This window comes from Anas platyrhynchos, chromosome 8, assembly GCF_047663525.1.
Source record: "Anas platyrhynchos isolate ZD024472 breed Pekin duck chromosome 8, IASCAAS_PekinDuck_T2T, whole genome shotgun sequence".
Lineage (NCBI taxonomy): Eukaryota > Metazoa > Chordata > Aves > Anseriformes > Anatidae > Anas > Anas platyrhynchos.
In genome coordinates this window covers 22547388-22659156 of record NC_092594.1, presented here as the reverse complement: position 1 = coordinate 22659156, position 111769 = coordinate 22547388, and the positions used below count along the sequence as shown (strand labels likewise).

The 111769-nt window shown below is 40.2% G+C and overlaps 3 protein-coding genes and 1 long non-coding RNA gene across 13 annotated transcripts; 2 read left to right on the top strand and 2 right to left on the bottom strand.

Annotated features, from left to right (window-relative positions):
* Nucleotides 1-3432: 3432 nt before the first annotated feature.
* Nucleotides 3433-21288, bottom strand: LOC106020407 (uncharacterized). Its single transcript, XR_001195896.5, has 3 exons — nucleotides 20913-21288; nucleotides 20351-20450; nucleotides 3433-3674 (listed from the first exon to the last, which is right to left on the bottom strand). It is a non-coding gene; the product is annotated as an uncharacterized lncRNA (long non-coding RNA).
* Nucleotides 21289-21320: 32 nt separating this feature from the next.
* Nucleotides 21321-44947, top strand: RNF2 (ring finger protein 2). Of its 3 annotated transcripts, none has more exons than XM_027463662.3 (7): nucleotides 21321-21447; nucleotides 38064-38152; nucleotides 38501-38661; nucleotides 39628-39843; nucleotides 40569-40841; nucleotides 41967-42138; nucleotides 42601-44947. In XM_027463662.3, exons 2-7 carry the CDS (start codon nucleotides 38066-38068, stop codon nucleotides 42700-42702), a joined length of 1011 nt encoding a protein of 336 aa, XP_027319463.1. In that variant the 5' UTR covers nucleotides 21321-21447; nucleotides 38064-38065; the 3' UTR covers nucleotides 42703-44947. The 3 variants fall into 3 exon arrangements, with proteins under 3 accessions (XP_027319463.1, XP_027319462.1, XP_005030806.1); XM_027463661.3 differs by lacking the exon at nucleotides 21321-21447 and adding an exon at nucleotides 21573-21749; XM_005030749.6 differs by lacking the exon at nucleotides 21321-21447 and adding an exon at nucleotides 25329-25350.
* A 1253-nt stretch (nucleotides 44948-46200) lies between these two features.
* On the bottom strand, nucleotides 46201-68671 carry TRMT1L (tRNA methyltransferase 1L). 3 transcript variants are annotated; one of them, XM_038182789.2, is made up of 16 exons: nucleotides 68393-68671; nucleotides 66375-66530; nucleotides 65187-65249; nucleotides 63155-63268; nucleotides 61966-62030; nucleotides 61317-61446; nucleotides 59326-59449; nucleotides 57988-58067; nucleotides 56845-57091; nucleotides 55064-55276; nucleotides 53479-53669; nucleotides 52064-52142; nucleotides 51106-51272; nucleotides 49482-49541; nucleotides 48942-49068; nucleotides 46201-48828 (listed from the first exon to the last, which is right to left on the bottom strand). In XM_038182789.2, exons 1-16 carry the CDS (start codon nucleotides 68559-68561, stop codon nucleotides 48447-48449), a joined length of 2367 nt encoding a protein of 788 aa, XP_038038717.1. In that variant the 5' UTR covers nucleotides 68562-68671; the 3' UTR covers nucleotides 46201-48446. The 3 variants fall into 3 exon arrangements, with proteins under 3 accessions (XP_038038717.1, XP_012964978.2, XP_027319458.1); XM_013109524.5 differs by lacking the exons at nucleotides 66375-66530; nucleotides 68393-68671 and adding an exon at nucleotides 64585-64676 and having other exon boundaries at nucleotides 65187-65232; XM_027463657.3 differs by lacking the exons at nucleotides 65187-65249; nucleotides 66375-66530; nucleotides 68393-68671 and adding an exon at nucleotides 64585-64686.
* Nucleotides 68672-68717: 46 nt separating this feature from the next.
* SWT1 (SWT1 RNA endoribonuclease homolog) lies at nucleotides 68718-111270 on the top strand. 6 transcript variants are annotated; one of them, XR_011810837.1, is made up of 19 exons: nucleotides 68718-68872; nucleotides 69897-69971; nucleotides 78178-78236; nucleotides 82384-83122; nucleotides 84666-84731; nucleotides 84857-84913; nucleotides 85522-85651; nucleotides 85787-85888; nucleotides 87254-87442; nucleotides 87996-88089; nucleotides 89329-89465; nucleotides 90284-90435; nucleotides 91026-91164; nucleotides 92093-92238; nucleotides 93795-93951; nucleotides 95654-95776; nucleotides 104280-104346; nucleotides 105353-105417; nucleotides 109881-111270. XR_011810837.1 is itself a non-coding variant. In XM_027463652.3 (19 exons), exons 2-19 carry the CDS (start codon nucleotides 69906-69908, stop codon nucleotides 109984-109986), a joined length of 2646 nt encoding a protein of 881 aa, XP_027319453.1. In that variant the 5' UTR covers nucleotides 68718-68872; nucleotides 69897-69905; the 3' UTR covers nucleotides 109987-111270. The 6 variants fall into 6 exon arrangements, 5 of the variants coding, with proteins under 5 accessions (XP_027319453.1, XP_071897526.1, XP_071897525.1 ...); XM_027463652.3 differs by having other exon boundaries at nucleotides 93743-93951; XM_013109522.4 differs by lacking the exon at nucleotides 68718-68872 and adding an exon at nucleotides 68890-69141 and having other exon boundaries at nucleotides 93743-93951.
* Nucleotides 111271-111769: the final 499 nt, after the last annotated feature.

The window sequence follows — 111769 nt, the reverse complement described above, 5'->3', positions numbered from 1 at the left end:
ACATGCTGTGTGCTGTTGTGCATTTTAAAGGCTTTAACTCAGAAGAATTTGGCCTCCAGTGGGTGTGGCATATCTTTTATCAAATGTATTTGAGAAGCCTTTCATAATGTACAGTCACATGAAAGATGCAAGCCAGCTCCATGAGTGGAGAGGAAACCTATGGAAAATTCATGAGCCATAAAGTGGATCGTTCTGTCTTGCCATTCAGCAGATGAAAATATGCCAAATCCCAAAAGCTTAATATTCAAGAAAGATGTCAGCATGCGTACAGAATGGGAAGCCTCCCTGTCTAATTACAATGAAGGTAAAAACTAAATTAAAACTGAACAGTTTTTTTAATTACAATATTTTACACTTTGGTAGTACCTGATCCCCAAGCATTTCACAAATGCTAGCTAATTAAAGACCATATTTTTCCTTTTAAGATAAGGAAATGCTGTGTTTTAATATCAAAGTTTGTACCTTAAACATCTCAAAAGATACCATGAGAAATGTGAGCAAGGTCTAGAACAGATATAAATGGTCCTACTTCTCTACTGTTTAATAACAAACCCATCTTTTGATAATGATATCTCTTTTGATATCTCTTGATAAATTGGCCCTGTTAGATTTTAATCTGATGAAGCACAACCATACAGCAACTATCAATGATAAAGTGACACTACCAAAACAAAAATACCACCAGCAAAAACAAAGCAAGCATTTTCCTTTATTTTTTCCCCTCCCTGTGAAATCCTGATCTTTGAGGGGGAAAAATCAGCTTAATTTATCTCCTAAATAGTTACTTCTCTAAATAGCTGTTTTGTGTGACATCCTAAAGGGCAACGTGGTAGAGCTCTTCCATTTTACAGAGAAAGTGAATGACGGAACCAAGTGGAGAATACCCTGCTGGCATCTCCTCCCAAACAAGGGAGTGAAGATCCATCTCTGGTGGCTGTTGTGGCTTCACTACGTGGTCTGGACCCATGAGGCAGCCACTGAACATACTAGAAGCACTCATACTCAAAAAAGTGCACTGCACAGTTACTAGGTTGCCTTATTTTGTATCAGCCTCCAGCTCTATTTTGAGAGAGGAAGCAGAAGGAGGTTGTCTCTGTGCTCATTCTCTCACTTCTTTATTATCTCCCTGTAGGGGGACCTGTAATGTAACCCTGATGTGACTAAGACATAAACATGACAACAAGATCCATCGCAACACAGATAGTTACACCATACAAGTAAGACACTTTGAGTGGTTTTTAGTCACGCAGTCCTTACCATGACCACAAGGCTGTTTAACTGAAGATGGCTCATCAGAGAGACCGATAAAATCTGTGCCATTTCTGGTTACTTCCCCTGCATACCAACTCTTTTCTAATTGTAAGGCGTGCAAGGAACCAGTTGCTTTGACATGGTGCAAAACAGCACTTGACTGCAGCCTTTGCTTAAGAGGGAGCTGCAGGGTTCATCCTGTGTGTACTCTTCCACAACTTTTTGGTTGTCTCAGAAGCACAGAACCTTATCAGAACCGTTTAAGTGAAATGCACATGACATCCTCTGGGAGAGAGAAGTAATTATCCAAAACTACCTTGTAAGATTTCTCTAAGAGAAAGTAGCCATTTAAGAATGCTGACTGCTGTAAGCAAAATAACAATGTGCTCTTGACAAAGAGAGCAGCAATAATAAAATCATCAAGGATATGTAATAATTATGTATTGCTAGAGGAAATTGTTAATCATTACTGTCAGAAAGTCAAAACCAGGCTGCATATAATAAATACTAGGAAGACACATTGAAACATTAAAGGAGCCCTTTTCTCAGGTCAGGCTGTTGTGTGAAATATATTTTGAATCCCTTCCATATAAGTAACAGAAAAATGTCACTCTTATAAGCTATTTTCAACGGGCTAGAAGGAGATTTTAAAATTTAGCTGGGGAAGATACTCTAACAGAATTACAGTTGGTTGGGGATCCAAAAAATAGTATTTTGATAAAATAACCTTAAAAAAGGTAAGAATTGGACGTGCTTTAGCTACTGCTCTGGGAGGTTCAACTAGATGTTTGCATTGCTACAAATCTAAAATTTCCAGCCTTAGTATCCAAACAGCACACATCTTATTCCTCAGAAATACATACTTTTAGTGGAAAGGTAGAACACTTGGGGTAAAAAAACTCTCCTTAGTCACTGAAGAGTAAAATAGAGTACATTGTAAATGATGGCTAGGACCTTTCTGCTTTCTGAAATTCCTGAGGACTTAAGTACCCGGGCCTTAAAGACACTAGGTAAGCAGAACATAAGCATGCTACTTAAGAATTGCTTCTCCAAAATTAGGAGAGTGGCAGCCTGCTAACTGTGTACACTCAAGAGAAGGTTTGTGCTTTTCTGTGTCTGTAAAGGCCCTACACTGTCTTGGTTCCCATTTCACTTGAAATGCAAACAGAAACCTGTGAACATATTCTGAGTAGGTTATACTTTTTTATAACTGAATACACAAGTTCTTAGTATGTACGGCATTTTACTAACTTGCATACTGAGATTGCTTTTTAAAAACACATTCTAAAATTGATTTATTACAAATAAACATTCTGTTGAGTATGGCTCTAGACACTCTGGTCATGGAGAAGGAAGAGCAGTCTGAACACCATGTGAACTTAAATAGAAAAATCCTCTGAAACCAGTAACCTCACAAAAACAAGAGACTGCACCATACCTTAACTTTGAAATAATTTATCCTCCAGCCCTGTGGTGAACAGTTCCCCTGTTCTTTTCTCCTTCTCTCTCTCTTTTTACTGTAGGAGCTGTTGGCCCTTTCTCCTGCCATGTCAAGAACTTAACGAGAGCTCTATTTTAATCTTGTTCTTTTGATACCAGTCTTTGAAGCTGGAGTCTACCTTTGGAAGGCTGGAGAGGCAATGCTATATCTAGAAGAACAGGAAAAGTGAAGAGGTTCAGTGAACCAAATACAAATGGGAATCAGTAAGAAGGAAACTCAGTTTGTTAGGATAATATGACAATGGAGTAAGGGTATCTGGGAAAGGAATGAAGTCTCTGAACAGGGCTGTGAAATTCAGAATTCTTAACATGTGATTCTCGATCTTCTTTCCTATAAATTAAAGAATGCTAGAGCTGAGAATTGCCTCTGGCTGCTGTCTAGAAATGTCTCCATTTGCCTGTCCTAGTGACCAAGTAATTATGTTGTTGGTTTTTTTTTTTTTGTATATGCACAAATTGAAATAAATTATATGTTGAAATGTTCTTGTTTACTAAACACACAAATCATATCTGGTAAATTCAAACACCATTTCCTTGTCTTCTTAGTCACTAGGTTATGAAATCTGTTCAATGACAATGCTAGAGGTGATCCTTCCTGCTTAGCTGCCAACAGAGACTGTATTTTAATTGGTTACGACATTCTTGTCAAAATAGCTAACACAGAATCCTCTGCAAATTCATTGTTAAGGCAAGCTTCCTCATTGTCAGACAAAATGCATGGATTTGTTCCCTCACCTTGAAACAGGGATGCCATATGGAAACCAATAAATAAAACCACAGCTAACTACACTTTTCACAGCTGTAGAAGGGCAAACTAGAAGGCACAGCTTAATCTGTTGATCTCAGTGGGAAGTTCACAATAAAATCTATGTGTTGTAGATCCAGTGGATTCTTTACTTCCTCAAAAGGGCAACCACATCTGCCTGCGAAAACAAAAAGAAAAGCTATGTAAGTGGTGAAAATGCATTTACAGGCTGGTATTTGCAGGAGGCTTTCAGCACAGGCAATGGGAAGGCTCAGGTATGGTGATGTTTGGTAGATGGAGACAGGCTGAGTGACTTCCACTGCTGCCTGGCTTTGTAAAGATGAGGGAAACTTCTCATTCTGTTGCTATTATGTAGGTGGCTCTACCCTGTTCGGGATGTTTGGAAATTAAAAGCCAGTATGAAATTTTATATCCAAGTTACTCCGTGTCCTGGTTGGCAGAGAGCATGATCAAACCAAACACCTCAACTGGTCCTACAGGAGTTAAAGAACAAAACCAAATACTTCTTGTTCAAATAAAAGATGTGCCACTGTATGCATCAGACAAAAGAGGCATTCCACTATCCTTAAACAGCCTTTATTGAGGCAAGACATCAAAATTTACAAATTAGACTTGTCATTTTTCATCTTAATTAGGTAAATCAAAGCATGATTCTACTTGGAGCAGAAATTGTTTCCATTTGATTAACAAAGATGTGACCAAAACTTTCTTCCCAAGTGAGCTGATGTTCGCATATTATTAACTATCCTTCAAAAATACAGCAGGCATGTGCTGCAGAAGCTGAATGATCCTGCAGATATGATTAATGAAGGAGAGGACTAAATCCCCATGACATCTGGGTTTGCTTCTTCTGGGCACAGATGGTTTCGGTTGCCTTTCCTCCTCCCCTTCCCTCCCCCCTCACCATTCATTAAGACTAAGCACGGGGTTTAAATGTACTCTTCCTGTTCCAAGTCTCCATTTTCCATGGAGAAGCTTCTTATTGGGAGCCTATCCAAGACAGCATACATAGTGATTGAAAAGGGATTTGCTAAACCATCTTGCACACTGAATGTGTTGCAAGAGTTCAAAAGCATTGCTGATACGCAAAGAAGAGCTGAATAGTTTGGCTTTTTTCTTTTTTTTTCCCTCCCTATCCTCAGAAGTTATTGTCTTGTCTGTTTAATTTACTCTCTAAATAAGTTATGAAAACCTTAGCACTCCTAGGTTTCTAACTGTAGTAAATGGATTCCAAAATGTTTACAGGTTCTTCTGCTCATGAAGGTGAGATTCTCGCAGCATTTTACTTTCTCATAAACCTATCCATATAAACCTAGCTTCTTACACGGGAAAGCCATGAAGTAATAAGCCTTCACAACAAAGGGCACAATGTACTAATCATGTCAGTGGGTGAGGTGCCTGCTGATCCTCGTAATCCTGTTAGCCTCGTGCTCCTCTCCAGCTCATCTGCAGTCATGCAAGAAGTTGCCCAGGCAAGAGAAGCAGATCTAGAGGGCAGTTCCCTCATTCCAGCATTCACTGTAGTACATTTTCTCATCAACGGCACAGAATCTGCTGCAGTACTGCTAACTGGCATATTAATTGTAACTAGTATCTTATGCTGAAGCAGGAACCAAGAATCTAAGCAAATAATTATAACCAAGATTTATTTGGCTAGTAAGATTTGGACACGTAGTTCTTCATTGCTAGCTAAGAGAGCAAATGTAATGGACCAGCATATTATGTACCTCTGCACTGATTTTCTTACACTTACTGTGTTGCTCTTCTGGTTGTTAATGTGGGTAACAAGTAATCCATTTCTTTATCTTGTTATCTGGCTTGTGTTTGCTCTAGCCATCATTACAGCAGTTGCTGTATCTTGCAAAATACATGTCTGTCTGTAATACAATGGGTCACATAAGCTTTGCTTTGTTTTACCTTCTTCTATGGTAACTAAGTCTAAAAAAAAAATAGAAAAGAGAAAGAAAAAGAAAAGACAACTCCTGTACTACTGCTGTGCAATTTATGTACACATGTAAAGCGCGTGGCCAAGCTAGCACTGTTGTTTATGTTTCTTATAATGCTAATTTGTATAGTACCAGACACAATGGTTTGCTGTAGTAGCTATGAAACATACAGTTTTGATCTGCAGAATTCAGAAAGTATCTAATATTTCCTTTTGGTCTAAATGGTGCATTTCTATATGATAGTGATCTATTTACAACGGAAAAGCTCTATCACTATCAAGACATTTTTTCTTTTCTTTTTTTTTTTTTTTTTAAGCAGTTTAAATATCTGCATTTATTATGCTTTTATTGGAAAGAATAATACTTAAAATTTGCTTGTTTTCATACACACACATCCATCATTGCAACTCCAGTATTTTTGCTGTACTGGGTTGAACATACTGGCACATTTAAGTGCAATAAAGCTGCGCTCTTCAGGAAAAAAAAAAAATATATCTTTTAATGACTTTTTTTGATGGTCCTTGCAGAAGCCTCCATTCTCCTGTTTATCTATGCAGTTTAGCTTTACCAGATTGGTTATGACCACAGTTGGTTGCAATAATGTTTGTAATTACAATGCAACCATTGCTTTTCCTTCCTTTACCATTTCACAATAAAGTTAGTATTTCAGTAGGCACTGGAATCCTCACTGTCTGACATGAGACAAAATAAAAACCTTCTTCCGCTATTCTAACTTACTTTGAAACATGATGATTCGGAGTATTATCATAGATCAGAGAAGAATCTAGGTTGGACGGGACTTCTGGAGACCATCTGGTCCAACCTTCTGTTGGAAAGATGGCTGTTGTGTTAGGTTGTCCAGGACGCTGCTAAGCCAAATCTTGAATATTTCCAGTGAGGGAAATTCTACCAATTCCCTGGGCAACCTATTCCAATCTTTAATTGTTCTCACCATGTAACTTTGTTTTACTTATACCCAGACAGAATTTCTCCTAGAAGCAACTTGTTTGTATTAGACTTAATGTGTTTTCTCTTGATGTGGTCAGATAAGCAAATCAGCACTTGCCTAAATAACCTATAAAAGAACCAGCAGTGGCCTTGTTTTATTTCTGATGATGTCATGCCAAATATATAGTAACTGAACTACCTCAAGGCTAGTTTTTGTCCAAGTCAAAAACAAAAACTAACAAACAAACAAACAAAAAACTTAAAATAGAGCCATAAACCCTCTTCTTGCCCCTTTGCACAGCCTCCATAAGTACTGAATAGTCTTGAAGTACTCTGTCAAGTACTTGGGAATGAAGGAATTAGGCAGAAGGCCACCCCATTTTAAAAGTTTTTCTGGGACTTTGCCTACACATTATAATCATGCTCTAAGTGTCCCAGCTGCTGCCTGAAGGACTCTATTCGACTCTCATTTTGTGCACTGCTGTAGACTCAAAGCAGAATGCAAATCTAATCTTGTAGTTCTGCCAACAATTACCTGGTACTTGGTGCACTGCCCAGAATATAATCTTGCAAAATTTTAGACTCCAGCGTCCATTTCTCTGGCATACCACTATAGCTACTTAAACAATTGCCAGAGAGAGAGAGGGGATAAAAATGTTTAGATTATGGAATGAACATGTATAATGGTTTGGCTACAGTTCCCTTCTATTCCCCCAAATATGTGAAAGAATAACAAGAGGAAACACTAAAAAGGACCAGCCATCTAAACAAAGCTTGTGAGGTCAAACTCTCACTTGTGCCTCTTTCTTCTTGTTATCACTGCTAGCCACTTTGCTGCTTGCTCCCAGCTGAGGGCATTGGTAGCATTGTTAATCCAGGGACAAAAACAAACGGCAAGGAGAGATTTCATGGGCTCCTGGTAATATTTTGAGTCATTCGTAGTCTTGCATTGTGCAAAATTAAAATCCTCTGAAAACGAGGAAACAGAAACTGAAGTACCTGCTAGGCAGCCTTAACTCTGGTCCCCACCATGGGCAGTTATCACTACAGTGAGCTGCACAGATGACAACTGTGCTGGCTATGTTTAGGTGTAGCTGCAAGGAATGGTGAGGAAAAGTATTGCATTAGCTTGGCAATACTGTAATTGCAGCTGTGAGGGAGCCAGTGGTGAAAAAGATTCAAAGAAATGAATTCTGCAGATTTTTACTAGTGGTGCACAAAAGACTTCTTTCCAGTAGGTTTTCATAGCAATAAAATAAGAGATGTTTGAGTATATAAACTTAAAGATAGCCCTATGAAAGCTTTACATCAAATGCAACCTATATAAACACTTGAAGGACTGTGAAAGTCCACCAAGCATGAAGATGTTTATAGGAAGCATGCTGTGTTTGAGGACAGGTAGAAGTAATTGCTGTTCAGCCCAGTTCATGCATTCTGGATTTGTCATTGCAAAAGGAGTTGGTAGACCCTGTCTGACAGAGCTCCAGTGTCCTCTTTCCTGAATGGTTCTGCTGTCTGCTGAGTGCAGGCACCTTCTGCTGGTTGCAGCTCTGAAAATGAACAGAGCCGAAGCTGTAACCTAGCTGCATACAGCCTAATTCAATATCCTGGGAGCACAGAGAGCCAACTCTGATTGTGCTGATTTAAGTCTTTGCAAACAAAACTCTGGGATTTTTCTAGTTTCACAAGGAACCAATTCAGGGTAGAGACATGGTATCACATGGTTGTAACTGAGGTACCAGAGTGACAGTAAAAAATAAAGGAATCTGTAGAGTTCCTACCGAGTTTGCTCTCACATTTCTATTCAAAGTGGAGTGACAAAGGCCATTCTTCTGGTTGAACAAAGGCTGGAGGGGTTGGCATGAATGCAAGAAATCATACTTTTTGGTCAATGCTCATATATCTTAACTGTTGCAATGAACGTTGCATGCAGTAGCTACCAAGTGTGGATGTTTGGCTATCCACCCTACCCCACTGAAAATACAACCTATGCCTAGATTTCAAACAAGCTGTTCCCTTCCCTATTTCATTAAGATGTTAGCACGCTAAAAGTGCTCCTTGCTATCTGGCGCCCTCTCTCGTTTACTTGTGTAGGCTGTTCTGGCTGGAGAGAGTATCTGCCCGCATCCTCCCACTCCTCTGGTAAAGCCCTGCAGTACAAAAGTCACTCTTGACCCAGCAAACCTTACCTTCGTATTTTTCAGATACTTAAGTCGTGCCTTCTCATTACACGCTGAAAGGCTTCCAGGCAACCTTAACTTTGTTAATGTATAGTTATCAGGCAGTTGTCTTTACAAAGCGAAATTATACCTAGTATCATCAACCTACCATGGCCCAGCTGCCTGCTGGTTGTCTGGCTTATTGACAATAATTACCATTGCCACAAAACGCCATGACTAGTATTAGTGTCTTTACCTCCTCAACGTGATTCTTTTACCTCTTCTACCTTTTCCCTCACAGAGTCAACTTCATCTGAAGTTGAAGCCAATCGATTCGAGTCTCACTGCATCCTCACCACCATCGCACCGCCTTCAGCCTTTTTGTTACTCCATTTCCATGGCAAGGCAGCAATAGCTAAGCAGCAGTGATTGAACCTGTGCTCAGCAGAAGCAATGAAAGGAGACATCTTGTGTCACTGTTCTGAACTGAGAAAATTTGTACAGAGGGATGATTGCATCTTCAGTAGAAGACGTTCAGAGATGTGACTTGACTTCTGCCTCCTAATAGCAGACCATCAGGTCATCCAGCTGCGATTATAGCTATCTGAAACAGTAGCTCTGAAGTGGAAAATTTGCTCCATGTATGTGTCCTCTGCCCCTGGTGTAAGTGACACTGAACCCACCTCTTTATCTGGAGATGCAAATGCATGGTCCCAAATCCCACAAAAGGCAATGTAGGGCACAAACTCTGAGGATTTTAGGCATTCATATAAAAAGAAACAATATGGGGGTAGTAGTTAATCACCACATTTCTATATCCTCCTCTCATGGGCTGATTGCCAAATCACTTTCTCTTCTACTTCCTTCCTCCTCCTTGCCTTTTGCATACTCTGTCAAGTTGCTTGCACTGCTTCCTCATCCCTGTTCAGTGCTCCAAAAATTCTCTTTAGCATATTTTTCTAGCTTTTCACAAAAAGCTGCAAGAAACTAAAAAGGAGATAAATTGCGTGTTTGAGAACAACACAGGGAATGCTTTGACTCTTGGCTAATGTTCTGCTGTAATTCTTACTATATTAGGTCTTGACATTTTTGAAGGCCTTTTCATTGTAGGTTTTGGATGAGAAGTAGATGCCTGCCTTCAGTAAAAATTCATAGGTACTGGCTGTTCATTCTCTCTAGGCATCTGAAAAATATTTCTGCAGGGTGGCCTGTTTGGTTATTCTCTGATCAATAGCTACACAATACTACAGTAAATTCTTTCACAAGAAAATATATTAAAAACTTGTTTTCAGCTGCTTTGGGGAAAAAACTGCTCTGCAGTTTCATTGCTCAAGAACTCAGCATTGCTTACTTCTTTGGACTCTTTTTTTTTTTTTTTTTTTTTCCTGTAAACTTCCTGGGCCAGTGGTGAGTGACAGAATGAAGTCTCCTAAAAAGGCACTTGCAATTTCTGTTTGTCTGACTAACCTATGGTGTAATGTTACATTATATCTCCTAGGGGAAGAGGAGAATGTGGCTCCAAATGTTCCTGCTGGACTTAAGCATTTAAGGCCAGGATATATGCTGAGCATGGAAATTTGTGAAAGCTATTTCTATAATTGTGTTGTGGATTTAGGTCATCCCTCCACTCAAGACCTCGTGATGCACACCAACCCACTTGAATTCTGCAAAATAAATTATTGAAATTAATGGAAAAGGAAGTCACAAAAACTTTAGAAATTGAAACCACCTACTCTCTGATATACTTCAGTAAATCTGTTCCTGAAACACAGTAGTTACTTCAGTAAAGACTACAAAAGAACGTAACAAAGCTTCCAATAATGCTTACTTTTTTATGAAAGCAAATATTTTGTTATTTATTGACAGTTTCCTTCCATGAAAACATACTTTATCATTAGTGATGCCTAGAACTCCTTTCAAACAGCATTCTGTTTGAAGCCAATTCATTAAATTGTTTCCAGGGTTTGAAGTAGACTTGTTCTAACTTTTCTTCATAAAGTGTTCTCCTTTTGCTGACAAATTATTACAAAAGAAAAGCCTGATTTTTGTGGTTCATGGAAAAAAAAAAGTCAATTTTCTCCCACCTGCTTCCACTAACTTCAAGGTATTTCAGAACCTCTAGCTTTGACCCTTGAGAAAATGTAAAGTTCTCAAATCAACACACGTTCTTTTTAAAAATAGGTATGACTTAATGTACCCTAGTCCTGTAGATGTGTAGGAATCATTATCTGAAGAGAATCACTCCTTCCTCTTTTCCTCCTTCCTTCCTTCCTTCCCCTTCAATTATTATATTCCAAAGCTGTGGTGGAAACACACCACAGATTTTTTTTAAACCAATCAAACAACAACAACAACAAAAAACCACTAATGAAATCTGCTTTTAAGAACTTAGTTGGATTTTTGTTTTCATGATGGAATCTGTGAATCATACCTTCTACGATTTCTCTTGCTTAACTTTCTAAGCTCAACTTCAAATTGTATTGGAGTTTATTTTTACGTGTTTGAACCTGAACAGAAACTTCAGCTTTAGCTGATTCTATACATTTAACTTAGGTATGATTCAGAGGACCAAAGCTATTTTGCTAGTTCAGTCAATTCAAAGGCATGTAAATAGAGAGAGGCCAATTCAGAATACCTTAAATTGGTGCTTAGAGCACACTGTGTGAAAAAAAATCCCATATTTTATGAGTACAAAAAAAAAAAGCTTCTCTGATCTATTAGTCATTCTCAAGCATTCTCCTGTTCTGCATTCATCACGTCTCTCTTTTCCAGTCAGACCCTAGCTACATAATAGAAGAGTTCTTTAGTCCTTCTAATTTTTATTGTCATTGTGTTGACACTGTCATGTTAATTAGATTAAACCAGACTCCCACTGAGACTGTAACAATGATAATCTTTGTAGTAATCTGTCAGCTCTCTTCAAAACCACTTTCAATGGCTTTGTAAACTTGCTGCCCCCACAGACCACACTGCTAAATGTTCTGTTCTGACCATTGTTGCTCATGTACATTGCAGTAATCAATATAGAAAAAATAGATTCATAATGACTGGGAGCCTGAGGCATTTCACTGATCTTTCTATTCAACTAATCACGAAGAAGTTATTGGAAATAGAATAAATTTTAACTTACTTAACGTGCACTAATATTGACAATTTTAAACTATAAAATGCAAATATTGTGGGGAGTTATCTCCCCTCAGAATTTTAAAATGACTGTACATTAATACTTATCTGTTCCTGTGTCTGAAAAGATTGGCTTACTCTGTTTTTCTCTATTTGGCCTTTAAAAGGTTTTAGCCTTTCCACTAAATGTTTTAAAGATACTAATAAATTTTGACAACTTTTAACACAGCACTACAGATCTATGGGATTCCACTTCCAAACCACTAATTTCTAAATTGATTTTCTGACAGATTCCATCTGAGAAAAAAAAGGACAATGGAAGAGTAAGTGCTGAGCTGTCTTTCTTGACTTACTGAATGCAACAAGGCACTCCTCATTATTAGACTTCTCACAGTGGGCTTCATAAATACGGGTTCTTTACAAGTGACACGGAAACCACTATAACAAATAGTCAGGTACTTCTTGCTAGCCTTCTGCCTCATTTAACTGAACCCAAAAGGTTCAGTTCTTCTATATCCAACATACACGTGTGTATGCAGGTACAAGAACACATCTGCTTCATTCATAGACCTCTATTAGTCATCTCATTTCTCTTCTTACTACAAGTCTGAACCAGATGTGCAAGTCTGCAGGGAAGAGGGGTAGGATATTTTCCTCTAAATTCAGTTCTTGTTAGTCATTTGGAAAGCAAAACTCTTCCAAATAGTGGAGCCAGGTGCTTTAAAAACAGTGAATATACAATGAAGATCTCCCTCCCATACCTTAACTTCAAAATAATGAAAGGACAGTGGAGGTGGAACATAAAAAGGGAAATGATTTCTTCTTTAGACCTCTACCCTAATGCCTGCTCCTAGCACCTATCAAAGGTCACTACAGAAGCCTAATTTATAAAGGTGTTTAGAAGATTACCTGACAATTGCTATCTTTGTCATCAGGTGTAGGAGCCTATTCACAGGCTCTAAGTGACTTGACTGGGTTCACATTCACAATTTGTAGACCAAGTGGAAATTAACCTGGGCCTCCCTGCACGGTAACTCTCTAACTGCAAAATCCTATTTATGATGTTGGACTGAGATGTAAGGGTGTGCAATATGTACTACCACCCCAAAAGAAATTAGATATCAGATCTACGTGCCCCAAACTCAAAGGTTTTCCAGAGTATAGCAGCAGACCTGTCTTTGAGTTAAGCAGCTCCTGACATGTATGAGGAAAGAGCTGTGTTATGATGTGGACAGAATTGCTTTGGTAGGTCACATGCTCACAGAAACAACACAACTGGCACACGCCTGTTTTTCACACTTTCTTGAGGTCACTGCTGAAGATGAAATAATGGAAACAACAGATGAGTTAAAAGAAAAACCCCTTGAACTATATTTGAAACACACAGCTCTAGAGACAGTCTTGCAAAATTTACCCAGCTTCTGAAGAGCATGGCTCAATAATCTGTTGAGCTTCTCCAGTGGCAAATATTAGCCCGCACTTGATGCAATCCTGCATAAAGTTAACTTTTTTTTGTTTTATTGACCAGCTGCAAAGCAAGGTAAATCTGTGCTATGGCAAATACTTTAAAATAAGGTATAAAAAAAGTGAATAAGGAGTCATTTATTCGCTATAACTGAGGCGTATGCCTAAAACTGTACCTGTTCACCTCCCCCCCCTCCCCTTCCTCACCCCCCTGGATTTTTGCCCTCCCCTCTTCTTTAACTACTTCTGTCTTTATCCTGGACTGCCTATTTTAAAATATCCTCTTGTTCACTAGTTTTATAATGTCTTCGTAGAGATAAACACAATAAACCAAGGCATCTTTATATTTATTTCCCTTCCGTATATGTTTTCAATATATGCAGAAAACTTCAGCAACTTCAGAAAAGATGCTCTTGGTTGGGGTATTCATTGGCAGGATTATAGTAATAATTTCAGAGAAAGCTTTGAAAGTTTTCTTCATTTTATTTCATATTGCTTCACTTACAAATGTGACTAACTAAACTTATTAGTGCCCTACTTTAATGGGATCTCTGCTGACGTGGCGAGGTACTTCAATCCTACTGCTGTGTGATATGAAAAACTCCACAAGAGGGCACCAGATAGTTATCTAAAATACCATCCAGGAGGCTATTGTGAAAACGCAGCTCCTTGCAACTAGAGATCAGCAGTGGTATTAACCAACTGCACATCAGGCCTTCAGGATACAAACGTTCAATGGCAAGTTCAGTGTTTCTGTTGACGCTTAGTTTGAAGTTTGCTGTTTCTGTTTCAAATCTCAAGGAAAGCTTGGAAGCAGGTACTGCTTCTACAGTTAGATTCTACGATGTTCTACAAATGTTGCCCCACTTCTCATCCTACTACCATGCTGTCTTGTGGCGTATCCCTAAAATATTGCCTAGAGCTCTATGATGAGAGCTATGGTCATCAAATTTCTTTTCCAGGGCACAATACAATTTTAATTTTATTTATTTATTTTGCTACAAATGAAAAGCTAATCTGTGCAAGAGACGTCTTTATTATGAGGTAGTCTCAGTTTGTAGAGCTTTTCCTCCAAACACTGCCACCTTCCAAGCTTCAGAGGACTTTGACCTCATCTTTGCAAAGTCTATCTAGTTATTAAAAAATATATATATATATTTCAAAATGTTTGTACAGAACTTCCCCTATGGGAAACCACATATGATAGGTGTTAATGATTCCTTACTGAAGAGGACATGACATTACAAACACGTCTGCTGAATAACCAGTTACAACTAAAGTTGATTTGCATTTCTCTCAGCCCTGAGAATAATTAGATTCTTCTGAAAGTATGTGGAAAATCTCCAGTTACTTTGGGAAAATAAGAAGATAAATATATATTATATATCTGTCCTCTCAATCCACTTGTTATAATGCAAAAGGTAAGTTAAGTAGTAAAAAAGGACTTATAGGAAAACCAGATACCACTTGACACTTAGTCTGGTTTCTGTCCTCTTTACTGCCGTTTTACAGAGAAAGGTGGCTGACTGCAGGAATACCTACAGCCTCACTAAAGCATTTTGAAAAGTCATCTAAAACAAATTTACAAGACTCACTTGTAACAATTTTGAAACAACTGCTTAAAAGCAGAAGCCCCTACATAGCACAGGAAAGAGAATTAGGAAAACAGAAATTATGTTTGTTGGTTAAATCCTAAAAAAAAAAAAAAAAAAAAGTGAATGGCATCATGAAACACAAACGTGGCTGGAGATCCAAGTCCCACTAAGTTCTGGCTCACTCCAGAACATCCTGGATATATTACTAGTGACTTGCTCTAAATACCTTAGGGAAGCACCTTTGCAAACACCAAACTCTACCTGTGTTTTGTCTTTGCTGCCAACCCACACTGTGGAGTTCAGACCTCATAATTTGACACATTGGAAAGTAAGGTGGGCCTGAGTCATTCCATCCAGGAGTGGGAACAGAGAAATCCCGAGTCCTGTATCCCCACTAAAATTCTCTCTTGTGGGGGTGTTTTTCTCCTGTTCTATCCTGTCCTTACTTAGAAACTGACTCATTGCTGGTGTTTTCTGGCTTCCAGCTTCTTCCTTATCATGGTTCATGTTGCACAAGTACTTTTGGTGGTAACACATACTTTGCACCTTTGGAATTTTGTCTTCCAGATTTTGCCTTTCATTCATGCCTTTGGAAGCAAAACTGTGCTAGCACAAACTAGCCCTGGCCCCTAGCTGTGACACTAGTGGGAAATGTGGTGTGGAATGGCAGGACGTTGTCCCCTAGGAAGAGAAGAAAAGATTACAAATCTTTATTGCATGTGCTACAGGGGCACAGAAGAAGGTCAGTGATAGTTTGTCAGCCACACACATTCTGTAATTTGCTTTTAAAGGGAACAAATATGCTTGGTGGGAAAGTGAAGAACTCTCCCTGCCTAGAATTTATTCTTAGAATAGTTACAATACAGTGGGATTCTTCTGTTTGTGTTTTTTTTTTTTTTTTTTTTTTTTTTTGTTTGTTTTGTTTTTTTTTCTAGACACATTCCTAACAGACAATTTGATTTAGCATTCAAGAGGAGCAGCATCTTTCTCCTAGTTACTTGAAATAATTTATCACTTTTTTGTCCTTATCTCCTGGCCTGGGATTTCTGGGAATGGAAGGGTATCTATTAACACTTCATCTTTCAGAGCCTGGATTTTGAGTGTCCATTTAGCTACATGGAACAGGGCAGCCTGCACAACATCCCAGAAGTAGAAGAAAACCATGTGTTCAGCACATCGCTCTCACTGCTTGAAATAAGCTGAGCAAGGGGAATTCTCTGCTATCAGAGTTGATATCATTACTGAATCGAAACCAAAATGTTTACTGTACTTGGAAAATACCAGGCAGCTCCATTCGCTTGTTAGAGTCTATACCAGAACACAATGTGTTAGCAACAGTAAAGTCACACCTATGTTAGAGCACCTAAATGGCTGCAAATACTGTTAGAAAGGTACTACTTGGGGCAGCACATTTGATTTTTGTTGGCAGCACGTGCCAGAAAAAAACACACACTTATTGACTTTGTAGTGGCTAAACAATGTTTCAGATACAATCAATTAATTATCTTCTCTTACCATATTTAAGGGATAAAGGAAATGCCTAGATAGCATTCCCAGCGAAATAAAATATATTTAATAAGCTAATTACATGATTAAATAATTACTTTGTCTCCCTGAATTTCTACACCTGTTAACATACTGTCTTAAATATCAAGTTCAGAATTAATACCTGCCATTAAGTGCATGCTACCTCACCTCAGAAGTCCAAATTAGGCATGTCTTTACAAAGAATACTTTTCATTATCCAGCTTTCTTATGTCAGACAACCACCTTAATCTGTCTTAAAGACATTTTACAAACTAAGGAGACATAAAATGTCTACTCAAAGTATGAATATTATGAAAGCACTGTATATTTTCAAGCACCAGCCCTAAGGCTACAGATTTTATAAATATATCTTTTTCAGTTTAAGCGAGTTTGGGATTTTGCCTTTTGAAATATTTAAGAATCTGAATTTCATGTACTAACTTTCTTGCTTATATGCCATTTCTGTAATTTGGAGGTTTGCCATTTTGAACTTTTTTTTTTTTTAAATTGACAAAATCCTTTTTATCATTGCCTGAAACTTAATTTTATGAAGTAGGAAACATCAGGATACTGCTCCTGAAGTTCTTGGCTAGTTGTCACTTTGGATTTTACTTTGCTGATATGATTACTTTCAGAAGCACGCAGTTCAATCATGTCATGAAAACAGTGGCTGGAAAATACAACATATTGCTGAATTACTACCAGTTACTGATACCACTGTACTACGGTTATTCCAGGGCTGCATAATTGTTTGTCTTGTACCTACGCTGGAATGGTTCATGCCTGTTCCAAAGCTATTAGACTATAGTGTCCATTAAGAATTGAGATGATTTTTTTTCCCTACACTCTTATCTTTGCCTTCTTATAAGTAATCTGCATTAGATAGTTTGGCCTGACACTCACCATCAAAGCTGGTGAAAAATTTGACGCTCCTGATTGCTCAAAGTCTGTTGCCATTCTGCACACTGCATAAGAAGTGCATTGCAGTTGATTAAGGACATGTTAGGGTCAGATGCCTCAACATATTCAGGAAGCATTGAAGAGGAAGACAAATGTTTCATACTAAACAAGATCCACTGTATTACCATCTGCTCTCATCTCTGCTACCTCTAGCTTATTCAGGACTTACAAACCACTGTTTTTAGAAATAACTTTCCCTCTGATTGCCACTGAATCACCACTGATTGCCCGAATGCTGGCTATATACTGGTCTTGAGTGACCTTTTTTGAAAGCAAGAGCTATATAGTGGGGCCTGAATAGTGAAGATCCTGCATTGCCTCACACAGAACTTCTTTTCCAAATGAATAAAGCAGATAGAATCCGTAATCTGTGCAATTTAATCCTTAAGTAATATGGATTCTGCTACAATTCCCATTTATGCACATTACTTTTGTGAATAGATAATGTGCCATGTTCTTTTCCTTCACACATGTTTTTGTCTAAAAGTCTAAAAGTCACTGTCTTTTCAAAGTTCTGAGAAATACTTTAGTGGGGTATTATGTTTCCTATGAATCATGGAAATTAATCTAGATTACAGCAGAGCTGATCTTTTCTGTCACACAATGAATTATTTTTGAGGCATACACAAACAAGTGTCTAGAACACGTGACCCACTAGTGAAACAGACAAAGTCTATGGCTCTGGATGTTTAGTACTGCTCAGCATAACTTACCACACTGTTAGCAAGTATATCCAAAGTAACTCCTTACACTTATCTTCAAGATATTCATCCAAATGTTGCATAAAGTGACATAACTTCAGCCTTGCTATGAAAGATAGCCCCGATCACTGATCACTCTGGGTCTATTAAACCCATATACAGCCAGAGAGCCCTACTTCAGACACAACATCTGTATGAAAGCGAATTTTTATTTAATGAGTGGGCATAATTTCTTCCTTTACCATACATTTGTGCTGCTCTTACGTCCAGTGAAGAGTCTTTACTCTGGATTTCTACTGGATGTTTTCACTGAATTCTTACAGCCCTAGCAAGAAGCCACACTGCAACAACATCACATCATTGGCACACGTGGATCTAGTTGTGCTTGTCAGTTCAAGATATTGTCAAGCAAATGTTTATTCTTTAAGTATCTTAATTTAGCATTGAAGCTAGAACACAAAGTTTTCTTGTATCCTGAACTTTCTCTAGAATGTGGTCTGTCACAACACAACCCGTGCTGAGCAGTCTTCTTTAATGTCACTCTTTTATCATTCATAATATCAAGCGTTTTTCGTTGTTAACTAAGATCAAACAACTTGTTTGCCTCTGCTTTTATTGCAATGAAACTAAATTTTAAATTGTAGCAAAATGATGATTCTGAGCCAGTGTTGGTTCAGAGGAACAACCTCAGAGCCCTTTCTTCATTCCTCCCTTCTTTCTGATTAGATCCTTTGTATACAATCTGCAATGAGCGCAAAGGGTAAATGTGTCGGAAATTTCTCTTGCCCTTTTTAGCAGGGGCAGCCAGCAAAGGAGAAAAGCTGATTTTACCAGTGTGAGGGCAGACAAGACTCTCAGCCTACCTAGGGCACCAGCAATTGCCTTACCTCATTTTACCAATCTACCACCTGTGTATTTTTTCCTCATTGTCATTTAGTTATACACTCATTTTTCCCCAGTGTAATGCACCAGCAAAGTAACACACCAATGTGGACATTTCCTACTTTCTCCCACATTTTATGTGTTACTTACAGTTCTCTGCCTCCAGACTTTGAAAATGGGAGTACTTTATTTTCCATTTTCTTCTCTATTTATACTAGTTTCTAAAAGGTAGTGAATGGATGACCTTCAATCACTTTAACAGGTAATAACTATTTTACCTGGAAGGAGGACATGGAAACAGCATGTCTCAGTTGACTGGGGTAATTTTCTGTACTATTATTTTGCTGCTACAAGGAGCATGAGAAGAGTTCCCATTACACAAGGAACACTGGAAGTCACAAGCTGATGAAAGCTATATAACCTATCATGCAGCACAATTTTTTCTACCTACTACAGAGAAAGCTGCAAAGAACATGATCACAAAGACAAGGCTTGAAATACAATATTATTCACGTCCTAGGCTTCCTTGTCTGCACTGGGAGAACAGAATCACAGATGGTGGCATAAGGTGGGCTGGAGGGGACCTCAGGAAGTCCCCATCCACCCTCCTGCTCAAAGCAGCTCAGCTCTGGGGTCAGACTGGGCCGTTCAGGGCTTGAGCCAGTTGGGTCTTGAAAACCCCCAAGGTAGGGGATGGCAGAGTGTATCAGGGCAACACGTGTGCTGCTTTTGTGTCTTCCTCATATTCTGTTCAATCATTCTTGTTTTATTTATTTTTTTTGCACTCCAGTTTAGTCATGCCTTTCTTGTAGTGTGGCCCTAGAACTGGACACAGTACCTGGATGCCTTTTAATGACTGCTAAACAGAGGGGGGAAAAAATGTCTTGCTCACACCATGCAGGGTGCTGCTGCCCTCAGAGCTGCCAAGGCTCTGCAGGCTCCCCATTCCCACACTAAGCAGGGTATTTGGTATGGAGCAGAACTGTGCATCTATACCACATATTTCCGCTGAACAGGAAACCTCTTCATGTCATTGTCTTGGCATACTGACAGCCTGCGCTTGAAAAGTACACAGTGGCCTTTTTTTTTTTAATTTTATTATTATTAAACACCCTTAAAAGTACTGACAACACTGTGTTGCAGAGAAGATCCAATGCACTGTTATGATCTGGTAAACATGACAAACATAAACCACAATCAAATAAATATTCTTATAAATATGGTGACCTGGATACCACTGACATAACTGATTAACTGTGCTGAATTTCTTTTTGTCTCCCTTTATGCCAATTGCTTTTAAAAACGCCTGGCTTTTTTTAAATTTACGTGCCACTGTATACCCCTGGATTTTACCAGATGCTTCCAACATACCTCACACTCCATCTTCCTTTGGAGATCTGCCTTCCATGAAACTGTGTGCTTCAATTTTGCCAATCTTATTTTTACAACATACAATTCATTTGGCTTTTTTCATCTCAGACCAGTTTTACCAATGGCCGCACATTAAGACATGAGCTATTCCACTCACCCAAGTACTGAAGACCCTAAGCGAGCAAGGCAGTTTCTACGAATGATGCTTTCTGGTGTAGCTTCCCTGAAGTCTTTCCTTCTTCACTGCTGATGAACAGCTGAAACATGAGAAAAATTTCAGTTATTGATTCTAACCTGTTGCATTCTAAATAGAACTGATCAAAATCTTTTTTTTTTTTTAAATCTTTCTATACAGCTTTTGAATTTCAACTTTAAAAAGCCCAACCTAGCTCACTAAATAAGAAACAAATATCCAAAAACATGTCAGGAACAAAGACAACTGTTAAACCCATCCCTATCTTACTGCTTGTGAGATTTAGTGGAGAGATTTGATCGCACTTGGAAAACGGAGAGGTTCTTGCTGGCCACCCTGCCAAGCAAGCCCTTTGGGAGGCTTTAGTTATAAAGGCTGCTGTGTTGGTCACAAGGAGTGTGGGGGAGTAAGAGCTGCTAGGTAAAAACGTTTGTTTACAACCACCAGGAATAGCCTGGTTTGTGCCAGAATTTCTTAAAAATAAGAAGTTTTGCAAAGAGAAAAAAAATCCAAGCCAGGACTTTACCTGTTCATATGCCGGTTGTGCAGCTGTTGACTGTAAAACTCAAGGAAAACTTAAAGCGTTTGCAATACCCCATATTGAGCAATTCTACGTTATTTTGTAGCATCATTAAAGACTGAAGTATGGGCTTATGTCTCACGACAGGATCTCTGCCCGCTTGTTGCCTTCACCAGGCTCAGGCGCACTAGGCGAGGTGCGACCCTCTGCTTTTGCCTGAACGCCGTTAACGACGAGACGGGGGAAGGCGCGGTGAGACACCATGCGCTCCTGAGAGCCATCCCCTTAATTTACCAGACGCTAAAACGCCGACACCCCGAGACAAATAAATGCCTGTTCTCGACTCGCTGCCGCAGAGCGGGTCGGGGCCCCGAGGAGCGCCTCGAAGCCCACCGGGGCGCGGCGAGAGCTCCCTCGGCGCCCGGCTGCCCCCGTCCCAGCTGCTGAGGGGGTGGCAGCAGCCCGGCCCCGCGCCCCACTCGCGGTGGGGGAAGCCCCCGGGGCTTCGCACGGCTGCAGGGCGGGAGGGCTGCGGGCTGAGGTAAGGGAGGGCGGGGACGGCGGGCGCCCTCTGGGAGCGGCTGCTACGGGCAGCTGGGGCCGGGCGGCCGCCGCCGAGGCGCGGGGAAGGAGCCAGCGGCCGCCGCGCCGAGGGGAGGCGGGCGCTGCGCGGCTCGGTGTCGGCAGCCCCATCCGCGCTACCCCTGCCCAGCCCCGGCCATGAATATGTAACTCCCCTCTATTTCCCGAGCTCCATTGCGGAGGCTCCTGCTCGCCATATTGTGCTGCTGGGGGCTGCGGCGGCTTCGCCGGCGAGAGAGGGCGACGGGAGCGCGGCGGGCGGTGAGCGCAGGGCGGGGATTGGGGCCGGGGTTGGGGCCGCCACCAGGGCAGCCACGGCCGCCGCTGGGTCTCTCCCCCTAGTGGGGCTGCGGAGGGGCGCCTGGTGCCGGCAGCGGTGCCCGAGCCCTCAGCCGCGGGGCTGGGTCCTGTCTGGGGGGCGACTCGAGCCGGGGGTCCCGCGGCGGGCGCTCGGCGGGGAGCGGTGTGGGGGGGCTGGGGGTCGGGCTCTTCCTTCCCCACCGCCCTCTCCTGAGGTAAAATGGGGGTCCCGGAGCCGTTCCCGCGGGGGCTGCGGAACGAGCCTGGGGCTGCGCCCCCCCCCCCCCACGGCCGTCCCCAGCCCTCCCGGGGCCGGAGGGGTGACTGGGGCCGCGGCCGCCCCCCGATGAGGCTGGGGTGCTGTGACCCCGAGGGCTGCTGTGACCCCAGCCCTGAGGGGGCACTGCCCGACGCCTTCTTGAGCGGGAGGGAGCCGGTTAGCGGAGTCACGAGCCTTTGCTGCTAGTTTATGAACCCTCGCCGCTCAAAGATGGGGTGCGCTGCGTGTGTCCTCCCCGCCGGTCTTTTGTCTCTCCCGAAGCCGGAGCGCGGCGCCCACCGGGCACGGCCGCTGGCGGAGCGACGCGAGCAGCACCTGGCAGCTCCCCGGGAATGCCGTGGGGCGGCAGGGCAGGAAGGCGCCATGGGCGCGTCTCCGCCCGCTGCCCGCAGCCCCACTGTGGCACCTGTTTCTCGCCAACTCGGCGCTCGGCGGTAGCTGCCCCTTCGGAGTCGTTTGCCTCCATCGGCCCCATCCCGCTGCGTGCATGGAGCATACGCTCTAAGCGGTGCTCTTCTTTGGGGGATTTTGGTTAAGCTGTTTGCTTTCCTGATCCTCTGCTGTGGAAAATAACCAGATCAAGTGCCTAAGTAACTGCCTAGAAATCCAGACCATAACTGGTGGAGAAAGATGATTTCCAGGCAGATAAACCGTAATCCAGCCCTGTTTGGAAGTGGCTATAGCTTCGTCTGTGCAATAACTACACATTGCACGCAGGCTTTTAAGGATTAAAGGAAATCGCTTGCATATGAAAAAAATATGATTGGTGTGCGAGTGAAATCATTTTTGCATGGGGGAAGTTCTTTAATCAAATGTGTCACTCATTCAGTGACAAAGACTTGATTTGTTATAGGAGTGTACTCTCATTTGCATTCATCTATGTTTGCAGTAGAAACTTTTGTAATGAGATAATTTGACATTTTTCTACATCATGTCAAGCTCAGAGCTGGCATTCAGATTGTCAGCTAAGACAGAGGCACTCCCTTTGAGAGCAGCAGGTATCGATAAGCGGTACCTTTAATGTTTAAAAATACCATGATTTGAAGGATTAGCGATGCCAGTTGTTTGGAGATGGGAGGAATTTTCACTGGACAGACATTAGCATTATCCGTGCTTTCAGGTAGCAAGCTTTGTGGCTCTGTCACGCTTCGGTGATGAGATTTAAATAAACTTAGAACTTCTTTAGAGGTTATTGGCTCTGTGAGTTACGGTTTATCATGTTTAATAAATGCCTCATTCAGCCTCATAATAACAGTGGGACATGAATTTTGCCTTGGAGGCGATTTTTAACTTCTTTGGTGGCTACGATTTTGACCTTTGGCATTGCAGCTTTGAAACACCAGCACTGCTGCAGCCACCAAGGAGAGCACCGCCTGGCATGTTGTACAGCGTGAGCACCAGTGAGATGAATTGCATGGGGCTGCCATTATCAATGGCGCTGTGTGTTTTAGGATTGGTGTATGATAATATGTGGAGTGGAAAGACTCAACTGGGCATCTTGGGTGACAAGAGCAGAATTCTGGCATCTTCAGGGCTGTTTTATCAGGAACTAGAAATAAGACTGGCACCTGTAGCACAGTTGTCAGTTTAAAATGTGCAATAGATGTCAGGGTATGTGAATTTCTTCTACTTCCTTTAATTTTCTCTTTGTCTTGCTGAATAAAAAGAACATGAGGCAAAAAATGTTGTGGGGAAAAGGGAACCTCAAAAATGAGGCATGAGCCTGCAACAGTTCAGTTGTTTTTTTCCTAAAAGCAGCGCTGGATGCGTTCTTAGTGAAGCACCAATTTAAAGGATGTGCATGAAGAAAATATCAGAGTAATACTTAAATACCCTATACCTATTTTTACTGACTGGAACAGCAGTTTAGTAATGATGCAAACAGAGGAAAGAGATTGGACAAGGGATGTTGCTGAGCCTAAATTGGGTTCTGTTTGGTGGTGAAAATAACTGGCCTCTGAAGCTGACCTTAAATTCTTAATTTTCTGAGGAATGAGCAGAGTTCAGTATTATGGAGCTGTTTGGACTTGTTGCAGTGGAGAAGTATTTTAGGAATTATCCCGGTCCGCCTTCCCCCCCTTCTGGATCATGGAGCTGGCCTGCAAACAGCTGGGAGCTAGCAGCAGTGTTCTGCTAACTAATTAAAAACCTAATCCACTCTTTACTCTTCACCTCTCAGGGATGAAATTAAACTATTTGGGATGATTCCTGGCTTTAAACTGTGTAAGTATTGCTCCTGTCATACTGTTTGTAAAATACAGAGTTTTATTTGAGACAGATGCAAGTTGTTGTCAGCTGTCACACAGCTTTAGAGGAAAGCTGCACGCTCACCTAACAGCTTTGTTTCTGTGTATTTGTTGGAGGTGTTGAGTCAGTCGTGTGTAAGATTCCTGGGGTCTTTCCTTTTGTCTCTCTGATTTTGTGTTTATTTTCTGTTCATTAATAGCCAGGTAAAGGAAGCCAACTTTTGTTCCTACTAATAAAAGGAGATCGCTGTTACTTGCGGTCTCACCAGATCACAAATGGGTGAGAACTTTTTGTAGCTAGCGAATATATCCCTGGAAAAATTGGAAAAACAAGCATCTCTCTTGACATGATACTCTCAACACTTCTCCCACAATCTATACACATTGGAAAACTGCTACTTGCTGCCCTTTATATTGATAAATGTGGCGGACAGTAGGTATCTTGCATGCAGAAGAGAAGGATAACAAAGTGGCTGGCTTGATGTGATCCCAGTGGCTCGGCAAGAGCAGGACACCTGACTGAGATGTGCTCACCTGTCAGCTTGAGGCTGCACGGTGTTTCTTAGAGGCTTCTGAGAAGCACCTTGGATGCTGCAGCAGTGTAACAAAGCAGACTGCTAATCCAAGAAATGGGTGTGCAGGCTTTTTGTGTTTTCTGCTGATGGAGTTTAAAAACCAAACCACGGTGGCTGCCCAGTAGATGTGGGAGCAGATCTATGCTGGCTTCTAAAGCACAGCACTTTGGGGTGGTGCGGCAGCTCCCTGTGTGAGTCCAGCCTCTACACTCTGCTGGTGACCGAGCTGCTCCCCCTCGACCCTGAGGGGCGTCCGAAGTCTGGGGCAGCAGCAGTGGGAATGAGCAGGAGGTAGAACCCCTGGGGTCCTCTAACAAATGTAGCCTGGAGGTAACAGATCCTGGTTATTAATGCCATTTAAAGGTTCCCCTCGTGTCTGCAGGTCTTGGTGTTGACAGCGCCTGATGCCCCCACAGCTGTCGGGAAGGAACCTTGGAGCTCTGGCAGGAGTTTCCCTCTGGGTGAGCGCAGCGCTGTGCTAAATCTGCACAGTCTGAGGGCTGCAGTTCAGTTACTGCCGCCATCTGAACTGGGGTCACCTATTGGGCAGAAAACAGCTGAGTTTTGTGGTTTTTTTTCCTCCTGGTGTGACTAGCTGTAAAAGGGTTTTCTTTCAGCGTACTCATCAGTCAAGGACTGCATATTGCTGTGCTTCCAACTGTTAAAAAAAAAAAAAAAAGTGTTCTAGAGACCTTCCCTTTGCTGCTGAGCTTATCGAGGCAGAAAGCTTTGTTTGTGTAAGTATGTTCATAGGATTTCTTTTAAAATGTACTGCAAGCTAAAAGGCTAATGACAGTGTTATTGAAATCATCAGACTTATTCTTTAGTGAATGGGGTGGTCAATTCTCATCTTCTTCAGCTGTTATTTCGGGGAGTTAGCAAGAAGTTGGTTAGCCTCAAAAAATGTGCCAGCAGCACTGTGTGGCTTAGAAGCCAGTGTAAGAATGAAAGCGCTGGCTCTGAAGCATAATTCTGTGGCTAGGGGGTGTGCTCCACGATAGCAGGGTGTGCGGTGTTTTCACACAATCACATGCATGTAAAGCTTGTCTTTTACTGTGGACTGCGAGTTACACAACACTATAACCATAAATCATAATACACATTCTTTTCACTGCTTTGGTGTGAAAGTAATGGAGTGCTTTTATTGCAAAGATTTACTCTATCCATAGTCCTGCTTGTACATCATGTTTAGGTGATGCACTTAGTCAAGGGGAGGAAACAAGTCTGACCCTAAGGCAGTGTGCATCATTCCTGTCTGTATTCATTTAGTTTCTGTGACAGATTCAACTTCTCCAGAGTTTGAAAGTTCACTTTTGTTTTCTTTCAATCCTTTATCCCTCTTGTTCTGATCTGATACAGCACTGAAATTAATTCTAGGCAGGGAAAGATTCACTTGGCCTTTCTCCTTTACAGCCAGCTGTTAATTTTGAAGGCTCTTAGAGATAAAATCAACCGTAGAATAAGAACTTCATTTTTGAAGCTCATGTGGGCAGCCATAGGCACTATATACAGTAGCATGCTTGATAATATGAGAAACTGCATAAAACTTAACAGATAACAGAGAAAGTGGTAACTCTACTCCACCTCCCAGAGTTCTACTTAATAGTGTTACTTCATGGGGCTAAGTTGGTCGTGGCTATTTTTCTTTTATATCAATTTTTTTTATATCAATTGTTGGCAAAAGTCTTTGGCATATACGATGTTTTTGGTGTCGAATTCTTGTCTGATTTATTGGCCCACGTCAGCAGTGAACAGGTACTGTTCCTGCAACAGCTTCATTTGCACTCCCAGCAGAATTGTAGTACTCACTTTGGACAAGATACAGATGGTCTGTGGAGGGTAAGTGCCAGTTTGTTTTAGCTGTAACGATTAAAATAATCTTACTACCTGCTGTTTTAGAACAGTGGGCAATGTTGGGTTTGTTGTTGTTTTTTTGTTTTTTTCTTCTGAAAATTGAAAAATTTTTTACTTAATCCCTCTAATATTTAAAACTAAACGAGCAAACAAACAAAATCCCACAGCCTTTTAGTTTAGAGTAGCCTGGCTTTGAAATGTGATGTGTGTTAGCATTTGTAGGTATGGCAGCCAGGGGAAGATGGGTGTCCCTGTGAGTTCTGGACTACCTGGGGGCAACTGATGTGCTGCAGAGAGAGTTCTCTGGAAATGGGGTGGTGATCGTGTGTGCTGCAGTGTTTGTACCTCAGAGAAGGTCAGGAGGGTGTGAAGCAGAACTGAGTAACATTAACAATGAGGATTTTGGTTATGACCAATAATGCAGTGATCTGGGAGGCAGCAGAAATGGCTGCTGATGCCCTTGGCAGGGAATACAGAACCCATCAGAATAAATTGGAATTTGAGTGTCATCTATGGGCGTTACTCTCATACAGCTGTCCAGTGCCTATACTTGATTTTACTCTACTGCTGGAAACACAGAAGCATCAACTTAAAACCATACACTTCTGTCATGCTCAAAAGTGTGTGGCTGTTCCTAAGGCTGTGTGATTAAGCAGCCTTGAGAATGACCAAAACACTAACGTGTTACAACTTTTTTGACACTCCTGGTATCTAATGTAGGAGGATCGTCTCATTTGTGGTCACTTCTACCAGCATTAGGTTCACCAGGTTATTCCATAGGTGTAAATGTGTGCAGCAGATGGTTTGTATGAGGTCATAGCACAAATGTTTGCCAAGGCCAGGATGAGCAGCTTGATGGCCGGATTGGATGCTGCTAAACTCCGTGGATCAATTCACTTCAGTGCCAGTAAATTGTGAATGGCAATTAACTGGAAGATGCCGTGTCTTAAGGCACCAGGCAAATCATGTCCTTCTGTAGGAGAATAAATACAGTGAAGAAGCAGTGAGAGATCATGCGCTAGCAAGCTACTGGATCCTGTCATCTGCCAGGGAACCTGCTACAGGTTTCATAGTGACAGTATTGGGTGTTTAGGGATTTTGTATTAATATTAAAGAGAAATGCTTACTGACTGTATGGGGCAGGTCATGGGAGAACGGAGGTTTGGGACTAGTTATCCAGAAAAGTAAAAATTCAGAACTAGTGTGACTGTGGGCAACAGTTATATTGGGAAAGGTTCTGCAGTGCTGCTGAGCTGTGCCTGTGCATTCTTTGGCTATACCAGCTGCTTTGGTACATTTTTGAGTGTGGGGTCTTGAATGAATTATATAACTGTTTTGTTTTTTTCTCTTGGCTAGCAGTGCTGTGCAGCAGAAATGAAGTGTCTGCTAGATTCACTGCACAGACTGACGAACTTTTTTTCAGTACAACCATCTAACAATGTAGAGCTTCATAATGCTTTGGGAATTAATGTAGCTTCCCTAAACATGTTCAGTGCCATAAAACAACTTCCTATGTGGTCCAATCTCTTCCTAATTAAGACTTTATTATTGAAAGTAAGGGGTAAGAGGAAAAAGTATGAATCTTTCTAGGGTGACCTTTCCAGTAAATTCCAATGAACTTTGCATTTTGAGAAATCCAGGTTCAATTTTAAGTGGCAACTGAGAGAATCTGAGAAAATGTCTTAAAGATCATGTGCTTTCTTTCAAGCAAACTGTAGAAATGTATACTTCAAACTGCTTAGAAAATGTATTGTTTCCCCACTGTGTTATAAATAAAAGGAGAATATGATATATTTTCCGTACAGAACGGGCTGGTTTTGTATTTTGAATGTAGAATTAAGCAAAACCTTGATTGTGGGGAATGTCTGACACTCGTGTATGTACAATTCATTTTATTATAATAGTAACTTCATTGTATCAGCTGACTGCTATCTAACATCAATGGGAGCTGGATGTACCCATCTGACAGTAAAATGTGGTATTTATTTTATTTATATTTTCTCAGTTACGGTGGGGCATGATTGATGCAATGGATGAAAACACTTGAATGTTGATCTTTTAATTTACTTCTGTAAATAAATTAAGAAAACAGGATGGCAAGGAACCAGATGCAAGCATTGTTAAAATGGGATTGTCAGGATGGTTGTCACACTGTGTGTGTTTATTTCTCAGCATGTATCACGCTATCCTTCAAGTGTAGCTGAAACTGGAATGATTTAAAGTAATGAAAGGGTAGGCTGCCATCCAGTTGTTTCATCGCACCAAGCATTGGCTGGAATGTGTACCGAGTCAGATTGCTTGCGTTAATATACATGATTATGGATGGTAATGTGTGGCCTCTGGGTAATCCCAGCCATTTTTTCATTCTAATGCATTTCTATTCACACTTAGCTTCTTTATTTTTTGTTTAGCTCAAAAAAAGGAGTGGGGAGGTTTTCAGATTTGTTCCTGAACAGTGACTTGCAGAACCCCTTAAAAATGAATTTTGGAAACAGTGACACCAAGGAGAGCGTTTAACTATGTGAGTGCCTAGAGGCTGGTAGCTTTACTGAGGCAGGTTTTATCACCTGCCTTTGAACACTTGTAACTGTGGGCTTTGTGCTGTCATTCAGTTGTCTGGGGTGGGGTGTAGGGGCAGCAGTGGGATGTGCAGTGGAGGTGGTGAGGTTTTGTTCTGGACTGACATTGTCTTGGTTCGAAGGGAGGTGGAAGAGCAGAGGAGCTGGGCAGGGCTGTAAGGTGGCTTTAACACAAGTGGCTGAAATCCAGTTCAGGATCCAAGGATGATGGTCTGACAAAAATCTGTTTGCTTTCTTATTTCCCGGCAGTGCTGTTGCCCATTGCATTACTGGTGTGCTGCTTTCATGGAGCATATAAAAATGAGCTATAGCTTCTCTTCTTCCTTGCTTTTTTCTAATCCAGCATTTCTGTCCCCCAAGTAGAGTGCAAAGATATGCTTGTTTGCAAGCTGGTGTATCTGAAGGGTGGAAAGCATGGTATAAGTACTTGTTATTTGTTATTAGATCTGACTTCTTGAGCATGTAATTACTATTTGAAGTTTCAGCTTAATAGTTAGCATTAATTTGGCATCTTTAATAGTGTTTTAATTGGCTCTGTGCTTTGCAGATGATAGAATTCTAGTTAATGTCTACAAAAGTTTTTTTTTTTTTTTTTTTTTTTAAACAGTAGCTTTGTGTAAGTTTTGCTAACCACTCATTTTTCAATGTCTTAGGCATTTTCAAAGGAGCTCACTTACAGTACTGCAGAGTATTAATTGATAGTGTCTGGTAATAATTCTGAAATTAGTCTGTGAATAATATTTTTAGGTGTTGTCTGATAGCTAAAACTGTTCATTTGATAACATTCATTTTGTAATCTGTATGTGTCTGTTTTTGTTTTTTCAAATTCTGTTCCTCATGATTAACTACTGATCCATCACCATTTACAGCTCTGTTCTACCAGTTACAGGTTGAAATTCTGGCAGATACCATAAGCTCTCAAGGAGAGGGCTGCTTCTGCCAAAAACCAAGGTGCTTTTGCATGCTGTTGTCCAGATTAAATGTACGTACGGGGAGAGAAACTATTCTTGGAAAACATTTATGTGGTGGTTTAGGGCTTATTCTTCATGTTAGACAAAAATCCCTCAATGTAAGTATTACTGCGGATTTATTCCCCAGGGTCTCAGCAAGTATTTAAGGAAAGTGCTCTTTTGCTTAAAATTGCACTTTTATCGTGTTTGCAGAGGAAATGCCAGTGTTTAGAAGACTCGGTGGTTATTTTCTATAGTATATCAGCATCTGAAGGCTCAGTGCCCACGTTGCTGGTTTTATGAGAAGTGTAACCCCTCAGTTTGAGCTGTGTGGAAGCAGTGTAGTCCCAGGAGAGCCTTCTGGTACTGCTGGGTTTCCTTGTGGAAGGCAGGTGAGGCAGGATGGGGCGGGAGAGGCCCTGGCTGCGGCTTTCCTCAGCTCTCGGAGGGCAGTGTGTGACTGGCGGCACCTGTCCTCTGCTTCTCCTGCCTGTGGCACATTCTGTACAAGAAATGATGTGTGAATTTCTCTGGTGGTGAGATAAGTCTCACTGTATAAATGGCAGAATGTGGGTTGGAAGGGACCTCCAGAGGCCATCTAAGACAGCCTCCCGCTGAAAGCAGGGCCAGTTAGGTCAGATCATTCAGAATCACGTCCAGTGGAGTTTATCCAGGCAGCCCCAGCTGTACATACGGATGTGGGACAAGAGGCAGGAGAGCAGCCCTACAGAAAGGGATCTGGGGGTTCTGGTCAATGTCGAGCTGATCATGAGCCAGCAGCGGGCTCTGGCAGCCAAAGGGCCGACCATGCCCTGGACTGCCTCAGGCACGGCCCTGCCGTCTGGCTGAGGGAGGGGTGCTCTGCTCTGCTCTGCCTGGGGCGGCCTCACCTCAAGCACTGGGTGCAGCTTTGGGTGCCACAACGTGACATAGAGCTGTTAGTGTCCAAAGGAGGGCTATGAAGATAGTGAAGGGTCTAGAGGGGAAGACGTGTGAGGAGCAGCTGAGGTCCCTTGGTTTGTTCAGCCCAAAGCAGAGCAGGCTGAGGGGAGGCCTCATGGTGGCCTGCAGCTACCTCATGAGGGGAGTGGAGGGGCTGATTGCGTCAAGAGAAGATGAGAGTACATGTAGCTGCTATAGTATTGAATGCAGTTTGCAACTAGAAAGAAGTTGCAGCCTTCCCAGTAAGGGAGGTTGTGACACTGAAGCTTGGTATCGAGAGGACAAGGACTGATAGCTGAATGAACTAAGCATACTTCAGTAAGACGTTCCTCTCTTAAGCTTATCCCGTTTGGAGTTCAGCACAGAATTACAGTGCATGCAATATACACATTAGGAGAGACACTTGCAGGAGTGGTGACAATGTGAATAAACAAGCAGAAGAGGAAGAGGGGGCACAGATGAATGCGGTGACATACTTGTTCAGGATCATCAAGCAGTTAATTTCAGAGCTGGGAACAAAATGAGCTCCAGGCCAGAGCCCGATTTGGCTGTCTCCTAGGGATTTTGAGATCGAGAGATGGTGGGGGGGGGAGGCACTTCAGAAAAGAATAAACACTTCTATACCTCAAATCGTACTTAAAATCAGATTTTTGTTCTGTGTTGTACTGATCTGTACTGGATTGTACTCAAGGACTAGTTGTAGTTGTCCTAGATTACAGCTGAATGTAAAGCAACCTGAGCTGGCAGTGAACTCTAGAGAAGATTAATTCTGTCAAATAGTGTGTCTTTCCAGAAATATATGTGTGTGTGTGTGTATATATATATATAAAATTATTTTTTCAAATCAAGCTCCTAGCCAGGAAGTAAAAACAAACAAACAAAAAAAGAAAATAAACAAATGAACTTCTTACATAGAATACTTTGTCCAAACAGGCAATTTGTCTCTAATACTAGTTACAGAATCAGAAAGAGTAAAATGTAAAATTCTAAATCCATTAAGCTTGTAAAGCAACTGGACAATGATACTTCTTTATTTAAATATGTGTATATATATAATCCTTGCTGAAAAAAAAAAAAATTAAAATCAGAAGAGTTGAAAATGCTGTTGAACTTGGCATGCTGAAAAGTTGTCTGAGTCTCTTACTATTTTAAGTCTAAATATTTAACTTCTGATGTTTGGAACAGAAATTAGTGGATTTTTTAACATGTTTAATACTACTATGTGTATATTTATTTAAAAGAGCTTGATGTATTTTCCCCCCCCACCCTCAAAAGTGTTTGCTGATGAAAGTTTTCAAAAAGAATGCACAGGTTTGTGTAAGTAGCAGCTGGCACTGCTGTGGTCACACTGGAGATGGCTCTGTGGATTGTGGCTCTGGCTGCTTGGTACTTTCACCCCTTCTCACACCTCGAGGCGTGCCAGAGTGACCACGTGTGCAGTTGCTTTCCAACCTCTGCTTGGACTAAAATAAGCACTGGTACGTGTTTCAGGGAAGGCTCAGCCTTGGAGGGAATCTGAATGTCGTCCTGTAGCAAGTGCCTCCGTCCTTGCTTCAAGCAGGACCAGTGCCAAGGTTAGTTCCAAGCAGCAGCCAATGTATTCCTAAATTCTCACAAATGAGAAACGTTGGCAGTTTGAGAAATAAGGGCAAGGACTTGCCGGTGAGCCCTTTGGCTCCCTCGTGGCCAGAACAGCATGTCTGGTGGCAGCTCCGAGTTGTCTGAAATGCATGTTTTGCCAGTTGGATTTTGTTTGTGCTGGGCAGTTTCAGGAATGGGATACCTGAATGTCTGACCTACTGTGACTCACGACCATGTTTGAGCAAATAATTAAGTGTATTTCAGTCTAGGAGCTTGTTCAATGTGTGTGTGTGGCAAGCAAGGATGTTGCTCTACTGGAGTTGTTTCTAAGTGATAGCTTTCAGTAATGATTTTCTGGCACAAATAGTCTGCTCAGTAAGCAGGCAGGAGATGACTGAGTGGCTTTTCGGATGGATTTCTCATGTTGTGGTGAATTTTCTGTACTTTTTGCTGTAATTCTCTGCCTGGTTTTCAATACTGCAGGACCAAGACTTGTTCTGTTTTTAAGCCCCAGTCACTTGTCTTCAAATTAGTTGTGGAAAATAGTCTGAAAAGGGGTGAGCGCAAAGAGGGAGATTGCATAAGCCCCTTTTTCCAAGGACACCAGGCTTAAGTAGTCATTCAGATGAAGTGATGCGGTGCTTTTTGCTGGCACTGCCAGGCTCCTCTTCTGGCTCTGGTAAGGGAGCCATTCAACTCAGAGGTTGAGCCTGGTTGCAGAAAATCAACAGAAACTTTTTGAAACACATTCAGAATAGCACAGGTGGGGTTTGTTTTGTTTTTAATGCTATGGCAACGTAGGGAATGGAGAAACCCTTTGGGTACAGATGAATTAAAATGTACTGTAATGTTCATCAATCTCCCTGACTTATCTTCCAGTTTGCTTCTGTAAAAGACATGAAGCAACTAGGCAAACTTTATGACAAAATGGAATGATATTTACTGGATCTTAACTTGTTTTCATTTTTCCAAATGCTGTTAGGAACAGGAGGGTGACAGGAAATCAAACCCAAGGAGATTTATAGCGTTTGTAGTTCTCATGGTTTTCTCATGTCTTTTGGGTGTCTCCAGCTTTGATAGTGGCAGGTGTGCATGCTCCGTAATTGCAAAACTTGTGCCTTGGAGTATTCCTGCACCTGTAGAGTGAGTCAGTCAGAAAGATTGTAGGTGTCCTTGTAATCCCATGTTTTCTTTGAGTGGCTGGCAAGAGCAGCCCTCTGGCTATGGCACAAATCACACAACTGGCACCTGTGGAAGTGAGAAAGGTGTTTGATCTGCCTACCAGGCTGGGCTTCTCCCCTTTGTAGTGCCCCATTGTCATGTAGCTGGTTGCTTTCCTCTTGTAGCCAGAGGGAGCAGAAAAGTCACAAAGGTAAAAAATGATAAAAAGTAGAAAGTCGTGATGTGTTAGGTTTTTTTTCAAAAACTAATGGTGGAAAAAAAGTTTTGCAGGGGGTTTCTGTCTGCACTGTGTTCCCAGCACATGACCTCTAAGATCCCATCTTCCTTGCTGATAAAGTGGAAAAGATCTGAAATATTGAATAGCTGAAAACTGAAGTAGATATTGTGATGAAATCTGCTTAATATTTTGGGTTGGAAAAATGAACACAAGCATTGTTCTCTAAGACTTAATATAAAAAAAAAGGCTGAAAGGGATGCAGATGGACAGCGAATTTTGTCAGCAAAGATCTGATTGATCTTAACAGGTTGAGGTTTCAGTGAAATAAATGTCCAGACTGATGAATAAACATGAGTTTTATATTTATTTTGTATCTTTTCTCTCCTTGCCAGCAACAGTTAATAGAAAGTCTGTTCCTTCTCTCTAGAAACTTTCTGCTTTGTTTTTCACTCTCTACAAAGTGTCAACACAAAAGTGAACTTTCTTTGGCTTGCCAAAGCCTTTTCTCTTGGCTTTGTAGCTTTAGGAAGGATCCTGACTGGTGCAGACCAGACCAGTTGATTTCTTTTAGTTTTGTTGCTGCATCAAATCCCAATGGAGGTGGGCTGCCTTAAAAGGAAGCCAAACTGAGGAGTGATGTCTGCGCTGCCGCTGAGGCTGTGAACACCTTGGCACCATCAGAACAGCCAGAAGGAGCCTTTCTGAGGGACTCACCTCTGTGCCAGGTGAGGAGAGCCCGAGATGGTCTGTCTGCAGCCACTCAGCTGCACAGCCAGCACGAGAGCCACAAGAGCAGCGGAGTGCAGGGCAGACATGCCTGGTCACAAGCCTTGTCTCCTGGAGAGCAGCATGTTAAATGACACTAGAGCATAAACTGGGCAATGCTGTTTGGGATGTGCTGTCAAAATGACTGCTGGTACAGTGCTCGCTTGGTTAAAGCAGGTGTCAGTGTAGCTGTCCGACTACTTGCTGCCAAGCCCAACGGCCAGAGGCAGGTGCAGGCTCCTCCTGCTTGGTTATAATGTTTGCCTTGAAAGTCAGCTAATGGAGAGGTTTTTCCTACCTCCCTTCCCAAAGTGAGGAGAGGAGATGAGTCAGCAATGAGCATAACCTGGGGCCATCACTTCAGAGATGATTTGGAGGCTGCTACTTGATGATGGCTATTACGTGGTCAGTGCAATTTTAGGTCAGAATGTGGAGTTTGATCCTTGATGATCCTTGACTTTGGTGCCAGTTGTTGATACTGCTGTGTTAGATTTTAGATTGCATCACATTTCTTCTCACAGCTGGTGTCTAACAATGTTATTGGGGAAAGAAGTTAAACCTCATTTGCATGCATTTTTCAGGCCCAGTACATATCTGGAAATGGATTATAAAAAGTATGGAAGCAGGAAAACTGCTAAGGAAGCTCCTCTGTTCATCAAACATGAAAAACTCCATATAGCGTGATGTGATTGTTGGCTGATTTTGCTTTTCAGCCTGTTTGAACTGACCACATTTCCAGTGTTCCTCTGATTTTGACTTTGTATGCAGTGGTGACAACGGAGGTGTTTGCTGGTGACCAAGAGGAGCGTGTGGCTCTCTCTCACTTTCAGCTAGCTTTAAGGCCAGTGGTTTTCCTCTTCAAGTCTGAAAGTGCTATCACTGCAGACCTCAGGGTGAGAATTAAGCACTTTACATCTCAAATTAGAAGCCTTTAAAAGAAAGCTAATCAATTATTTATCGTGACGCTTGTACCATGTCTTCTGTAGTGCAGCCTCTGGTGTGTTGCAGTGCTGCCATACAACGGATGATGCTCATATGCTTGTTCTCTGGGCTGAGGGTTTTGCTGGCTGTCTGGCACCAGAACAGCTGCTGTTGTGTTAGCGTGAGCATGCACATTGAGGCAGGATGGTACCTGCACGTGGTGATGTCTGCCATGGGCCATTTCAGTAAGCTCCTTACAGTGGTGGAGCTGCATAACGCTGGAAGCAGGCTTTCTGCTAAGTCCCAGGAAGTCCAAGATCTCTTATGTGTCTTACTCTGCTGCAGTCTGATTGTGTGCTTGAGCAGATTTTGGGAGGGGTGTGAGTGCTTAGCCGCTTCATACATTTCAGTAGTTGAGATGATAGTTAATTAAATATCTCAGCTCCAAAAGCACTCAAGAGTGCTTAATTCAATGCAAACACAGAATAATAATGTTGGATCTCTGTTAGAACAACTGACTGATAACACGCAACAGAAATCCTTGTCTGAAGGACCTGACTTCTTGTATACCTGGAATTACTCCAAAAATAGTGAAAATTAGGTTGCAGAGAAATATTTCCTTTATTTTCTACTGGCACACTTTTCAACATTGCGTCGTTGTTGAGCTGTGTTACTTAATACCATAATTTAAATTCATATCTCAAGAGTATTTTAAGGAAAATACCCAGACAGGATGGTGCAGTGCTTGGCAGGTGTGGAGCTGACAGTCTGCAGCGGGGTCGTGGTGGCTTCTCCCTGCTAGCTTGGGTACTTGCTGTTGCTCTCCACATGATCACTGTGGAGCAACGTGTCTCTTGTGACAAGAAAACTGAATTTTTAGGGCATGGGATATACAGTAAAAACTGGAGTTGGAAGTCTGTCATCTCCTTTTTTTCTTTTTTTTAACACCTTCAGACCCTTGTTACTTACTAGACATAATGACCATGTCTACTTGTTGTCAGGCTTTTTTCCTTGTGTGTTTTTTTTTTTTTTTTTTTTTTAATAAGGTGGGAAATCTAATCTCTGGTCCTGAAGAAGAATAGATGCAATAATCTTCGTTGCACTGCTTTTCTTGCTCTCCCCTTAACAATTAATTAAAGCTTATAAAGTAACCGTGCTCTCTTGAGAGGTTGACTCATGTAGAACTCAATGAATTTGGGACTAGATTATAACATAGCTGGTGGGTGCAAATAGAATCTGTATTTGGCTGCCAATTTGAAGGGTCTGAAAATAAAAACAGATTATATATATATGAAGAAATATATATATATATTTCTCTCTAATATATATATTAGAGAGAGAGAGAGTGATCTGGGAAGAAATCACTTCTATTTTCTCCACCTAGTAGAAATGTCAGCTACTACAATCTTGCCTCTTACATTTTTTATTTTTTTTTTTCCAAATATACAACACAATCTAGGATAAGCTTTCCTGATGTAAGTCAGGCATTTTTAGAGAGACAGGGATGACTGTCCCCTCTCCAACATGAAAATATATTCTGTTTGGAAATATAATTTACTGTCGTTTTAACCTGACTTCCTTTGGCATGGGTGCAATCAACATGTGTATTAGTTTTGCTTCATCTCTTAGCAGCAATCCCAGAATCTAGGGGGAAACATTCAGTTTTCTCTGAATTGGATTGGGAAACCTTAGGGATGTGTGTCCGGGAAGAAAGAGAGGTATTATAGGCTGCTTCCAATGAACGTGTTCAGCTGTTTTCCTATGTGGTTGCATGATTTTGACCTTCCACTGGTTAGGAGCTGAATCTGTTTGATCCCTACGCATGTGTGAGCACAGGTCTCTGGAAAGCTGCAAACGCCACCTGCTATGCAAAACGTTCACACCACAGAGCCCAAACTTCATGGCCTTCAGGTCCATGTCACTTCTGTTTTAACGACCTGAACTGATACTTGGGAAGTGTTCATGGCTGAGTAACTCCTTTGGTTTTGATGCAGTGCATGGGGTTATCTGTGTCCAACGCCAAGCAGTCTGCTAGCAGGATGCATTCCCACTGTATTTCTGCTTTGTTGGCACTTGGGCTGCTGGGTCTGAAGGGACCCTGGAAGAAAGTCTGCTTGGGAGAGGAAGAGCTGCTCTTGGAGTCAGGTGCACCTCACCATGCAATGTGTTTTTTCTGTTCCCAGCCATGTCTCAAGCTGTGCAGACCAACGGAACACAGCCCTTAAGCAAAACTTGGGAGCTCAGTTTGTACGAGTTGCAAAGGACACCTCAGGTAATACATGCTGAAGAGCTGGCCTTCATGGCAGGGCTTGTTCTTCATTTTAAACCTGTTACAGCTTGACGTTTAAGATTTTCCTTTAAGAGTGCTAACTGCCTGTTTTAATTGACAGCATATTTTTAAAAACTCCACCCAAAACTCCTCCTCTCTCATAATATTAGAAAACTATACTGATGTTTGATCTTTATCTTTTTCATTCCTTTAGCAATAGGGGTGTGCGTGCTTGGTGTGGCTGTGTATGTCTCTTGTTTTGTCTTTTTGAATGTAAAAGAGTAAAACATGCAATCTCTGTGAGAAAGTCACTAAATTTCATTAAAGAACTTTTACTTTATTTTATGCTAGGAAGCAATCACTGATGGCTTGGAGATAGTGGTGTCACCCAGGAGCCTGCACAGTGAACTGATGTGTCCCATTTGTTTGGATATGTTAAAAAACACCATGACGACAAAAGAGTGTTTGCATCGTTTCTGTGCTGACTGTATCATTACAGCCCTCAGGAGCGGGTATGAAAATATCATTACAAGGAAAAGGGATTCTGCTTCAGATGAAAATATGGTCAAGAATCCTGTAAATCTTGGGTGTTGATGAGTAAGAGTTATGTGCCTGTGCACTGCACGTTTCTGAACGGGTAGCACACCTTTCATATTTCATTTCCTTGTGTTCAGCTACCTGTGGCAGACCAGATCAGGCTTTCTGCAGATATGGAAAATCATTTCTCTTGTATACTCAATTACAAGTTCATATTTTCTCAAAAAGCAATAGCATTCTGAAGTAATCAACAGCAACGTAGCCAGTGATTTATGTATCTATTTCCATCTTCAGAGGACACACTTAATTTGCTATGCTTGTGGAAATTCTGATGAGTGGTTAGGAAAAATACTTTTGTTATTAGAGAGAAACAAAACTGTCCTCAAGACAGTCTGCATTTCCATTATTGAGGCCTCTTCCTTTTAGACGGGGAAAAAAGAAACCACACAAACCTAACGCGAACCTTTGGTTAAATGAGACCAAAGGGTAGGAAGGATAAGACTCTGTTTTAGTTTTCCCAGTAATTAGTGCTTGAACTTCAGAATGGGTTCCTCAACCTTGGTTTCATCCTCCTGTTACATTCTTTCAGAGTCCTCTGAAAGACCATGCCTTTGATATAACTTCATGCAAAATGCATCTCTTCTAGGGGAGAATCCAGGCAGAGGGTTAAGGGAAGAAACGATTTGCAGCATAGAACTTCTGAATTCTTCAGTCTAAATACAGTTTGCTTAAACACATTCTAAGTAAACACACTTTAAAAATTGAAGCAAGGAGATGCGTGGTTTATTTTGTTTAAATATTTTGAATTACTTGATCTGTCAAAAGATAGAAGCCCTCTTCCAGACTTACTGTAAACCCTGAGTCTAAGAAATGTGGCATTGGGGCAGGCTTCTGTTATTGCCATAGACTTAGTATTGCTTTCTCTCTTTCCTCATGTCTAGCAACAAAGAATGTCCCACTTGTCGTAAGAAGCTAGTGTCAAAACGATCACTGCGACCAGATCCCAATTTTGATGCTCTCATCAGTAAAATTTATCCAAGCCGTGATGAATATGAAGCTCATCAGGAGAGAGTGCTAGCAAGAATCAGCAAACACAATAACCAGCAAGCTTTAAGTCACAGCATTGAGGAAGGATTAAAGATTCAGGCTATGAACAGGTACGCAATGGCGTAGTTTGTCCTCATGTCAGTCTGTCTGCCTTAATGCCAGGAGTGCACCACCTCTTCTCCTTGCTCCCTGTGTAGCAAGAGATTCCTCTCCTCTGAAGGCTGCTAAAATAACTTTTAACAGTTCTCTATGAAGAGAGAACTTTGTATTGCTCTCTGTAACATCTGTGGCAGCTAGATGCTGTTCTATGAAATCACACATTGTGTCTTTAATAGTAGACTAATGCAATAAATCCTGTACCAGTATTGCTATTACGTGTGAAAAAATGCATGTAATGCCAGGATGAAGGTATTAGTGCAGCTTACCTCCCAATACTGGAATGTGTGGTGTTTACACAGTCTTGGAATTGCATGTGTGCATTTAAACTTGAGAATTAGCTGGGAAGGAGACCCCAGACGTTGTTGTAGTGAAGCGTGAAAACTGAGTGACGTTTAAAAACAATCTTAAAACATGCCTAAAATATGCTTGAGGGATAGGGAAAAATCCAAAGTCTTGTATGTGGTTATCTTTATATAAGAATGATTTAATTTCTGTTTTTAAACTGTCTCAGAAATGTTTAGTGCTTGTGCATGTATATGCTTTGCAGTATGTTGCCCATGTCTAACTTCTGGCATGACTGAGATGGGGAGAGGGAGGAGCTGCATGAGTAGGCTGGGCCTGTGTATTGGGTGAGTTCCGAGTGCAGATTAGCTTCATTTCTACATACTTACATCAGGTTACAGAGGGGCAAGAAACAGCAGATTGAGAATGGCAGTGGAGCAGAAGATAATGGTGACAGTTCACACTGCAGCAATGCATCAACACACAGCAATCAGGAAGCAGGGCCTAGCAATAAGAGGACCAAAACATCAGATGATTCTGGGCTAGAACTGGACAATAACAACACAACTGTGGCCATAGACCCTGTAATGGATGGTGCTAGTGAAATAGAATTAGTCTTCAGGCCTCATCCTACCCTCATGGAGAACGATGACAGTGCACAGACAAGGTAAATGTCTTCTATTCCTTTTCGTGTACTCTAGTGTTATCTTCTGTCACTTTTGTTTTCTTGTCTATCGCTTTTTGGGGCTTCTTAAAACTAATTTGCTTCAGTCATTACCACCTCCTTTTTAACTATATGCACATGTGGTTGATGGTACTGCTCGACTACTATCAAAAACAGTGTTACAGTAGCAATCTGTTTTAAGCTTTTGATCAGAGATAAAGGTGGTTTTAAGGGTTTCTAGCAGTTCACAGTAGATACTGGGATAATGGTATAATATTTACTTCTTGTAAGGTTATTTGGGAATAAACAAACTTTGCATAAGTGCCAGCAGTTTTTGGAGCAGCTTTGTGTCAGCATGATTTGTAGACTAGAAGCTTTACCTGACTTTTTTTTTTTTTTTATGATCCAGTGTGAGCACAGACTGCAAATTTTGGATCAGAGCAATGAGTAGTCTTGTGGAGTTTCCTCAGATCTCTTCCTGTCTTTTTCTTCTGATGAGACATTTCTTTGTGGTGTCTAAAATTATATTATAAGCTTCAGCCAGCTTTTCTTTTTGGTTTGGAATTGCAAGGGAGTTTTGGGGGTTGTTCTGAAAGGCAAAGAGAAAACAAAGCTTTTGGGAGAGGCCTCTGCAGCATTTGTGTCAGACTTTAATTCTTGTATAAAGAATTAAAGAGGAATTGATAAAGAGGCAGTAAGGAAGAGTACCTTGTACAAGGAGCAGAGGTGCAGAGAGCGGTGTTGCTCTCACACCTTATGGATTCATGTCTGGGCAGGTCAGACTGCATCTATGTGCAGATTTCAGCAGTTGTGAGCAGTTCTCAAAAACCCTTAGCAGCCTGCTAGTAGGCTTTTCATTTCAAGCAGATGACAGGACAGCACTATTTGAGCTTTACAAAGAGCTCAAGGCCTATGGGAGGATTGTCAAAAAGATGTAAGGACTGTTTGGAATAATGTTATTTGGTAAGCTGCATGCATGTCTCCAGTGAAAGCAATTAGTGCTCTTACTTGTGAACTGTCTTTAAAGGCCTTTTCACACTTGATGCTTACCATTTGCGAGTGTTCCAGATGTCTTTTTCCCATACTGATAATACGAGTGTCTGATTAACTTTGTGGTTGCTGGTGCAGATACATCAAGACCTCAGGCAACGCCACCGTTGATCACCTGTCCAAGTACCTAGCTGTGAGATTGGCTCTGGAAGAGCTTCGTAGCAAGGGAGAGTCAAACCAGATGAACCTTGACACGGCCAGTGAGAAGCAGTATACCATTTACATAGCTACTGCCAATGGGCAGTTCACTGTAAGTAGAATTTCTAAGAATTATACTGAGTATCAGTACATTTTTGATAAAGATTTGATTAAAATACATGCAGTTGGACTTCTCCTGAGTTGACCTAGGGATAAAATTCATAGCACCAGGTTGCTTATTCAGATAGTTTGCTTTGTAGGAAAGTGTATATAAACAAAGCTCTTTGTTTACAGACACAGGAAACCTGAAATTGACTTAATTTACAATTATATTCACTTTGTATATAATTAGCAAAACAGTTTTCCAGCACTATTTTAGTGAGATAGCTAGGGGTCCAAAATAGCTTGCGTTGCTGTTTTTTTGACACAGAGTGTTTAGCCGTAACTTGTTCCACCTCATCAGTGACTTCTTTAAGTCAGCGCGCTGCTCTAATGTAAGCAGTCTTCTAGTGATACCATACTATGCGTGCAAGCTATCAGGTCTTCTCTTTTCTGTTCTGGTGTTCTCTTCCAGGTTTTAAATGGGTCGTTCTCCTTGGAACTGGTCAGTGAGAAGTACTGGAAAGTGAACAAACCCATGGAACTGTACTATGCACCAACAAAGGAACATAAATAAGCTGTGCTGGAAAACTGAGATGGGACTGTTTTTATAGCTGACTTCTTCAATATTAAGAGCAGGCACCACTGTTATCTTCATGGACAATACATGCGATGCCTTCAGGCTCTCTCAGTATACTTATTAATATGATTAGACAGTATTCTTGGTTGTATTTAATTTAGACTTTTTTTTTCTCTAAGAGACTAAATAACCTTCTCCAGTGCATTCCAGTGTTTGACATGCTTTTTTGTTCCCGATGCATGATAACTGAACGAGTGTTCCAGTTTGGAATGTCTTAATTTTGTCCAGGTAAATCTGGATTTCTAATACATTTGACACAGTTACAGTAGCCTCTGTGAAGTATTGAGCATTGGATGGCTAAGTAAGTCTATTCAATAGTAACATATGCCAAGGAATGTGTTAAATGTTGTAATTTGCTAATGGTTATCCATATAAAAGATAGTAGAGAATTGATTTCTGATGGTCTTGCAGCTAGAGGTGATCAGATTACTGAGGAAACACTTGTTATTCAGACAATTTCTTGTGAGCAAATACAGCTATAGTGAGAAAACAGACACTTTAAAACCTTGCTGTTTACTGGGCTTCAGTGCAAGGTGATTTGGGAGATTGATCTGCTTTCTAACATATAGTTCAAACAAAACCAGAAAAAAGCAAACCCAGAGCCCTTCCCTGTGTAGAACATCCCAGTCTTGATTCACAGTGCAGTTTCCCACCTGGCCCTTGTTGCAGTGATGATCCTGTTCTCACAAGCTTAATTAAATGAAATCTGGAAGTTTTACAGCCCTACTCTGTTCCCTGTTATAACAGATTTTTATTGTGAATGTATCAGTGTTCTGTAAAGAACTGTCTTGAAAACTTCTTTTCAACATAAATCCTCTAAATTCTAGCACGCTGACAAAATGCACGATCAAAATACTTTTGCTTTATAGAATTCTTGCCACCCCAGCTGTGAGCTTATCTAGGCTTCAGTTTGAGTAGGGAGGACTTCAACCATAAGCTGCTCTAAGATTACTTTTTTTTTTTTTTTGCGCCATAGCTTTAACAAATGTGGCATAGCACTTTGGAAGAAAATGTTAGTACTTGACAAAGTTTACCGTTTAGTGTCTTAAATTTAGGTTCAAGTTTTAAAACTTGGCAGTAGACTGTTGTGTGAAGTCCAGTAGCTGCTGTTCATGTGCATGTTAAGCTCCTCTTCCCTGGCACTGGACCTTGCTGTCACTTCATGGGGGCTGCTGTACCTATTAGCATCCTGGCTGAGGGGAAATGCGTTACCATGAGATTCCCATTGCTGGAAGACTTGCTGATGAAGCCTTCATGTGCTTGCATCTGAAGCTAGAGGCAAAAGAGTTGCTGTAATAGGTGAGAAGCAATATACCTGTACCCATGTTGTATTGCTCTTTTGTCTTGTATGTAGTTAGACTGAGCTCTTGGCATGTGGTATGTAAGTATCCAACTGCTCGGGGACTCTCAGGAAGGAACTACCCTTCCATTCCTTCTGTCTTTCAAGCTTAGCACTTGTAAATACGTGTCTGTTCTGACTGCTGTCATAGTTCAGCTTTATCCCCATGTGAAAACTACACAGGCTTCTTTGAATAATTATTTTTTCTGACTGGAAATACCTGTTTCTTCTTGACAATGAAACTGAAGTTTTCAGGCCCCAGATCACAGGGGGTTAGTTTTTAATTAAATACTTTACTCATTCCTTTCTGGTGAAGTGTTGCATTGTATAGACTATTAGTGCATGTCCATGGAATATAATCCAAGGGGGCTGGGGGTGTTGTGATTATAAATGCTTTAAAATTTACGGGGAAATGTCTAGTTTAGTTGCAGCATACCTGCCCATTGTGATAGCTAAGGTAATGTCCAGTCCCTTAAGCAAGAGAGGTGTTCGTGAAGCTGAGCAGTCTGTTTAGGAACCGTCTGTCACTTTGTCCCCAGTTCTTAAAGTATAGGGGAATGTGAAGCTTTTATTTTTCATGTTCATGTTGTAGTGAATTTACTGAATATTTATGTTCTTTAAATATTATATATAATGTAGTTGTTTGATTAAACCATTGATTGCACTGTGACTCATTAGTGCTATAAACTATTTTATTTTCAAAATGACTTTACTATTCCATCTTTTTAAGCCATGTTACTTTAAGCACATGATGTGTGTTAGGTACGGGTAAGCACTAGTATCCAATTACAATCACACTGAAATTCTCATAAATTAACAATAAAAGCAAAAGTTATAAATGAACTAATGGAAATTCCAATGCTGCTTCCTCTTAAAAACAAAATGTTTAACTAATTTTTGGTTGTGTGAGGGGTTAGTGCTACTGTACATGGGATTTTCCAGAGGGAAGGTTGAATAGATGTAGCTGACCTCCACACATTGATCCTGGCTAGCAGAATGCGATTCGAGTTTGGCCTTCAGCAGTGTTACAGTCCACTGAAACCAGCTGAACTCCCGTGCACATCGCACACCGTGAATGAGAAATAGAGGTGATGTGGAGCACGTGTGCGTGGCAAGTAAAGGCTAACAGCTCTTCCATCACTTTTCCACAACCTGTCGCAGAGGTCTGCATCCTGAGAAGCGCAAGGATTTCCACAGTACTCAATGCAACAACTTTGGCTGTGTTTAGTTGTAGACTGAGAAGGTTCAACAGAGAACACCACAGAAATAGTACCTATAGGATAGCTCTAACAAATCACGTAGGTTGAGGTACGTTATCTTAAAAAAAAAAAAAAAAAATAAAAATCTATGTTCTTGTCCTCATACTGATGTTGTTATATATAATTGTAATAACTCTACTTATTACACACAACTATAAAACAACTCAGATTGCATTTTTCTGGTTAAAAAGTTGAAGACAAAATTCTTGTATATACTAAAGGTATGGTATACTGGGATGTCCTGAGCTTAACTGCTCTCTGGCAGGGGAAGAGGGAGGTCCCTTTCAGGCTGTACTCAGGCTGCTTGCTGTGCTGACACCTATTTTCAAAGCTGCCTCAGAAGAAATTTATCTCCATTAAAGTTGTCCTCAATCTCAGCTGAACTGGAAAGACCCAGAGAATGCTCGAGAGCTTGCATGCAGCTATTCTGCTGCATTTCAAACATGTATTTCTTCATAGTTTGGATGAACATCAAACCAGTTTCTGAAAACATTTTCAGCAAAAAAGCCTATGCTTGAGATAATACAGTAGCAGCCCTGAATGTGTGATGCAACACAAAGGTAACTGAGGAATCACCTTTACTCTTCCAGAATACTGAAGAGCATTAATACAGCATGTTGTGAATGATGGGACTTTAATGATACTGAGCTTTCTAAAGCTCATTACAAACAGCTGAATTTTAGTTCCCTACACATGTATTTATTTTTGCAGACCACTGGTTTCCCTTGAACTTGAAAGGTTAGAGGAATGTTGAAGAGTCATCAAATGAAATGATGTTGAAGACCTTGCTTTTTCAGGGGTTAGAGAATGGGGAAAGTAATGCTCTCTTTTTTTCGGTGGAGTCCATTACCAGCTTCCTGCTCTGCAAACTGAGAGGCAAAGATTATTGGATACAGTTTCTGCTGCAGCCCTGACGAGCCTCACAGCCAAGTGCAAGGTGTGCCAGCTGCATCTGCCACTGGCTCTGTGTGTCAAACATGCTTGAGAGTGGAAGTTTGCTCAGGTTCGTATTACCCTGAGGGAGGTTTGTACCAGGGGCCAGCCCTCAGGGGGTAGCTGAGGCATGTGTCCATCTAAAAGGTATTCCAAGTGCTACTGTAACTAACCGCATCCTATAGGAACTTTGTTTTCCATCATCCTTTGGTGTGTGTTTGGTAGGTAAGACCTAATACTGACTTCAGTACCTTAAAGGTTTCAACAGTCAAATCACTCCTGAGCTTACCTCAAGCCCCTGACAAGGATTTGTGGTGTGCTGGTGGTGCAGGCACCTAGCACAGTGCTCCTGACACAACACCTGGTGGCTATAAGAACGTGAAGGGCAGCAGCAGCGAGCCTGCCACCAGCTCCTCACTTAGGTGCTGCACAGGCTTCTTTGGCACCGTGGATAGCCCAGGCTCACCAGAACAGCTCTGGGTCCTGCTGGGGGGAGCAGAGCTCCTGACCCTCCAGCACTGCTGGTGGTTGTTTCAGGTGCAGCTGAGCAGGCTGGGGAGCTTCCCCAGAGCCAATTAGGAATAAGTGCTTTGAAGAGGACAGATGTGCAATACCATGTTACTTAAAAGAAGCCAAAAAATAATCAAAAACAACTCCCTGCAAAGGCATGAGTTACATTTTCTTGTTAGCCTACTTCACTGTAATTAGAGCATGCTCCTCTGCTCCTGTTAAGTGATCTTGTGACTGATTACATCTCATGCTAATACTAAAGGGAGCAGTGCATCACCTGCAAATGAAACCTTTTAACCATCCTCTCCACTTAGAAAATATACTTAGTTCAGAACAATTGGGGAACACTGAAACTATTCTTTTACTTCACTCTTTCCAAGTTGATCTCAAGTTATCCTTGGAAAAGCACTACATTTTTGAAGGCAATAAATGAAAATAACTCTTAGAGAAGCAGTCATGAATTTAAGATGGTTATAACAGGCAGTAATAATTCTGGACTGAGAGGAGCTTATTAAGTTTTGCACTATCAGGATTGTATCTGTCATAATACTCTTATTCAGCACTCAGTTGTCAATGAGAGACAATTAATGCTCTTAATGAAAGCTTCTGAGATGGGAAAATAAGAATAATCCCTCACCACCATCTCTTCAGAGAACCTGGCACTGGGCTAGGCTGCACACCAATCCTGTGAAAAACTGGAATTACTACTTCAAATGCGATAGTCAAGTGAAACATATGCAGGTATCTGAAAAAAAAAAGTGTTATTTTGGGGGGGGGGGGGAAAAAGGACAAAGTCAAGCTTATTTGGCTGGAATGCTGCCATATATTTAAGGAAATCAGAAATGACTACCAACACACTGCATCTTTGCTCATTCACTGAAGAGATCTTTTAACAGCAAAGATTGTATTATGAACGTATTTTTCCAGAATTTTGACTTGCGTCTGGTCACTGTTTCTTCTCATGGTATACAACCAAATTTAATCTCTGACAATTACCTAGTGTGACTAAACACAAATCACTGAAGTTTGGTTAAGAACTGAAGTTTATGTAACAGTTTTGTAACCATTCCTTTCTGTTCTCACTTGTGTTAGGATCTTGCCTGTAGGTAGAACTACAAAGTTGGAACTGAAGGCCCAATTACACAAGCAATGTGGAGCTAGAAGGGCACTGAGTTAGCAATTTCTTGCTTGCTTCAGTTCACATCACATTTCATTCTGTACTATTTTACCATCTTAACGTGACCTCACTCTGATTTTTAATATGTCAGGGTTTAGGAATGGTAGTCCGTTTCATACCAAGCTTATGTTCAGAAACACGTAAGACTTTCGGCCCCATCTGCTCTTCTGGATTCTGTTCTAGCAGTTTGAATAAGGCTGTACAAAGACTTGGGGGTAACCACAATGCCTTGGTGTAGAAGTGGATGTGAGCATGAAAGAGCTGTCTAGAGGCTTTCCCACAGTAAGAGTACCTTGACCACACACACTGTGTTCAGTGGTAAATTCTGCTACATAATTCTAAACTGCCTTCTCAAATGAAAATAGCAGGTGCTTCAAACTGTCAAAATGCAGTTCTTTCTGTAAGAAGTACGGGCGTACTCAAACAGGGTGTAGTTGCCAAGTCCTGACCAAGACGATTTGCATTAATCAGCTGCACAGTGAATAGGGCAGTCGTTTGTGAACATGGTGGCAGTGTCTCCAGATTTATTATCTTCCAGAAATTCAGCATCTCCAGATTTATTATCTTCCAGAAATTCAGCGTCTCCAGATTTATTATCTTCCAGAAATTCAGCGTCTTCAGATTTAGTATCTGCAGCAGCTGGAACCTGGTCTCCCATGTGGACATCTTCAGTGAGATGGAGAGGGCCTTCTGCCTGCCCCCCAGTGTATGTGGGAGTGCTGTACTTCACAAGAATAGTCTTAAATTGCGCCAAGGGTGCATTTGTGCGAACTCCCATAGGATCAAAGTGGGTCCTACTGACTCTGTATCCAGCTTCAGAGAGATAGTTTAAGAACTTATTTAACCTGAAAAAGACATTTAAAAAGGAGTTAGCACTCCTTACTCACAGTAAGGCTGATTCAATACAAGTTACATATTAGTTGTCACAGTAATGTAAGAGTGGAACTTAAAGCCTTACTTTGGCATGTTCATTCCTTTAATACTGTGTCTGTGGATGTTGTAGTAGAATGCAGGGTGCTCAGCACTGTTGTCAGATTTTTGTCGCTTGGCTGTATTTCGCACCACTTCATTATTTTTTCTTTTTCCTGGACCACAGAAAATGCCAGTGAAATTTTTGAATATTCAGTAAGGTCCATAAAAAATGCCAGTGAAGCCAAAGACAGTAAGTACAAAAAAGCCACACAGCAACCGCACACCTTTATGCATGCTTATATGAGATAACATTTTGCAGAGTTAAAATCTAGCCAGAATTTAATTACACACCATTTTCAGTAATAACAAGTGAGGCCAGGTATGCATAATTCAGTATTTAGCATTTTGCTTGTACCAGAAAATACGATTCTGGAAAAAGTAAAATCAGTATTCAGTGGGAAAATAACTTTTGCTTAAGCATCATTGAATATAGAAAAATTGTATGTGAACACTAGGTTGGTTTAGCCATCACTTAAACTGCACTTTAATTTGAAGCTGCTGGAGTTGCACCAAATGATCCACTTACCATGTAACACGCAGGATTCTGCTGAAGTATCTGGTGTTTTAATATATACACCACACTCTTCTAGAATACAATTAAAGATCCAAGTTAAGTCTATTGTAAAACAGTATGATGGCAAAATACCTTAGGTAAACAGAAAGAATGTCTACCACATTGCAGCCTAAAGAAGCACACTCACGGGCAACTTACCTACCAGCTCAGTAACTGATTTTAGAGGGGATCATAGAATTGTAGAATGGTTTGGGTTGGAAGGGACCTCAAAGTTCTAACCCCCCTGCCATAGGCAGGAACACCTCCCACCAGACCAGCTTGCCCAAAGCCCTGTCCAGCCTGGTCCTGAACACCTCCAGGGATGGGGCATCCACAGCTTCTCTGGGCAAAGGGTATGGCTATGATGGAGTTAACAGCATCCCATACAGTGCTGTGCTCTGCACTTGTAGCTAGAACAGCAGTGGTATCACACCAGTGTTGTGTCTGCTGCTGAGCAGTGCTGGCACAGCATCAGGACTCTCTCTAATCCCACCCAGAGCCAGCAGGCTGGGGGTGGGCAAGAGGTGAGGAAGGAACATCACCAGGGCAGCTGACCTAAACCAACCAAAGGGATATTCCATACCATATGATGTCACACTCAGCAATAAAAGGTGGAAACAAGAAGAGGGGAGAGTTGGGCTCTCGTTGTGAAAACATCTGTCCTCCCGAACAATGGCTACATGCGTTGAGGCCCTGCTTCAAGGACATGTTCAAGAATTGCTCATTGGTGGGAAGTAGAGAGTAATTTCTTGCCTCTGTGCTTCCACATAGCCTTTGCTTACGTTTGTTTTTTCCCTTTAGTTAAATTATTTAATTATTAAGGGAAAATTATTATTAATTATTTTTCCTTTAATTAAATTATCCTTAACTCAACCTGTGAGTTGTTTCTTTCCTTTTCTTCTTCCCTTCCTCTTCTGAGGAGGGGGAGTGAGATAGCAGTTGTGGTGGAGTTCTGCAGCCTAGCAAGGTAAAACCACCACAGCAACCTGTTCCAGTGCCTCACCATCCGCTGAGTGGAAGAATTTCCTCCTAACCTCTAACCTAAATCTCCCCCCTTTTATTTTAAAACCATTCCCCCTTGTCCTGTCATTATCTGTTTGAGCAATCAGCATTGGGATAGTCAAAGCAATTTAATTTTATGGTAAAACAGCATTCCCCTATGGAAGACTATTTCTTTTTGTGCAGTGATTTGCAATTCCTGCAGAGAATGCAAAGCAGGACAGCTGAGTTGTCTTCCTAATGGCACGGGCTCCCAGGTCTGCAGCAGAGTACACCAGAGAACAGACACATGCTGCTTCCAGCTCCTGGGGAATGTACTGGATTTCATGGTGGTCAGTCAGCCTGTGTAATATTCACTTGTTTCACAATCTGCTGTACTGACTGAAGATGTTTAAATCCAGCACTCTGGCTCTGACAGACCATGCTCATTTTACAGCACAGATAAGTCCTGCACTGGATTCAAAGCAACAAATATTTTCTTGACCTAACGTGTACATAACTAATGCTCACACTGCTGTTAGCATTAAGTTATCAGAGAGCATTCTCTAAAATCACCACCAGGTCAGACTTCTTTCAAAATGACTGCTGGTTTTCTTACCTTGTTTGTTCTCATCGTAAGGACCATGGGTAGAAAAATTCTTTAAAGTTGTACACTCAGCTTCACAAACTAACGTCTTCAAAAGCGGCTGAGTTTCATCTAAGCCATACTGGACTGCCTCAAACAGCATTCTTCTGAGGAATCCAGTATTAAAAAGGGCTCCTGACCTAAGAAACACAAGACAAGCGAGAAGTTTAGACCTATTAATGAAAGCAAAAGTTTTCTTAAAAAAATCTCTCACCCAAATTGTTTAGCAGTGACATTACACCAATGCACTGCACCTGACTGTGTTCTTGCTGCAGCAATACAGCATTGCTTTGTTTCCAAGGCCAATAGCATTGATCTCACATTAAAAACCATCTCAGGAATTTTATTTCTACCACTGACTTGCCCGACTAACTTGAGAAAGTCATCTAACCCTGTTTTTTGTCTGGAAGGAAGGTACTGTCAAGTGTCAACTATTTTTAATTTGCTTTGAAACCATTAAAAAACTTAGTGAAGGATTTAAAATTTTCTCTTGTGAGAAATAAGAGTAAGTATTAATTATCAAGTAGTGTATTATTTGCTACTGTCAGCACGTGTAAGGATTTACTACATACATTCTCTGCAAGTACCAAGTAATAGAGCTGCTTGACATTTGGCAACTAGAAGAACACAGAGCCAGGTTCTCCTGTGCAGGATGTATTAAAACAGTCACAGTAAATGTGAAATTTAATGTGAATTTATTACATATTAACCAGTTTGAACTCTATGAACATAACCAACAATTGAACAACCTATACTAAATTCAGAAACTACTATCCATTACCTCTTTCTTGAATGACTCCTGATGGCTACACTTCCTTTAGTAATGCTAAAATATCCAACAGACTTGCATTTCTATTATGTGACTGAATGTGACCTCCAGATGTCCTCCCAGCCTCAATTACTCCCTGATTCCTCTGTGTTCCGTACTTACCAGAGGGGACCAAGAACTACTGCTGTCTTCCCAGGCATACTGCCGTGACAATCACAAGGCAGCTGCTGATAAGGGTTTTCTACAACAGAAAAACAGAATTTAAGCTGTTTTGAAATAACCAGCAATGCTCATTTTGCTGAAGAGAGATGATACAGATATGAAGTACTAGTTTATTTAAATGGATGTATTTGAAAGGGTAAACAAGTGCAGAAGTGCAACAAAACTCTCAATTCAGAGAAGCAGTGCTGCAGTACTTGTGAAAATTTAGTGCTCGATGGCTTGATCTCTGATTACTGTTGAAATGACACTAAAGGGAAAAAAACACCAAAAAGCCACCTAGCGTGCTATATGTTTTGGCACATTTCAAATAATGTGGAAATTACTAGCTTTCTTTCCCATGATTATATAAGCAGCTGTCAAGGATAATATCAACAACAACAAAAAAATGCAACCATCTGTCAGTTACACATACAAAATACAGCCGCCTACAAGGTTTCTAAGCCATAAATCAGCCTGCTTGCAGGTAAGGCATTAAGTAAACAATTCATTTACTAATTAAGATCTCTACCATAACACTGTTCTTATCAGTTACTCATTTCTGTTCTTAAAGCAGGACCAAATCTTTTTAGTAAGAACATTGTACACTGCTGCACCTGACTTTGTTCAGACACCATCAGCTGAGTAGTTGGTATCCAAGAACCCGCAACATTGAAGCCAAGGTTTTTCCTTTTCTATTTATTCAAACTACCATCTGGCTAGGATCTTCTCCTTAGCTTCATTTTTGACTCCTACCTCTAACTTGTGTATAGAGACTGCACACGAACAGCTGGCTTTTAACCTAGAGGCTGCCTTGATTTATTACCAAGCATTAGATAAATCACAGGAATGCTGCGTACCTTGCCTACCACACCCACAGGGATTATCTCTATCAGGTGTTTACTGATACTGCCCAAGGTCAAGCAGAACAGACCCTCACCTGGGGGGAATGTGATATTGTAGAAAAGCAATCTGACACCTAAATTCATCAAACTGCCCCTGTATGGAGGAATAGCACAGTAGCAACAGGTGTCCCACTCTTCATGCCCTTCACTGAAAGGACAGATCCAAGGGCCTATTAGGCACCCTTCAGCAGCTAAAGCTAGCTGGAGAACATCCCGTCTACAAACAAATCCAGTACATTTATGGCAAAATCCATGCACACAAAGGATCTAACGTGGTACCATAAAACAGTTATTTTGCATTGGAAATAGTTTTTCCATTTCATGCAATACTTGTTACATTAAAAAGAAATACTACAGAATACCACTTTGCCTAAAGCATGTAAATATAAACAAGGCCTAAACAAGAAAAAAAAACCAAACACCCAAACATACAGGAATCAGACCTTCTAGAATATCAGTGGAAGATCTATTTACCTTCTACCATATTACCCTCTTTCTGAAAGATTCTCTCTTCACACCACTGGCAGTGGATTAGGTATCTTACTTTCTTTGCTGAATCATCCGCTGGAGATGGTCCCCTTAAAACTCTGACCACTACTAGAACAAAGTGCTCTAGAGCTACCGCAAGTAAAACTTCAATGCCTTTGTTACAGCGAGCTGCAGCTCTGCGAAGGAAGAACAAACACAAACACACATTGTACTGAATTCAGCAGACTAACATTTCCACAGACACCTAAACCTGTTCAAAGATTCTTGACCTTATCCACTTTCTAGAAAGTGATACTGAAGATCTCAGAAAGTGATATGGAGAGTTATTTCTTAAATGTGCAGTGTTCTCTACTCCCTGTAAGGCTATGGAAGTCATGGTTAACTTTTTATCACACTTAGAAACAGCAGTCTGTCCTCTGCATCATCTTTCTATACAAATACCTGCTTAATGACGGGGTGTAGCAACAAAAATATTAACAAGCTACATGAAAATCTGAGAAAGTAGAGTTCTAGAGGGACACACATGATGTTAAATCAACTGTTAATTGAATAAAGGCTGTGGGAAGGTAAGTGAGTAGTTCCTGGGTAGGTAAGCACTGAGAAGGAAGAAGAAACTTTTAGGGAAGTTGGAGCATGTAACCCAGAGCACAGTTGTAACTTCACTTCAACAGACAAGAAGTTCATCCCCATTGCCAAAATCTCAGTTCATCACATAGTTTCATAGGAAGGTCACATTTAATTAGGTACAGAATATCTGTGTCTAAAAATATTCCCCAAGGGACAACCTAACACATGCGGAGATAAAGAAGAAAAATCTAAAAGAATTCAGGTGGGTATTTTAGCTCCAGCATGCTTATGACCTCTGCACACTTTATTTTCTCCTCAACTTCCCAAGCAGTTGTCCAATCCTCTTGCCTTTATCTTTTCTTCCTCAATTAAGAACTAGTTTTACTATCTTCATTTATTTATCAGACTGAAGTTTGTAAGAATGTCTATATGCAGAAGACTTATTTCACAAGTTAATAATTAGATGCATCATTTTAATCTCAAGCACAAGGACCTGAAGTGAACACCAGTTTCCGTTAACTCCCATTTTCATTAAGGCAAGTGTAACTGTAATGCTTAGCTAGAAACCACTCAAGTAATTTAATTAACATTTGCAAAGTCCTATGCAGCACTGAAATGACCACAAAGTTGAGAAAAGAACAAAAGAACTTGCAGATGTGCAAGTCTGGCTATTACTTTTTAGATTACCACCTTCCCACCCCTCCCCCAAAAAGTCAAAACCAAATTGAACAAACAAAAAAACAGAACAACAACAATCTGCCACCATCCCAACCACCTACCCCATTTATGCATTTTCACCTTCCCTGGTCTTTTAGTTTAAGATTTATATTGTCTTATAGCAGCACACATAACATATGAAACATAACTTTCATATTGAAAAGTCTGCTTTTTTAGAATTAAAGAATTCTGGAAACTCAACATGCACAACCTACAGCAGCACTCTGAAGTTTTGTATCAAAAACAATTTTCTCCCAGAATTTGAGCCGATTTGTTTTAACAGAACCTTGCCACAGCAGCAATTACTATTCTGGCCGCCAGCTCCCTGTAGTACTCTGTTCGGACAATGTTACATCCGTAATGACGCAGGGCAACGTGCTGAGCCTTTGCATACAGAGAACTGATGTCTGTGGATGTCAGGGACACGATTCCAAGATTTCTCACATTTCTAAAGGCAGAATCCAGGTAATTCACAGAAGTTCCGAATGGGTCCAAATGTCTGAAATGAAAACAAGTCTCGCTCTGCATCTACAGATGCTCAACAGTCTAACCTTTGTAAAAATAATAAAAACTTTAAGGATCTATGCTCCGGTTTAAAACAAGGTGAGAAAGCAGGAATAAAACTGTCAGCACATCTCTCATGAATTAGTTTGGAATACCAGAGGATTAAATGTCAAGCTGCAAGAACCAAGGCAGAACTGTACTGGAAAATACACATCACCACAAAAACTGAAAGTTGTTTTTTTTTTTGGCATTTGGTCCCCCTGACTAGTTCATGTTACAGTAACATTGGCCTGATGCTTATCCTTGTCCTTAAAAGAAAAGGAAACTTCTAAAAACAAGTTTGCTTTTCAAGCATATGCATTCCAGTTTATGTACTGAATTGCGTAATTTTCACTCTGAATGCATGCTTGTCCTGGTTTCAGTTAGAACAGAGTTAATTTTCTTCCTAGTAGCTGGTAGAATGCTATGTTTTGGCTTAGGATGAGAAGAGTGCTGATAGCACCCCGATGTTTTAATTGCTGCAGAGCAGTGCTTATACTAGGCCAAGGACGTCTCAGCTTCTTGCTCTGTCCTGCCAACAGGCAGGCTGGGGGTGCAGCAAGAGCTGGGAGGGGACAGACCCAGGACAGCTGACCCAAACTAGCCAAAGGGGTATTCCATACCATCTGACGTCATGCTAAACAATATATAGGGGTGGCTAGCCGGGGGAGGGGGCCGGACTGCTCGGGGTTAGGCTGGGCATTGGTCAGCGGGTGGTGAGCAATTGCACTGTGCATCACTTGTTTGTACACATTATTATTAGTAGTACTATTATTATCATTGTATTATAATTATTTATTATTATTATTATTATTATTATTTTCCTGTCTTATTAAACTGTCTTCATCTCAACTCATGGGCTTCACTTTCCATTTCTCTCCCCCGTCCCAGAGAGGGAGGGGGGAGGGTGAGTGAACGGCTGTGTGGTGTTTAGCTGCCGGCCGGGTTAAACCACGACAATGCTGCTTTATTAGCTACAAACTGGATGTTAATCAATACCAAAGGAAATCCAATAATTTATTCTGATATCTGTATGGGTTTAGAATTTATCCATCTGTAAGTCCAACTTGAAAGAAGTAACTACTTCAATTGAAGATGTACACGCTGCAAAATGGATTAAAACAAGTGATGCAACAAACATGCAGTCCTATACAACAGCATGCAAATGAAATATTTTTTAACTAATTAAAAACCTCAAGGGAAAAAAAGGACAAATTTAACATTTCTCTTTATCAAACAGGCAATGAAGTTTTATGAAAAATACTTTGGCTTAAAATTTTCATGTGTATTTATCTTCCTTTTGGATGTTGAAGGCTTTGACAATATTTTCCCAGTAATCTCTAAAACATTTAATGTTCCATTTCCACACCTGTCCCAGGACAATACAATTACTTTTGAATTATCAGCTGACTGTTGGTTACTTCTTTCATTCCAACTTCCCTATCATACAGTGGGGCCTGGGATGGGATATGGGGTGTTATTAGCAAAACAGAAAGCTTATTAAGATAAACTTTTAACACTTACATAAAATCAAATGACCTCATATGCATTATAACATTGGCATCCATTTTTGTCACCTCAATGGTGTCAGTATTTTGTTCTCCACCTCCCAAAGCTTCGTCATTGTTTTCTTCCTTAGTGTTCAGTTTCACCTTCATTTTGTTTAAATGGCAGTTTTCCTGAATCATTGTCACAGAATTTTCATTACAATCATTAATTGTAACTTTCACGGAATTTCTGAGATGCTTTGCCCATTGTAATCCCATTATACCTAGGGAAAGATAGAATTGTAACTCCGTGACAAAACAGTGAGTTCTTTTCCGGTTCACTGAAATCAGTGAGAAAAAAATCCATCCTTTAAAATGCTTATAATATGGAAGTGTGACGCAAGTTTTGGTGTGTTCCATAAAAAACTGTGTTGGTGACTTTCTGCATCAGCACATAGTGCTGTAATAGTAACGACAGTAAGTTTTAAGTGCAGTAGTCAATTTGTCACCTTTTTGAAGACGCTTAGGCCATCTCCAAACTTTATTGCTGACTTTCATAGTAAACTCTGTAACTACAAAGAAGTGCAGAACAGGCTACAGTTCTGGCCTGGCTCAGAACAGTGATAAATTCATTACCAAGAACTTTTATTAAAAATGCTAAGCAGCTACAGCTGTTCTCAATAATAACCCTGGCTTTACAATAGCAGATTGATAATAAGGCAGCACAGGTCAGATTTCTTTAGATTTTTTTTTTCTAGATAGTTAGTGGACACTGACCAAATGACTTTACGTTTAGTTCACATTCAGAATTTTTGAAATCAATTACAGATGAATATGTAGATAGTGCTTGGATTCATTTCCATTTTTTAACCAGAGGTTGATTTTACAAAGTCACATAAGATTTGGGACCCTGGTCACACATTTAGTAAGGTGGTATTTCAAGGACATTTTAAGGCAACTCATTTTTAAGCAGATCACTCAACTTTGATTTATTATTTACGAAATTTTTGACGGACTCTTGAAGGCTGTGTTTTTTATATGGAAGCCAATGATTGGAAGCCTAAGGAGGAAAACTGCATAGCTGAACACAGTCTGAGGAACACAACAGTATCAGTTACTACAGATTTCTGCAGTCTCATAGTATTGGATAATAGCTAAAGATTAAAGAAATTGACTTTACCAGTGGCACCAAATGCATCCAAACATTCTATTGGTTTACGCTCTTCAGCTAGAACAGCTAGTGCACAGAATATCAATTGCCTAGGGGAAAAAAAAGCCACAGTAAGATGAGAAAATATTTTTTTCTTCCTCTTGGTTATTTGTTCCCCTTGAACATCCTCCTAAAACTTCTAAGCTAGATCACTTTTTAAAGAATTGTTTACTTTTAACCTTTTCAATTGATATGACAGTGTTTCATACTTAATTTAGTGACTCAACACATCAGAATATTCATAAAGTAGGATCCTGAATCATCTTACAGTTACTCTAGCACTAGGAAAAGTGGTAAGCATTTATAAGTAGTGTTTCTCTTCCATTCCCAGCACAATCAGATGTTACCCTATTAACAGCTCTGGGTTTGAAAGGAAATCAGAAATGACTGCAAAACAAAAAATTCCACTGTTTCAAGGAACAGGCATTGTTCACATAGGCATAGTCACAAACTTAGTTGCAATGGCATTCTTCAGAGGCAAGTTTTGACAGATGTATCTGAGCTAACTTTAAACCTGGAAGCTGAAATATTTACAGCACTGAAAACATGAGGGGTCTGCACAGGCTGAAGCCTACTGCTATGCTTTGGTGTTAATGCTTGCACATTTTAGTTGTGGTATAGAAATATTTATGAGTCTCCTTAAAAAAAAACACCACCAACAACAAAACTGTCCTTCCTTTATCTTTTTTAATGCAAATACAAGAAGGAACTTTTGAGTTTTTTAGAAGTAGTAATGAATATGTATTAGCCTAGGAGCATAAAAATCAGCTACTTGATGTAACTGGTGTGCGTCTAGGTGAAGCGGAGACTCCCGACGCACACAGCGCTGTTTGCTTACCTCTATTCTTTTAATAAATTGTAAACTTTGATCATAATCCTATTTTGGGACTGAGCGATTTATAACAGAGACACACAAAAACATATGAAGTGTGTACAAGGAAATGTGTTTTCAAGTGTGCTCTTCTTTTAAAATCCTGTTTTTTTGCATAAACTACTTATGTAAACACGCTTAATTGCTTCAGAGACAACAGTATTTCCCACGCAGTGTTTTTGGTTTCACATGTTATTTGTCAAGAAGAGTTTTCTGATGGAGAACTTTCCAAAATTAACAAAAGTTATCCTGGCAGACAAATAAAATGGAACATGTCTAAATGGAATCTTATCCCAAGAACCATCGTGTTACTGAAAAAGCTATTTCTCCTTCCCTCTGAACAGAGTTCACAGGGTTTGTTTTTCAAAATGTATGAATATTCTTTACTACAAAGTCAACATTCCTTTTGTGTATCTTCCCACTCCCTGTTCTCTCACCTGTTGAGTTTCATTTTGGGGTTAAAATAGGAATCTGTTTTTTGCGGTGTGGAGTAGTTGGGAAGAACCTGCACATCTGTGTCTGACTCTTTCAGCACTTGGTAAGATGACTTGGGAGCAGGAGCTAAAAAGAAAGTAATTGTGCGGAAAGGAGAGTGAGAATTGAAATTAATGAGAACACATTTGATACATGAAATTGAAAACGTGCTCCCAGGTAGCAAAAGGACTAAACTTTGCAGTAACCCAGCTGGCACACATGGATCAGTTAACTCATACATGGGGCAAAAAAAGAAGCAACGATTTATCTTCTAGTCTTAAGAGTGGCTGACTAGGCTCAAGCTCTACCACAGTTTCCTTCTAATAGAAGACCAGATCTGTTTCTCAGTTGGGCTCAAACATGTATCCACTCCAATTTTAGAAGGGAAGCCCCTGAGCCTGAGGCTTACCACATTTGTTCTGCACATTCAAATGTAGTATGTTGCAAAGTAATTAAAACCCTATTAACAAAGTGCTGAATTTATACCATTGAACTCGTTGATTCAATCTCTGTAAGTTACCGAGCAGCTTCATGAAATGTGTACAGATAGCACAAGCATAGGGACAGTTTCAGCACTTAAACTTCGTATAAAATAGTTTGTGGCAAAATAAGCTTTCTGGGTTTGACAGCTCTAAACGCACATTGTCATTCCCCTGAGAAATTTACCCCCAGTCTGAGAGTAGCAAAATTTACCCAGAAACAACCAGGCAAAATTTGTTAGCTTTCAACCAGGTACCTTTCTGTGCACGGCTGCCTATCCCTCCGTGCTTTTAAGTACATTATCTGAACTGCTCTACCACCTGCTCCACATTTACAGCCTTCAACTTCTGCTCAAGCACCTCCTAAGTATTAAACGTGTCATCTGTAGCTTTCACCTCTCTCCATGAGGGAAAATAACCACAAGCATTTTACGTAAAAAGGACAAATCAGCCATTCTGTACTAACTGCTCTGGAGGGAATGATGCACAGATTAATGTATTCCACATCACAAACTCTACTTAAGTTAAAGCCGTAGAAATATGTCCAACTATTGCTTCTTAGACATGGAAACCGATTCCCAGACACTGAGCTACTATTCCCTGAACTGCAGACTGTTAACAGAACTAAGTATGATTCTCAATAGCTTCCAGTCCCATCTTTACTAGAACTAAGTAAAATCCACACATCTATACAGAGATAGAGAGAGTTAAAAAAAAAACAAACAAAAAAAACCAGACCAATTTGCAATAGTAAACAGTCTGGGCCATTATAAAAAAAGCCGTTGAGTTTTTACACACCAGGTAATCAATAATGAAAATTTTAAATTGGTATCTGCAGAGAAAGGAAAACTTACAAAAATAAAGGAAATAAAATTAATTTTAAACACTTGATATTCTAGTTATTCAAAATACTTTCAATCTAGTTTATCCAAGTTTGGAAACAGAATTCTAATTCTTCAGAGAGTCAGACAAGGATTATAATTTTACCAAAGAATCACTGACACCTCTATCATGATTCTCCAGTACTGGAAGAAAGTCATCTTATTTTGTAAATTCACGTTGATGCGGTTTGGTTAAGAAGAGCAAAGCATTTTCATATTCTAGAGAGATTTACTGAAGACTGATACAAATACAGTCAAAGAAAGGCATGAAATTCTCTGGCCATATTTTGTGTTATGGATACCATGTCCTCCATTATTTTGCAGAAGCCTGCATTTACAACTTTAAACTCTTTTGAAGTGAATATTATTTATCAGTAAGAATAGAGTAACTAGTTAATGCAGAGAAAAAATCACAACACTCCTACATCTTTGAGGAAAAAAAAAGTTCTGAAAGATTAAGGGCAGATTTCTTATTACTAAACTTAAATAATTTTCTTCTGGAATTTTTCTTACACTTTTCACTTGGGTATCATAGCTAACCCAAGTACTACATGGTCTAAAAGAATTGAACATTTTACAGTAGTGAGAAGCTACCTGTAATAAACCTTGATTCAGTTTCTCCTTTATTCACGTGACGATTAATATGCCCTATCATGTCAGTTCTCCGAGCGATAGTTGCCGAACAGATAATGCAATGGTAATGGGCTCCCATCTTTGAAAATGTCTGTGAAATAAAACATATGCAGTTTCAGAATACACAAATATGGTTCAAGTAAAACTATCCCTAAATATGGGGAGATGAAGAAGTCAACCATCTGTAACTCTACAACATACAAAATATCCTGCATCTATAGTTATGGGCACTGAAACAATCATTCCCACAGAGGCAGCACAGCTGTCCTGTCGCAGCACCACAACATTCAGCTGCCTGCCAATCCTCCATGTACTCAGCACACAGGAAAGGGAGTGAGATGCACCCAGTGCTGGGCACTGTGATCCCTTCACCTCTTCCGCACAAAGATGCTGTTTACATGATAGGCAGCTACCCACAAAAATAAGAGAGACAGACAACTACATTCAACTACTTGAAGGCTACACATTTATATTCTCAACTGATGCACGTTTGCCAGAATGGATAGTACACCGTCCTTTGAGACTAAGAATAGGTTGCAGAATTTCCTCCAAATCACCCATTTCCCCCATGATGTAGGGCAACAAATATTTCCCTGATTTGGCATTTTACCTGGTCTCCAACGAGGTTTGGCTTTACTAGACGACAAGGTAAGTGGCAGATGCACATTCTGTACCCTAAAGAACAAATGCATGTCACAACACAGTACAGTAAGCAAACAGAATTTCTTATGTCCTATACTAGAAACTCTGATTTAGAGTGTTTTAGATTTTTTTTTATTGCATGGTCTCAACTAAGAGAGGTCCCAAATATTGCCACAAGACAATGGTGACATACATTCAACCAATGGACAGAGATATTTATCAGCTAAGTATACACTGAATTTTTGAAGCGTTCAAAAATCATACAAAGACAATTCATTTTGATAGGTCTCTTAGCTTCCTACAGAGCTACAGCGAGTATTCAGGCTGTAGAGTATATAACTTTCAAAAATACAATACAAGCACTTACAAGTGTTGCTACATGGCCAACAGACTTGTGTGAAGTAAAAACTTGTCTCGTGGTATAAAGAAAAACAAAGAGAAGACACATGCTGATGCATGCAAAAAAAAGAACCTCAGTTGGATCATTTTAAAATTTAAATTTAATGTTGTCTATATTCTGGTTGGTTACTTTATTTCTTGCAAACCCGTACCTCTACTTCTTTAAAAAAAAAAAAAAAAAAAAAGATGTTGCTCACTCTTTTCCTTCTTAAATTTCTAGTAGGGATTTTAATGCATTTTATAAACAGATCAGAGAGTTTGGCTGTATGGGAGAAAAAGCTACTAAATAGTGATATTAAATTTAACTTTACGTAGTTATCTGAAACTATGTAATCTTTATGACAAGCCAAAAATTTTGGCAGGGTGTGGTGGTAGCAATGGTGGAAATCGCTCTGATTATTAACAATACGACAAAAAAACTTTTATTAAAGTAATTTTCATAAAATAAATATATATGTTTTATTATCATGAAATGCCAAGCAATTGCTGTTTTTTGTTTGTTTGTTGTTGTGTTTTTTTTAATGAGAAAATGCACAATTGGGACTATTTTGTCATGTAGAAAATACAGAGCTATTTACATTTTACATCCCAGGGCAAAATTCATCTTCTCAAAGTATGGTTCTAGTTGAGAGCTGATAACAAGATGCACCAGATTCACGCTTAAGTCAACAGGAACTTAACAAGACAAAATGCAGAATAATGTCCTACACATCCACTACTCCTTCTCGTATTTACCACTGAAATATGACTTCCTTTACCTTCAAATTCAACAGAAATTTTCCAGTGCAAATTCTGGAGGTGACGATGGAGTTTATGACCATAGCAAGCTTTGAATTTCTCCTCAGGACACAATGGACAAGGCTTCTTTTCATCTAAAAACACACACAGAAAGTATGAGAAACATGTAAGCTGCAGTTACCATGCATTTCAAAAGAGATACCTGTTAAAAAGAAAAAAGAAGGAAGAGTCGAAGATGAGTTTTGCAAGGTATGTTCGATTTCAGGTGTGCAAAATGTTACCATATATGGATTGTCTTTGCTTTCTACTTAATGGAATACGGACCAGAACCACGATTGCTTTCAAGATCATCAACTTCTACAACTGTTAGTTTTACTTTTTGGACATTTTGTTTTAGACCCATTTGATCCATCTAACTTCTTAAGAGCATTGCAGAATGAAAGAATTTTATAGAACTCTCTATAGAGACTTTCAAGAAAACCCAACTGATGATGTTAAGAGTAAAAATCTCTTTCCTTCCCCCCCTGAGCCTACAAATGTGCTTTTGGATAAAAACAAGTGCCTGGTAACTTTTTAAGGTGCAAAAATACTGCACTCAATATTAAAAATAACCTTTCTTCTTGGAAATCACACATCAAAAACACAAGAGTGAGGGTGACATTATCTGACAACAAAAGCATTCAAGCATCTGAAGTACTATCCTGAGTAAAAACTAGCTATTCGTAGACATGCTGTACACTTACACATAAGAATTATGGATCGGAGCATGCATACATCTGCTGATGGGTCTTACAATGCTGAAAATCAAACAACTTCTCATGCAGAATTTAGCAGAGAGGCTTGTGTTTGAATAGTACAGGATGAATACTGAAACATGCCACAAAATGTGGGCAATGTGTAATAATTACTTAGGCTCACATGACAGTAAAATTCCTTTGATATGGCCTTTTTACAAGTGGACTACCTTGTCTGTGAAGTATCTCATGCCACTGAAACCAGCAAAAGTGGCCTACAGCTCACAAAAATCATCATTGCTCTCTAATGTTGATCAGACTCTGCTGCTGTTACACATTACTGAGTCTCAAATACATGAGGTGATGGCAGTAGATACAAGTCAGTCCATTAATGCATTAACAGCAGAAGAATATCACATTCTCAGCAGAAGAAATAAAAATGACTACTGAGAACAGGCAAGGGAATATTTATTTATTATTAATCACTACTGTGGATCTGCATCTAATTCAATTCAGTAATGGCTAAGAAATATAAGTATCAGACCCAAGAACTATTTATGACCCAACTCCTCATTAAATAAGAAACAAGCTAACTTCTGTAGTTTTACTCTTGGCATATTTGTTAGTAAAATTAAACAGCCATGAAGTAGGCTATTATTTCTGTCAGTGGATATTCTAAAAGATGGTTAAGGTGCAACAGCTGTACAATGCAGTACCTGTGTACACTGATGTTTTTCTTGTTCTGTGCATAAAAACTAGTTTCAGTCGCAAGGGCTGCCACTGTTAGCACTAAATATGTACCTGCGATCTGAAAAAAACTAAGAGTTGTAATAAAAACACTTAGCACTCTTAAGCAACTCTCCAATATACCATTGAATGCAGAGAAAAAAAAGGAAACAACCAAAACAGAAGACATACCTGTTTAAAATGATATTCAAACACTGCAAAGACAAAAATTAGCTTCTCTATTCATGTGGCGCTTGATGTAAAATATAACTGAGACTCAACTGATGATGTACAGCTAGAATTAATATTTTGCTATTCCATGCACACTGCCAACATCAGAAGTGCTACGACACCGAGGAAAGTTGATGGAAAGGAATCATTAAAGCCTTAAATTTACTGAAGGAAATACAACATTTGATAAACAAGGAGGGGGGAGATGACATTTTTTTTTAATTATGAAACCTTTAATCTTTCAGCACCACAAATGAATCAATTCAAGTGATGTCATGTTTTAAAAATAAAAACTAAGGAAGAATGCAAATACCTGTAACATGAAGATCTGTTTTCAGGGATACTGCCAAGGTAAACTCACCTTCACTCAGGCCAGCTAGTTTCTCTAGTTCAGCAAGTTGTCTTTGAATGGAAATATGTTTCTCTAAAAATCAAGAGATATTTAGAAGTTAAACATACTTCGTTAAAAACTCTTCTAGCTTACTACTGTTTTTCAATCCATCAGTTCAAATCTACTAGGGAAGGCCTATTGTACCAACTGGAACACTTGTCTGCATCCTTTAGCTTACAAGCAGAACTATAGTAGAAGGTACAACTTCCAAAATTTATCCTCAGAATGGTTATTTAGTAGGATACAAATATTTCTACTTGTTTTCATGCTGACACACATCATAATTCTCAAACTGGCATGATCTTCATTTGAAAAAACAAGCAGAAGAGAGCAAATCACATATCATTTACTTATGACTTTACTGCATGTTGTTGTTATAGAATGCAAACATTTACTTCTGACTTTACTGCATGTTGTTGTTATAGAATGCAAACCACACATAAAGCGGTATAAAATCATAAAATCATCCCATGAACTACCTGGCAAAGCTAGTATTGGTCAGAAACAGACCAGTTGCAACTAGCAATTATTCACTGTGCAGGCAGGATACATTAAATTCTATCACTTTTTTTTTTTTCCCTTAGGAGAGTGTTTGAGAACCTTTAAAATTACCTTCCTATTTTTCAACTTATCCATGCAAATAGCATAGAATATGCTAAAAACAAGATAATTAGTTTACCTGATCAATTTTGTAGGTTATAGCACACAGAACATCTCAGTTTAAACCTTCACACAATGTTTTTACAAGATTAGTCTTTCAGACTTTTTTATGTGAAACAAATAAAGCAATTGATTTATGTATGAAGATACAGAAGTTGGTTTTAAAGCTAAGGTTAAATTCCTAATTCCCAGTTTCTGTACTGGGAATACAATTTTCTCTGCTCTCTGTGGTGCTTCTAGCATCAGACCCTGAGGCAGATTATACCTCATCCAACATAACGGCTTCTCTTCTGCCACTGTATTGCACACAAATTCTGAAGTGGCATCCACAAATTTTAGTATGCATCTGCATGGGAAAAAGCATTGATACCTATCAATGCTTTGATATTACGAATGAAATTTCACACATTCCCTTTACCTTTCTTTCCCACTATTTTTATTTTTTTCCTCCTTTGTTCAAGCACACAACACAAATATTCTTATAGTTTGTTAGCACACCTCTTAGATAATCAGATGAAACATCCAAAATGTTCCTTTCAGACTCCCTTGCAGATTCTTCTTCCTCAGTTCCTTTTTCTTTGGTTTCCACTTCTGACTCAGTAACTTTCACACCCAGGTTGTTGCTTTGCACCGTTCCAAGGTCGATCACACCATCTTAAGAAAATTAAGCAAACGAAACAAACAACAACAACAACAACAAAAAAAGTAAAATTGTCATTGATATGCTTGAATTATACAACTGAGTTCACTTGCTTCCAGTTATTTGGTGCTTCTAACAGCAAATGTGACTAACAACCGTGAAGGAGAGAAATTGTATAATCACCACTGAGAACATCAGAATGATTACTGCTAATCCTTGGAATCTGCAGAAGAAACCATTCACACCCATCCATATTATCAGATGTTTGAAGTTAATAAAATAATATTTGCATGTTATTTTCTGGCAAAATGTAACACAAGACAAGGCAGGCAAGCAGGAAGTCCAAATATGTTTAACCATATAGTAGCGATAAATAAAGTTTAAAAGCAAAAGTTTAGAACTGTTTATGACTAGCTGAACAATCCGGAAAAAGGAGTTTGAGTGGGCAATGAAACAAAGAGAAGTGGTGGACATGGGAGAAAAATAATCTTCATTTCACATATGAATGGAATGAATGGATGGGCTCTGAGCTGAGCATCATCAGGATTACATTCTTAGGGTTTTAAAACAATTTGATTGAAAGAACAGGTATAAATCCTCTCTAAGACCCAGCATAAGAAAGTTCTGGGAAAAAAGGCAGAAAGCCTACATATTGAACAGTACTGCCACATATCCCCCAAGCTCAAAAGGGACACAGAACCAGCAAAGTTCCAAAAAAGGGTGGCAAGAAACAACAGAAAGAAACAGCACAGGTTCTTAGCCATGGAGAAACAATAGAACAGGCTATGACTTTTCAGCCTGTACCTAACATCCATAAAGTCATAAGATACTGGGGGAGCACAGACATCAGCAGTGCTCCAGCAGAACCTGGGATGGACCAAATGGGAAGAGCAGACGGAAAATCAGAGCTGAAGTTTTCTGTATAACCTACTGCTATGCTGCAGACCTCCCTGCCACTGGCTGCTGCAAGTCTGTGAGTGCCAAAGGAAGAATTATACTGCAGAGAAATCCACTACAGGCTTTTAAACCCCAAAGCGCTACCTTTGGCTCAAGAAACTGATGAGCCACGAGGTGTTTTGTGTTTGAAAGTGTTTCTGGAGAATGCATTAGTGGTCGGCTGGTTGCTCTGCTCTGCCCGCAGTCACCTACTTCTGTCCACTACTGGAGCCAGGATAAGGCCCGAACAGGTCTTACAGCAGTTCTTAAGGCTCCCTTGTTTTGTCTGGTCTGTTTGGTTTTAAACATTGCAGTTTGACCCAAATCTTGCCTATTTCAAAGAAATACAAAGAGGAATGGAGTGAACGCCTGAAGACAGAGATTAGAGAAAAATAGTGTAGAAAAATGTTAAAAGTGCAGAGCAAAATTCTTTCAAGTACCTTAAAAAAACAAAACAAAACAAAAAAAACAACAGAGCAGCCCTGCAACTCAGAGTACCGCTGCACTTCTCACAGATCTATTTTTACAGCTGAAAATTCACCTGAGACGTACTCTGATGTCCTGCCTACTCATCTATTAAAGAGTTACGTGGTGCCTGGCGACGGTTTCCACGTAGCTCATTAACGGCAGGAATAAAACCGAGACCTTTTTGTAAGAGAACTGTAGGAAGGCACAGGCTTGCACGCGGCCGCAGGCGCTGCGAGGCGGCTGCTAACGTTTCCACAGGAGAAGAGCCCGCACCGACAGCCACCGGGCACCTGCCGCCCGCTTCTCGCCCCTCCAGCGGCCGGCACGGCCCAGCACCGCCCTTTGTTCCCGGGCCGCGGCCGCGCTGCGCAGCGATCGCCCCTCACGCCGCGGCCCCGGCACCACATGGCGGCCGCCCCCTCAGCGCCCGCCGGCAGCCGCTGCCCGCGCCCTGCCCCCGCGCGGCCCTTACTGAGCGCCGCGGCCTCGCCGCCGCCTCCGGGGCTCCGCTCCTCGTCGTCCTCCTCCTCCTCGTCCTCGTCCTCGTCCTCCTCTTCCTCTTCGTCCTCCTCCTCCTCGGCTCGCTCCTGCTCGGGGGGCAGCTCAGCCAGCGCGGCCTCCGCGGCCTCCTCCGCTGCCATCTTCTCCGGGCGCGTGCGGCAGGCGAGTGTGGGCCGAACCGAGAGCCCCGCGCCTCGCAGGGAGGGAGGGACGGAGGGAGGCGGGCGGGGGGCGCGGCGATGGCGGGGCGGGGGGGGAGGCGCCGAGCGCCGCCTACACTTCCCAGAGCGCTGCTGGGCCGCGGGCCGGGCTCTGCGCGGCGGGGGAAGGACGGGGTGGGGAGGAGGAGGAGCAGTAGCAGTGAGGAGCTGGGAGTGGTCGGTCGGTTTCTGGACCGGACCGGAGCGGGGCGAGAGGCTGAGGCGCCCGGCGCTGAGCCGCTGCGACGGCGGTGGGTGCGAGGCGAGGCGAGGCGGGGCGAGGCGGGGCTGGGGGGAGGCCGGGAGGAGACCGGGAGGAGGCCGCCCGGTTCGTGCCCCGAGGGCCGGGGCAGGCGCTGCCGGGACTTGCTGGGCCTCGGCTAAGCAGCGGCTCCGGCCGCGGTTACTTCGCCAGCTGCTGCGGCACCGCTCCGCCGGCTGGCCGGTGCCTCGGGAAGCCGGCTGCGGGGTCTGGGAGCGGGCGGTGAGGCTTCCCCACGGCCCTCCGCTGGCCTCCTTGGTAAGCGGCTGGTGCCCCCAGAGTGCCGCGCTGCGCTGCTCCATGGGGCGCGTCGGCCTGGGGCGAGGCACGGTGTGAGAGGCAGCGCGTCCAGTTCTGGGCCAACAGCGATCGGGACAAGCTCAGCAGGGAGCAGGAGGGGCTCCCAGCCTCAGCCTGGGTTAAACACGGTTTGAGGGAACACTAACTGTGTGCCTTGGGCGGCTGGACCTGGTGTCACGTCCAAGGCATTGTCCTGGTGTGACAGTACTTACTGCTCCTCTCTGTCATCCGGTTGTGCTCTTTGATTATCATTGGCAAAGACTAGTCCTTCAATTCTGTAATAAGTCATGGCAAATTTGGTATTGCTTCCTGTATAGTTTTGTCGCTCAGCATCCAAAGAGCCCTGTGTTGTATAACGCCTTCCTTCCTGAGAAGGAGGGAGTCTAAGGCAAGAATTAGAATTGAACTGCTTTAAAAGTTCACTGTTATAATACAGGCTATAAAAGGGTGTTTGCCTCTGCTCATCTGGTGTGTTTACTAGAAGAAAATCTACATCTCTGGAGCAGATAGTAGAATAAGGAATGGCCACCCTTTTTTCTGGGTAGCTTTGTCAGTGAGATATGGATTGTCAACACTGTTCAGGTTTGCTGTGGCTCGTATGTGGAAGAGAAAACAAAGTATTTTTTCATAATTAAGTTAAATTATTTTTATACCAGTAAGGGTTAAAAATTTGAAGTTAATAATAATTATAATGCTTTTTTTTTTCCTCTTAGGATTCAAAGATGCCTAAAAAGAAACTGAAGAAATTAACTGGAAAGGAGGATACTTTGGATGACCAGGATGACAAAGTAGGAACAGTTGTATTATTATTCTTTTTAAATCACATCTCCACATTCAAGGGAAGAGTGTGAATTATTTAGCAGTTTTGTTATGGAAGGATGAATCAAACTTTAAAATGAAAGGTAGGACCACTAAGAACAGCAGGAGGATTGAATTTGTTAGATAATTGCAAAGTGGTAGTCAGGTAGCTGGTATGTTTTTCTCTAGAGCCTGCAGGTGGAATAGGTGTCAGAAGTTGACAGTTGTTTTTTTTAAGTGTAACTTCCTGGTGAGGAATGCAGAGCTGAAATCTGTAACCAAAACTACTGCCATTTTCCTGGGTTGTTCGTTGTTTTGGCTTGTGTGTGTGTATATATATATATATACACACACATATATAAATGCATGTGTATATATATATATATATATAATGTATAAATTTTATGATATTTGCAATATTTTAACAAGTGACTCTTGGGTATTTCCTCTGAACCAATGAGATTCAAAGCAATGACTAAAATTGTATATAGAGTCTTAGTATATTCTGGGGTGTATTGCGTGTGTATAAAATAATCATTGATAATCGTTTCGGTCATGCTTGTATGTAACTTCCCATTCATTTTTTTATTGTTCGATTGAGCTTATAGAAAGGTTTCCTACTACTAGTGTAATATATAGCCAATAAATCCATGCTTCAGTTTGCTAGATTTTTCCTTTGGTTTTCGTAAAGTATATATGAAAGGTGAGTGCTTTTGTCTTATCGTATTGTCTTATCTTTCAACAAATATTTACAAGTGTTTGTTGATGAATTGTGGCCTTATAAACTGAATTATACACATAAGAAACCTTTTGCACATATAGAAATTGCAGTTCAAAGCCAAATGTCTGTAACTACTGTTTCTTCTCCCAAATTTCTCATTCCATTTGTCTTTTAATATTAGCTTACTCTAAGGCTTTACTTTTTTTATTTTTTCTTCTATAGTGCAAAGGTTAAAGATCTTGCTTGAAACCTCCTACTACAGCTGTGTTGCCTTTACTAATGCCTATACCAATTCAAAGAGTACTGAGTTTGCTATTGCATGCCTTCAGTCTGTTTGGGCCAAAGTTAAATATTACTACATGCAAGCATTGACCTAGTGCAAAGAATGGTGGGAACCTGATCTATTAATAGCAAACTGATAAGGAAATTTCTGAATAGTAGCAAGTGTATCTTCAGTGTGATCATAGTATGGATAAGAGATCTTTGGCTCATACAGATGAAAGGGTAAGCTATTTCTATAGCGTCATATTTGGGTACAATTGTAGGGTGTTTGTGTTTGTTTTTTTTTTTGTTTGTGTGTTTCTGTGTGATTTAACTATGACAGCAGATCACAGAAGATTTTATGCCTTTTGGCATTTAATAGTTCGGCATATAATTCAGAAAGTATGAATGAAAGGACACTTGCTACAGGATAATTTAGAACAGCTTTAAATAGAGCTGTCTGGAAGAGTCAGCACTGCCACCTCTTGGTAATGTGGCCTGCATAACAACAGATGATATGACTGCTGTGTGATTGTAAATTGTGTGTAAATACAATAAAACAGTCTGTTCCAAGAGGACACTTACCCAAGACTGGTAATGCTAAGAGGAAAGTCATAGTAGGAAAGTTTGCTTAAGATGACCAAATTAAGTGAAAATCAGGGAATGATCAAGAGACTTCTGAGAAAAGGGTTTAAGTTTAAAGGAATTATTTAAAAAAAAAAATCTCAAGAACTTGTAGGTGAAGGGGAAGAGACCTGAAGTGAGAAAGCAGTAACAGATGAGCTGTCGAACTTACTACTGCATTTTTGTGGCCCCACCAGCATTGCAGCCTCTACCTAGCCTTGATGGAGTACCCTCCTGGTCAGATGCCCAGTGACCTTAGTTCCAGCGGGTGGGGTGATGGTATGGGGTGCAACCGTAGGGCTGCACACTGTGGGGGTGTGTGTGTGAGCTCATGGGGGCCCTTCTCACGCCTGTGTATGTTGGGGGGTTGTAAGAAGTGGCATGGCTGCACACAGGGCTGGAGCTCCTGCATCTTTAGCAGCATGCATATGTAAATAACTGTACCACTGTACATCTGTGAGATTAAATGATTTGGTACCAAAAGGTTTTAATCTTGTATCATGTTGTAGTTTCATTATGGTTTGACTTCGGTGTTGATTCTGAGCGTTTAGCTCACTGATTGCCAGTTAATCAAATTGTTAATAAACCAATGAAACACTTTGATTCCTATTTGATTGTAATCATGTGAGCTGAGCAGCACTTCCAGCGGCAAGTTCCATGACATGATTATGCATGGCAGCAGCCTGTAACAGCCTCTCAATTTATGATTTCTTTGCTTTTTTGGTGCTGGAACTCTAGAATCGACTACAATCAGAACTTCAAGATTTCTTTAATTTTCTTAGGGCTCCACTGGTTTCTGTAACCCTTTTATTTTTTAAGTGCTTTCTAATGTACAAGCAAACTAGCTAATGCCTCCTAGGCCTTTGCGAGCCTCTCTGTTTAGGAAAACGTCTGCAGCAGCGACCTAATGGCCTTGCCAAGTCATCATGACCCAATAGCTGAAGGATTGAATTATTTATAAAAGGATGTACTGTCTACAGCGTCCTTATCTGAAGTGTTCCATATGTTACCCTTCTCTGTTGTAACTTACTACATTCTGCTGTAGTTCTGCAAAAACTGAGTCGTTTAACCCAAAGGTGTACAAACTAACTGTGCAGAAGTCGTATCAGCGGAGGGCAGAGTTTGTGTCAGTAGTCTGTCATTCGGCCGCTCTGTGTTCTCTTCTGTAGCTGCAGTAGCGAACTGCTTCTGTTCTGACCTGATCAAAACTACATTCCAATTGATCTCTGATGCTAATGTGATACAGCTGACAATAAGGATATGCCAAGCAGTAGTGTAACTGCCTTCTAACCAAGAACTGTTCAATTTTTTTGTTTGGGGACTATCCTTATTCCTAACCAGGCCTGTGTAACTAGTTTCAAAGTGTTCCCCATAACTAGGAACTGAACAGTTCTACCTGAACTCAGTGTTGTGATCTCTGTATACCCATGGGCTGGGTGGCTCCACACCTTGGGCTTTAATTGGTGTCAGAAAGGGGATTTTGTGAAATACACAAGTCATAGATACGTGGGGGGAGGCTGTGGAAAAACAGCAAAATGGAATAGAATATAAGGGAAATCCCTAGGGGATGGGAGTTCAGTAGGTGAGAATTGTAATTGGGAAATCCTGCAAGAATAATTTCAGAGGTGACAAGAAAGTCATAAATGTAAAAGGGGCAGAAGGAAAGGGACCTTTCATTGGGCTCTTTGCAGAACCAATTGCTACTGTAGGCACTTTTTTTTTTTTTTTGTAATAACTAGAAACTAAGATTTCTTGAAGAAAAGAAACAGACTCGTGAGCTGCTTTGCAGTGGTCTAAAGATACCAAAACATGAGCAGCTGCATTTTGAAAAACAGCTAAGAAACTAATTTCAGACCTCTGGCTTTATGCTGGTTAGAACAAGAGCATACACGTCTAGTTTCAGAGAGTGAAATTCTTGAAAGAATATGCACAATGAAACGTGCTGATGAGGAGGATTATGCTGACTTTGAGGCTGAATTTTCTGCCCCCACATCCTTATTTGAACTAACCAAGATAACATAGTCTCTGATCCCTGTCATTAAAAATTGCACGGTACAACTCCCTCCTGCCAACGGAGGTGCTCCCCCACCACCTCAGGTCACAGTGACCGCTGCCAGTTACACTGCATATCAGCTAAGGCAGGTATACGTACAACATTCCAAATATTCAGTGGAGGATTAGTTAGGATAGGTGTGACAGTGCTGCAAATTGGGAGCAGGGGCTCTCATGCTTCATCAGGATAAAGCTGGACAGAAATTCCTAGGAAACATAATAGTTCTTAAAAATCCCAATGCAGGGGTCGGTCAAAATATGTTCTCTTTATTAAATTCAATATTGCATTCTCTAAGGCAAATAAATGCATGTTACACAGTGGAGCCCAGACTTGGAGTAATACAACGTCTTGAGAGCTGTAAAACTGGACATCTTTCATCAAAAATAATCCTGACTCAGCTACTTGCCACAGGGAAAAAAAGGTTAGGGCTGCACAAATGTCAAAAGGAAATCCCCGTAAGGGACAAATGTTCCTAAATTCTGTGTTGAAATTAATTGATGTTATAGTAGACTCTCTGATAGACAGGATGGAGACCTAGACTGAGGTCTTTATGTGGTCTTCTGTGAAGGTAGGACTTAGGTCATATAGATAAAATGCCTACATTTCTCCTACGGAGATTATGGAATAAGCACAGGAGGGGTTGCAGTTGTGCTCAGACCCCTGGTGTGAATGCTGGAAGGGTGCCAGACAGCCTTGTTCTATCTGCTTCCTCTTTTCTGACCCCAGATAATATTCTACCTGATCCCCTGGCCTTTCTGTCTTCAAACTGACAGAAGAACTCCTCAGCTAAAGCCCATGGAGTTCCCATGAACTGTCCCAAGTGGCTGAAATTGTTGGAAATAATATTAGCAACCGTCCTTCTATATTGCTAAAGGTAAATGATAATTACATTGTCTCTTTTCTCATGGATATGGGGGCCTCAATACCAGTCCAGGGTGGAGGATGTTCTTGGATTAATTATGAAAACTCAAGAATTTCTGTCACAGGAATTGTTGGGAAAAGGCAAGAGCTTCCCATAGCTGGGATAAAACTGACTCTGCCCAATGGAAGGACCCTGAGACCTGTAGTTGTGGTAGGACCTTTAAGCATATTAGGTACAGATACACTAAGATCTCAGAGCATTGAGGCTCCTTTAGGTACTTGAGTGCCGAACCCTCTAACTCAAAATTTAGTAAATCTCCATGGGTGAAATATCAGATTAGGGGTCTACTGCTTTTCTATTACAGGCCATACATAAATTGTCGCAAAGTACCTTAACTCATGTACAACAATATCATGTTTGGGATTTAGAATGGTGTGGTATTATTCAGAAAACTCGTTCCCCATATTATTCCCCTGTCTGGCCTGTTCATAAGTCTAATAGCACCTGGCATTTGACAACAGATCATTATGAATTGAATGAAAATACCAGACTGTTACATGCTGCTGTCACCTCTGTTACTGTTGTTATAAATGAAGTCTCAACTCAATCTGAATTTTGTAATATTTATAAAACAAATATTTATAAAAGGTATAAAAGCTATAAAGGTATAAAAGGCAAGTAAACACCGTTGGGTGTTCAGGGAGTCTACGCTCCACCAACAAGCACACACGCACATCAAACATTCTAAATATACAGAGGAACATTGCTTTTACATACTAAACCCGAGTATGCCTATACATACGTAAAATCAGAAAAGGTAACAAGCAATCCTTTAAGTTCCATGACTTTACAGTCTCCATTTTCCATTCCTTTTGAACAATATGTCTCGCTTTAAGTTGTCAAGCAACTCGGTCTTCAGGCCTTATGTATCCCGTTCTTCCCGGATCGAAGAAAAGCATATCCATCTCCTTTTCAAGGCCAATAGGGCCTGGGTCAAAAGGCACGTCCAGGTCACCAGGGGGCGGAACAGCAAAAGCCTTCGATGGCTGTAGCAGCAGAGGGGCCCATGGCGTAGCAGTCGGATCAGTAAAGGAGCCCACAGCTCCCTCACTGTCTGGCAAACCACACGTTTGTGACTGCGGTCCCACAGGGCTCTTCAAGGCCTCAGAGACTGCTCGCCAGGTGCCGAGCAATCCCACTGCAACCTTGTCGTTTTCAGTTGCAGAGTCCCATACCTTGACATCAATTTGGTCCCATATTTCAGGATCATTAACTGTCTGATCATTAATAAGGAGAATAAGCTGTGAGGCTACCAGGACAGTCTTTGTTTCTAAGGACATATGATTCCCCATAATGCCCGGCTGCTTACCAGCGAGGGGCAGTTGTGTGCGCGGCTCCACTTCTCTCAGCTTGAGCTTCTTCCCAGCTCCGGTGCGCCTGTTTCCAATGACTTTCAGTACGAGCTTCTCTGAGCGGTTTGCTGAGTTTGGCCAAACCCATCTTCATGAGGCGATCAATGTGCCTGTTCCCATCCTGGTCTCCATTCCGCTAGCCTGTTCCTCTTCATTCCTTCTTTCTGCTTCTTTATTGATGACGTAACTTCATCGTGTTGCCTTTTTTATCTTGAGAGCAGGCTCCCCTCTTCTACCCTTCTCTCCACAGCAGTTCTTTTCAAAACAACTTTTCATTGGTCAAACTTTGAATGTAACAACAACAGCAAACACCCAGTAACTGCCATGCCTTAATGGCTGGAGAACAAGAAACCGGAGACTGCATGGAGCCTCCTGAATCACCCTTCTTTGTTCCCTCTACATCTTACATTCCCAATGGCTTCATCGTTAAGAGTCTAATGTTACCTCAACCACGGGGCTTTCGACCCCCATGGCCACACTCCCAAATCTCCCCTTTCTTTATTAATATCAACCATTTTCTCCACACGAATTACTACTCCATATATAACACTTTATAACAAGTGGCTCATCCTTAGATGGTGCCTGTCATGGAATTAGATTTTGCACAACTCTAATGTTGTTAACTCTAATGCAGCAATTGAAGATTTATTATATACCATTAAAAAAAATAACAAAGTTAGATTTAATCATGGAATGGTTTGGGTTGGAAGGGACCCCATCTAATTCCAACCCCCGTGCCATGGGCAGGGACGTGATTTTGGCAACACTTAACTAGTATCTAAGTAGAAGTTAATTAACACAATGATCTAAAGAAATTTGCCACAGTAGAAACCCAACTTAAAGATTTGTGAATGGCAAGGTTCACCTGGGACTTACCGCAGGGTCTATGGGGGGTTAAAAATACAGTCACGTGCTTCCTAAATATCCCCTTGAGTGAATTACTCAGACTACGTCCTCTTGGTATGTGGAAAGCTTGTTCCTCATGGAGTTCATCCCTGAGATGTACTTCCCCTCAGGGGTATCCCTACTCCGTTGTTGGGATTTAATTACTCAGCCTCCTTCTTCCTTTGTCCCACAGAGGAGCTTGTGCCTCAAAGGGTCAGCCCTGCAATGCGCATCTACTCAGGGGTGTCGTGAAGTCTCCACAGCTCAGGATGAGATGGAGGGCGCAGACCACTGTGGTCCTTGGAGAGTGCCAGAGGTTTTTGTTTGGGATCACTATTTGTAGGATTGCAAGGCTGTTGTCTTTTGGTCAGTAATTTTACAGGATTTAGGTTTTTTGCTGATTTGTTTAGGAATAAAGTCGTGCAATTCCCCCCCCCCCCCCCCCAGTCCTCAACAGGGGAGTGAGGCAGTGTCAGACTTCACCAAATTCTGGAGGTAACAGAGGAATTGAGGAATTCTGCCATGATGGCTTTTCCTTTCATATTCATTAGATGAAGTGATCGACTCCTAGTCCTTCTCAGATTCCTTATCAGGTTGTGCCCTGGCATGAGCTCTGCCTGGGGCTCAGTTGTTAATGGGCTATCCCTTTGAGGAGCGATTTCATTGAGGCCTACTGCCACTGGTAAGCCTGAGCAAGACTTATGCCAAGTACAGGAGTGGAGTGTACCCACCACAGTGCCTCAGGCACCGAGGATATGTTTTCATGGTCCCATTACAACCTGAGGACCAGGAAACGTTTGCTTTTACCTGTGGCGGATTCAAACAGCCCTACATTGTCATGTTATCAGGTTTTAGCTAAAGAAATAGAACAAGTTCCACTCAAACCAGGAGTAATCAGGGATTTTCCTGATAAGAAACAAGTAACGTGAGTGTATATCAGGAGGGGCTGTGGTATCGAGCTCTTGAGAAATCCCTATTAACTACTCTACAGTTTAGTTCAAAGCGACAGCATCATACTTACCTTGGGAAAAATTACTAGTAGCCACCTATACAGCCCTTATAAATATAGAACCTATTATAGTAGCTGCACCTTTAGAAATACAAACTCTGGTTCCTGTTCTTAAGGGAATTAGAGAATCTAATCCAATTCCATACTGTAGAACAATTCAAAAGATGATAGTGTATATAGCACATCGTGGCTGCGTTGAGGGAAAACACCTTCTTTGGATCTTGACAGGTATGGATCTGCCTTTTTCAAGGTTAACTTACTTGAAATCAGAGTGAATCTAGCATGAAATAATAGCTTGTTCTATCTTGTGAAGGTTTTGTTATGGCTGTTTTCTTTATAAACCCTTAGTTTTTTTCTCCCTTCTTTCAGAACTCTGAAGACACAAGATCTTATAATTGTACTATGAGAGGAGAGACAGAATTTCACAGGTAAATTTTTGCTCTGTCATTAAAGAGAACTGCTAAAAAAATCAGATTGTTTTAAAATCAAATTGTTTAAAATCAGATTGTTTTAAAATCAAATTGTTTTAAAAGCGGGCAGGCTACGACTTGGTTGCCATCACGGAAACGTGGTGGGACCAGTCTCATGACTGGAGTGCTGCGATGCCTGGCTATAGGCTCTTCAGAAGGGACAGGCAGCATGGAAGGGGTGGCGGTGTGGCTCTCTATATTAGAGAGTCTTTCGATGTTGTAGAACTCGAGGCTAGGAATGACAAGATCGAGTCCCTTTGGGTTAGGATCGGCAGAGACAACAAGGCTAGTGTCCTGGTCGGGGTCTGCTATAGACCGCCGAACCAGGATGAGGAGACGGATGAGGAGTTCTACAGGCAGCTGACAGAAGTTGCGAAATCGTCAGCGCTTGTACTCGTGGGGGACTTCAACTTCCCTGACATATCCTGGAAGCACAACACAGCCCAGAGGAAGCAGTCTAGGAGGTTTCTGGAGAAAGTGGAAGATAGCTTCCTGACGCAGCTGATTAGTGAACCTACCAGGGGTGGTGCCCTGCTAGACCTTCTCTTCACAAACAGAGAAGGACTGGTGGAGGATGTGATTGTCGGGAACAGTCTTGGGCAGAGTGACCACGAAATGGTGGAGTTCTCTATTCTTGGCGGGGCCAGGAAGGGAACCAGTAAAACCACTGTATTGGACTTTCGGAGGGCTGACTTTAGGCTGCTCAGGACACTGGTTGGTGGAGTCCCATGGGAGGCGGTTCTGAAGGGCAGAGGGGTTCAGGAAGGCTGGGTGCTATTCAAGAGGCAAATCCTAATGGCACAGGAGCGGTCTATCCCCATGTGCCCAAAGATGAGCCACCGGGGAAGACGACCAGCCTGGCTCAACAGACAATTGTGGCTTGAGCTTAGGAGGAAAAAGAGGGTTTATAATCTTTGGAAAATTGGGCAGGCCACTAGGGAGGACTATAAGGATGTAGCGAGGCTGTGCAGGGACAAAATTAGGAAGGCCAAAGCTCATCTGGAGCTCAAGCTGGCTACTGCTGTTAAAGATAACAAAAAACGCTTTTATAAATACATCAACACAAAAAGGAGGACTAAGGAGAATCTCCATCCTTTACTGGATGCGGGGGGAAACTTAGTTACAAGAGATGAGGAAAAGGCGGAGGTGCTCAATGCCTTCTTTGCCTCAGTCTTTAGTGGTAAAACCGGTTGCTCTCTGGATACCCAGTACCCAGAACTGGTGGAAGGGGACGGGGAGCAGGATGTGGCCCTCACCATCCACGAAGAACTGGTTGGTGACCTGCTACGGCACTTGGATGTGCACAAGTCGATGGGGCCGGATGGGATCCACCCAAGAGTACTGAGAGAACTGGCAGAGGAGCTGGCCAAGCCCCTATCCATCATTTATCAGCAGTCCTGGCTATCGGGGGAGGTCCCAGCTGACTGGCGGCTAGCAAACGTGACGCCCATCTACAAGAAGGGCCGGAGGGCAGACCCGGGGAACTACAGGCCGGTCAGTTTGACCTCAGTACCAGGGAAGCTCATGGAGCAGATCCTCTTGGGAGTCATCATGCGGCACTTGAAGGGCAAGCAGGCGATCAGGCCCAGTCAGCATGGGTTTATGGAAGGCAGATCCTGCTTGACGAACCTGATCTCCTTCTACGACAAAGTGACGCGCTGGGTGGACGAGGGAAAGGCTGTGGATGTGGTCTACCTTGACTTCAGCAAGGCTTTTGACACCGTTTCCCACAGCATTCTCCTCAAGAAACTGGCTGCTCTTGGCTTGGACTGGCGCACGCTTCGTTGGGTTAGAAACTGGCTGGATAGCCGGGCCCAGAGAGTTGTGGTAAATGGAGCCAAGTCCAGTTGGAGGCCAGTCACTAGCGGCGTCCCCCAGGGCTCGGTGCTGGGGCCAGTCCTCTTTAACATCTTCATCAATGATCTGGATGAGGGCATTGAGTGCACCCTCAGTAAGTTTGCAGATGACACCAAGCTAGGTGCATGTGTCGATCTGCTTGAGGGTAGGAAGGCTCTGCAGGAGGATCTGGATAGGCTGCACCGATGGGCTGAGGTCAACTGTATGAAGTTTAACAAGGCCAAGTGCCGGGTCCTGCACCTGGGGCGCAATAACCCCAAGAAGAGCTACAGGCTGGGAGAGGAATGGCTGGAGAGCTGCCAGGCAGAGAAGGACCTGGGAGTGATGGTGGACAGTCGGCTGAATATGAGCCAGCAGTGTGCTCAGGTGGCCAAGAAGGCCAACGGCATCCTGGCTTGTATCAGAAACACTGTGACCAGCAGGGCTAGGGAGGTGATCGTCCCCCTGTACTCGGCTCTGGTGAGGCCGCACCTCGAGTACTGTGTTCAGTTCTGGGCCCCTCGCTACAAGAAGGACATCGAGGTGCTTGAGCGGGTCCAGAGAAGGGCGACGAAGCTGGTGAAGGGCCTGGAGAGCAAGTCCTATGAGGAGCGGCTGAAGGAGCTGGGCTTGTTCAGCCTAGAGAAAAGGAGGCTCAGGGGTGACCTTATCACTCTGTATAAGTATATTAAAGGAGGCTCTAACGAGATGGGGGTTGGCCTGTTCTCCCATGTGCCTGGTGACAGGACGAGGGGGAATGGGCTAAAGTTGCGCCAGGGGAGTTTTAGGTTAGATGTTAGGAAGAATTTCTTTACTGAAAGGGTTGTTAGACATTGGAACAGGCTGCCCAGGGAGGTGGTTGAGTCACCATCCCTGGAAGTCTTCAAAAGACGTTTAGATGTAGAACTTAGGGATATGGTTTAGTGGGGACTGTTAGTGTTAGGTCAGAGGTTGGACTCGATGATCTTGAGGTCTCTTCCAACCTAGAGATTCTGTGATTCTGTGATTCTGTGAAATTGAATTTGAATTTAAGATTTGTATTCGATTTGTTCACCAGATAAAATCTGGCATTTTAATTGATGAAGTATTGGCATTGCATTTATGAGTGGATGTATGAGTTGATTCTGTCTAAGATGATCATTTTGAGATAGTGGAGAAAACAGGGTTCAAACAACATTTTTTAAATTCTAATAAGATAGGAATAATATCCTTCCAACGCTACTGTCATAAAAAAAAATATTTTTTTCTGTCTTGAGTACTTCTTTCTTGATCTGTACTGCATATTACACATGTTCTGTTAGAAAAAAAAAAAAAAAAGCTACAGTGAAGTCTGGAGGATAATTCTGCAGTGAAATTAGGTGAAATTAGCACCTTTAATAGATCTCCTGTAGTCCTGAAATCATTGATTTCTTCAGATGTGTGAAGTAGCTGATTCCAAGGCAAATAAAGCAAGCTTTCACCTTAAGCATAGCATGTGTAAACAGTGTTCAAAAACTGTTTAACACAAGGTAAGACTGATGTCGTGAATCCTGAGATGGTAAAGCTTTAGATTGTTTCTTAATTGTGGCACAATCTTTTTGCATGCTTATCAGTGCATTTAAGTAACCTGTCCTGCACAAGTTTCCTAAACAACCTTTACTGCTTCAGCACTTTTGGTAACGCTGTTATAGAGTAGGGCAGAAACTTTCTTTGGGTATTTTAAACATACTGTATCGTAAATTCATTGAGTATTTTCTCTGCTCTTAGAAAAAATAGATTCTTATTCAGTCTTCCTGTCATAATTCCTGTAGAATGTAATGTATGTTCCTCAGTCATTCCTTTTCCAAGTTACTCAACCTGTTTAACCTGCACTGTTTGAAAGCCATTAAGTGCTTGGCACTGTGTGACCAAGATTGCTGCATACTTGAATTTTAGGGTGACGCACCTTAGCATCACTAAAATGGTGTTAAAACTTGGCAATGTGATAAGACCGAACTAGACTGCATTAGGGCAACTCTCAAACCAAAAGGTAGTAAAATGCAAAAAAATCTTCTCAATTTGGCAAATTGAAACTGCTGTACAGCCGATAAAGATATATATACCAAAAGTGCTCTATCAAGTTATTTTAAAGGACAGATGTTGCTCATGGTTAAGGACACACCAGTGTGCTACTCACAAATATATAGTTGTAACTGCCAAAATCAAGCACAGTTGTGCTTGTTTGTTTCTTTGTTTTTTGTTCTATTATACCAACTGAGCTTTTTTTTTTTTTTTGGTAACATTTCTGTAGATTCAAAACAGAGAAAGATGGGCAAGGGAAGAAACGATACCAAAGTTCTAAGACTGGTGCTGATGGAAGATCCCAAGGAAAATCTCCAAACAGAAGCAGAACTACAGACAATTCTTTAATCCAATCTGAAAAGCGAAAGAGAATAGTTATACAATTTAAATCCAAAGAAACTAAATGTGGAAAAAGTGCAAGCACCGCTGATGTAATGACTACTAGCAGGGAAAATCACAACAAAGGTACTTTTGATGGAACAGAAGGAAAAAGACTCTGGCATAGCTTTGCAGTTCAGAGGGACAAGGTGGTGAAGAAAAGGAAAGAGAAAGTTGAACTCTGCAAACTAAAGGAAAAAGCTGAACAAACTATGTTGGAAAAATTTAAGTCATCTGTGTATGATTTGCATGTTCCCCATAAAAAGGCAGACAGAGCCAGAAAATGGAGTGAAGATGTCAGAATTCCAAAAAAGTCACCTAGCACATCCACAGAGACTGTGCATGATGATAGGCCTTTCACTAGGAAGTCAAATAAATTATCTAGGACTTGTGAAGAAGAGTATGAAGAAGGATATGAGGAGTTTTCTAAGAAAAATCTGCAAGCTAATAAATGTACACCATCAAGTGAAACACCTCAACGATGGGACTGTTGTAAATGGAAAAAACAGGATGCTGATTCTCATCAAGCTACTGGTAATTCAGGGACAGAGGAAACAGACTTTGAAGCCCCAGCAGTATGTTTTAAGCAGGTAACAAGAACACAGTTATTTCTGTTACAATGCAGATAGTTGTTCCAGGCAGGTTTTCTGAATGGCTGGTGGTTTTTATGTAAGCTGACTGTCCTGCATAATTCAAACAGAATTCCAGAGCCAACTAGATGGATTTTTCTGCTCACACTGTAAACCACATTAAAATGCTTCTCTGCTCTGCTAAATGGTTAGATAAACTGGAGGAATAAATGTCTTGTCTGTTAGGACTGCATTTGCACATATGCTTCTGTAGCTTTACCTTACTGCCAGGTGCTTGGGTTACTTCGATTTAGGGTGTAAGTCAATGGAAAATTTTTCTGAGCTGACAGGGCTGTATGCACAAATTGAGTCAATGAAACTCCCTGCCAAACAGGTGCTTATTGCCAGCAAAGTGATGCCAGGAGAACTTGTTCTTGTGGATCTAGGACTGAATTCATTCATTTCCTGCATAAATTTTTGTTTGGCTGTGATATGGTTTGTTTGTGAGTTCTAGTGGTGTTTGTCTCCACACCTCTATTTACGTATCTTCTTATCTTGAGCATCCTTACTTTTTGTTGTCATTGTTTAACATGCCTAGCATTAATTTTTAGAAATTTCAGTTCATGTAGTAGTGCAATCATTTTGTGCACATGCAAAGATGATAATCACATACAGAGTCATGGAAATCATTGAGGTTGGAAGGTACCTTGAGATCATCTAGTCCAACCTCTCTACTTAAGCAAGGTCAGCTAGAGCAGGTTATCCAGGACTGTGTCCAATATCTCTGTTTTGGGTATCCCTAAAAATAGCAACTCCACAATAGCAGCTCTGGGCAACCTGTTCAAGCACTTTCACAGTAAAAGCAAACAAACAAACAAACAAAACTTTAATGTTCAGATGGAATTTTCTTTGTTTTGATTCATGCCCGATACCTCTTGTGCTGTGTCCATAGTCCACTAAGGTCCTGGCCCCATCTTTGCACCATCCCGTCAGATATTTATATATATATTGATAAGAGCCCCCTCAGCCTTCCCTTTCCAGGCTGAACAGTCTCTGCTGTTTCAGCCTCCCTTACATGACACGCTCCAGATCTTTAATTATCTTAATAACCTTTTGTGCAACTCCATGAATATGTCTTTCTTGTACTGTGAAGCCCAGGGCAAGAAAAACACATGTTTACTGGAGTTAATTTAGTTGCTAAAATTTTAATAGAAACACTAAAGGATTTCTTTTTTTTTAAAAAAAAAAAAGCTTTTAAAGCCACTGGATACTTCAGTAATAGTTTTAACTGTCATTAAAAAAAAAGATATTTTAAAGGGTTCATAATCAGAAACCCACAAGAGATTGGAAAAATAAATTTACTGTGTAAACCACTACATCTATTTTAAAAAAGTAAAACCAACCTTATAAGCCCTTTAAAATGCTGTTGTAGATGCTTTATCATGGATATCAAAAACGCACTTTGTTACCTGTTAATTTCACTTGGCAATATTCAGTGTTTTCTAAAAATAATTCTTTTTGAAAGACTGTAACATATCCCACTTCTGTTACTATTTGTTTCTAGAATTTTGAGGTCCCATGCACATCTGACTCCTACCAAGTCAGAGAGAATATAAAATCTATCCAAAAGGTAAGTGATGTACTTGTTTAATACTAAAGAGCTATATTCTGAATCTCATGACAAGGGGATCACTTGTTCCTCAGTCTTTCTTGATATTTTGTGGTGTTGGTATGTTTTTGTAACTCTTCCTACAGAGCTTTGAAGTCTTTCCACCCCCTCAAGGCAGTGAGAACCTAGAAGGAGACCAAGAGGTTAGTAATGCTTCATTTAACACTTCCTAGTTATATTAAAAAATGGAGTTTTGTGGCTAGACAATTCCATGGCCTTCCCTAGTATTCTTCATTGATAGTTTCTGATCTACACTTCTAAATATGTAGAGCATTTTTTTCAAATACTAAAGTGAAGTATTGCCAATCAGGAACTTTCTGAGATAAAAATGTATAATATTTATATTATTCTCTGCAACACTGGGGGCCTTCGTAGTTGCTTGCATAATCTAGCTATCACATTTGCCTACCTGTAACTTTCCAGAAGGAAGAGGGATAGTTTTTGAGAAACATCTGATAGGTGAATTGCAGTCTATATAGCAAAAAAATGGAGGAAAAAATTGGGGTACTAGGTCACAAACAAAGGCTTCTAGGCCATATTTTGAATGTCTTTTTGTGGACTTCTTACAGTGGAGGATGGGCAGAAGATTCTCACAGCTTTACCTTTGCTGTGCCAACTTAAAATATTTTGTTTCAGTTTTAGTTGGTTTCAACATAAAACCATTAATGCAAATGTATCTCTTTTGGAAACAATTCCGAAATGATTACTTAAACATAATTAAGTTCATATATGTACATATTTTTCATTGTAGATGCAGATAGTTGAAGATTTGCATGTTGCTCGTATTGAAAAGAGGATGTCATTGTCCGTAGCACAGACCTGTGGAGAACTTACAAGTATGGAAATAGATCTTCCAGAACAGGATTTAAATATTTCCGCTGGTATGTCGTGATCTTACATTCTTTGGTATTTACTTGAGTCTGGTCATTAAAATCAGTTACTGACCTGAGTAAAGAGCATACAACTGATTTTCTCACAACTGGTTTGTTTGTTTGTTTGTTTGTTTTTTTCCCCAGGGACTTCTACTTCTGGTTTGAACATACTAGTGGTGATTGACACAAATATAATGATCAGTCACCTTGAGTTTGTCAAGTCCCTGAAATCTGAGGATATACCAGGTATGTGAATACGTAGTGGCCAACAAGAAATTTTAAGAAAAAAACAGATGTAAGAATTTCAGACTATATGAAACAAACAAAAAAAAACCAACAAAACAAAACCACAGTTAAAAAAAAAAAAAAAAGGCTCCTTGAAAAGACATCAGGTTTCATGCAGAGACAAGAGGCTCACGCTGTTTCTGTGGCTGGTTCAGTGAACCCAAATAGGCTACCTCTTAAGGAAAGTTCAGGTATGAAGTAGTACCTACTATGTTTATACTTGTGTACTTACATTCCCAGGAATGTGTATGAATTTTCAGAAGTAAATAAGTCTATATTTAGAGACAAGAATATACTTTGAAACATTTAATCCATTAATCCACTAGTGGTAGTGATGTTTTAGTGATTTACTGTTAGCAGAATTAGGATTGTGCATGTTAGCTGCTGTTCGACGTGTTTTGAATTTATCAGAGTGCTTGTGGTGCTTTAATTCTCTTAGCTAATGAATACACCTATTCCAGCCAAATGGAAAATAACTTTAATAAAGGTCCAAGTAATTTTCAAGAGTGTGCCAGACTGTATTTCTCTTTCCCAAGTTAGGAATGGTGTTGCATTGCGTAAAATGGGAGCTGCTGGCTCAGATGCATTTATTTTAGAATATTGCACCTCCCTGTTTCTGGTCATGCACCGGACCCTTTACACCAAAGGTTCAGAAGGCTGATGATTACTGACCTATTTACTGCAATGCAAATGGATGTTAATGTGTATCTTAAATATTGTATTCTCATATGAATGGGAAATAAAACAATTGAAGTACTTGTTTTGGGTGGACCAACAAAACAATCATAAAATTTCTGAATTAGTTACAAATAAAACCATGGTCCATATCCATACTTCCTCTTTCTATCTTATAGGAATGATGGTTGGCAGTTAGTGCAAACCATTACTCTTTTATTTAATGTTTGTGTTTGCATAGTGACTATCATGTTCATTCCAGTATTTTCAGCTACTGTCACCTTACTTTAACATTTTACAGCGAGTGTGATGGGGTGTTAATCACCATAAATGTTTTACAATATTGCTACACGCTGTTTTCAAGGTATCCATTTGATTAAAATTGTTTATTCATTTTGTTTGCCTAATATTGTTACTTTTACGTGTAATCGGTACATTTCCAGTTTGAAGTTAGATTAGAAAGAAGGAACTTTAGCTGTTCATCTTTTAATGCTAGGTGTTCCTGAGCACTGAAAATGAAAACTATTGGGGAAAAAAAAAGGTGGGGAGGGTGAGCTTAGATAAATATTGTCTTTGGATTCAAATTTAACTGTATTATCAGTTTATCTTTCAAATTGTCTTTGTTGTTGTTTTGTTTTTTTTTCCTTGTAGGTGTCGGCAGACTTGCACTGATAATTCCCTGGGTTGTTTTACAAGAGTTGGACAATTTGAAGAAGGGGAAAATGTTGCAGCATGTTCGGGACAAAGCTATCCCTGCAGTCCAGTTTATCTACATGTGTCTCAAAAAACAAGATCCAAAATTGTGGGGGCAATCCATGCAGCTTGCTTCTCAAAAAACATGTAAGATGTGCAGTTTATTTGGTTTTGGGTTCTTAAATCCTTGTGATTTACCTAGTGGGAACCTCAGCAATAAATAAAAATTTGCTAATGGCTTACAGCAGGCTTCAGAGTGTATCCAAGGCTATAGTGTGCAAATAAGTTAATTTGTGTTGGTGCTATGTGCACTATTGTTTTATTGGTCGTTTCTCACTTTAAACTGCACCTATTATGTTGCTAAGTGAGGGATTACTTAATGAAAATTCATCTGGTTACTCCTTTTTTTTTAATCTACAAGCTAAGGATATGTTTTATGCTTTTGCTTTTGGGTAAGTTGTAGCAAAATCTAACGTATTCAGAAACTTATGCTTGTTTTACTTGGAGGTTTCCTGGCAAAACTGTAGTGTTCTTGTGTGGAGCAATACCTCAGAATTCAGCACATATTTGTGCTTTGATTACACTTCTCTGTCCTTGTTTAGGGACTTTTACATTTAGAAACAGTGCCATGACTACACTGAAGTATTTCTTATGTTTAGTTACAAGTCAGCTCTGTCTTAACTCTTAACTAACATTACAGATGGCCTGAGTGACGAGAATAATGATGATCGTGTTTTACAATGTTGTCTGCAGTATCAGAGCCTCTTTCCTCAAGCTGTTGTCATACTGTGCACGTGAGTTCCTGTGTTTCTAGACTTCTTATGAAGTTTAAGGTAGTCTTGTGCCAAATACAGCATTTTCAAGTCATACCTTATAGTGAAGGGCTGCTTCAGCAGTAAGGTTTTTAAGGAGTAGTCACCCTCTTAAAAGCTGGAGTAGAAAGGTACAATAAAACACAAAGGTTGTAGGCTTAATCACCTTCATGTGCAGGAGGCCTGAAGTAGGACGAAGTTTATTCAATGTTCAATTTTAAAACTCTTGAAAGCATAGCTTTCTCAGATTTCATTCTGATTTCTCACAAAAATATTAGAGTTATTAAATTGAAAAAAAAAATGTCTTATTGATTGAGATCCAGTTAGGTACTTGCTTCTGCCCACCTGGTTGGAAATAATAATAAACATTGATGAGGGCAATCATAGAAAGATGGAAGACAGAGACAGATTTGCCTCTGCTCTTGTTCTGTGATGGTAACAGTTGAGTTTCGAATATTGATCCTTGGATTGATATAAGTCATGTAAAGCTAGTTTTTAAGAGATTTGTACTGCTTGACAGGTACTGAATATAGTTTGGTCTTTGCTAAAACTGTTTGCTGTATAGCTTCAGGTTAAGTTCATAGGTTTGTGTAAGTTCATTTGTGAAACTGGGTTGTTGCTGGAAATACTATTTCAGTCACAGTATTGGTATGACTTTAGATTTATCAGAGTAAAGAACAGGAGATGTTGAAGGTGACTTCAGAAGTGCTTTTCATCTGAAAATGCATTGCTGCATCAATAGCAGCAATGGGAATTTGTGGGAAATTATTAGAATCCACGTCTGTATTGCATGTATGTAGTAGTTCTGGTGGAGTGAGTATGGATGACTCAAGGTAGCATCTGTGACAATTTGGCCAGCAGAACAGTAGAAATGGGTGTAAAAAATGAGAATTTGTTATGTTAATCTAATTAGATATGTCTTCAAAACATTGCTTTGTTTGCATTCTAAGTTGATAGCAACTGGGTGTCACTACTACAGTATTTATGGTTGTTTTCCATAAAGCAAGCCTGGAGCCTGGAACACATTTTTTTCACGATAGCTGCTTTAGTTAATATTCTGGTTTAATTCATTGCACTGGTTCTAATTGCTTGAGATGGAAAACTCTGTATATAATGAAGCTTACAAAATTAACTTACAGAAGACAAATCATTCAGTGTGGTACTTTTATTACTTAATATGTAGTAATGTCAGTTTTATGTCAGAAATTAATTCTCTTCTAGGGATGATAAAAATTTATGCAATAAAGCCATTGTGAGTGAGGTCAAGGCATTTTGCAAAGCAGATTTGGTTACTGCTCTACAGAATCTGAATGTAAACAGGCACCAGAACTGTGTTGAGCTGCAACAGTCAAAATATGGTAAGTTTGTTTAATGTGTACATAAATATGCTGACTTTTGAGACAGTAATCACTTAGGAGCAGGAGAAGAGTTTCTACTGTAAGCTCGGTTTTTATACACTTTGAACGGATAAAAGTACTTCTTGTTTTGGGCAGGTTCCTGAAAGTTTGAGACCTCTATTAAAACTTCTGCCTCGTAGGGTTTGAGAAAATTCATGAGACATATCTTTATTTAACAGAAAAAAGAAACAAACCCACAGCATGGATTACCTGTGTTTATAGTCATTTAAAAGGTGTTCTGAAATTTTTAGGACTGAAAATAGATTTTTCTGGTTGAACCAGTTTGGGTCCTATTCATATTTAGTTGAAAAATTTTGTATGTTTAGGTCACTCCTTTACATTTTATAATAATAGCTTTACCTGCATCCCAACCGGTAAGTCTTAATTCTTGGGTTGCCCATTCATGTTTCTAAAAATGCAAATACAATAGCTTACACAGCTTACAATAGTAAGTAGTGTTCTTCTCATACTTGCTGATAACCCCACTGGCTGTATATAAGTTATTTAAGGAAAAAAGTAATATGGAATGAGATTACAAATGAATAATGCTTTGGAGAAATAAGATTTTCTCGTTTAGTAGCTCATAATTAAAAATATTTGCAATACAAGTGGGTATAAGTAAAAATGTTTGATACTTAATTAGCTTATCTGCATTGTAACATAAATATGAAATGCAGACTGCCTTTTATTTATGGGAACAAGTGATTTGTGTGCTATCAACCTAAATTAGATACAGAAGCAGTTGCAATAAGTACCTCTTACTGACATTGGTTTTACAGATACAGAATTCCAGAAAACAGAAAGAAGCGAAGCTCATCTTTCTGCTCAATTTCCAAATATCCTTCCAGATCTTGAGAAGAACTTAGGAGAAGCTTTATCATGTATTTTGGAAACTGAAATGAAAATTGCATTTGGAAACCTATGGATGGAGGTAGTTTCATATGATATCTTTCTTAGACATTTACAGACATTTTTACAGACATTTTATCTTTCTTAGGCATTTACAATTAACTTACCTGATTTTTGTCAATGTCTTCCCAATTTCTGGTTTTACTTTATAGTAATAAATTAAAATTTGATTGCGATATGCACATATTACTTCATGTGTGTACAGTCAACAGGTAGGAAACGTGTTTCTTTTTACTTTCTCAGTAATTGTAGATAATCAAAGGCATGTTTACTGTTACTCTGGCATTTCTACGTAAACAATGCATTAAATCTCTTTAGAGTTTACTTGAGGACGCTTTCAATAGTTGAGAAAAGGAGAACAAAGTCTCATGCAAATGTTGAAAGGTTACATTGTACACTGGACAGTCCTACATGAGCATCTCTGTGTAAGCCATAATGTTGCCAAATCACATTTTTTAGATAGATAAATTTGTTAAATCTGAGTATAACTATTTCTGAGGAATCATTGAAATTATACTTGAGCAAGCACAAATCATAACGTTATTGAAGAATAGAGCTGTTCTGAAATGTATACAACCAGGTCTATGGATTTTTAAATGTATTCTTTTTCAGATACTGTACCTGAAGCCACCATGGACATTAGCAAACTTGCTGCAGTGTTTTAAAAAACACTGGGTGGCTGTTTTTGGTCATGTTGTGCCAAGGAGCTTACTTGCAACTGTTGAATGTCTCTATAAACACTTTTGTACAGGTAAGAATCTTTAAGAAAGTTAATTATAAACTTGTAAATAAACTCATTGTTCTGGTTTTAGTAGTTAGACACTTTGAAAAGGCACATAGTCTGTATGATTAAATCACAGAATCATGGAATCACACAGAATCACAGAATTGTAGGGGTTGGAAGGGACCTCAAGAGATCATCGGGTCCAACCCCCCTACCAAAGCAGGTGTATATAAATATATTTCTGATATAAATTTATAATTATTATATATATATATATAATAAATACTATATATAAATATATATATAAATAGTATTAATAGTAATGTAGTCCTTCTTTTTTTCTTTTAATTTAGGGTTATCTATTTCACACATCTGTTTGTATCTGCAAAAATCAAGGAAAAAACATTTTAATGGACATAAGCAGCAATGGTCACTGAAGTTTCTGAACTATTTTTAAAAAGCAAATAATCCTTCCTTCATTTGCCACCACATTATGTGTGGCCAAATGATCTACATTTGCTAAACAAATTGGGGAGGGGTAAAAGTTACTTTATGTGACAGATGAAGACAGGGAGGTTTGTTTTTAAAAAAGCAAAACCAAACAAACAACCCCCCCCCTTTCATTTATTTAATGTCATTTTTATAAATTTGTTTATAACAAATAAAGATCCTCTGGGATATTGCTGTTCTTCAGTTGTGTTAAATATGCCATTTGAGCCTCTTGCCAGACTCTGGATAAGTAGGGAAGACTTGATTAACAGGGGAGAAGTCTTAACACTACACACTGTTGTTAATACTTCTCTTGAGGCTGTTTAATGTTTCTGAACCATTTCCAATGCTTTATATGCGCTTCAGTTAGTTCAGCTATGAGTATTAGATTTGCCTCCTAAGAGTAGTATCTCCTAACATCTAGTTTATTTCTTTTTAATTTCCCATATTAATGTCTAAATATCAGGTAAAACAGTGAACTCCTCAACAGCTGGTATCTTGCTTCAGGAATCCAAGAAATTATTGCATGCTTTCAGTTCAAGGTCTGACTATAATGGTGTACTTCCCAAGGCTTATGCCGAAGTGAGTAAGCTGTACCAAACATTTACAGAGGTAAGAGGAGCTTCAGTGTTCATTCACTTAACAGATTCTTGGAGATGCTCTGTATTTGTATTAAAAACCCATCTTACGCTTCTAAATTATTCCCATAAATTCAACAAATTATTTCAGGAAATGTTGGTAGGTTATTTTTTAAATTAATAGGCCCCAATTTTAACATTTATTTTCTTGTAGCAAATATCTGTGTCTATGTTTGTGCTTGGTAGGCCTTTTTTCTAATATAAATGTGCTGGTATCAGAAGGGTGACTAAAAAACATTACTTAGTTACCTTCAAGAAAAACATCTTTTTAAATTAGTCTTTTAAAATTAAATTTATTTTAATTATTTTAATTAATTAATCTTATTATTATTTTTATTAATAATTACAATTGTATTAAAATAAATTTAAATTAAGTATTAATTAAAAATAATAGTTAATTAAATGAATCTTTTTTTAATTAAAAATTAGTTTTCTATTGCATTTGTAACTGATAAAAAAGCCTTAAAGATTAAAAATAAAATTGTAATTTCTACTTTTGACCTTATTCCTGGGCATGTTATTTCAGCTTTCTCGGTAGCTCTGTTCCTACACATGCAGCAGGGACTTTTTTATACCATGCACTTTTTGGTAGTTGAGAGTGTCCTGATACATTTTGTGTTCTGAGAGATGTGCATTTGTACACAGCTCATCTGAGTTGCTGGGGGAGAAATGTTGGTGTCTTGGTTTGTGGTAATCATTAGTCCCAAGTGTAATGGCATAAAAAAGGGAATAGTGAGCATGGATGGTTTCAAATATTTCTATGTATGGAAAAAAGTACAGGTCAGAACTCTAAAAAGTTCTTTTCATATCTGGAGAAAGCTGAAGAGGAAAGGACGAAGAGGAAAATCAAGGAGGATGGATGATCCAGTAGCTTTTGCTAGGGAGTCTTGATTCTCTGCTCTGCTGTACCTTTTGCATGCACTGCAGTTGGCCACTTATTCTACAGTTCTGTGAACAGTGCTGCCATAAGAAGCAGCCTTTCTGTTGGAAAATTTGTTTCCTACCATCCTTGTCTGACATTTGACTTTGTTAAGAACTGCCATTACACAAGGCTAGATTGTCAGATCAGTTTTACCTGGATACATTTCCTGAACCAGTTTATCCTGAGTATGTGAATACTTTATACCATTCCAGAGGAATGTGCCAACAGTCATGGTACAGGGAGCAATGTTGTCTCTTCATGTGTGCAAGTAAGAGGCAGCTCTTGTTTATACCAGCTTACTGTATTTAGTGTAGGGTTCCCTTTGCGTCAGTTTCCTGATCTATACATGCAGCAGAAAGACTTGGTAAAAGACTGAGAGATGCTTTAGATACAGAGTATAGTAAAGACAGTTAAATTGAAACAGATATGCCTTGGTTCTCTGAACATCACTTTTAAAACAAAAATAAAACACAAACACAAAACATTTAGAAGTGTTCAAGTTTTTTTAAGTTAAGAATTAAATACATTCATTGTTTGTTTGCTAAACTTTTATAAGGTGAGGTCAGACAGTGAGCAGGATTTATCAGAAGACATCATGGTTCTTTCAGAAAGTGTTCCGTGTGAAAGAATGGAAGCAACAACACCAAATCTGCAAAATTGTGAAGGAAAAAAGTTACCTTCAAGCATTCATGTGTCTCAAGAAAACAGGCACCAGGAAATCTGGTCAGTCCTTGAAGGTGTATGGAATACAATGAACTTGTACAGGTACAGTGTGCTAAATATCTAGAACTTCAGAATTTAATCTTCCATAATTTTCAAGCAAACATACCACAGGAACTGCTTGTTACTTCTCATTTTAGAGAAAAACCTATTAGTAATTAGTTTAGATTGACAAAAAAAACATCACACAGCTTGTCACACAAAGAAGTTAGGAACATACAACTTATAACATAGATGCAGTCTGTGTCTGTCTAGCTTGCTGCTCTTTTTCATAACAGTAGCTAGAACAAGTTGTTTCAGAGAATAGCGTTGAAAGCCCTTTAAGAAACGCAAATGGGAGGCATCCATGAAAATCTCACCTTTGTCCATAAAAAAGAGGCATTGAAGCTCTAAGTTTTCTTGGGGTTATTTTCCTTTCAAATCCTGTGGATGTGTACTAGCCTAAGCAAAAGCACTTATTTTTTTTTAAATTATTATTTCAATTGATTTACAACATAGACAATTTTCTTGTTAAGCAAAATCCTTCATATTAAAGGTGAAGTATCCAAATGCAGAATCTAGCGACAAATTTCCTTTCTCACATAAAATTAAAATTGCATGAAATGAAAAACCCCTCCACCTAGATGTGTTACCACTGTTTTTATTTTGGTTGTTTTTAAAAAGTCTGCTTGAAAATCATTGAAGCACCATGCTTTTGCATGCTGTAAAAAACAGAATAAATACTGTGTTTTCTTTTTGTAGTCTTAATCTAAAATCTTTTTAAAGGAAGGACTCTGAACTATGTCAAGCACAAAGGAACACCATTTTTGGTGGTCTCTAAAGTACTCGTGTAATATGTAATGATAGTAACCTTAACAATGCCATTTCTACTCTAGCATTTCAGTATACTATATACTATATATTTGCACCAGTGTAACTCCTCTTGGTTTAAACCAATGCAAATTAATCTGCATTTAAGCTTGTGAGGAGTTGGCTCGGTGTGGTGTTCAAGTCAAATGAGAATTTGCACCAGAGGACAGCGTCAGTGTATAACAGTTTAGCCTCCAAAATGGAGAGAATTGGTTCCCTTACTGGGATATTTGTGAACTTCATATAGGCATTGTTTCAAGAGGAAAACCTCTTTCAAATGAATCCCTTAATAATGAAATTGCAACTGAGGTGTTGGTTCTTGCCAGCTGTTAAGAGCCTTGCTGTGAAAAGAGGGTACAATTTTAGAGTTATAGTTCATTTCACGGTCATCTTGTCAAGAAAATACTATTTGTCTCCCACCAGTGGAGATTATTCTTCACAAATGCAATGCAGCTTATCCCAATGCAACTATTGAAGGAAAGGTGTCAATCCTCTTCTAAATCTGGAGAATGAAACTGCTTGGAAAAATGGAAAGAACGCAATTTACTTTGCTTCTTCATCCTAGCAGTTCTTCTCTTCTGAGAGGTTTGCTCAGGTTGTGTATGAAGAATTCGTTTTGCTGTAAAGTGAAGTTTAATGATAAATCTATTTAAGTCAAAGTTAGTGAAATACTGTTATAGAGTACAATTACCAAGGAAGATTTTCAGCAGAGAAGTACAGCTGTAGGGCATAGTCTTTCCACTGTTTATTCCAAGACTACTTTAAATAACATGGTAGTAGTACAGTTTTATATTTGACCTTGGCTTTTTAATAGCCAAAATACAATGCATGCAATAGGTACTGACTTTCTCTTAATTTTGAGGATTTTTATTAACTTTTTTTTTTTTTTTAATACTAGTCTTGAAATTTTCCAAAAGTTGGACCCCCACACAGTAACCGCAAAGTCTTCGTTTGAAGAAGCTTTTTTAGGTCTGCAGAAACTGTTGGCAGCTGTGAATGACATCCTTGAAGGAATTCGTAGGTAAGCATTTAAGTTAGTCCTAAAACCTAGTGAGAATAGTATCATGGAATGGCTTGAGTTAGAAGGGACCTCAAAGATCATCTGGTTCCAACCCCCCTGCCATAGGCAGGGACGCCACCCACTAGATCAGTTTGCCCAGGGCCTCATCCAGCCTGGTCTTGAACACCTCCAGGGACGGGGCATGCACAGCTTCTCTGGGCAGCCTTTGCCAGTGCCTCACCACCCTCTGAGAAGAATTTCCTCCTAACCTCTAATCTAAATCTGCCCTCTTTTATCTTAAAACCATTCCCCCTTTTCCTGTCATTATCCGATTGAGTAAAGAGTTGCCCCCCATCTTTTTTATAAGTCTCATTTAAGTATTGAAAAGAGGCAGTGAGGTCTCCCTAGAGTCTTCTTCAGGCTGAACATCCCCAGCTCTCCCAGCCTTTCTTCATAGGAGAGGTGCTTCAGCCTCTGAGCCTCCTTTAACAGCCCCACATCTCGTGCTGGGGGCCCCAGACCTGGACGCAGGACTCCAGGTAGGGCCTCACAAGGGCAGAGCAGAGGGGGACAGTCACCTCCCTCAACCTGCTGGTCACACCTCTGTTGGTGCAGCCCAGGATGCAGTTGCCCTTCAAAAGATGTGCTTTTTGATTAGAGGAATATCTGTAGCAAGATTCAGGATTCAGTCCTTTGACTTTATTTGAATTTGAGAGGCTATTTTCTGTTCCATGTGATTACACTGACAATCAGTAATGCTTATGAAATAGTTTCAAAAATTAATTTTGTACTCCTTCAGATTTACTTTTCTACTACTAAACTGGAATACACTATGATTGTAAGAATGAATTTTCTTGGAAAGATTTCATTTTGAAATGCTTACTCTGTGTTTGTTCTTCAGAGTAGCAGTAGGGGGCACCGTGGAGCAAGAAATTCAGAAAGTGTGTGAAGTGTGATCTATGTTAATCTTATTTGAGGATTTTGAGTAGGTTTTCTGAAGTCAGAAGTTGTGTTTATAAATCATCATAGCTTTATATGTATTACAGAATGCCAAACAAAAAGTGAAGTTTGCAAAAGTGAGAATGCTTATTTTACCTGGGTTGCTCAGCCTTTCTAAGACTGTACTTAGAATATATTTATTTTTTAATTATTATTATTTTTTAAATACCTTCAGAGACTTAAAATTAACCTAATGGTTTGATTACATCAAAGGAAGCATCAGGAGAAAACTTAGTGGGAAAAAAACTTGAGTATTTGGAGGTAATACAGCATTTAGTGATAAAATGTAAGCCTTTTCTATGGTATTTTCTATTCCTTGCTGTGTAGAACAAAGAAGAAAGAAACTGTCTTGTGGAAATTTGGAAGTTCTATAGATTGCATTGAAAGTACAACTGCATTAGAAGTTTAGATTTTCAGATTGCTAAAAACAATTAGAGAAGCACAATCACACTTTTTGAGATAAGTATGTGATGATGTACTTCCTCCCAAACAAATACATTCTGTGTCAGTACTATGGCTATTCAGACTGATAACCGGAACATACTTACGACAAATACAGATATTAAAAAAGAAAAAAAAAAATCACAGCTGTTTGATAGAAGAGTTCTTACTAATAGGTGTTTGCATCATATCCTGTTTTGAAACTTTTGTCGTACAGCATAGTACAAATGTTTAATTTTATCTTTGCTTCTTCCTATGATGACGTTGACAGCAGAATAGAACGTATGGTATAAAGTGCTGCATGCCATAAATGTTTTACAGTAATTCAGTACTACAATAAAGACAATAGCTAGTATGGCTTAGCAACTGTAGATAATCTGTTTCTTTTGGCAGCAAGATTCTTATTTAAACAAATACATGTTACTTTATAGTTCTCTCTCAAATATTGCTGATCCTGGCACCTCTTGTTTTATCACTGTGTTTTTGAGATTTGCTCACTTAAAAAATGGCCCGTTTTTAATTTTGATTGCAGAAGGCATTATATCTGTTCCACGTATATTACATTGACCGGGAATTAACAAACATTCTTAAACCTCTGACATTTATACTTGAAGTTATGAGGCTATGAAATGTATCTTAGGTGTACCAAAACTCAGCACCTCATCTATCACACTCAATGTCTTGGAATTCACCTGGGTGTTTCTGTAGCATGTTCAAAGCACTTTTACTAAGTTATTTATAAAATTTCAGACAGGAGAAGAGAAAGAAGGCTTGACTGATTTGGAAAATCTTCTGGCATCCTTCAGTTGTTCCAAAGTGATGATGGTCCATAAGTCATTTTACATAACTAAAATATTTTTTAAAAGTAATTTTTGCATGGAACAGTATTTATGCATGTTTTCAGTGATTGTTCATGCTTGTATATTTATTGTGGATTATTTATGTTGGATAGTATTTGGAACTAATTTACAGAGGGGCCTAATTTAAATCCTGATCCATGGAATATTTTCTTGGTTTTCAAGTGGTTCTCTGAGGCAACAGAAGTATTTCTGCAACTAGGGGTTTTCAGGATTGTGCCAAGTCTTTCATCACTTGTAGAAACATTCTTCCACTGATTCTGGTGGAAGACATTTGGGCCCTTCCTGTTTGGAGAAGAAAGAAGAAAAGTATTTATCACAGATAATTAGCTCTTAATAAATTTTGTTCTAAGAAGTGCAGAATGCCTCACAAGAGACCACTGCTAGCAGGTGTATATACTTGAGATGTATTTGACAGTCCCCTAAAATTGCATCATAACTTCCCTCCGCTTTCTGCATGCGGGATATGTTTCTTCACCTGTTGAAGTAAAGAGTGTGCCAGTACTAGCAGAAGATTGGAAGTGCTTGGAGCTTTTTATCATCAGTCTTCTGAAACATATTATGTCTTGTTGCTTTTAAAACATTCACTTAACATACTGATTGGAATGTTAGAAACAGACGGCTTTCTTATGCCTTCAAAGGCTTCAACAGCAGCATTTAAATGTGTCTGTAGGGGTTTATATAAGGCCTCACTTTCCCTCAGCTGAGTATAACCAGTGATTCAAGGGTTTGCATGCACCTCTGGGGAATTTTACATGGGAACCTTCTTGTGCCTTCATGTTTCCTGCCCAAGTTTTAGATAAGAAATTCTTGTTAACAACAACAAAAAATCTTAGTCTTTTGTTGAACTGATTTAGTTATTTCTGTTATATTTATTTATTTCTGGTTTTGTTATTTTTTTCATCAGTATGCTAGGAAAATGTTTTGTTCACATGTGAACTTGAAAATTGCTCACAATTTACAGCAAATACTCTTAGATACAATAGTCAGACGTTTACGCTAGTATAGTGTCAGGTATAAATACAGTTATCTGTAACTGCAGTAAGTAACCTGACTTAAGTAAGTAACCTCTTTTTTCTACCTGAGTGGAATTTCTGGTCAAATTTCTAATATTTTTGCTTGTTTGGGAAGCACTGTTTTAGATAAGGAATCCATAAATATTTGTAATTTAAAGTATAATTTTTTAGGATCTCAGTAAAACAGTAGTCTTCCGAAGTAAAACATCATTGTATCAGATCTGATCACTGAATTGAATGTTTTGGGATTAACTAACTTTAAAACAGTTCTGCTAATTTAAAAACAATTCTATGGGTTCAGAGAAACTTTCCTCAGCTAGTCAGTGAGGGAATTGAGATTTCTTTTTCTTGATGTCTAGTTAGGAAATTGTCTTTCTTCCTTTAGGCTGCCAAGACATTTAGTCAGTTTTATCATAAAGTCTCTATATTAAGAGACTTTTTTTTTTTTATTAAGAGACTCCTCATGCTGTCTTCTTCTGCAAGTAAAACAGAGAGTAGTTCCTAGTTCAAAAATTGTTGGACTTTCCTAGCATTAGCTGTTTGGTTCTTTTATTGTTAATTTAGGTGAAACATGAAACATTCTTGACCCACTAAAGAAGAGCAGTTAAATTAAATGTAAATTTCAGCCTCAGAGTGCTGGACTCCATGCAGTTTTCCAAGGTAAACCGAATTGGGATGGATGAGAAACGGTTGTTTGAAATATAGCTCCTAGACATTGCATGGACATGGGGCACGGGTCAGATCTGGCTGACGGCACTGCCTGAGGCTAACGCTGCTTCAGCGTGTGCTATGTGTGATCAGTCTTCTGATCTCTGAATGAGCTGCGTTAACTTAATCGGAGTAACCTGCAAACAGTGAGCAGGGAGTGGATTTGTAGCCCCTTCTGTAGGGCGTGTGACACCCATGCCAGGCTGGGCTGGCAGGGTTGCGGGCAGGGCTGTGGCTGGAGGGAGTTCGCGGTGCAGGGCTGCCTGTAGAAATGGCCCTCCCCTGGGAGCAGCAGTAATGTGGAAACAGCCTGTGGTTACTAAGAAAAAAATAACTGTATGTCAGTAATAACATATATCAAGCTCATCTTTCTGTAGTATCGTGTCCTTCAATTGTTGTCTGATATTGTTGAAAATGTGTGGTATCTGGCAAACGGTTTTCTTCCGGTAGTAACATTTTCTTTCATAAGTGAAGTCTTTGTAATCTTCTGTTCCATTTGAATTTACCTACAGCCTTCTCTGTTACCAGACTCCAAATCTGGTCCTTTATCCAGCTGCCTAATTGGATGGGAGCTTTAAGAAATTAAAATGTTTCAAGGCCTCTGCCTCCATCAAGTGAAGCTGAAATGGGTCAGCACTTAACATGATGTGGGGCTGAGGTGATGCAGTGCCTACACCTTGCTGCCTTTAGCCCAGTCTGAAAAGTTTGGAAGGCTAGAAATTGGCTTCATTGAATTGGCCTTGAGGAATTGTTAAATTACCAAGATTTTAAGCCACACAGTAGTTTTGTTTTTCCAGTTGTCATCTCTTCTGCTTTTTTGATCTTCTGTCATTGAGGTTCAGTGGGGCTTTCAATGGGTTAAGTTGACTTTATACAGTTCAGTCACATACGCCTTTGTGGTGAAGCCTGTGGATTCATCGAATTGGCCAACGCTGCATGATGGCTCCCTCAGTCTTACACCACAGGCAATTCCATGTATCCCCTGAAGAGAGGCATCACCTTAGGGTAACAAATACTGAGGTATGGACAGTTTTGGGAACACTCGCCATGTATTCTCACATTGCTTTGTAGCTGTGTGCTTTGCTTGTCATTGCCCACGACGGCAGTGTTTGTGAGTGGGAGGCAGGCAGACCTGCTTTCCCTGCCAAATCACTCTTTATTTGCTAATTTAATTTTCTGATCCTTTCCACATAGGCTTTGCTCATTTCCCAGGTATTGTGCACAAGTGAGGAATCATATTGTGAGCTGTCTCCCACCCATTTACATTCTTGATTGTCGCATCTTTCACTCTGTGCATTTGTCCTATCGCTTGTCTGATGCCAGAAAGTAAACAAACATTCAGAGGGGTGGGGAAAGCCCTAGTGCTTATGAAGTAGCAATTGTTAAGTCTGGTTCTCTCCTTTCTCCCCCCAAAACAAGGGTTGACCCCCATTTTGTGGCTGGTACCCGTACTGGCATTTTGTGTGTTTTTTTTGGTAGCATGCCCTTCTGTACCTCATGCACTAAATATTTTCATAAAACTGCACAGAACCATACTACAGCTCAGTGCCTGAACAAATTTCATTTTAATGACAATTGAACTTCTCTTAAAGTTTCTGTTTTCCGTAACACAGAATAGTGGCTACAGGAGACAAAAGGAATGTGAAATGATTTAAATCAGTAGACAGCAGCAGCAGTGTAAAATCCCTGCCCATGTATTCCAAGGCTGGAGCTTGTATTTAGTTGAAAACAACAATAAGCGTTTTTATGGATGTTGACCTATTAAGAATTTGTGGGGGAAGTCGCTGTGTAGGCTCCTCTCGATGAATTCTTTTCAGAACTCCCTGTGTAGCGATGTTTCCTCCTTAAAGACAACAAATGCCTTTCATTTTAAGATACCGTAGTGCTTTGAGCCAAATGTTAGTCGTGTTACAAACCCAGAAGTAACAGTTGTGACTGTCCAATCCGCCTCTGTAAGATAAGATGCAGGACTTAACAGTAAGTTACTTACATACTTATTAACATGTTTCATTTGGATTTTTTCAAAGAACTGGAAATACAGCTGGACTGTGCATCCACCTGGGGTCTGGTGAGCTGAACTCATTGTGTCAGCAGTTCGCTAGTACCATTTGGCACCAGTACAGGAATAGGTGTGCTTTGCAACCTGATCCCCTCACCAGAAATTAATAGGAGGAGTAGTGAGGGTCATCTTGGTTGGTGCCTAGAGCGCACGGTCTGGGAGGTGTCAGTTGAAGCCCACAGTTAATATTGTGCTCAAAGCTAGAGGTCTAAAAATGAACCTAGAACGAAGGCCTGATACAGCTTGTGGAGTGATATTCAGACGCAGTCTCTGAAGGTAGCCTCACTGAGCAGGCCTGCGGGACACGCAGGGTCTTAGGCCCCGGGGAGAGGGACGTGGCGAGTCAGGTGGCCAGAAGTCCCTGCTCAAGGTGCAGCACGGTCAGGAGATGGAGCGTGGTTTCACCTTGTGCCTGCTCTGCCCTCGGTCTCTCCCTCATGCACGTGCTTCTCTTCCTCAGGGCTCAGAAGCCTGTAATTTCTGCAGCTCTTCTCTCTCTCCCCAGCTTCTCTTTCCCCCAGGTGAAGAGCTTACTTGGCTGGTTTCCCACCCCAGTGCTATTCCTTCCCTGTGTGTCCTGATACTCGGATCGGCAAATTTTGCCCTAGCAGGTTGTGTGGCGGCACGTAATGGCCTTCGAGGGGAGTTGCTGCAGTGCCTCACCTTTTGGGCTCTGCAGCCCTCTGCCTTCAATTTTTTGACACCAGTTAAATATGTAGGCTCTCCTCTTGGCACAAAGCAGAAGGCAGAATGGTACAAAAATCAGCAGCAGTAGAAACCACACTTTCCCAGGCTCCGGTAGGCTCGTTTATTTATGCCACGGATGAGGGCTGCGATAGCCAAAGCTGATGCATTGTCCCGTGCAGACAGGGCTGCTGGCTCTGGCTGCGCGTAGCTCCTCGGTGGGAATCGTCGCAGCGATGCATTTCAAGCTGCCAAAATTCCCAGCGCTTATGAGGATGTTTGCCAGGTTGTCTGTGCAAGGGTTTTATCCTGTCAAAGTTGATAGCTTTCTCACTGAGGTAGCTGCTGAAGATTTCGAGGTATTTTTAGGAAAGCCAGCCAGTGGGTTCTCTTGCTGACTTTTATTTGGCAGGTCTAAATATTCTGCTTTAAGGAACAAATCCTGGGTGCATCTTCTTATGAAGGGGGTAAGAATGTGTGACTAATTTTTGTGAACAGTGGTAATTCCTGTGTAAAATCATGTTGAAAATAAGCAGACGTACAAGTTATGATAAATCCTGGAGTATGTCACCGTCTTCCAGCGTGTTTAAAATACGGTGTCATTTTTATCTGGGATTTTTAACTGATTCCGATAGTTTTCTGTCTGTATTTCTTTTCAGTTCCTAATTAATTCATTTATAAAGGCTTATGACTTACAAGGGGAGGGAGGAGGGAAGAGAATTGGGGCACTTTCCCATGGGAAAGAAAATACAGTTTCCCAAAAGCACAGTTTTTTTTCACATTAAATCATTTTCTTAATCTATTTACATACTTGGATTGTAACATAAAGCAGGATTTTATCAGGATTTCTTAATATATGTAAAGTGCTACATGATGTTTAATGTAATACAAGAATGTTCTGTTTGTTTTTCCTTGTGAATGCAAATGAAGTTGCACTGAGGTATAACTGGATTATATCTGCTTAACTAGATTAGGAGAAGGGTTTTTTTTTTTTTTTTTTTTTTTTTGTGAGCGAATCACTTCCTTATTGGATCATTTTTGGAGCCTTGTGGAAAAGGGCTTACATCCCTCAGCCTCACAGCTCAGTATGGAGACACTGAAGCTACAGGTTTCATCAGGTGGTATCCCTGAACGTAGTGTGTAGGACAGGAATGAGACTTGGGGAAGGACAAGAACATTGCTGGCTGCTCTGCGCCTTCTGTGGCTAAATAAAATAACAGTACTTCTGTTAAAATAACACCTCTCTGGCTGTCAAATCCTAGTTTCAGTTTTCAGTATTGGGTGTGAATTGGTTATTCTTAGAAGTAGCAAAAATGGTATGGAAAATGTAAAATTTGGGCTGTATGTTAACGTTAAATACTGGAGGGAATGAGATACAATGTAGGCTAGTGGGAGAAGGTTTTTTTTTAAGCTTGTCGGTTTTCTGTTGCTCCACATTAATGCAACATGCTTTGCTTATCTGATACAAAAGGCTTTTAAATATTGCTGGTTTTCAGAGGAATTGCTCATAAAAATATCAGTTGAATTTTTAATTATGAAAAGCCTTCATAGAAGGACCTTGCAGACATAATAAGCTCATCTTTAGTTCTTGCAGAGGAGCAGAAAAGGATGGGTGGAAGGGAAATTTTTTCAAAAATTAGTTTCCTTCTTGTTTAAAGAAAATAATTAGATTTTTTTCATGAATCATTTCTGATTGCTATTTTTTTAATCGTTCCATAGAATCATTTTACACTTAAAAAAATAAAAAATTTCTTTTTCAGAATTTTGACCCCAACCAGTAGTTTCCAAGACATTTGGACACTCTATAACTTTCTCATAAGCAATGAGGTATGAAGTTTCCGTTATTGTTTTGTCAGATACTCTTCTATTGCAGTTTTCTGATTGCTTAAAACAGTCAGGAGGTTAGCAGTCTCATCATTATATTTCCATTAAACTAGAATTTTGAGGATTATATTTTGTTTATTAGACATTAGACATAAAAATATTTTTTTTTAGTTGATACCTACCAAAAATTATTAGAATCTGTACCAGTATTTGAGTTGCTTGCCTGACTCTTGGAGCACTCATTTGTTAAGAAGGACTTCTTGTAGAGAGTGAAAGCATTGAAGCCGAAGTCTCCAAACCATCCCTGACATTGTCATTTTAAAATAGAGAATTTTGCTAGGTTAAAGGTTGGGCCAGATGATTTTAGAGGTCTTTTCCAACCTAAATGCTGCTATGATTGTGTGATTCATTGCGCTGGGTAATTCTATGGAGAATCCTGTGTGTAGTTTAGAGAAAAGAAGGTAAGTTGAAATTATCAGTTTTTCATGAATTTTAACTCATTTGTGCTGAAGGACTTTAAGAAGAGAAATAGAAATAAGTGTTTGCAGTGTAATAGAGGTGTTTTTCCGTTTAGAGTACTGCATTTTTCAGATTTGCAGTCCTCTTCTATACAGGAAGATACATTTATTGTTTTTGAGACCTGTACATATGGGATGACTGTATTTATGGAATTAAAGCAAATCAGAGCTTACCTTGGTTGCTATAGATTTACAGGGTAAATAGGAGGGGAGGAAGAACAATTGAAGGTCTTCTACATTTGTGCAGAAACAATTCAAAAGTGGAGCTGGGGTGGTATCTGTCCTCCCATCATGTACAGTCATGATTGTTAATTGGTAATATTTAATATTATAGCACAGCGTGATTTTATTCATTTATGTATTGTCTGAACTTGAGAGCCTGTTAGATACTGCATTAACAATATCTGTTATACCAGCTGTATAATTTTAATTGATATGCGATACTTGGTAATGTACTTAGGTAATTCTTTGCTTTTTGTTCTTTGTTTTAGATATATAACAGTATAAAATTTACTGCTGAGGAGCTTTATGAGTGTGTTTCACAAGAGTTATATCGGTAAGCCAATTACTAACCACATCAAATAGGTTTTGGGACAGCATTTTACTGTATTCCAGAGTAATATAAGAGAAATTGTTCTGTTAAATAAAATAATTGCCATCATAAGAAGGGGCTAGGGATGAAGAATGGAGATTTTTTTTTCTTATGATATAGTGTTACAACAGAATGTGAGAGGACAGAATATAAATTAGAGATGAGCCAACAGCACCCAGAAGGAGATTTTCAGCTGTTTGACTCCAGGGCAAGGTGCTGGTCCCAGTACCAGTTTTGGGTTCATGGTTTAGTGGCAGACAGAGCCATTATAGGTCAGCATCTGTTATAATGTAGGATAGAATGTGAGACTGCATTTAAAATGATTTGATTGTAACGGCAGTTCTGTTTGTAGCAGAACTTGTCATTGCTATGAGAACTTAAAGCCATAAATTAAGCCATTGTGTGTAGTAAAGTACAGTTAGAAAGAAAAGGAGAGCCAAACGTAAGGTTCCGAGTTCTGTTTCCATTTTATTTTATGTTTCACAGTTCAGTCAGAGGGAAATAAATGATCTGTTTTACAGCTGAGTTAAAGACCTTGGAAATATTAGTCTAAAAATAAGTGTCATGCAAGTCTTAGTTCTTTACTGGAAATTTTCTGGGTTATAAGAAAGTTTTTTCTAAATTTGTGTAATTGAGGGCTTGTAAAACCAGGTTCAATTGAGTTTTTAAAATGCCATGAATTTATATAAATAAATTTATTTTTTCAAATAAATTGTGAGTGGGTAATAAAAGGTAGGTAAATATTTTCTTTGAAGTTCCTGTTAAAGCATATATATACATATATATATACATATATACATACATATATATATATATGAATTAGATGTAACTTAGCAAAATATGAAGTGTGGTTCCATGAGCTGTGTAAAAGGCCTGCAGATTATTTTAACCCAAGTAGGAGAATTGTTCTGGAAACCTTCCATTTGCCTGCCTGGATTGATACTGATTTCCTAATTCTTCTGTGAATTTAAAAGTGCTCATTGCTGGGTGGTGGGAGAAAAGTTAGGCAGGGAAGGGAGAGATTCCATCCATGTATCAGTAGAGACAAGTTGTCTGTGAGCTTAGCAGGCTTCAGCTGGTGACCACAGCTCCCAAACAGCAGTTCTCAGAGGTTTGTGGACATCATTGTCATTGTCTGTGTAAAATCTACAGTGTTACAGCCTTGGGTATTGTGCTATGGGTATCGAGGAAACTTCAATTTCTTTATGTTTGAAAGGTGCCCCCCGGTCCATACTTTGTTAGAGGGCCCAAAAACTTGGAGTGTTTTTGTGATTTCTGTCTGCCACAGGAGGTTTCATGGCCAAAAAAATGTTCTCAGCGGAACTTTGGTTTCTGTGATCCGTGGTGCTACAGGGGGAGGGGGATGTTTTTGTTATCTAGAGGTTACAAGCTTTGAAAACATACAAAGTTAATCCACAGGATTTTAAAATCCCTCTTATGCCTAACTCTTGTTGTCAGTTATTACAGGAATGAAGCTAGGTGCTGTTTCAGATGGGAAATAAAACATCCCTCATTTACTGGGTGGAGTTAAATGAATTTTTAAAAGGACTTAGTTAAAAGGAGGTGTTCCAAGAGCAAAGGCACAGGATGGAGGCTGCTTTGAGGCAGGCTGAATTACTCGGGCTTCAGCAGAAATTCCTGAACAAAGTGTTTCCCCAGGGTCAATTACCAGTAAACATTTTTCCTTCAGCCTGAAGGCCCCTGAAGGAGGTGGCGTAGTGTAGGATACTTGTACTGGGACTGTTCCTTTCTCAGGATAAACCAAAAATGCTCTCTTCTTGAGATTTTGAACCAAAGTATTTCTTCTTATCTGGAGAAGAAAAGGACTTGTTAAAGGTAGGTAGCCACAGCTACATGCACAGTTCTCACTGCTTCCCTGTCCCTATGTGGTGCTGCAGGCTTTGGTATCACAGCAGCCTTTAGAAGATGCCAGCCCAGGTCTTTACGATATAAGGATCCGAATCTTAAACACATAAATGTAACAAAAGTCTGACCCTTCCCCAGACATCTAGTTGTTGCCATTTTTTGTGTTTTCAACAAATTAACACTACAGGTTTTTCCAGTAAGACACCAGAAACCTCTAAGTATCTGTTCCGCAGTGTAAATCCTGTGCTAGTACCATGCAATTTACCATTTTAGCCATTACACAGTGGCTGCTAGAATAACGTAGGGGAGATTTTAATTAGATGTGGGTGACTTATTACCCAAGTCTCAGCTGAGATATTTCTCTGTGCCAGTTTTTAAGAACTCCTCTCTAAAGACTGTTGAGGTGCGTGCAGCATTGGAGAGGCTGGACCTGGCGATGGAGCTCCTTTGGCTGGAGGATGGGTGGTCATCAGCGTGGCCCTGCCAGTGCTTGGCATTATGTCCAGAGAAATGCTGTTCATTTTAACCACTCTTCAGTCATCTGTGCTGGCGGGCTGATCCTCCAGCCTTAAGTGACCTGTGAGAATGAAAAATGCTGGGGGTATGGCATGTATCCTTCTAACTGCATCCCTGAGTTTGAATTGTATTACATTCACATACATATTTATATATATGCGTGTATGTATTTTAGAAGTTGATCAAGTGAAAGAAAAGCTAACAGATATAGCTGATGGGAATAAAAGCTGCGTGGATACGGCCATGGAGAAAGTAAAGTAAATTTGTGCTTGGCATGGTTTAAAAGGGAAAAAGATTTAAGAGGCTGGTCTGGTAGCCCTCAGGCTGCACTCATGTCATTTAACCCTGCTTTTTAAGGAGAGTCTTTTAAATGTTCTTTCCAGCAAGTATCTTGAAAAACCAAAGCTGCAGAATGTTTTTTTGTGCAAGCAGGTTTAGGTTTCTCTTTCGAAACAAAGGCCTATTAAATAATCAGTCTCTGTAGTCAAGAGATTTATTGCATGTGTAAATATGCAAACATATGAGCGGTGGTTTGAATTGTACCTACCATTATAAAATCCCCATTCTGTCAAGAAAGATGATGTAAGTGGCCTTTCAACACTGATTATTTTTTTAACCTACCTTTGTGTATTACAATTAAAAGCAAAACATCCAAAGCAGCTCTGCCACTTTGCTGAGTTGCAGGGTTTTTTTTTAAGGTATTCATGTAAAATCCTTGGTTTTAGCAGCTTTAAGGCAAAAGTTACTGCTGTTTCTTGCATTTTATGGAAATTGCCTCTACAATTATATAGATCACAGCTGCATAGTTTGTCATGTGCAATATCCTTTTCTAGTTAAAAATGGTAGTAAATTGTATTTTCTTTGAGTCAGGACAGCAGGTTTCAAGCTGTGCAGCCACTGTCTTGGTAGGCAGCAGCACCTTGCAGTGGCTGCTCTGGCTCAGATGTTACATTTGTCTGCAAATACTGGTAGTTACCCAGCAGATAATGTGGGGGAGTGGCTGCATCAATAACTTGTGTGTAGACACGTAGATTTTTTTTTACCAACTAAGTCCAAATTTGGAGACAAACACAAGAACGGGTATTTTGGCAAGTCTACAGCTTAGAGAAAAGGCAAAGTGTGTGGGACAAACCCTCAAACCACGTGAAGAGGTACAAATGCAGCAGACCTGTGGTGGTTTGGTGTCTGCAGGTTGATTTTTAGGAAGTGAGACATGGGGAAAGAATGTCCTGGCTCCGGTCATTTTGCCAATGCTTACTTAAGCACTCTGAAGATGGAGGGTTTGTTGTGCTTTCTTTCAGAGGAACCACTGACTGGTTCCACTGAAAGGTTTTCATGTGCTGAGCTACTGTTTCAAAATTTATCACTGTCTGCCAGCCTGCCCTGTGTTCCAAACCAGACTTTGGGCTTTTTTGACTCCAGAAAATGTTTCTTACATTTAACTTCTATGAGCACAAGTTTATAAATTGTCTCTTCTTCTGTGATTGGTGGTGCTCCAGGGATTAGCAGAAAAAATACAGATGTCAAGCAAGTGCGAGAGCCACAGGACCTACTATACCCACTAGAGATTGAAGTTAAATTTTGCACATGCCTGAAATGCAGATTTTTGTAACATAACTGGGTGGAACTTGGTTCTGTCTGCAGGCCAGGGGTGTACAGGAACTGCAGAGCTGAACTGCAGCTAAACACCTTCTGTGAGAAGTAGCAAAATTTGATGTTAGTTGAAGGCTTGGTTTGTGTTGAGATTGGAATAGTGTTTGCTGTGTGCCTTTTAGGCTGTTGCGTTTTAAAGGTTTCATTGCTGGATACAGCTGGGAGCATGTAATGGTTAGCTGGCTCTGCAATAAGCTTACTTTATCTTTACAGCAAAAGATTAACATCTGGATTTCCAGGGGTACAGAATATTCTCTGCTTTTGACAGTGTTAAAGCACAGTATTAGAATCCATAGGAATTCTGTTTTAAAGCAATATGCTGAAATGTTCCTATCTATCAAATGGGATCCACTATGTCCTGATAACCTGGTTTTGTATCTTTTTGTCTCTAGAGAAAGACTGGAAGTTGGATGTTGCCAGCTGGCCCAGCTGGAGCACACTATTAAGCAGTGCAATGCATCTGCTCACATGGAAGCGAAGAACAGGGGCTGGCTGTGACAATTGAGTCAAGGTTTGGAGTTGCGGTGCTCATCCCCCTTCATTTGCCTTGCCCACATGAAGTCCTGCTCCTCAGGGGCATGGTGGGAGGGAAGGGAATATTCACGGAGCCAAAAAAATCTGCCTTCTTCTTTCTCAATGGTGCCGTTTTATATTTGAGTTGAAGGGAAAAGAAAAAGTTATACATGTATAACATTAAAAGTCAGAATTTCTGCCAAGCCTTGCAAGCTAGTAGAATTTTCTGTCTCAAGTGAGGGTCTCTGGATCGATACAACAAAATTTTGGGACACACCAAGATGTGCTGGAGTGGTGTTCTAAATGCTAGAAGTTTGTGTTGGAAGTCAGAGCTGTTACTAGTAGTTATGTGATTGTACAGAAAAATAAGGGTAAGGTTTTTATTTTTCCTGACACTCTGGAAGTGAACAGTGTGGGGGGAAAAAGGGTTTTTATGATATCTAGACTCTGAAAAGACTAGAAGGAGAGCAGTTGACTACAAAGCCAGATCTGGCCCATGATGTTTGCACTCCTACAGATATGAAGGACTAAAACACAGATGCGATGTCTGTGTCCTGTGTACTGTGCTACATAAGGCTGAAGGGAGGATATAGAATGAGGAAAGAAATGGATTAATGCTTGTTGTATTGAAAAACAAACAAACAGGCAAAACACACACACACCACAACTCATGTAAGTATTTGTTCTGAACCCCTTTTAAGTACTTTTGTCAGAATATTCAGTATGACCTTTTCCAGTGAAGACTCTGGGCTGTTAACAGCAGTGAAATCAGGACCATTTGTGGTCCTGATCAGGACCATAAAGCATGTGAAATATGCTTTAAAAAAAAGTATAAAGTTCAGAGGAAAGTAGCATTTTTCCTTTGTTAAAATATCCACCTAATCTTGATGCAGTAGAAACTTGCTAGAAAAATTCTTTTGGTAAATTCCTCATCCTTCTGTCACCTTTTCTTGTAAAGACACAAGTATTTTTTCCTCTGTATTACACACAGTGATTTGTCTCTGCTCTTCAGGTGACATCTCTCATTGAATGTATTGTATGTTGCTTTCTAAAACTGCTTTAAGTCAACAAAATTTTCTAATAGCCATTTTCAATGCTGCTGTGGCCTTTAAAGCTACCTCTTTTATGTATGTATTTGTATAGAGATGAGATGACCAGTAAAGTTCTGTAAGTGTTTATTTTGATATTAACTTTTGGATGTATTTGTAAAAAATCTTTATTGTAAAAAAATATCTAATTTATTGTTATAATAAATGAAAGTTAATTCTAGATGATAGTGTTGCTTTGATGACCTTTATTTTCACTCTATTTGCTTAACTGCTGTGGATGCAAGTTTAATTCAGGTCTCTTCCCTGATTTGAAGTGCCTAGTGCTAAGTAGCTTGTAAAAGTAACTATCAGAGTAAAATTCTCATTGGGGATATTTTCATTGACGCTGTTGTCCCACAGTTGTGGGTAAGACACCGTGTTCAGATAATCTTTTTTGGCAGTTTCCCATATACATGGGAAAGTAGGTCCACTTACACACATTAATTTGTCTGTCATAGCTCATGGCTACTTCTGATAAGCTTTAGGGGGAGAGAGTTGATAGACTAAGACGCTACTTCAGCTTTTCTTTTCTAATAAAGACTCTTCCTGTGAGAACACACCCAGTTTTACAGCTTGGTGTAATCAGTAACTCCTTGGTCTTGTGTTCTTCTGCTCTGCTGTCCAGCTGTAGTATTCTGCTGATGCATTACAGGGTGTCAAGTAGAAACATGCTGTAGCAG

What these genes read in the sequence shown, in the direction of transcription:
- RNF2 (XM_027463662.3), top strand. Translation starts at nt 38,066, where the DNA reads ATGTCTCAAGCTGTGCAGACCAACGGAACACAGCCCTTAAGCAAAACT. An exon ending in AAGATTCAGGCTATGAACAG is followed by an intron (nt 39,844 to 40,568) that starts GTACGCAATGGC and finishes TACTTACATCAG; the next exon opens with GTTACAGAGGGGCAAGAAAC. An exon ending in CTGCCAATGGGCAGTTCACT is followed by an intron (nt 42,139 to 42,600) that starts GTAAGTAGAATT and finishes GTTCTCTTCCAG; the next exon opens with GTTTTAAATGGGTCGTTCTC.
- TRMT1L (XM_038182789.2), bottom strand. Translation starts at nt 68,561, where the DNA reads ATGGCAGCGGAGGAGGCCGCGGAGGCCGCGCTGGCTGAGCTGCCCCCC. An exon ending in AATTTCTGTTGAATTTGAAG is followed by an intron (nt 62,031 to 63,154) that starts GTAAAGGAAGTC and finishes TTTGTTCTTTAG; the next exon opens with GGTACAGAATGTGCATCTGC. An exon ending in CAAACCTCGTTGGAGACCAG is followed by an intron (nt 61,447 to 61,965) that starts GTAAAATGCCAA and finishes TTTATTTCACAG; the next exon opens with ACATTTTCAAAGATGGGAGC.
- SWT1 (XM_027463652.3), top strand. Translation starts at nt 69,906, where the DNA reads ATGCCTAAAAAGAAACTGAAGAAATTAACTGGAAAGGAGGATACTTTG. An exon ending in GCTTGCTTCTCAAAAAACAT is followed by an intron (nt 87,443 to 87,995) that starts GTAAGATGTGCA and finishes CTAACATTACAG; the next exon opens with ATGGCCTGAGTGACGAGAAT. An exon ending in TTGGAAACCTATGGATGGAG is followed by an intron (nt 90,436 to 91,025) that starts GTAGTTTCATAT and finishes ATTCTTTTTCAG; the next exon opens with ATACTGTACCTGAAGCCACC.